The sequence below is a fragment of the Mya arenaria genome, chromosome 11 (genome assembly GCF_026914265.1).
Source record: "Mya arenaria isolate MELC-2E11 chromosome 11, ASM2691426v1".
NCBI classification, from domain to species: domain Eukaryota; kingdom Metazoa; phylum Mollusca; class Bivalvia; order Myida; family Myidae; genus Mya; species Mya arenaria.
The window spans coordinates 17,095,726-17,200,935 of record NC_069132.1 but is presented as its reverse complement, the minus strand read 5'-3'; the positions used below and the strand labels follow the sequence as shown (position 1 = coordinate 17,200,935).

At 37.0% G+C, this 105,210-nt stretch overlaps 5 protein-coding genes across 18 annotated transcripts; 1 reads left to right on the top strand and 4 right to left on the bottom strand.

Annotated features, from left to right (window-relative positions):
• Window positions 1–1,820: 1,820 nt before the first annotated feature.
• On the bottom strand, window positions 1,821–75,688 carry LOC128207716 (sodium channel protein para-like). Of its 14 annotated transcripts, none has more exons than XM_052910812.1 (32): window positions 75,503–75,688; window positions 53,445–53,533; window positions 43,233–43,377; window positions 41,805–41,825; window positions 40,707–40,886; window positions 40,104–40,221; window positions 38,302–38,392; window positions 37,164–37,292; window positions 36,707–36,801; window positions 33,703–33,912; window positions 32,932–32,995; window positions 26,099–26,243; window positions 24,887–25,051; window positions 24,370–24,387; window positions 22,941–23,132; window positions 21,764–22,171; window positions 21,427–21,505; window positions 19,003–19,310; window positions 18,329–18,502; window positions 17,707–18,045; window positions 17,377–17,504; window positions 16,197–16,393; window positions 15,760–15,788; window positions 15,191–15,538; window positions 14,848–15,021; window positions 14,165–14,287; window positions 13,673–13,942; window positions 12,611–12,667; window positions 11,312–11,449; window positions 9,435–9,542; window positions 6,818–7,088; window positions 1,821–5,233 (listed from the first exon to the last, which is right to left on the bottom strand). In XM_052910812.1, the coding sequence occupies exons 3-32, from the start codon at window positions 43,359–43,361 to the stop codon at window positions 4,053–4,055; spliced, it is 5,889 nt and encodes a 1,962-aa protein (XP_052766772.1). In that variant the 5' UTR covers window positions 43,362–43,377; window positions 53,445–53,533; window positions 75,503–75,688; the 3' UTR covers window positions 1,821–4,052. The 14 variants fall into 14 exon arrangements, with proteins under 14 accessions (XP_052766772.1, XP_052766773.1, XP_052766770.1 ...); XM_052910813.1 differs by lacking the exons at window positions 9,435–9,542; window positions 75,503–75,688 and adding exons at window positions 10,654–10,761; window positions 63,888–64,177; XM_052910810.1 differs by lacking the exon at window positions 75,503–75,688 and adding an exon at window positions 63,888–64,177.
• On the bottom strand, window positions 59,725–60,198 carry LOC128208374 (uncharacterized). Its single transcript, XM_052911934.1, has one exon. The coding sequence runs from the start codon at window positions 60,196–60,198 to the stop codon at window positions 59,725–59,727; it is 474 nt and encodes a 157-aa protein (XP_052767894.1).
• Window positions 75,689–91,476: 15,788 nt separating the features above from the next.
• On the bottom strand, window positions 91,477–94,672 carry LOC128207209 (uncharacterized). Its single transcript, XM_052910007.1, has 3 exons — window positions 94,336–94,672; window positions 93,989–94,129; window positions 91,477–93,789 (listed from the first exon to the last, which is right to left on the bottom strand). Exons 1-3 carry the CDS (start codon window positions 94,517–94,519, stop codon window positions 93,641–93,643), a joined length of 474 nt encoding a protein of 157 aa, XP_052765967.1. The 5' UTR covers window positions 94,520–94,672; the 3' UTR covers window positions 91,477–93,640.
• Window positions 92,273–93,473, top strand: LOC128208373 (sterile alpha motif domain-containing protein 15-like). The gene is made up of 3 exons (XM_052911933.1): window positions 92,273–92,398; window positions 92,596–92,694; window positions 93,200–93,473. The coding sequence occupies exons 1-3, from the start codon at window positions 92,273–92,275 to the stop codon at window positions 93,374–93,376; spliced, it is 402 nt and encodes a 133-aa protein (XP_052767893.1). The 3' UTR covers window positions 93,377–93,473.
• Window positions 94,673–100,493: 5,821 nt separating the features above from the next.
• Window positions 100,494–100,997, bottom strand: LOC128208372 (uncharacterized). The gene has a single exon (XM_052911932.1). It carries the CDS (start codon window positions 100,995–100,997, stop codon window positions 100,494–100,496), a length of 504 nt encoding a protein of 167 aa, XP_052767892.1.
• Between the last annotated feature and the right edge of the window lie 4,213 nt (window positions 100,998–105,210).

Sequence of the window (105,210 nt, the reverse complement as noted above, 5' to 3'; positions counted from 1 at the left end):
ATGTAAATACTTGATATAATATAAGATCATTGCCGAGGATGCTTGGGATGTATATATTTAAACGATAGCTGTATAAAATTTGTCATAAGTTACATATGATTATGAAATAATTTAATTCATGATGTAATAAAACATTTATTTATTAAACATTGTATAATGAATGTTTTTGCTCGTTTGCTATCAGCTGTAAACACTTGAAAATGTATGTATTTGTCCGCATGGCACATGACCTTCTAGATATTCTATTTAATAAAGCTTAATAAAATTATCATAAACTAATTTTAAAACTGAAAAGTTATACAGCTAGGGCGGATTATCGCCACCATGTTGGAAGAAAAAAAGTGATTTTTTTACTATTTCTCCGTTTATTGAATAAAATGAAGCCGAAACATAGTAACAAACCTACTCCTCACTTTTCCATATTTGTTGGCAGCTACATCGTACTTTAACCAGCTCAACTGCGTTCATATCCCAGATTATGACATCATTACTTATATCATGGACCTACATTTATTAAAGTCCGTGCTTATATTTACACCAATAGTTCAGGATTTCTTTCCAGAATTCTTAAAAAATACTTTTCAGGAAACCTTACAATAATTCTTTCTCACCCATTCTGTTAATAGAACAACCTGGCCGTAACCGGAAACCGTTTGTCATATGACAATCAATAAAATTTATAAAAGAGCACTGAAAGCTGATTTCAAATAACGTAACAGTTTTGGTCAAATAGATGAAGGGATGTTTTAACATCTGGCGTGAAGTTGCCATTGTTATTTTACCGTTTAATAGCTATTGTATTATAAACCTAGATTGGATAACAAACATATTTCTATTGCTTTTATCGCTTGATTAAAGAAACAAGTGTTTGTAAGTTGTTTAAAACGACAGTAGTGAAGTCTAGCTATAAAGATGGTATACTTAATCATTTAAACCAGATTGTAAATCGTATATCGAAATAGTAAGTCTTAAACCAGTCGGTAAGTCTTTTAAGAGAGATATTTAGTCGTTAAAACGGGATACTGAGACAGAATGTAGTTTAAGTAAGTAGTTTAATGTAATTTCTTAGTCGTTTTAACGAGATTCCCAGTCGTTTACATTTTTGCTCCAAGATCTGCCCTACACGAAAAAAGTGTGTTAACGGATTAAAACTTTTTTATTTGAATGAATACAAACTTATATATGTTTGTAAATCTAATGTTAAATGCAGCTTGGTAGTCCTTAAAGCGGTTTCTACATTGGTTATTAATGATGCAAGGCGACCATGGTTTTAGTTATAGCCTATATGAAGCACTTTTTAATGAGGACGTTAAAGGCTCAGAAATCCATCCAGATTCCGTATATACGGAAATAGGCAAAATGTAGTTATGTTTAGATGCTACTGAGAACTGCTTTAGTAGCATCTAAGACTCACTACATGACCAGACTACACTGTTGATGTCATTTCTATTCCATAGCAGATGGTAATTGTCTCAGAAAATCTCTCGTTACAGCTTTTTTACTTGTCAATGTCAACATCTTTACGCTGGTACAGCATCGGGAACACGCATAGGAATTTTCATCCGACGCAATGAATTTCTATACAATAAAATTCAATACCATTGATTTAATTGTGCAATAAACCAGTTTATAGCCGAAATAAAAAGGAGCGATTGGTGATGACAACGGTACGTATTCTAACCCGTTGCCCCGTTTTCTCTTGATACATGGATTTGTGGAGAGTTCAGTATGTAGAGATTAGCACTCATGTACTGTTTGGATTAATTTTATTATACACACCCATTTCCGCATAATAATGATGGAAGAAAGACTAGTTCAGCGTGGAAATTTATTTCTCAAAGACATAAAAGTTAAACATACATTTACAGAAGTGAGGACAACTGATTTAAAAGCGTCAATGTAATCTTTGCTGTATTCATATAAAAAGCTCGCACACATGTACACAAGAGGTTAATACGAATACAGTGATATCACATATGTCAGTTATGGAATAAAATGAATTAATAAAAATTGAGCATACTTTGAAAGAATCGCAAAAACGTGGATACTAATGAATACATGACACAGACACAAGCTAGATTATGGCACTGCTCTCACTCGCGAATGCGTTCAGCACTGTCAGAGGGTGGGATAGAAAAAATGGTGATTTCAGTTTGTTTTTTAAAAATCAATCAGAACACCTCGGCCATTTTCCCTTGAGGTGCTCCGATTGTTTTTAAAATATATATACTTATGAAATTGGTTTTGGCTAACCAGTGGAAAGTGTGCCATGAATATTATCAGACAATTATTATTATTTTAATCAGTGGTGTTTCTTTTTTTACTTTTCTGTAGATCTGAACAATATTTTGTTTATATATTCTTAATTGTCACCATATTAGTTTTGTATAACTTGATATATATATATAGTTTAAGAAAGCGTAGTAGTCACGAAATTTGTACATTAACAAAATAAATTATGATCAATATTTCTTGGTGTGAGACGTCCACAAACGTATATCGTACATAGATACCATACGTTTACGGTAATGATATTACATGTTTAAATATTTTAAAACTACTACGAGTACTACGAATACTACGAGTACTTTTCTTGTTTAGGAAAACCATGAACTTTAAAAAAACGTGTATGAGTTTGTAGTGACTTTTAAGAATATAAACGAAAATTTCTATCAAATCAGATATATGAGAGTTAAGGAAAACTTAATTCGAAAGAAGAATATTTCATTGTCTCCTCTACATCAAAGAGATATTTAATATATTAAATAATAACAACTCATAACAGTGTAATTACAAATAACAAACTAAATGAGCCTTCATCAACAACACTATAAATATCGAATAAGAGCAAACTTAAACAGTTTTCTAAGGATATGACGTCTAAAAAGTAATACTTTGTATCGAATCAAATTAATTGTTTCATTACAATATTGATAGAAGTAAAGTACAATTTTATGAATACACAAAATGCATAAATTCTGATAGGCATGCGTGAAACAATAATTTATATAGATGACTACGACCTGCATGTACAAAAAGCGATTCTTTTATAACACATATAAAGTTTCTCACAATATACACTCCACATATACTTTGAACAGTAGAATAAGTTCTGGAGTAAAATGGAAAAAAAATCTTAAAGTACAAAAACTTTCAAACTACATGTGACCACGTGATCATCCTGCATTACGTGCATAGAAAATAAACGAATCGACATGATACTAAATACAGGACATAATAACAGCTTATTGAAAAAAGCTAGCAGCCAATTGAATACAAATGGAAACGTAGTTCACAGGTTACCCTTCGCTAGTTCACACATTCAAATTATTTTATTGGTCAATAGTTATTATTGGATAAGTATTTTCCAATCAATAACCAATTTTGATAACTGTATCCACACCAAAATAAACAACCACTTGTATACAATTGGCTGCTGTACATCTTTACAAATTATTCATTTGTATCCTTTCATATTTTTCCTCATTCTGAATACAAATACCTGTCGCATTTGGCAAAGTCCTGCTAATTTTAACCACTCTGGTGTGGTATCACCCACAGTACACTGTTACCCGTTGCGATTCCAAACTGTTTATTGCTAACAAGCTTCTTGAAGCGCTGACTGCACAATAATTTAAATGCATGCAATTCACAATCTCATTTTTAAGAAAAATCAGCATGGTTACTTTACAGGCCACAAAATGGTCAAGAATCTAATAAGTTTCTACATATCTTTATTCTGTCACAAAGTGTGTTCTATTATTTGCTGTTTGGTTATAACTTATACAGATACAACCTTTGTAAGCACTAACCGCTGTTTGTTGACCAACCGACATGACAAGCATCGTTGACAATTCATACCTACAAAACCCAATGCTGATTTATTTGTTAAATGCTACAGAAAAGTGCTCTTGTAATGAATGTTCTAACTTAAGAGAGTAATATTGCATTGCTGCACGTCTGTAGCATACTGTGCTGTTGGTTCCCATATAGGGACTCAGTCACATAATCTATATCACAAGGTATGCGAAAATACCATCTCTTTTACCACGTCATGCGACAACATCGCTGTCTGGCTTTAAATCAATCTCAACAATTGTATGGTCAGGATTAGTTTCTTCCTCAGTTGTGTCATCGTCATGTTTACTATCCATATTTTGCATTTCAATAGATTCCTTTCCTCCATCTCGTTTATCCTCGTTTGTTTCGTTAGAATTTACGTCCGGTATTTCCACAATAATCTCATTGTATGCAGGAGGGGAGTCCTTAGTCACATCAATACTCCCATCCTCTTCTCCACCGCCACCACCACCGTGTGTGGTTCGGTAATTACGGTAAGCTTTCTGTATAATTTTAGCAGCATAATGTTCTTTTTGCCTCTGAAGCGTGCTGCTGATTATATCATACTCTATCTTCTTTTTCGCCTCACCAATTTCTTCAGCAGGAATATCACCTGTTTCGGAAGTTCCCAGAAAATTCTTTGTTAAAGCATCTAATATGTCGCGACAAAATAGTCTATCGCCCTCATAAATTGGTATATCTAATTTTACTAACAAAAAGTAATTTGGTTTTGTAAGCTTCAATGGTTCGTCCAGATAATCAACAAAGTCCGACAGCCTGTCAAGAGAAATATATTGTGTCGCATCAGGATCATATTTCTCCCATTTCTCGTAGAACATATCAAAATCCTCCGGGGTTAAGCCCTGCTGTACGTCTTCAGTAGCTTGACTAAAGTTCTCTAAAATAACTGCAATGTACATGTTCACAACTACAAGAAAACTGATGACCAAGTATGTTACTAGGTACATGACGGCTAATGGGTAACTGCCACACGTATTCTTTTCGTCTTCCTGTGGATTACTATTACAATCTTTTGTATTCATCAATCCTTTCAGAACACCATCCCATCCCGCCGAAGTACACATTTGAAATAATGTTATTATACTTTTAAAAAATGTCTGAAAATTAAAAACATCGTCTAGTCCACCGTACGGTGTTTTCACATCTTTGAAAAAGTTCATTCCAAAAACAGCCCAGATGAACATTACAAGAAACAAAAGTAAACCGATGTTGAAAAGAGCAGGCAGTGAAACAGCAAGCGAGAAAAGCAGAGTTCTGATCCCCTTGGCTGACTTGACCAACCGCAGTACCCGTCCCACTCGGAAGACTCGGACAACACGAAGCAATGTGGGGGAGACCGGTAGCTCTTCCAGGTAGCCTCCTAGTGATAAACCTGAAATTTAAACATGGTCATGTATGATAAAAGTACCTCTATGTTATTTTCCTTTTTTATGTTGTTGTATACAATGAAGTCAACTAAGTAGGAAACAAGCCCAACTAACACCCATGTAGTGTAAAATGACCATACTTTTATTATAAACGATTATAAAATATTATGAAGGTATGCTATTTTGTTCTAACTGGTCCTTCGTCATTGCATTCACACACGTGCCATGCGAAAATAAACAAACTAGGAAAATGCATATTCACGCATATAACAGATATTATCAGAATGAAGAGAATGGTACATTTACTTGATTTTACTATTATGCTTAATCAAGTGAGCGTTCACATTTTCAGAAGATGTTAAAATTAGGTAAACAGGTATCTTCTTATATATTTTTGGCAGTTTTAATTGAATTTTTTATTTAGAATAAACAAAATCAAATTGGGACAACACGCCGGTATTATCATCTCAAAAAGGAATGACACTCTGGTCCAACACAGGGTTGACTGTGAATATCTTGTTGCTTCACAATGCTTAGAACAAACGGGTCACATTTCAAATTGTCAAAAGCGCAAACAAGATTTTGTTGTTGAAATTCATTGTAACAGAAGTAGGCATATACAACAATTATAAAGATACATTATGTATTTTGGTCACTATGAAACATTAACTGCATTAATCAGTTTGTGTTTGAGATCGGTGTGTTTGAAATAGACAGCATAAAATGTAAGGAGCACTTTCACAAACTTAATGAGTACAGAAATAATATTCAGTTTAACACAATGTATTCGTCTTAAAAAACTATCCAAAACAACCATTGGTTTTACATTGTGAAACAACAATATATTCATACACCATGGTTATGCATAAGCTTCATTATAAGGTCAAGGTATCGGTTCAAACACATAAAGTCCAGACCATAACACTTACTTATTGATTCAGCTGAAAGTATTGAAATACTTGACATGACATATTCGATGAATTAAACATGCATTTCATTAAAACTCATTACAAGATGTGATAATCATACAATACCGCCACCTGCTTACAATATGGAAGAAATACAATTTTTAAAGAACATGTATAATTATGTTTGATTTTGTTTTCATGGGAGTTCCTAGAAGTACAAATGAATCTGAGGGTGAACTATTTATGAATTCATATTTTCTTCATTTTAAAGTGATCAATGACTATACATATATAACTATTTGGTTGTGAAGTACTTAACATCGCCGGAATTAATGGTACCAAAGTCAGCTGCAAGACAGATCGAATACATATTATGAGCTGTGTTCATCTAATCAATAATTATTGATGCACCTCTTGTGCAAACTAACATTCCCAATGGTTAAACACTTCATATATTGTGGATTTCTGTAACTGTTACATCGAAAATGCTGTCAAAAGTAATGAGAATCGTTTGTCTTCAAATATACGAAAGTTCTAACCGTAAAAATCCTGTTACATATTTATTTTTAAAATATTAAGGCAACTCTACTTGAATTATTTAAATTGTTAACTGGTTTGTTAAATTCAATATTAATTGCTTAATGAGCATACAAATCGTATCAGCCATACATCTTTCATTACCTAATATAGATAGTACGACGACCACAAAATCAAACACGTTCCAGGGAATTTTGAAGTAGTACAGGCGGAGACCGGTGATTTTCATGATGCACTCGGCGGTGAAGATGACGATGAAGGAAAAGTTGACCCAATAGAGACCTCGAGTAAAGGCCTGAGTCTGTTCGTAGTGTTCCATAGTCATGGTGACCATGTTGAGGATGATCACAGCCATGATGACGATGTCAAACTTCTGAGTCGTCGTGACGTCAAACAATATATTTCCCGGAAACCACTATTTTAACAAAGTAAAAGAAGTACTATACATTTGAATTCAAAGAAATTATGGAAATGATAGAATGCACAATATCTTTTATAATTACGAATTATCAAAATCAAAAGTATGTATCTAAAGTACTTTTTTATTCGATCACGTGATGAAAAGAGAAATACAACAGTCAACGTTGTTATTTAGTTATATGAAATTAGATTTATTGATCAAATGTTCGATTAGCATCTGCACATAATACAAATACACATACTTACTATTAAATAATCTAACATTTTAGACTGTATACATGATAATAGTTGTAAACTACTATAGAAATAGAATACTTGTTATTCCCAAAACAGACAGTAGATATATGTATAAGCATCGATTGATCAATCCAGAACATTACCACGAGCGCATGCAGGGACAACAACTGAGGGGCATGCAATATAACAAATAAAGACGTCTTTATTAAATATTACTATTTTAACTACTGCTTAAGAAATAATGCAATATGTGCAAGCTTTATATATGTATTTTCAGGAGTCTCTATGATCCTAACATGCAAGGATATTAATTCGTTCTGTTAATTGATATCATTAAGCGTCACTCAATAGAAAATAAGAATTGAAATGTCTTATGAAATAAATGGGTGAATCTACGGTCAAGGTCCAGGTGCAGTAAAAAAGATGGTGCATGATAACGTGTTTTGTAGATTGTAGAGAAAGCATATCAATCAATGTTCTAATTTGTAGCCAAATCCATTACCACCGTGAGTGTACACAGTTGTAGCTGTTTGATTTGAATTGTGCAGTGCTTTGTGCATTGCTTATCGGTCTAGATTTTAGAAAATGATATTTTATTTGATATGCTTATGCCCTCAGGGATCCAGGGTCCAAAGGTCTCAAATGGAATGGACAACTTTGGTCCATCCATACGGTCATGCATGGATTCTCTGGATCACCGCTATATTGCAACACAGAATTACATACATGGTTTCGTTCTTAGAGAGCATGCATGTACATGTTACATTAATAAATAATGCCATTTTAAAGCGTTTAAAAACAGCAGGAATGATCTCGATATCTTCTTTAGTGGTTTAACAATAACTTTTAGAAGAAACTCTTTTTAGTATTGATGATTATATTTCCTTGGTAACCGCTATGCTTCTCAAAATCAACGATTCATAATAAAGGTATATATTGTTTAATGTTTTTGAAGATAGCGGTTAGAATATGATTTTATGTAATTTAACAACTTAATTTTAGCTTCATTCACATGACCAATGGTTTTCCTATTCTAAGAACGAGTCCATGTAAATAATTGTAGAGGTTATATCTATTCTGTTGCTTTGAGCGACAGGAAAATTGACTAGTCTCATGTTGCAGTATAGCGTTCTAAAGTGAGGGAGAATTTCCTCCATTCAGCAAACTAACAGTCGGTCTTGGAATTGATTTCTGGGGACTTTTTGACTGCATCCTCTTCATGGCATTATAGTATTTCTTCTGATCCTCAGTCATGAACATTTCTAGAGAACCCGCCTGAAGAAATGAACGTTGAGAAGTATGAAAGTAGTGCCTAGAGCAGGCGTTCAAAGCTTAAGCTGACGTCCAGCCCACAAAATAAAGCCAGATAGCATCCGTTACCTCAGGAGTACGCTAACAAACACATATAGGTAAACAGTTCTCTCCCAGAGATAACGTTACAATTCGTATAAGTATTAAGTGATTTCGAAATAAGTGTCTATATTGAGTTGCTATAAAAGGTTTTTGTTTTGATGTTATCAAGAAAGAAAACTGCCCAAATAACACAAAGGTTAGTACACTTATTCAAACAACTTCCAGGTAGGTAGCCAATTATTCATTTTTTAAAACATTTTTTGTTATATTTCGTTTAAGTTCATATAATTTGATTGTGATATCTAGTTTGAAACGATATACCTGTTTGGTATAATGTAAATAATTATATCTGGAAAAGTACATGGAGGTTGAATGATTAAAAGTTATCACAGCAATGCTATACTGCCGCTCTCTCACACCTGTTAATGACGTAAAATACTCAACCTCCAAAATTTAACAAAATAATGACACCTTTTTGTTACAAGGACTGTCATTAATTCGTCTAGATTGGGGTGAATTCGTGCAGAAATGTGAATGATGCATATTTGTTTAAATGGTATTGATAATAATAATAATAATAATAAGGAACTTATGCTTGTAATAGTTCTTTTTATTTATCTTCGAAAAAGTATTTCGGCACGAATTTTGAAAAACATAACAACATATATGAGTAAAAGCCCATTCATACACAACATAAATTTCAGGTTAGAAAGACGCTAACGTGACGTCAATGACGTCAAAAACCACTGACGTTTGGGCGTGGTACAGCCTTCATAGGGCTTTTCGATTGCATTCTTTTCATGGCTTTGTAATACTTTTTCTGGTCCTCAGTCATAAACATTTCCAGGGAGCCGCCTGCCTAGAATACGTCACAATAATAAGTTGCTGATAAGAAATTGATCTTTGTGTCTGTAATTGAAATCTAGAAAAAAAACTTGGTAAAAATCGATTCGTAACTACACACCTTATATGTATAAATAAGTATTATAACGAATACATTTGACAATCGAAAACACATCGACAATCAAATACTACAGTCAAAAATCAGTTATCGGCACGTATATTTTATTACAACTCTTTACGCCTTTTTGTATTTCCTGCAAAGGTTACATTGTTAATAATAATTTCTAACTCGTTTCGTTCATTCTCAGAAATTCAATGTTTTGCAATAAAGTAGTTTTGGTCAAGGTCTGACTGTGTTAACATGTGCTTTTATTACAAGATTCACGGATATAACTGCCATAATTGTCAAAGAAATTAATTTGAATTTGTAACAGTGCAAATGTTGCATTTGAGTGTCTAAAAATGCAATCAATTGCTTGTAAGATTCATTCTTTTAGAAACAATCGAATGCGTGCAAGCCTGGTATCTGTTTCCAATTTCAAAATCATCTGTTAATTTGGAATGATGTTTGGCGAATCAAACCCGACTGAAATGAATCCTGCAGTGCACGAATTGTCTGAGATGGGAAGCTTGGTTTGCTTGTGACTTTTTGTGCAGGTGCAATTGTAATGCAATTTTAAGATAGATCAGAAGAAACAATATATCTGTATTGCAATATAATTATATTTCTGTTGTGTTATTTAAATCAATGTTTCTTTTCCCCAATTGTATGTCTGTGCAGCTTGTATGTGCATTCTTGGAAAAGTTGAAGTGTCCAGTCCTTGCATTTTACACATAGTAAGACAGCTACTAAGCAAAGCATGTTGCATACAAACATTGCGTTCATTTATGACATTTTGTTCCTCATCCGTGCTAAACATCTTTAGTTAAGTTATCGACTTTTGACTGTCCCACAAATGGGACAGCCAGGACACATGGTAGGTGACACAATAAAACAAGTTCAGCACGGAATGCAGAAAACTAACATTAAGTACAACAGTGAGACATCGCTTTCAGCCGCTGGACAACATAAACTGGGCGGGGAGAAAACATTGACGTTGGACTATATTGACGCCAATGCTACTGACGTTTGGCCGCGGAACGGCCTTTATAGGGCTTTTGCCTTGCATTCTCTTCATGGCCTTGTAATATTTTTTCTGGTCCTCAGTCATTAACATTTCCAGAGAGCCGCCTGCCTAATATACATGGAAAATGTCAGATACAAAGCGAATATTGTATGTAAAAACTGCTGTTTCCAAGTTATAAACATTGATCAATATAATTAACAAACGGTTTAAGCAAAAGAGTGCATAAACCAATTACAGTTTATACGTTGTATAAATATTTTTGATCAACATTCGAATGCGTTCACTGTTTCTTGTCACACTTAACGTACAACAACATAGAAGCTCAACAAAGCAATCGATGTCAAACATCATTCGAATGTTCATTTTAAATAATTCTAATCTCCAGCCCTAAGATACATGTACTAAAATACTAAACTGAAACATAAATTTGATAAATATTTGCCATTTGACTCATCCTGTAAATATGTTAAACTACTTTTAAAAGGAAAGTGCAACCTTCGTTACATTTGCATACTGTCACTTACATTTACCAAACCTTGTCATCAGTTTTGAAATTGGACAGAAACATAGGTACAATTCTGAAATTCAAACAGTGTAAGATTATTAACATTACCGGAATTGCAATAGATAGTAACGACATAACGCAGGTATTACGAACCTTCTTCTTCTGCTTGTTAAAGTTGTCGATGATGACACCAATAAAGAGGTTGAGCGTGAAGAACGAGCCAAATACGATGAAGAAGACGAAGTAAATATACATCAACGGGTTTATCTCATCATTTGGTTGGTCATCAATCTGAATAGTTTTAGATGGAAAGTGTTATCATTTTTTTAATTAATGCCTTAAACAGTGCTTGTATGTTGTGTCACTGCTAGTCAGCTTGTGTCGGAGAAGGTTTTAAATGTGGTTGTTGTACATGATATTCTGAACCCTTATTTACATGTTTTACATAAAGAAGGAGACACATCGGTAGTATTTATTAAGACATGTTTATGTAAAGTGTTATCATTTTTTTAATTAATGCATTAAACAGTGCTTGTATGTTGTGTCACTGCTAGTCAGCTTGTGTCGGAGAAGGTTTTAAATGTGGTTGTTGTACATGATATTCTGAACACTTATTTACATGTTTTACATAAAGAAGGATACACATCGGTAGTATTTATTAAGACATGTTTATGTAACTTTGCATTTTTAAATGAAGTATGTTTGGTTTAAATCAATTTTATTTTATAAAAAAGTACAAATGACAACATAGATTTCAATACAAGTATTAAGAATTCGATTCAAAATTAAAGACTAATAAATATTATGTTCTTTGGCATTGAAAACCTATGTTTATAATCTGTCTATCTAATGAATTTTGAAAGATGTTATTATTTGTAAATTCATTACGTGTCGGAAATAGGACAAGGTTTATCACGTAAGAAAGTTAGCAAAGAACTATTTTTGTTTATTACCCTGTTCACGCTTAGCTGTATATAGAGCACACATATAAAACGGTTTTGTACCAAAATATAGAACAATTTCACGGAGACCGTCATTATGTTTACCTTGTAGTTTTAATAAAATGTCAAAGCAACAAAACACAGTACAACATCACATGTCTATTACTTTATCTAATATAAGAGACAAAGTTACTTAAACAAGTACGGTTTTACCTTCGATGGGCTATCTACAGCATCTCGTATAATATCAGTCCAACCTTTATATGTCGCCTGAAATGCACACCCGCTCGTACCGTAATACAAATTCTATTATTATGATATGCACATATCTGCCATATTTAAACCTAAAGAGGGAGTTTTCGAAATGCCTTTATATCAATGACTGTTTATAACATTATATCACTGATACAAAGGACATTATGATTACATTTCGAAACCCCGGTTTTCGGGGATATTCATACATGTACACTCCGATGTTATACATGTAGTGGCCAAACGCTCAAATACATACTTCCGGTGGGCTGTCGACGGAATCCCTGATGATATCAATCCAACCCTTGTATGTAGCCTGAAAGGAAATGGCACTAAACAACGAGAAACAACACCGAACTAAGCTCTGGAAGGTTCTGGAGCCATTGTACATACACATGTCAATGGAATAAGAAAAGAGAAGAACTGTCAATGAAGAAGATTATCTCAGTTTGTAATTTTTACATCGTTTATGTAGTTTTGACATTTGAAAATAAATGTCATAAATCCAAAGAGTTTCTTCTTTAAAGAAATGATCAGTCATAAGTGTTACAGTTTTCATAACGAATGTGACGCACATGCAGTTGGTGTGTTTTTAAAATGCATGTTTTCATTCAACAGAAAGTAAACATCAAAATAGAAAAACAAAAAAAACACAAATTCAATCAAATATAATAAAGGTAAAAGTAAATTTCCAAACGCAAATATAAAAGTGTTTGCAAAACAATCATGCACACTCATTCACTATTTAAATAATTGCGTACACTCATTCGCTATTGAAATAATCGTGCAAAATTACAATACGTAATCTAATAAAGCGTTTGTTTAGAACTTCATACAAGGAGTAGATGAAGTTAGTTGCGGGTGATCCAGCAAACAAATTTAGCGATGGCAAAATCAGATTTCGCAATATTGTGCAATATTTTTCGCAGGAATATTGTGCTTAAAGTGAAGGCGATAACGCCGAATCATAGTTCTTATATGGCAATATGTGCATAAGTAACAAAAATCAAGCTTTGTAAGTATATCATAAAAACTGAACATGTTATCTTGGCAATGTAATTGTTGAAATGTGCTCCTTACAATATTAAACCGAAAAATAAGACACCGTGCAATTTGTGATCTGTTTTAGTTATCGTTACATTTTTCATTTTTATCTTTTAAGATAATTATCTATTCCTATGGTATATCCGACCAACACCATGCCTTTCAAATACAAATGGAGAAGTAGGATCAAAATCATGTTTTGATTTGTATTTTTGTTCAAAACCAAAGCTAAATTTTCCACAGCAATTAACAGAGGATTAAATGTTTCAATACTTACCACTTGGAACAAAGCCAGATAGGAGTTCAGCACATTATCAAAGTTGATCTGAGAATTTTCCCAAGAATAATTGTTTGGATGGTTCAAACACTCCGTTTTATTTTTAACTTCTGAATAGTTGACTCTTGTGCCTTCAAAGTCAACACATTTGTGGAACTTTCCTTTGAAAAACTGAACTCCGACGATTCCAAATATGAGCCAAAATACCAGACACACCAGTAACACGTTGAATATGGATGGAATGGCCTTAATCAATGCGTTGACGACAACCTAGAGGAAAAAAAAATGATTTATAAAAGCTTTGGTAAAATATAACACACTCTATTTATATAGTTGTAAAACAAAGCAAAATACAATACATTTAAACAAAAAATCAACAACAGTGTTTCTGGTAGTAATAAGTATTATTGTTTGTCGACTTGCGGTAGTGTTCTAAGATATAGTACATGTAATTCCATTATGCTTTAAAGGAGTTTCTAAAGTCTTCACTACCTTCATTCCTTCCCATCTAGACACAGCTCGCAAGGGTCTCAATGCTCGGAGTGTCCGCATGGCTTTCAGTGACTCCGCGTCGCCTATGTTAGCCACTTTGGCTACAATCATTATGAGTGAAATCTGGAAAACAAGTGCTGAACTATAAATATCATTATATGGTGGTTCAAAGGTTTGCTAGACAAATTCCTCCATATAATTTATATTCTTGTGATCGGTGGATTTCGTATTGGGCATTTGTCCGCCAAGATATGTGATTCCTGAATTTTGCTTCTCTAGTTTACGTTTCATAATTGAGTTGTCATTGATCTTTTTATGATATTTTAAAGAAATGCCAATTTTCATTGAAAGCGATGCGTTTGTGTTCTTCCTTCGTCCATACAAGTTCGGCACGGCCTGTGGCTTTACAACCTTGACCCTTGACAAAACATAAATGCCTCAAATAAATCATACACAGTACTACACTTAGTTAGGTATGCTATGCCGATACAAAAACTAGATCAACGTTGTTCTGGATGAGAAAAACGGCCTAGTAATATCAGTATATCCCTGTATTATACAGGTGTTGAATATTTTGACATCTAAAATACAAACACTAAATGCTCGATAATCATTCAAAGACACTTTCTAACTAAACTCTAGCGAAATTTGTATGGGAAAGGGAACATCATATATAAACTTACAGCCACGATGACAAAGTCAAGCCAACACCATGCATCTGTAAAGTAATACTTCAGACCGTATGCAAACCATTTAATCAACATTTCCAGGAAAAAGACCACGGTAAACACTTGGTCCATGTATATTAAAACCAACTTCAATATTGGTCTCTCATCCAGGTATATGTCCTCTAATGCCTGAAATTTACATAGTTATTTCCGATATGTAAATTCAGTACATAGCTTTATCAATGGTTTTCTTATAATTGAAATACATGTATAACTTAAACATAAACAGAATGTGATTTATTCGCATAAGGGTATCAATAAGAGCTTTGCAAATTGAAAGAATGTCCAAGGTCCATACCAAGGCTAAACTACTGGCCAGGATCATTATAATGATGAAAGTCTCGAAGTATTTGTGTTGAATAAACGTGAACGCCTTTGTTCTCCAGCCGAAGAACATCTTGCCGAATGCAGAATTTTCCACCTTCATACAACAAGTGCATTTGTTTCTAAATATATTGCAGAAGCACGGGTCTGGTTCCTCGGTTTCAACCAGGTCAGCGTTGTTAATTACCGGGTCACCTGTTGCATCGACCGGTTTCAAACCTGTTTCTGAATCATCTGATATTGTTGAGTCGGTGTCAGAAAGTGTACTGCGATTTTCTCCGCCTGAGGTCCGGCTTGGTGTTCTTGTCGAGGGCTCGGACAACTACAACACCAAACCACATTGTATATTTCATTGGTGCAATCCATAAATGGTTTTCATAAGGAAAGGTATAAATCTCTAACATTTGTTGAACTGTCAATAATTATACTTAGGCAGTAATCTTATGCATCTTTGCTATGTAAATGTTCGAAGTTATTTTGAGGAACCCATTTTTGTTTTGAAAATTAATAAATATGGTATTGATTCAGACAATTTCTACATACCATGGCATCAACTGTATCGCCGTTCATTTCTGAAATGGAAATCAATACGAAATTTCGCATCACTTTATTGTATGTTATGATTATATTAAACAGGAATTTATTGATGGTTATATGCACTTTCATTATGATTATTCTTTATATTACAGGAAATATACACATACATGCTTTTTTAAATATCCACAACCGTTTAAATATAGATAAGTAAATGAATTGACATTTTATTGTAAAGGAATGCACATGCAACGTGTACATACATACTATTCAATACATGTTAACCCAGTGAGACATTGTATAACCTACGTTCATTTAAACCTAGTTAACAAATGATCTAATAATTATTTTTAATTAATAATATGACATAAAATCTAAAGTTCACATGCATTAGAAGTATAAGAACACATCACATGCTCGAAAGATAGTTAGTAAATGTTATGAACCTGCTTGTTTAGTAGAAGGCGTAATGTGTCCATTTTCCTCATGCGTCATTTCACACACATTACCATTACCGATAACACTGCCGTCCAGAAGTGTCCCATTCTTCCCGCCCGAGTCAACGGTCACCGGTAGGGGGCGCTTTTTCTCCCGTGTTCGCTTTACAACCACTATTACATGGACTTTGATCCAGTTTCCTAGTCTGAAATATGAATGCAGATTTCGGTTTTATACTATCAAGTTATAGTGAACTTTAGTTATAGCAGCATACTTGAACAGGCAAAATAGTTATCTTTTTAGATAATCTCACATTCAAAACGAGACACCTTCTTCCAGGAGGATGTATTTGTTTTGAATTTTAAACAAGAAAATGAATTCAATATACGATATAAAGCATCGTTTTATAATCAATGAATCAAAACGTATTGCTTGACCTACACTTTTAACTAACAACGTTTGGTACCATTTTGCTCATTGGATGCAGAAAACACGATACAAGCGCAACAAAGTGAACAGTTCTGGGTTTGAATTCAGTAATAATATAAATTGAAACAAAGGTAAAATACACATACGTAACTACCAGTATACCCATGTGGGCATGCTTATTTTAACGTTTACTCACTTAGAACTTTGTCTTAAACGACTTCTACAATTATTCAACAACTCAATGAAGCTCTGACACATGTGGAATATTATGTTAGTCGTATGATCTGTGCGATTGTATTACTTCGTGTGACTTGCGTCAAGTCCATGTCGCACGAGACCGAATGTCGAGCGCGACGTTTCTTAAGCAAACAGAAGTGATAAAATCACACCCATCAACCGACTTACAAGATTTCTCTTTTATTTCATACCTAGATTATTTTTGTTTGATTTTAAAATGAAAACGATAATATTTTTTCTTTAGAAAAAAAAACATTTAAATACGACGAAACAATTTTTTTCTTTGGCGTAGTTTTGTGGAAGTAGATTTGCGCATGCACAATAGGCAACTGTGTGATACGAAATCAGAAAAAAAAACAACAGTTATATAGATTTTCTTTCCGGTTCCCATTTTATTCAAATCGTACAACATTTTTGACAGACATTGTATTCGTTCAGAATTAAATTATCTGTGGATATTTTAAACTATTTTTACATGCACAATTACTTTATTTATTCAGCGAACAATTGATGAATGGTTACCTTGAAAACCTGCTGATGGCTTCCTGCAGTTTATTTGGTGCCGCGGGCGCCTCCTCCTCCCCCGAGTCCGAGGCCAGGCTTTCCGTCCCAAAGGAAGCAATCAGTAAGGCCAAGAAAAGATTGAGTACCTATATAGACAAAAAACACTGTTAGCTTTTGCTATAAAAATGCTTTGGAAACGAATTTCATCATTTAAATGATCTTTTCTTTTAATTCAAACATGCACTGATATGCAGAATTTCAAGTAAACAGTTACATACTGTAATACTTAGCAAACATGTACATATTTTTGACCGTATCCAGAAATACAAATGTTTAAAGGGCACTCACCACCAGATTTCCTATAATGTATGTGAGTAGAAAGAAAGGAATACATGGATATCCAGCAGCTTCTATACAGTACCACATGGAGTCTATCCATTCACCACACAGCACTCTGAACACTATCATAAACGAGTGCAAGAAGTCTTTAAAGTTCCATCTTGGAATATCATCCCCGAAATATGGGGGGTAATATTGAGCAAAGAGTTGTTGTCCCATGATAGCGAATATGAAAATAACTATTCCTAACACAAATGTCAAGTTTCCGAGTGCACCTAATGTTCGTGCTACAATACTTATGAGCATGTTCAATGTTTGCCATGATTTCGCGAGTTTAAATACACGCAGCTGAAAAAAAGTCATATAAGATAGGTGTAATCTACAGATAAAAAGTACTGGATGTTAAATTGTTAAACATTTCTTTTAATACTTAACAATTATTTATAACAGACACTCTATTAGAATTTCTTTGATATTTAATATTTAGTGTTTAACTATCTTTAAGCAATTGAATAAAACATTACCAATGGTATGTTTTTTGCAATAAAAACCATGCGAGTGATCTTATTTAAATGAAATTTTATTAATTTCAATTTAAACTAATTGAAAATATAATATATGGGATACTTACCAAACGGAATGTCCTCAACACAGACAAACCTTTGACATCTTCGAGTAATTTTTCAAGAAAACTAAATGCTACAACGATGAAATCAAACACATTCCAACCATCTTTCATGTACTGGATAAAGCCTAAAGCTATGATCTTCAGAAAGCATTCTATGGCGAAGATATAAGTAAAAACCTGTAAAAGTAAAATATTAATGAGAACAACATCAACACCATCAAATACCACGTGCTAAATAACGCCATAAATGCTTCGTCGGGAGGCATTATTTTGCTTCGAATGAAGACTAATAAAGACGTACAAAGATAACTTTTCTTTTTCTACATCAAAGAGCTTAAAGAGCACCGCTTTCGTTTTATTACCGGAGTTTGATTAGGTGATTAGTTTCCTCAAATACTTCAACAAACCTCTTTCCAAAACAATGTTTTGACAGTGCCCCCACCAAGCAGCGGTCTTGTGAAAAGGTTTGTCGAATGTGTGTTTCTGTAAGCGTCGTAGACTGCGCTATGTTTCATTTAAAATGGTCGTGAAATAGTAAAGTTATGTTTGTTTAAAGTCTTCATTCGAAGCTATATATTGCCTTCCGACGAAGCTTTTTGACGCAATTTATCACTTGGTATACACAAACCGTAAATGTACACAGAGTACTGTTTTATATAAACTGAACTTCATCCTACCTGATTGCCGGCCTCAAGAGTATGCATTGCTTCTTGTGTAAGTCCATGTTGATCCGCACCGAGAAACGCTGTATTCGCCAAGATGCAAAGCGTTATGAAGAGGTCGACAAAAGCATCCAAAATGAAGAATCCTACGATGGCTTGGATCTTGGCAAACCACACGGGTACTTCCCAGCTGCAGAGTAATCGCCAAATTTTGTCCTTTAGAGGCTCATTCTCCATCATGCTAAAAATGCTTCCACTCAATACGCTGCGTGTCCTTGAATTTGTTTCCACGTGGTCAATGAGCTCTCTCAAAACCATCACATCTGAAGTTTGTGTAAACAGAGATGTTAAAACTACAATTAAGACTACAGGCACAAGGCTAGTAACCAAAATATTACACACACTTATTTAAAATGTACAAGACAAAGGCCAAATAATAATAATGATCCTTGGCAATGACACAAGGCAAGAAACCAACACTTAAATACAAAAACTGGTCAAAGGCACAAGCCAAGTAGCCAAAACATTAACAAAAACTCTGGCCAGAGGCACAATGATAGCAGCCAAAACAATAATAAAGACACTGACCAATGACAAAAGGTAAGTAGAAAAGTTTACCATCGACTCTGATCAAATGCACAAGGATACTCGCTAAATCATTAACAAAGACCCTTGTCAAAGGCATAAGACTTGTAGCCAACACATTAACAAAGACCCTGGTCGAAGACACAAGGCGAATTGTCAAAACATTCAAGAAGACCCTTGTCAAAGGCATAAGGTTAGTAGCCAAACCATTTATTAAGACCGTGGTCAGAGGCACAAGGCTAGTAGCAAGACCATGAAAAAGGCACAAGGCTACGGTACAAACATTTAGAAAGACCTTGATCAAATGCAGAAGTAAAGTTGCTAAAACATTGACATATACCCTGGTCGAAGGCACAAGGCTTTTAGCCAAAAAAATAATTAAGACCGTGGTCAGAGGCACAAGGCTAGTAGCCAAAACATTAATTTAGACCGTGGTCAGAGGCACAAGGCTGAGGTCCAAACATTAACACAGACCCTGGTCAAAGGCACAAGGGCTGAAACCAAACATCAACAAAGACCCTTGGTAAAGACACAAGGGTAGTAGCAAAAACATATACAAACACCCTTATAAAATGCACAAGGCTACAAGCCAAAACATTCAGTAATACCCTGGTGAAAGGCACAAGGCTACTTGCCAAAACGTTTACAAAGACGCTGGTCCAAAGAGCAAGGGTACTAGCCAAAACGTTTACAAAGACGCTGGTCAAAGGCACAATGCTACTAGCCAAAACGTTTACAAAGACGCTGGTCAAAGGCACAATGCTACTAGCCAAAACATTTACAAAGACGCTGGTCAAAGGCACAAGGCTACTAGCCAAAACATTTTCAAAGATGCTGGCCAAAGGCACAGGACTACTAGCCAAAACGTTTAGAAAGACGCTGGTCAAAGGCACAATGCTACTAGCCAAAACGTTTACAAAGACGCTGGACAAAGGCACAATGCTACTAGCCAAAACGTTTACAAAGACGCTGGTCAAAGGCACAATGCTACTAGCCAAAACGTTTACAAAGACGCTGGTCAAAGGCACAATGCTACTAGCCAAAACGTTTACAAAGACGCTGGTCAAAGGCACAATGCTACTAGCCAAAACGTTTACAAAGACGCTGGTCAAAGGCACAATGCTAATAGCCAAAACATTTTCAAAGACGCTGGTCAAATGCACAATGCTACTAGCCAAAACATTTACAAAGACACTGGTCAAAGGCACAAGGCTACTAGCCAAAACATTTTCAAAGATGCTGGCCAAAGGCACAGGACTACTAGCCAAAACGTTTAGAAAGACACTGGTCAAAGGCACAATGCTACAATCCAAATCGTTTACAAGGACGTTGGTCAAAGGTACAGGGCTACCAGCCAAAAACGTTTACAAAGACGCTGGTCAAAGGCACAATGCTACTAGCCAAAACGTTTACAAAGACGCTGGTCAAAGGCACAATGCTACTAGCCAAAACGTTTACAAGGACGCTGGTCAAAGGCACAATGCTACTAGCCAAAACGTTTACAAAGACGCTGGTCAAAGGCACAAGGGTACTAGCCAAAACGTTTACAAAGACGCTGGTCAAAGGCACAATGCTACTAGCCAAAAACGTTTACAAAGACGCTGGTCAAAGGCACAGAGCTACTAGCCAAAACGTTTACAAAGACGCTGGCCAAAGGCACACGGCTACTAGCCAAAACGTTTACAAAGTTGCTGGCCAAAGGCACAGGGCTACTAGCCAAACGTTTACAAAGACGCTGGTCAAAGGCACAGGACTACTAGCCAAAACGTTTACAAGGACGCTGGTCAAAGGCACAGGACTACATGAATATATTACATACATGTAAGAATTTTATAACAAAACACTTTCAGGTACCTTTTGGATCAACTTGCGATGCACTTGGTGTTCTACAGTATCCTTTCGATCGTTTATGCAAATCGTACCCGGGGTCGTCCTGAAATTGATACATCATTGTTTTGAACCTAGCTACTTAATATTTCTGAAATACAAACAAATATCGAAATTATTTATGTCAAACATGCTTTCTATAGATATTATACTATGAAGCATTTTAATGTAGATGATGCATGGTTTGCTAAGCACACAGCTAGGCATACTAGCAATTAGTAAACATTTCTTTGGTTAGTATTGTTAGAATCAGTCGTAATGTTCACCAATATAAAACAGTCCATGTGAGAGTTAGAGGGTATACCGTTTTCTCCGCAGAAATGAGTTGGTTTTGTTTACTCCTTCGTTCAAACTGTTCCATAAGAAATGAGAGTTTGTCGGTAGGGGAGTGAGGCGAATGCCTGGAGTGGGAGGTGCGACTACTCTGGGATACGTTAGAACTCCTTCTTGAGGATTCCTCAAGCGCTCGCCTCATGGAAGCTTTTCGGGCAAGAATTGAGAACTTTGAAGGTAAGGTGCATAGGCGTATATCATCAGAACAGGGTGTGACGGCATTCGAGTCGTCTGCATATGGGAGATTGAGAGATTCCAAATGAACCAATGGCTGGCGTTCAGCTTGGTGACGCAACTGCTTTGCAAGCTTTATACTAAGTCTACTTGGATTTGATCGACGTCTTCTGAAGTAAGGAGATCCCGGTAGGCTAAAGCTGGCCTGTAAAAAGCTAAGCTGGGTTAGACACAAAGGCAAGCAGGGTTAAAAGCCACTTCAAGCAAAGGTGTAAGTTCTACTATGGAAACCGGTTAGTAGCCGCGTTTTAAAGACATGCTAGTTACGTTTAGAATTAATCAAAATCAATAAATTCGATACATGTTCGTCGAGCACGTTTTTGTTATATTAAGTAGTATTCAGTTAGTAGCTGCATGCATTACAACTGTTTATTAATAAACTAAGCCAAACGTGATCGTCAATTAGTTAAACAAAGCATGATCGCACTGCCATTTTACATCGCAGGGACAGTCAACTTGTAGACTCGGGCTGTCAGTTCCAACTCTTGCAAGAGTTTCGATTAAAACCAGGCAGTTTATGCGCGCGTAACTTAAAGCTACGAATTTATTTGCCGGTTAAAGTGAAACCAATGCAAACTGAACATGTATGGATACTTTGGGTGACAATGAGCCCACCGCTTGAGTAGTATGTTCTACATGATGCGTAATCAAAAACACCAAATGGCTGACGGCGACAGTCGCTATTTCTTTGACATGTTAAGTCGATTGACAAATTGATTGGCAGGCCAATGATGTTGCACTTGATTCAAAATACACTTGTTGGTATATGGCGGAGCAAAAGCCACGATCATTCAATACTTTAAACCCTTGAAATGCTAAGTATATTTGCAAACTGCAGTAAACATGCTAATTTACAAATTACTTATTATTAGATTGCAAACATCAATTGCGTTAAATGCGTTGATATGTCTTACCTTTGTTCCAGCCACAGTAAGATGGTGTGGGTCCAATGAGTTTTTCTCCGACTGCACTGATATTTTGTCTACCCCATCTTCGCCCTTGCTCTCTGACCCAGGACTGAATTGAGGGTCGCTGGTATTGGATACAACGCTGGGACTCTTCGTTATTTCGTGTATAACGTCTTCAAACTCATTCATCAGCTTATTCTATTAATGCAGACAACCATTTTATTAATCATTTAAAACATTTAAAAAACAAAAATGTCTAAAGAATATACATGCTTTGTTTGTATGACCAAAGAAACAAATGGCATAGAAAAATAAATACCTTAGTAAATGAACAATTACAAAGATGTTTTCATGAAATGATTTAAACTTAAAAAAAAATATAAACAACAATTACAAAATGCAAATATAATAAAGACATTTAAACATATAACAGAGCAGCAAGAAGTGCACGTAACGTTACGGAGGTTAGGAGACACCACGTAACGTTAAACAAAGGTATAAGAGAGGTTAAAAAACACCACTTGTGCTTCACTTGTACGTGTGGATGCCGGTTCATGTAAAAGTCGAGTTTGTCTCTTTATTGTACTTGATGGCCCTCTGTCACACACACAGAATCGTGTACCTCGTGATTTTGTACCTTTCCCTATCGTTCAGGGTGAATATGATACAACGTAAACTCTCTAAAATGCCTACTCAAATGTGTGACGTAGATATCAACTAGACGTTTGGAGTTGTGAAGCTTACCTGGACCGACGCCACATTTAGAAAGTAGCCCACACATACACGTGCAAGGACAAGAAGTGGTTTGGCAACCTCTCTATTATGTTCATATATTTAGATTATTTAAGTTTTGGTAAACGGAAAGGAAACAGTCACAACAGACAGCATACAAGTTATATAGTTGTAAACAACAAAAAGAAAAGACTATTACCAAGCATCAATATAGGTAAATTCAAGACGAATTTCAAGATATAAAATTAATCTTTTAATACATAATCTACACATACATTGTACTCCTGTTTATTGAGACCTAATTTGGCCATTTTTATTCAAAACATTTATTGGCAGCATTTTTCACTATTTGTTCATGCACAAATGTTAAAACAAAATATATTAGTCTTCACGAAACGTTAGTCTGCGCTCGTGAATGGTATAAAGGTGATATTGATTGAGAGCTTTGAAACAGAGTGAAATGAAGTGTTTTATTAATCATTTACAGTATATCGATGTACATTTAAGTTTACAGTTTTCGGTTTTGGCAACACAAGTTTGACCATATTGCAAAGTCCTGGTGCTTCTCTCAGCGTCTGTTTTGCGAACTATCATAAAAAAGTAAAAACTACAAACATCAAGGTTGAAAGGAGCTGATGTATATATGAAATAGCTGTTAGAAAAATGGAAAGAATAGCAGTTAAGAAACTGTGTTCAATACTACCTTTGAATTTTCATAATCCTGTTCAGTAGAAGATAATTGCAAATGAAATTCAAATGTCCATGCACATGGATGGGCATGCGATATATGAATCGTATAAAGATATCTTTCAAGTAATGTGTTTTCCGAATAAAAACAAACTGAACTAAAATCTAAACAGGCAGCTGTAACAAATTCAAATAACATCGACGTAATCTACTTCATGCATTCATTAAGCTTACATGAACACTGTGAACAAATCGACCAATACTATTTACAAAACAACAACTGCAACAGTACAATTACATATTACAAAATCACAAATGACAAATCAACATAAACGTACAATTGGTTAAAGTATATTTTTTCACAACTCAACAAGTAAACTATGCTATGGGAATATAATAACGATACTTATTATTAATTATAATGCTTTTATTATTATATTTATGAAATACAAAACGTAATCGACATTAACATGTCGGGTTTTGGAAGGCCTTATACTCCATGTGTATCCTATTACATAAAAGTAAAACCGTACTTCCTTCTCCTGCCTCGCCTCTTCAGCATCACTTTGGTCAGCTTTCTGCTGGTCCTCATAGGACATGGCGACGATGGCCAGAATCAGGTTGACCAGGTAGAAGGAACCCAGCAGAATAACGAATATAAAGTATAAGCTGTGTGGTAAACCTTCAGCTCGCAGTACCTGGGAACAAAAACATAGACATATCAAATCAAAGCACTGAAAACACTTCGAATGTCACTTATTTATTTTGTCGGCTCAAGTACAAACCTTTGAATGATTTTAACATATGTTAATACATTTCATTTACTTATTAAAGCTGCACTCTCAAAGATTGAACGTTTTGACAACTATTTTATTTTTTTGTCTTGGAGCGAGCCAATTTTTGCGAAAATCCATGGAAACTAATTATATAAGACTGCTGGCATATTTTTATATTTAAGTTAAAAAATTGATGTTTTATGCATTTTTTTTAAACCGTTAGTAACGGTTTAAGCCATAAAACATTACTTTTCGATCTGAAATATGAAAATCTGAGATCTGATTATTTGTCAGCAATCTTATATCACTGGGGTGCAGATTTCTACGCAAAAATTTGCCCTTTCCAAGACAAAAAATAAAAAAAGTTGTAATAATGGTAAATCTGTGAGAGTCCAGCTTTAACAAGTATATACTATGGTGGAGGCATCTCTTCATGTCACTTGATGTATTATAAACTTGATATTATTCATATGGTATATTAACGGATGGTACAGTTGTATAAGTAAGGAGTACGTGTTTTAGTATTGCGGTTCATTGGTGGTTTATTGGTGTATGAAAACATTTGGTCAGCGCTCGGTTAGCCAAGTAAGAAGGACTTCATCATTGTCCGTGCAATGACCAAATGTTTGCATACATCGATGAACATTTGTAATGTTTTTTTCTCCGATCGGTTTAGCTCTATGTCATTTAACAAGTTGTAAATTTACAATCAACGGTTATTTTGTCATGCAAACGTAAATGGTCTGTATTTTTTCTTTTAATTTAAACAGAACCATAGAACCGGAACTATGGTGGCATATTTCTGCCACCAGATAACCATATAACTAACTAGTTAATTAAGAGGTTTGTACACCAAAAATATGAAAATAAGCAAACAAAATGGTCTAAACAATATGTGCATTTGAATAAATCTGATGAAATGTAGCGGGTATTTAAAATAATCGTTGTCAAAAATTACGAAATTCTCACCAGCATGTACAGGTTTTCCCAGTAATCCTGGGTCATAAGGCGGAAGGAACAGAGAAGAGCCCAGCCAAAGTTGTCAAAGCTGGTGTAGCCGAAGTTTGGGTTTTCTCCGATATACTGCAGACACTCATAGCCTTCCGGACATTGTCTGAAAACACACCGGTAGGTGAATTGAATAGGAAATGGCACAGAACTAGCAAGATGGCATATTGAATTCTAGACACCATTATAAATCAAATATAGTTATATAAGTTTCTTGATAACCATGTCTTCTTTCCATATGAAAATTAAATCCCCCTTCCCCCAAAACAACATTGAACCAAATGTGACCCGGAATCATGAAACATTTTTAACTATACTAAATTGGAGAATATGAATGATATAATCTTTATGAAAAAGCATTAATTATTGCATGTGTCAAATAAAGGCTTTTATATCTAATTAAGCAAGAAGTTAGCAAGAATGGACAAAGGAATATTGAACGATTGAATGAAAATAGCATACAATAAGCAAAGCCCATTTCATTATGGCGGGAAGCAACCATATGCACTAAAGCGGAATAAACTGTGTTAGAAAGTAGACATATTAATAACACGTGGATATCTAGATGTCATGCAGTAATGAAAACCGTTTATAATTCTGTACGATTATAACAATTTAAATGTTTGGGCACTTGGAAAAGGAAACGTCACCTTGTTGCGAGGTTTCGTAACTTAAGATCCATTCGTCAAGTTATTGCATGGCTTAAGTATAGGTTTGATGTGTCGTTTTGGGCTAGTATAGGTTTGATGTGTCGTTTTGTGTCAGTATAGGTTTGACGTGTCGTTTTGTGTCAGTATAGGTTTGACGTGTCGTTTTGTGCTAGTATAGGTTTGACGTGTCGTTTTGTGTCAGTATAGGTTTGACGTGTCGTTTTGTGCTAGTATAGGTTTGATGTGTCGTTTTGTGTCAGTATAGGCTTGACGTGTCGTTTTGTGCTAGTATAGGTTTGATGTGTCGTTTTGTGCTAGTATAGGTTTCACGTGTCGTTTTGTGGTAGTATTGGTTTGATGTGTCGTTTTGTGCTAGTATAGGTTTGACGTGTCGTTTTGTGCTAGTATAGGTTTGACCTGTCGTTTTGTGGTAGTATAGGTTTGACGTGTCGTTTTGTGCTAGTATAGGTTTGACGTGTCGTTTTGTGTCAGTAAAGGTTTGACGTGTCGTTTTGTGCTAGTATAGGTTTGATGTGTCGTTTTGTGCTAGTATAGGTTTGATGTGTCGTTTTGTGTCAGTATAGACTTGACGTGTCGTTTTGTGCTAGTATAGGTTTGATGTGTCGTTTTGTGCTAGTATAGGTGATGTGTCGTTTTGTGTCAGTCTAGGTTTGACTTGTCGGTTTGTGCCAGTATAGGTTTGACGTGTCGTTTTGTGCTAGTATAGGTTTGACCTGTCGTTTTGTGGTAGTATAGGTTTGACGTGTCGTTTTGTGCTAGTATAGGTTTGACGTGTCGTTTTGTGTCAGTATAGGTTTGACGTGTCGTTTTGTGCTAGTATAGGTTTGATGTGTCGTTTTGTGCTAGTATAGGTTTGATGTGTCGTTTTGTGTCAGTATAGGCTTGACGTGTCGTTTTGTGCTAGTATAGGTTTGATGTGTCGTTTTGTGCTAGTATAGGTGATGTGTCGTTTTGTGTCAGTCTAGGTTTGACTTGTCGGTTTGTGCCAGTATAGGTTTGACGTGTCGTTTTGTGCTAGTATAGGTTTGACCTGTCGTTTTGTGGTAGTATAGGTTTGACGTGTCGTTTTGTGCTAGTATAGGTTTGACGTGTCGTTTTGTGTCAGTAAAGGTTTGACGTGTCGTTTTGTGCTAGTATAGGTTTGATGTGTCGTTTTGTGCTAGTATAGGTTTGACGTGTCGTTTTGTGCTAGTATAGGTTTGATGTGTCGTTTTGTGCTAGTATAGGTTTGATGTGTCGTTTTGTGTCAGTATAGGTTTGACGTGTCGTTTTGTGCTAGTATAGGTTTGACGTGTCGTTTTGTGTCAGTATAGGCTTGACGTGACGTTTTGTGCTAGTATAGGTTTGATGTGTCGTTTTGTGCTAGTATAGGTTTGACGTGTCGTTTTGTGCTAGTATAGGTTTGATGTGTCGTTTTGTGGTAGTATAGGTTTGATGTGTCGTTTTGTGTCAGTATAGGTTTGACGTGTCGTTTTGTGCTAGTATAGGTTTGACGTGTCGTTTTGTGTCAGTATAGGCTTTACGTGTCGTTTTGTGCTAGTATAGGTTTGATGTGTCGTTTTGTGCTAGTATAGGTTTGACGTGTCGTTTTGTGCTAGTATAGGTTTGACTTGTCGTTTTGTGGTAGTATAGGTTTGATGTGTCGTTTTGTGTCAGTATAGGTTTGACGTGTCGTTTTGTGCTAGTATAGGTTTGATGTGTCGTTTTGTGCTAGTATAGGTGATGTGTCGTTTTGTGTCAGTCTAGGTTTGACTTGTCGGTTTGTGCCAGTATAGGTTTGACGTGTCGTTTTGTGCTAGTATAGGTTTGACCTGTCGTTTTGTGGTAGTATAGGTTTGACGTGTCGTTTTGTGCTAGTATAGGTTTGACGTGTCGTTTTGTGTCAGTAAAGGTTTGACGTGTCGTTTTGTGCTAGTATAGGTTTGATGTGTCGTTTTGTGCTAGTATAGGTTTGATGTGTCGTTTTGTGTCAGTATAGGTTTGACGTGTCGTTTTGTGCTAGTATAGGTTTGACGTGTCGTTTTGTGTCAGTATAGGCTTGACGTGTCGTTTTGTGCTAGTATAGGTTTGATGTGTCGTTTTGTGCTAGTATAGGTTTGACGTGTCGTTTTGTGTCAGTAAAGGTTTGACGTGTCGTTTTGTGTCAGTATAGGTTTGATGTGTCGTTTTGTGTCAGTATAGGTTTGATGTGTCGTTTTGTGTCAGTATAGGTTTGATGTGTCGTTTTGTGCTAGTATAGGTTTGACGTGTCGTTTTGTGTCAGTATAGGCTTGACGTGTCGTTTTGTGCTAGTATAGGTTTGATGTGTCGTTTTGTGCTAGTATAGGTTTGACGTGTCGTTTTGTGCTAGTATAGGTTTGATGTGTCGTTTTGTGGTAGTATAGGTTTGATGTGTCGTTTTGTGTCAGTATAGGTTTGACGTGTCGTTTTGTGTCAGTATAGATTTGATGTGTCGTTTTGTGGTAGTATAGGTTTGACGTGTCGTTTTGTGGTAGTATAGGTTTGATGTGTCGTTTTGTGCTAGTATAGGTTTGACGTGTCGTTTCGTGTCAGTATAGGTTTGATGTGTCGTTTTGTGGTAGTATAGGTTTGACGTGTCGTTTTGTGCTAGTATAGGTTTGATGTGTCGTTTTGTGCTAGTATAGGTTTGATGTGTCGTTTTGTGCCAATATAGGCTTGACGTGTCGTTTTGTGTCAGTATAGGTTTGATGTGTCGTTTTGTGCCAATATAGGCTTGACGTGTCGTTTTGTGGTAGAATAGGCTTGACGTGTCGTTTTGTGGTAGTATACGGCACTATTAGTCAGTCCTATTTGTTTTTTTCTACTAAGTGTTTTTCTGGGGTTCCGTTTGTTTGCGTTTGTTGCTTATTTCGTGATTAGTTTTATGGCAATTATTCAGACTGAAGTGCTTTGGCTATTTTCGAAATTTTGCTTAGATGGATGTGTGCAGACAACATGTTGAATTTGAATAATGACAATGACATAATGGAAATTTAGTATGAACATAGCATGTTGGAATTGTAGTGTGAACATGACATGTTGGAATTGTACTATGAACATGTCATGTTAAAATTCTAGTATGAACATGACATGTTGGTATTGTAGTGTGAACATGACATGTTAGTATTGTAGTGTGAACATGATATGTTGGTATTGTAGTGTGAACATGATATGTTGGTATTGTAGTGTGAACATGATATGTTGGTATTGTAGTGTGAACATGATATGTTGGTATTGTAGTGTGAACATGACATGTTGGTATTGTAGTGTGAACATGATATGTTGGTATTGTAGTGTGAACATGATATGTTGGTATTGTAGTATCAACATGACATGTTGGTATTGTAGTGTGAACATGACATGTTGGTATTGTAGTGTGAACATGATATGTTGGTATTGTAGTGTGAACATGACATGTTGGTATTGTAGTGTGAACATGATATGTTGGTATTGTAGTGTGAACATGACATGTTGGTATTGTAGTATCAACATGACATGTTGGTATTGTAGTGTGAACATGACATGTTGGTATTGTAGTGTGAACATGACACGCTGGTATTGTAGTATGAACATGACATGTTTGTATGGTAGTGTGAAAATGATATGTTGGTATTGTAGTGTGAACATGACATGTTGGTATTGTAGTGTGAACATGACATGTTGGTATTGTAGTGTGAAAATGACATGTTGGTATGGTAGTGTGAAAATGACATGTTGGTATTTTAGTGTGAACATGACATGTTGATATTGTAGTGTGAACATGACATGTTAAAATTGTAGTGTGAAAATGACATGTTGGTATTTTAGTGTGAACATAACACGTTGGTATTGTATTGTGAACATGACATGTTGGTATTCTAGTATGAACATGACATGTTGGTATTGTAGTATCAACATGACATGTTGGTATTGTAGTGTGAACATGACATGTTGGTATTCTAGTATGAACATGACATGTTGGTATTGTAGTGTGAACATGACATGTTGGTATTCTAGTATCAACATGACACGTTGGTATTGTATTGTCAACATGACATGTTGGTATTCTAGTATGAACATGACATGTTGGTATTGTAGTATCAACATGACATGTTGGTATTGTAGTGTGAACATGACATGTTGGTATTCTAGTATAAACATGACATGTTGGTATTGTAGTGTGAACATGACATGTTGGTATTCTAGTATGAACATGACATGTTGGTATTGTAGTGTGAACATGATATGTTGGTATTGTAGTGTGAACATGACATGTTGGTATTGTAGTATCAACATGACATGTTGGTATTGTAGTGTGAACATGACATGTTGGTATTGTATTGTGAACATGACATGTTGGTATTTTAGTGTGAACATGACATGTTAATTTTTTGTATGAACATGACTTGTTGGAATTGTAGTGTGAACATGACATGTTGGAACTGTACAATGAACATGACATGTGGAAACACTGTTGAAATGTGACAAGCCAAATGCTTTACGATATAATTTATTTGTACAACCATTCAATATTGAACAACAGACAGACGAACTTTTCACCTAAGATACATGTTGTTCAAGTGCATACTCATTCCCACTCTACATCTTATGACACATGTATGTACGATCGCCTCTCCAATCCACAATATAACGTGCAAATACTAATCATAACAGTGTAGTGCAAGACTGGTAGTGTTCGTCAATGCCATATACATTACTGAAATGGGCTTTGCTTGTTCTATAACTGTCAACAGTTTGTGCAATTTATTGTACTAAAATATGATGTGCAGTGATTAAAAGAAACACTATTGACTGCTTCACAGACTATGGAACCAAATATTTTAAAATGCATAAACAAGAATTACATGCAAACAATTGAGAAATTGTTAAAGTATTTCCGATATAAGCGGAATAATTACTCTTCAACGTACTCTTTACTCCCAATAACCCTCCCCCCCAATGAAAATAATAAAATGTATTTACAAGACGGAAAACTTTGGAAGAGGTCATTTACAATATGCCTATTTAAATGATTTTGATGGAAAACAGGACAATATATAGTTATGTCAGCCATGACCAGCAGTCGGATAGAAACATACATTGGTTCCAATGCATATGAGGCTGACAATAGTATCAATTTTGATTAATAAAATTAAACATTGCTTCTATTTATTGTAATAATGCCAATTAAACAGTTTCCTATCGCGATAGGCAAAACAGGTGGTTCACTCAGATTCGACTGAACGATGGAATATTTCGAATAGAAATAATCATACATACAGGTTAATGGTGGCGATACAGGCAAATACACTCATTTTATAGATTGAATATGATGTTTTCGATGAAGTAGCTGTAATGGCATTATAAGTCAAATTTGTGATATGAACCATAGTTCCTACCGAAGATGCATTTGAAAATATCAGAATGAACATAACGTGTACGCGAACCATGACTCTTCCGTTGACCAGAAGAAATCCCCTGTCCAAGTCATATGCAGAATAAAAGGACATGCGTAGAGAAAAATATCATGACATCCCTAAATGAATCATGTATCCTGGGCGTTGTCAGTCTAATCTCATAACCCCAAAAACACCCCGAAAAATGTGGGTGTAAATTTTGCATTCTTAAAAAGACAACGAACTACATAACCTTACTAGTATTTAAGCCCTAAAATAAACCAGTATTTAACTTAAAATGACAATAAACTAACATTAATTATAGAACTTTTGTTCTAGATAGTGGGATGTCATGAAAAGTTAGTGTAGAAGATGAAAAAGTCTAGTTATCAGCAAACTACTACAATATAGTATTGAGAAAAACGTTTCCGTAAATTGCACAAGAACGTCTCACATTCGAGAACAATTTGGTGTAGAGACTTGAAATAAGAAAACCAAAAGAGGAAAAGAGATTAATTGAATGATGCATTTTAGAAATGAGCAAAAATGAGGTCCGCCTCTGTAGTAGTTGTTATCGAATGTGAACGGTGCACACATACCCCGCAGTTGACGCATTCCCGCACATGGTTTCAATGTGGTTGCCTAAAATGGATTATTATTTGATGGTTATCATATTACCCTAACACCAATGACTACAAACAACCATATAATGCCTTGTTAATGATGTTCTGTACTATGCTGTACTTACCCACCGGTAGAGACGTTGCCACCACATACAAGAAATTCCCCACTGTCCAATTTGTATATGTTGCCTTAATAAAAGAGTAAGTTCAAAGAATAAGAGATAAGAGGTGAATCACACACTGTGGACGGAAACAAACATCACACCGATACTACAGACATAGCCTCGTTACATAGTAAAGGCAGGCACACGAATACTGTGCGGAGAAAAGAGGAAATGTCGAGTCATTACTGAGCATTTATTGTGACAGTTTCAAGAAAAAAAAAATATTTGAACATAAACCACAACGGTTTAAACTTGAAATATCAACATACAGTTTGCGAATCACCTCTCTAAGTGTAACAACAATAATGTTAGGCGCCAACGAATAAATCATCTAATGGCGTAAAGACATGTGTCTCTACGAGTTACAGAACATATTGTGATATTGTATATTATGTATTCACATATCAACACTCGGATCTTCAGTGAATGTTTAAATATTTAACAATACAATCACATAGCTTGAGTAAATAACGAATTAAAAGCCTGCAAAGTATAACATTGTAAAAGTTAAACATGGTGTATTCACGGTTACTTTCTGACAACAATAGTTGGCTTACAAATCACTTAAGGCAGTCAATTTATTACATGCTGATAAGCATCTTCCTATCAAGCTTATTTACAGAGTACACAAATATAGGTGTATTTTTTCATAATCTTTTTTCTTGTACTGTTCCGTGAAAGCATTTCATTTGAACAATTAGATTCAATCAAAATTAATCTTATAAAACTTACTTGTGTTAAGTGTGAAATTAGTCCACACCTCGTCGGTGACGTTTGGTCCGAGATTTTCACCGACGTTTAGAATACATTTATTGCGCAATCTCCCGCTATATAATTGCATACCGATCAATGCGAAGATTGATAACATGAATGACGTCAAAATGCCAACGTCACGTAATCTTATTACAGCTTCCAATAAGGCACCCACGATGGTTTTAAGACCTGAAAATAATTGAAACTATTAGCTGTTTTGTTCATACAGGGGTCTCAGTTCTACGATTAAGGTTTGCATAGCCACATTCCTTTTATTGTTGATACGGATCGCATGACTATGGTGCACAAACTGTCGATATGGAATACAAGATACTGTTGATACAGATACAGACAACATATCAGATACTGTCGATAAAGAATACCAGATACTGTTGATACGGATTGCATGAAACATATCAGATACTGTCGATAAAGAATACCGGATACTGTTGATAAGGATTGCATGAATAAATCAGATACTGTCGATAAAGAATACCAGATACTGTTGATACGGATTGCATGAAATATATCAGATACTGTCGATATAGATTGTAAGATACTGTTGATACAGATTGCGTGAAACATATCACATACTGTCGATATAGAATACCATATACTGTTGATACGGATTGCATGAAACATATCAGATACTGTCGATATAGATTGCAAGATACTGTTGATACAGATTGCGTGAAACATTTCAGATACTGTCGATATAGAATACAAGATACTGTTGATACGGATTGCATGAAATATATCAGATACTGTCGATATAGAATACCAGATACTGTTGATACGGATTGCATGAAATATATCAGATACTGTCGATATAGATTGTAAGATACTGTTGATACAGATTGCGTGAAACATATCACATACTGTCGATATAGAATACCATATACTGTTGATACGGATTGCATGAAACATATCAGATACTGTCGATATAGATTGCAAGATACTGTTGATACAGATTGCGTGAAACATTTCAGATACTGTCGATAAAGAATACCAGATACTGTTGATACGGATTGCATGAAATATATCAGATACTGTCGATATAGATTGTAAGATACTGTTGATACAGATTGCGTGAAACATATCACATACTGTCGATATAGAATACCATATACTGTTGATACGGATTGCATGAAATATATCAGATACTGTCGATATGGAATACAAGATACTGTTGATACAGATTGCGTGAAACATATCAGATACTGTCGATATAGAATACAAGATACTGTTGACACGATTTTCATGACAACATATCAGATACTGTCGATAAAGAATACCAGATACTGTTGATACAGATTGCATGAAACATATCAGATACTGTCGATATAGAATACAACATACTGGTGACACGATACGCATGACAACATATCAGATACTGTCGATATAGAATACCAGATACTGTTGATACAGATTGCATGAACCATATCAGATACTGTCGGTATAAAATACCAAATACTATTGATGCGGATTGCATGAATCATATCAGATACTGTCGATATAGAATACCGGATACTGTTGATACAGATTGCATGAAACATATCAGAAACTGTCGATATAGAATACCGGATACTGTTGAAACGGATCGCATGAAACATATCAGATACTGTCGATATAGAATACAAAATACTGTTGATACAGATTGCATGAAACATATCAGATACTGTCGATATAGAATACCGGATACTGTTGATACAGATTGCATGAAACATATCAGATACTGTCAATATAGAATACCAGATACTGTTGATACAGATTGCATGAAACATATCAGATACTGTCGGTATAAAATACCAAATACTATTGATGCGGATTGCATGAATCATATCAGATACTGTCGATATAGAATACCGGATACTGTTGATACAGATTGCATGAAACATATCAGAAACTGTCGATATAGAATACCGGATACTGTTGAAACGGATCGCATGAAACATATCAGATACTGTCGATATAGAATACAAAATACTGTTGATACAGATTGCATGAAACATATCAGATACTGTCGATATAGAATACCAGATACTGTTGATACAGATTGCATGAAACATATCAGATACTGTCGATATAGAATACCGGATACTGTTGATACGGATTGCATGAAACATATCAGATACTGTAGATATGGAATGTTTGACTTCATACCAGCTATTGTCAATATGGATTGCATGAATACATGCCTGACTCTATCGATACGAATACTATGAATGCATGTCTGATACTGCTGATACTGATTGTATGAATGCATGCCTGATACTGTTGATGTGAAATACATGTCTAACACTGTTGATACGAATTGCATGAATACATGTCTGACACTGTTGATACGAATTGCATGAATACATGTCTGACACTGTCAATATGGATTACATGGATACATACCTAATACTGTTGACACGAATTGAATGAAAATATGTCTGACATGACCGATATGGATTGCATGAATACATGCCTGATACTGTTGATACGGTTAACATTAATGCAATCTCGATACTGTTAATACGAATTGCACGAAGTAAAAGCAAGATTACATACGGTAGTCGATACTACTGCTAGTAATAGCGTGATTACATTCGGTAGTCTATATTACTGCTAGTAAGGGCGTGATTACATATTATGGTAGTCGATATTACTGCTAGTAAGGGCTTGACCATATATGGTAGTCGATACTACTGCTAGTAAGAGCGTGATTACCTTCGGTAGTCTATATTACTGCTAGTAACAGCGTGATAACATACGGTAGTCGATACTACTGCTAGTAACAGTGTGATTACATACGGTAGTCAATACTACTTCAACGAGGATTATATTTATACACACCATGGTACTAGAGCTACGGATTGAATTCATAATTACCTGATACGGTTACTCATTTCGTTACCGGTACTATATGTAGTTATGCATATTGTTTAAATTCAACCGACATTTCATGTACTCGTCCTATGCAGATTAAATGAACACATACCCGGTACTACTGCTACGGTTTTCAAGGCTCGAAGCACTCTGAAGGTTCGCAGGGCCGACAAATTACCCAGGTCCGGTACAAACATGGTCATATAACTGAAACATAGAAATTACCTGAGTCCGGTACAAACATGGTCATATTACAACAACTAACACATTTTGAGGATTGCTGTAGGTTCAAAATTAATTGTCCGACCTTCTTCCTTTGGCGCCTTCAGTTTTAATCCGGTTCAGCCGTTTGCGAAATAGATAATAAAACTATGCAATACAGATACCAACTGAGTGCAGACCAAGACGTGAAACATTAACGCAAAAATGGTTTTTAAGATAAATCAAAAAGATGAGATCAAAGTTGCTTCCTTTAAATTAATAATATTTGAACTATGAGACAAATAATCGGGATTCTCCTTTGTTTATCACTTAACAGGTTAAAGTAAGAGAGCTTTTTAGTGCCTTACGCGATGGCGATGACACCGAAATCGAGCCAGTTCCACGGGTCCCGTAGGTAGGTGAACGGCTTCAGGACGTACCCCCGGGCCGTCATCTTCACCACCGCTTCACACGTGTAGATGCCCGTAAACACGTACCTAGAAGGAACCGTACAGCAAACTCTCAACATGCTAGTTTAGCGCCACATAGAACTATAATTATTTAATTGAGGAACAAAACAGCTATTACTGAATTTGATTTAAATACACGTTCAATTGACTCTTTTGTTATATAATAATTTTTTTGTCAATGCAATAACCTATGCGTTTAAACTGGTAGGATTAAATATACATTAAATAGTTTACATTTGATGCACGAGACTTAATTAACCGTACTTAATTATATAAATACATTAAACATCTGGTATCGTATGTACGAAAAATCTGCAAATAAATAAGGTGCAAAAATCTATATGGTGTTTGTTCTGTTCAAATGGGTCTCATAAACCAACTATTGAAATTCTGTGTGAACGTATGAAAAAGGTTGTATTAATATTTCACAAATAAAAATCAAAGCACTGAAGGGAGGGACTACTCGTGCCAGTGGAGTATATTGTATTAGCATCTCTCTATATACAAAAGGGGCACACTATAAGTCTGCACCTGATAAATGCACAAAGTAACGTATTTATCTTAATGCATTATTATGTACAACTCATTTGACTTTAATAATCAAAATAAAAACAACATATTATTTGTGTACAGATAACAAATATTTAAATTTGGTTTTCAATTAATGGCTACGTGGTCATAAATTCCCCAGAAAACAAATATCGCTAATATCGCTAATATCGCTAATATTTTCTTATCTTTAAACAAATCATAGGCTTTTTTGTATTGATCTTAAGATGTAAAATGAGTTAAATATAATGAATTAAAATTAATACGTTTCTTTTGTTCATTTATCAAGTGCAAATCTAAAGTGTGCCCATTTAAGGGTAATACATGTAATTGGTGGCAGACAACGTTTCTCTATGACTACTAGCATAACTTGTATTTTTTTCTTTTATTGCGAACAATACGTCAAAGTACGAACATAATCTAGAAAGTTTCTGTTAGTAATTTTCCAAGATTACAAAACACTCAGAACTTTTACCCGTAAACTTACTCTAACGTATTGGATATATCCGGAGCAAAGTTCCAGGCCATTTGAACACAGTTTGCTATGATTGTGAGCATAACTAGCAGGCTAAACCGAGTGAGATATGTTAAGGAAAAAACTAAAAAGGGTGCACTCAAATTATATATGCTGTGAATTAATGCAAAATGTCCAACACAATATCATTGGCTATGTATGAAAGAAAGAATGAAAATACGTGTTCTAATATGTTCATCCATCAGTAAATTCCATTATAGAAATAAAATAATTATCTTTAGTAACAGATATGTTTAAGAGTGAGCCAGAATCCTCTTAATTGAAAGAAAGATTCGTATAGGTAATATACACATAGGTAAATTTATATCATGCAGACAAAAAACATGCAAACTGTCATGCATATTGTTCAGTAGATGCAGTCATAAATATATGTTTTTAAACACATTTAAGTTTCCACCAGCTTTGTTAATTTTGCTACACAGTCTTAAGGTAATGTAAGAAATGGAATGAATAAAATCATATAGACGTATACAGAGAAGTGGTGTTGAGAGATTTGAACGACTGCATGCAGAAAAGACAGGAAAAGTGTGAGACACATCAGTGCGTACACAAACAAGGTTAAATGTTATAAAACAGTGCAAGAAAATTGAAACACATCTATAGGTTGGTACGGAACCGTACGGTAGTTGGTACGGTAAAGTACGGTGATTTGCGACGTGCGAACTTACTCGGTCATATCTCCGCCAGGAGTCTCAATGAATGTCATAAATACACAATTGACAACAATTGTCAGGATAACCATTAGGCTAAAAAGAGTGGTCAATGTTAAGGTAAATAACAATGTGTTTCGAATGTCTTTAAATATGATAAACATTGCAACTTAAGCTTATTGTTATTTCGAGAGTATACAAGCACTTCATTGTTGTTTACAATTTAAATTATCAAAGGCAGTCGAATATATCCGTTTTAATAGTTATTATATAAGGAATACAGAACTCTGAAAAGAGATTAAAGAATTGTACCTGAAACCACAATATTTTAAAGCATATGTAGTTATACTTGATTCCACGCAATTTAACGAAACGTTGAATTATTTTCGTGGTTAATAAAGCTTTGTAAAGTTCGCATACAGTAATTATGCTATTAAAGCGACGGAACATATTTGCAACTAAATTGAAGCTGCAGATTAACTGAAACTGGACGCCGAATCTTAAGCAGTCACTGTAGTTACAATACATGATGCAAAGTACAAATATTATAAATATACAATAAGCATTCTCCAAATAAATTGAACCTAAATTAGACTAAAATAGATAGAATTGAGTCCAAGAAATTCAGCAAACCAGGCAACCAACACATTTAATAATTTTAGAGCGTTTAAAAAAGAAATGTATCCATTAAACACTATGGACTATTCAATCAGAACAATTCAGCCATTTCCGTCGAAAACAGCCTCGGATGTATATGAACGGTTTACAATGTCAGACCTGTATACATTTAACTACGCTGCAAGTTCATCGCGAAGTAATTTCAATTAGGTAGTTAAACATGAGGACTATTCTCTTCGAAATCTAATTTTGTATGCAAAAAAACACTTTAATTGCAATTAATTTGAACAAAGTTATACAAACTATACGTTTGAACACTTCAATTAATATTATTAATATAAAAATAATTGATTTTACGAACTACTTCTACTGATTCACCGGTATATATCCGAGGTAGTTTTCGATGGAAAATGTCCGAAGTATTCCGTTTTTGAAATGTTATGGCTACATGTCCTTAGCAAAAGCGTTCGCATGACAAAGGATATGGATGGACAAGAATGTAGAGCGCCGCCCTGCGGACGTAGTTGAATGGGGAGAGCAGGAAGAAGCCGTCTGTGGCACTAAATCGGAATATGGTCTTGTCCTTCCCGATCACCACGAACGTCTGCAGAAAAAATGGTTGTTGTTTTTTTCATGATGGTGTTGAGTTGGTTTTATTTATCATAGAGTTCCTTTCTGAGAAAGAAACCAGTACAGATGAACAGTTTCAGAGGCAAAGACAAGATACCAACACTTCTTGGGAGAGATGCATACTTTACCAACAGACCGATCTCACCATAAGTAGTGGACAGTTGCTCAAAGTATGAATATTGAATTCCATTAGTTTCAGTTAAAATGTCTACAAGTTCAACCAGTGTACTGATAATAAATGACGGGGATGTCGCCTAGGAACCGTCAGCGAAACTGGAGTCCACTGGGTTAAAACAAGTCTATGGGTTCCAAACACTTGTTAATAAATTGTACCACAATGCCCGTGATGTGTGTTGTATTGATTATCTGGTTGCATTAACAATAATGTCAATGCAAACTATACCCTACGCTCAAAAACACTTCAAAGAAATAATTCTATAACATTGAAGACGCGCTTACCATTTTGTTCATGTAGAATTCATCGATGTCTTCTAGGGGGCGCCCCACGTGTTCGGGCATGAAAAAGTCCTCAAGGGTAGGCGGAAGCTTCTTGCCCGCTTCCAACTTCGGGTTGGGTTTCATCTCCTCTTTGGGTGCCTCCTCCTCGTCGTCCGACTCCGCCGCCGCCTCATCCGCCGCCTTTTATGGTGGAGAGAACAAGATTAAAATGTTGAGTTTGTAAACTTCACTACTTACTTTGCATAATGGTTCTAGTGTTTTCTTGATACTCTCAATTTTGAAAACTGGGGTTGTCTCTATGCGTGTGTATGTTAACGGTTGCCCCATTGCATAGTAGTTACATTTACTAAGTTGATTTACTAATTTATTCTAAAACTTAAACACACCAGTAGGTTATGTCATTAGTACATGTACATAAAATACACATTTTAAGAAAGAAGATATGTGAAATATATAAAATGTTTTAAAGAAATACAGAACAAGGCTTTTACTCAACCATTCTCCCGCTTCAAGACAGGTTAGTAAAATACATATAGACAAATGTGTATGTATGTTTACACCATCATTTACCTGACAAAAGTTAACACTTGATGTATTGTGTATGATAACTTAAACACATTTTAGAAATATTTAGTTAGGTGGATCTTGCTGTCATGCAAAACAGAGCTACAAGGAACAAATGCAGTACAGTGTGTTAGTATTATTACAACTCTGGTTGGTGTTTTAACAATAGTTAGTAGGATAGGAACATCGGACGTGTATCTATCACGCAACAATTCATAACACACATTGCACGTACTCGGTAAATATGCAAAATACCATAACATATTAACTAGATACATAATCGAAATAAAATTCAGTTTATTTCGTTTGCATAACCAATTTGCATAAGCAATTATTAACCCGAATCCCACATGTGCACTGCTTGGGGGCAATCTTTAAATGTAAAGTCTGGAGAGAAGTAATCTAATGGAAAGAGTTTGTTTTAAGCCAGATAGCATTTCAACAGCCACACAACTGCTCTCCAAACTTCACAGGAGGGAACAAGATACCCGGACGATAATCACGTGATAGGCGGATGGTAATGTGACGGCTTACCAGCATTTTTAACTCCTCCTCCTGTTCAATGGAGCACTAATAATTAACCAGTCTAGTCAGTTTTGAACTTTAAATTATTTATTAGAAACATCATTAATAAATCAATTAATATACAATTGTGTTATCATGGCAATATCGACATGTAAGATCTTCGTTCTGTGCTTGTTAAAGGGACACGTTTGGTTCCAATTCCGGACGCACCTGTCAAATATGCAGTCATGTTTTTGTCGCTCAATCCCTTACAGAACATGAATGAAATATTTGTATTTTTGTACTAAAAAAGATAATAAACTGACCAAATCATCTTCCATGTTCTACCCTAGAGTGCTTAAGTAACATTTTAGATAATTACATTTCCAAGTTCGCCTCATTACTCACATTCCTACCATTACAATGGATAAATATTTGATTTTTACATGTTTGCAATTGGTTGTTTCCGCCTGCTTAATCAATTTAATCAATTAAGCTTTACACTAAGACACTTAATGGAAAACTGATCAATGGAGCTAAAGCCTACGGCATTTGCTCATAAACGACAGGATCGCAGGATGGCATCCGATGCCCACATGTGCAGGGGCATGTATTATTCATTGTTTGGGAATAACTAACTATACAGCCTCGTAGCATTACGGTCCATGTAACCTCTCAAACAAAACTATGCATATTGGGGTTTATCTAGCGGTCCACAATATAATTAATGTTCTGAACAGTTTTTTTTTACTTAAACCTTGCATTGAAGATTAATTATGCTTACTATGCATATTAATATGCTTATAAAGCTAGGGTTGTGTGAAGGTTCTGTCTATATGTAAAGGTACCCGTCTGTCACTCCGGTTTATATATCTTCCGTATGTTCTGTGAAAGACAGTGTGATATTTATATCACGGTGTCGTGAAATATACATTTTATACATCAGTACCGGGTTTGCAACGCTAAAACTATCAAAACAAATTTTGTCCAGATGTATGTATATTCTGACTTGTATTTCTTGTATTTCAGAAGTGACGAGATTGCTGGTAATGCTGACCTAACAAACGCAGAGACGTTTGTAACAAAACCACCCGTGCCTTGATATACCTTAGTTACCCGTTTTCGTGCTGTCAACATTCGACCGATAAACTGGAGGTTTGGTGGCCACTTGCAAATGTCACCGAAAATACTAATCGCAATCAAATACAGAACCTTTATTGTTAAAACGTCAATGTCCACTTGTTGATCCCGTCCTATATCCACGTGCGCATGATAGCGATGCAGACGTACGCATTTCTCGTCAATTGTAATAACATAGTTATTTTTTTTAAAGGGTTAACGTCAATTAGTGTATTTCATCTCACATTTTTATGCGCGGGGCATATACCTGAGTATCGAACCTCAATATGATTGCGTGAAACAAACAAACATAACAAGGTCAGTATATCAGCTGTATACCTTGGCGGCGGCCTCCTCGGCGATTCGTCTTTCCATGTTGAAGAGTGACGCGCGGGTGAAGGGCCGGAAGGGTGTGAACTCCTCACTTTCCTCCACCTCCCCCGGACCGTCCCCGCCACAACTACCCATCCTGTCAGCACTCGCTCTGCAATGATACAGGCAAGTAATTTGTAAAATACATTGTAGTAAAGTTACCAAAACTCGTTCTATCAATCGAAAATAAGATATCCATTCTGTACACAATCGCTCTTAAAACGTAAACAAGATATCCATCATGTCGTGCCCTTTCTGAAATAAAGCGCACATATCATTTGTAAAATACTTCATATCTGTGCTCGCTCTAAAATATCATTAAATGTACATATTCTGTACACACTATCCCTGAAAATACAATCGGGTATAATTACTTGTAAAATACATCTAAGTACATTACAACATTTAGCCCACGCTAACTCTACAATTCCCTCTAAAAAAGAGTATCGTCTATGTTAATGGCATGTTCGTCAAGACACCCTTCCTGCCATTGTTCATCCGAACGATAAGGGCAACGCCCTAAATGTTCATGTTGGCCCATAGGACAAAGGTAACATCTTTCCTGTCCACGTTCGCCCGTATGACAAGGATAATACCCGCACTGTCTATGTTTGTCCGAATGACATGGGTAACACCCGTCCTATTCATGTTCGCCCATAAGACAAGGATATCATCCGTCTTATCCACGTTCTCCCATAAGACAAGGATATCACCCGTCATGTCCATGTTCTCCCATAAGACAAGGATATCACCCGTCATGTCCATGTTCTCCCATATGATAAGGATATCACCCGCCATGTCCATGTTTTCCCATAAGACAAGGATATCATCCGTCCTGTCCATATTCTCCCATAAGACAAGGATATTACCCGTCATGTCCATGTTCTCCCATAAGACAAGGATATCACCCGTCATGTCCATGTTCTCCCATAAGACAAGGATATCAGCCATCCTGTCCACGTTCTCCCATAAGACAAGCATATCACCCGTCCTGTCCCCGTTCTCCCATAAGACAAGGATGTCACCCGTCATGTTCATGTACTCCCATAAGACAAGGATGTCACCCGTCCTGTTCACGTTCTCCCATAAGACAAGGATGTCACCCGTCATGTTCATGTACTCCCATAAGACAAGGATGTCACCCGTCCTGTCCACGTTCTCCCATAAGACAAGGATATCACCCGTCATGTCAATGTTCTCCCATAAAACAAGGATATCACCCGTCATGTCCATATTCTCCCATAAGACAAGGATATCACCCGTCCTGTCCACGTTCTCCAATATGACAAGGGTTACACCCGTCCTGTTCCTGTTCGCCCATAAGACGAGGATATCACCAGTAATGTCCATGTTGTCCCATATGACAAGGGTATCACCCGTCCTGTCCATGTTCGCCCATAAGACAAGGGTATCAACCGTCCTGTCCATGTTCGCCCATATGACAAGGGTATCACCCGTCCTGTCCATGTTCGCCCATAAGACAAGGGTATCACCCGTCCTGTCCATGATCGCCCTTAAGACAAGGGTGTCAACCGTCCTGTCCATATTCTCCCATAAGACAAGGATATTACCCGTCCTGTCCATGTTCGCCCATAAGACAAGGGTGTCAACCGTCCTGTCCATGTTCGCCCATATGACAAGGGTATCACCCGTCCTGTCCATGTTTGCCCATAAGACAAGGGTAACATTAGTAGAATGCGTCGTAATAAAGCTATCCATGTCCGTGCTTGTTGTAAAAAGTGGAGTGCTACCATGTATAAAATCCTCTTTCAGTTATGTTTACGTTGTCTAAGAAATATATCTAAGTAGGCTTTTGCAACGAGGCTTCATACAATGTACATGTTATCTGAATGTGTTTTATATGGACTTGGTACATTTAGATATCTTATTATTTTTGTTATTCTTGGGCTTCAATATGTCGTTAAAACAAAAAAGAAAAAAATATAGAAGTTGAAGAACCACTGGTACACAACAAGCAGGAAGACGCGCAAACTGTTGCATTCCAGTTGCATTCGCACTTTTGGTGATTCCAAATTCTATATTATAAAAACCGACCGAAGGTGCACACATGTGCCGTCATGTTCATGTAACCAAGCCAAACACCGTTCAATAAAACATTTAAAGTTTTTGTTCCTCCGATCCTCAAGGAACACAGGAGACATTATATGAATAATCACATAGATCTTCCCGAAAGCCGACTAGAACAATTTTGAGACTCACCATAAAACAGTATTCATTCAGTTTTGTATTAACTATTCAGCACACTGAAAACACGTGATATTGTTTCCAAGACCCGGCTTTATTGGGAAAATGTCAAAGTTTCGATGAATGTAATACTTCTTACCGAATTAAGAGGAGCGTTTTGTGCTGCTACTCTCGGGAATTTCGAAAGCTCCGAAGAAAGCTACGTGTTTGCAGATGTACTGTACTGAACCGTACTCGACTGGTAGGAGTGCAACTTGTTTGAAGGCACCATGGATAGCCCCAAGTGTGTATCAATGCAGTCATTAAACTCAAATCACCATCGAAGAAGAAAACAAAATAAAATTTGTAAAAGAACTGCATGAAAACATTGACCACTCAAGCATGACACTGCATGTGAGGTGTCACGGAAATTCACCGGGAAACTATCTTGAACACAAAAACGGAAAAGCGGAGGAAGTCAGCCTTTTATGCATTTGGTAAAAAACTGCACGTTTAATAACGTAACCTTAATAGTTTATGTTCAATTCATGTATTTCTGTTTTCTTTCGTGAGCATATTAAATTTTGGCATGCGTGTACACGGGTAAATTTGCATACTTGAGAAGACAAAACAATGCAGTTTATTATTCTATTTGTTAAAAAGAACGGACAATACTGTCCGCAGTCCCAATTGGTCGAACCTGCCACAAACATGATACTGGATTTCAGCAGCCAAACTGCTAGGGCGTATTTCTCTGTCTCCTAAAATTATAAAGCTCATACCAAAGCTAGCGTATAGCCATTTTTTCTTTCTAATTATGTCTGAACATTCAACATTTCGGGCCTTAAACGGTCGGAAAGAACTAGCTCAATATGTCCATCATTATCGTCTGCGCTCTTTAAACCAACCCATACCCCCTGGCAAATATTTAAATCGATCTCATATTAAATCAATCTGAAGGATGGTAAGGTAATAAACAAGTAGACGTTTACCATCCAAAAGACGCGAAGGAATTCGCGAAGGCAAAGAAAATATTGATAATACAGTTTTCAGAGTTCTTGGACCATTTTAGATCAATCCCATTTGAATTTCACTGCAAATCGATAGAGCATATTAAGCACTCGGCTCAAGCACAGCGTTGAAAGGCACAGCCGAGTCACGCGAACATTAGTCTGATTATAAGGAAAGAAGCAACATAAATATCAAACGTTCGCTAAGATAGACGCAATAAACTCGTCACAAGTTTTATACTGGTCTACCGATTGATGGTGTACTTTGTTTTAAAGCGTTTTAATAGCAAAATCGAAAGCAATTGATGGGCATCGACCTGATAGAAATAGTCGGAGAAAAATGTACGCACAAATTAATTGCTTCAGCTACTGGTCCTTGATTTTAGAAATAATGTCAAATAGCATTGTTACTAAGCAAGGGAAAACCAGTGATTTTCAGTATTGGATTATTCATATATTCATACATGTCGAGAAAGGAAAGTTAGTCTAATTTTAAACTTTTTATGTCAACTTGAAGAATAATCATTTGGGTCGGTTTTAAAATTTTGAGAAAACAATCTTGCATTTCTAAAAGCAAACATGTTTTAATCAAACAATAGCTTTATCGAATAGTATTTCAAAGAAGATTTTTACCATATTCAAGCTCATTTAGGTTTAACACAATTTTACCAATATGTGTTCAATTCCTTCATACATCAATTTGAAGCTGAGTCAGAAATGTTCAGTTTAAGCAGAACGACACCACGCTTGGTATTGGAACCATTTATGAGAAAATAATTTAAAACATTCCAGTACTGTTAAGGGTTTAATAGGGTTTTGACAGATTATACTTAAACTTAGGGATGCTAACAGAATTGTGTGGTATACTATGGCTATGGTTATAGGACAAAAAACATTAATGGGAGAGAAATGGGGTGAGATGTAAGTAAATAAAAAGAAGAGTTTCAGCTGAAACAATTAATCAATCTGGTGACATAACTCTTAACTTCGCTATCTCCACAAAGCCTTTATTAACTGTATGTGCATCATATGTGTAATAAGTGAATCATCGGAATCAACTATACATATGCGCCATATGTCTGGCACAGACACTGTATGTAAACACATTGTGATGACTGAAATGTCGCAAAACGGTTCATTATGACCCATTAATTGTACATTTATCACGTCGAAGACTTTCGATTACATCAGAATAATAGAATGTGCGTTAAGTACCCTCGTGCACTAGACCCAGTGACATTAATAAGAAACAAAATGTGGGATTAATTAGTCGACTGTAACCATCCTGAATGCCGTTTCTTCGAGTGTTTAATTCATGAAACATGCCAACTAACCTATACTAAGGCCAGGTGGGTACAACAAGCTCACATCACATGGTTTCAATTATACACATTGCTTCTCCTGGCTGCCTGTCGTCGGGATCGGAATACCTTTTATATGGATGCATTAAGATAATCAACAACTGCAAATATGTTATTAGCGCGTCTATCCAAAGAAGGAATCATGTTTATGTACAGTAGCAATGCACTTGCCAATGTTTTCAAATTTGTTTGTCATTATAACTTTTAAAATTACCGATAATCAACCTGGTTTAGGAACTCCAATTGCTCATTGGAGACAAAAATGGTAATATTATAGGACGTTTTCTGGCGACCTTCTGAAATACTTGGGGAAAAATGCATTATTAGTTTGCCCTTCTTTTGTCGGATGAAGAACAGATATATATATATAAATATGTATTCAAATGCATTTCTGTACAGTAATGGTTTATCATCAATGTGAATGAATTTTTGTGTACGATTATTTACACGACATTATGACTTAGTAAAATAACCGTACAACTAGCAATTGACAGTAATGTTTATCTTTTTTAATGTCGTCCAACTAGCAATTAACAATAATGTTAGTCTTCTTTAATGTCGTCCAACTAGCAATTAACAATACTGTTAGTCTTCTTTAACGTCGTCCAGCTAACAATTAACAATGATGCTAGTCTTTTTTAATGTCGTCCAACTAGCAATTAACAATAATGTTAGTCTTCTTTAATGTCGTCCAGCTAATATTAACAATAATGCTAGTCTTCTTAAATATCGTCCAACTTGCAATTAAAAATGATGTTAGTCTTCTTTAATGTCGCCCAACTAGCAATTAACAATGTTAGTCTTCTGAAATGTCGCCCAACTAGCAATTAACAATGTTAGTCTTCTTAAATGCCGCCCAACTAGCAATTAACAATGATAGTCTTCTGAAATGCCGCCCAACTAGCAATTAACAATGTTAGTCTTCTTTAATGCCATCAAACTAGCAATTAACAATAATGTTAGTTTTTTTAATGTCGTCCAGCTAGCAATTAACAATAATGTTAGTCATCTTCAATATAGCCCAACTAACAATTAACAATGTTAGTCTTCTTTTATGTCGTCCAGCTAGTAATTAACAATAATGTTAGTCTTCTTTAATGCCGTCCAACATTCAATTAACAATACTGTAAGTCTTCTTAATTGTCCTCCAACTAGCAATTAAAAATAATGCTAGTCTTCTTTAATGTCGCCCAACTTGCAATTAACAATAATGTTAATCTTCTTAATTGTCGTCCAACTTGCAATTAACAATAATGTTAGTCTTTTTTAATGTCGTCCAGCTAGCAGTTAACAATAATGTTAGTCTTCTTTAATGTCGGCCAAGTTGTAGCAATTGACTCATTATGGTAGACATCTTTAAATAATGCCGTCCAACTTGCAATTAACTAATAATGTTAGTCTTTTACAATGCCGTCCATTTAGCAATTAACTAGTCATGTTAGATATCTTTTATGCCGTCCAGTTAGCAAATATCTAATCATTTTAGTCTTGTGCAATGCAACTAAGACCTAATGGCAATCAGGCAAAAGAGAAACAAACATGTAGTAGGAAGAGTTCACTTTCATAGCAATGCTAATGCAGTAATTGGAATAACTTCAGGATAACCCCTTGACACTACTGGTCGACAGGCACGAACAAATTGAGCAACATGAATAATTATGATTTCAATATTAAGTGTCATATATTAAATTCAATCTTATTCAGAATTTAAAGTAACCATAAAATAATTGATCTTGACAATTATATATTAAATGCACATGGATAACAAACCAAATGTAAAAAAGTTACCCGTTCGAATCGATCCGCTGTGTACAACTTTCAGTCCAATCAGGACATATGGTGTGACAATGGTTACCGATACAGTTCGTCATCCATCGACAAGTCTTCGATTTAAGGTAGCACACCCCTAATGAAAACCTCCACTTGAAACTCTTCAATTTTTATGCTTTAGCCTATGTTGTTAAGCACGGGACTACAAATCTTTTGAGGGTTTCGAAGGTAGTGGTTCGAATCCAGTCAGAAGCACACATTTTTTTTTTTTGGTTTTCATTAGCTAACATTTTTTTTACAAAAGTTAATATTTTCTTTCATGCTTTACGATGAAATATGGGGTTTAAACAGTGAAATAACAACAGTGAAAATATCAATTTGCAAAATAAGGAGTGAAAATATCAACTTTCAGAACTACTTTTAAATTCCTTTGTTGATACATGTACTTGCCTTGATCAAAACAGAACATTGGACTTCAGTAAATTATGTCAAAAAATGTTAAAAAAAAAGAAAGAAATATTTTATAAATTTAAATAAATATATAATTGGAAATTAACAACTTACCATTTATAACCGGTTATCCCGTTTATCAAACATTTTACTGATCTTTGAAGCTGAATGTTCGAACATTTGCTTTCATACCAAACAAATTACAGACAAAAACAACTGTTCGAACATAAATAAAATTTTATATCCTCGTTCGAATGTATTTTGAACTGTTAACCGTTTGTAGTAAGTAAAATGAGCTTCCAGGAGAATTCACACAATTCACAGATAGATCCGATATTTTTTACCCCACCCACACCTCAAAATGTGTCAACAAACTAGCGTGGCATTTACTCTTTATCTGGAAAACAAACATTTTAAATCGAAACAGACTGGTCTCTGACAGTAATATGACTGAATATTAACTTACTATAAAAACGCGCGTACATGCAGTCTTAAACTAAGAAGAATGGTTAAAATCCAATGAGTATCCACATTTGTTTTGCTAACACATTTGACCTTCCAAATTTTCATTCTTTAAATAGCGGCGTAGTAATTTGGTTTTGTATTCATGCCCATCTTAAAATAAAAAGTGTTTTCATTATTTTTTGGAACATATGTGCACTAATAATACTTCATTGTTAACTGTTCATAAAGCTTTGCAATAAAAAAACAAGCGAATATTAAGCTATAAGAATGAATAGCAGAGAACTATTTCTCAGCAAACAGAAAGTAGAAAAGTTGACAGCTATAACTATGCATGAGGGGCGCCCCACGGGTAGCGGCCTATAGCCCACCCTTTTCAAAAAAGGGGGTAATTCAGAAATAAATAAAAATCAAATAAAACTCCGAAAATAAGCATAAAAGAAACAGAAAACTTGTTTATTTCAGTGTAAGATCGTATTTTATTTTACTCGTGATCATAAAAAAATACATTTTCACTCGTGGCTTCGTCACTCGTGAAAATATGTTTTTCTATGACACTCGTGAAATAAAATACGATCTTACACTGAAATAAACAAATATCCTCTATGTATTTTCATTAAAAAGTAATTAAATACATTTTTACACATGAATATCAGCTTCTGTGAAGATTTTTTTAACTTGCAGGCACGGCTGTAATAGGTGGTTGGGAATTACAAACTTTGTTGTTGTTTTTTAAAATGAGACGGTAAACATTTTGATTTTTTGGCATAATGTTGCAAAAGATTAAAGATAATTATTATTAAAGAACAGATCATGAGTATTTCTAGAACTTGTTTTTTTTTTTTGCTTTTAAAAATCGATGTTCCACTTTTACGCGGTCAAAACAGTATGTTAAAATTGAAATACAATACGGCTATTTCAGTTCAGTATGATTATATTTGTTGGTGATGTGATCAATAATGTATTATTTCTGAAAGCACATATAATTCTTGTTACTCTGAAACCAAACTATTACCAAAATGTTGAAAATAAATGAAATAAAGGATTGTTCTTGTCTCTCGGGTGAAGTCGTTTTTATCGACAATTCTGAAATGGGGGTAGGGTAATTCAAATTTAAATAAAATTGTAAATTTCTTTTAAATTTCGTTTATGATGCAAATGATACACATTAAGAAATTATCAAGCTGATCATAGTTTGAAATGGTGCCCATTAGGGGTGTGCTACCTTAATTAATATTAATTTCTTACCCGTAAAAATGTATGCTACTTCCGGCGCTACTTTTTATTATTTTTTACAATCAACTTGTGTTTAGACCGTGTCAAGTTAGAATTTTACACTGATAAAAGGCTTTCAATAAAATTTAAACTTATTCCTAATCAAACTTTAACTTAAAAATGTCAATCTATGTGACATAAAATATTATGTAACAAGTGTTAACTTACTTTATCCAAACAAAACGGGGGGGGGGGGGGGGGGGGGGTAGGATGTCACTCTCTAACGTAAAATAACCGTTTAAAAGGGGTTTGCTTCAGATACATATGTATGTAACTTCTTTGATATTTTATAATATGGATCAAAGTTTGGGAAATGATCTCTTACCAAAAAGAGTTTAAACGTCTAGCATCGTATTTATTTTAGTAAAACTTGTTCAATTACAAAACAGAAATTATAAGTAAGCTTAGATTGAATTCCAGCTGGGTATTTTCCCCAAAATACAACACCTGAACAGTCACGTAATTGAAGAATGATTGTCGGAATAAACATTTTTTTCACTTCTAAAATTGGTTGCGTGGATGCCTTCGGTAACATTGAATATTGAACGAATGTTACACAACAACGATTACATGCATGTTTAATGTTGGCCTGCGTAGTTCTCGTTTGTTTCGTTCTTTGATGTTGCACCGTGGTCATCTAGACCAAGGTAGTATTACTCTGCTGTGTTTTACGACTGTACATGTCCCGGTAGTTTCATTAGTTTCTTTTCAAACCTAAACTACCCAACTGGTGAGTCATGATCTGCACCGAAGGTAACATGTTGCATTGAACATGCATCGGTGATTGATTTGGTACATCATGCATCGGTGATTGATTTGGTACAACATGCATTAGTGATTGATTCGGTACAATGTGTTAATTAAATATGGTTACTGGTAAATCATCTTACAAGCAATCACGCTCACTTGTTTCGAATTGGCTTTATCGTTGTGCCATTAAGGGCATTCAGCAGGGCAAAGGTGGGTGGGGAAGGCCTAGAATAGTTGTCAGGAGAAAATCATATATACTTTGCAACATGCTTTGGTGTAATAAGGAGTTGAGCATAATTTTTTATTTTTTGATCAGATTTTGGCTCAAAAACATTTGCATTTTTTTTGGAAAAGTTTGTCGACACTTTATATATGTCAAAATTCTCCACACTACACCATCAACAATGTATTGTCAAAAAAGAACAATATGTAATGTAATGAAATGAAAAAAAAGATAATTAAATTCATTTCGTTGTAACGAAATGCAAACATAAACTTAAGATAGAAGCAATCACTATAAAACCGAATATTTTGAAATAACACATATTCATTTTGTAGAAAGACTTTTCCGAAAACACGCAAGTGCTTTTTGTGCCAAAATCTGATAAAATATTATGTCGTAAAGTTTGCTAAACTCAATACAACACCGATGCATTTTCGAATGGAAGGATGCATTTTGTATCCTAAATATTAACTTCAAAAGAAAAGAAAAAAACTAATTAAAAATGAAACATTTAATGTTTTTTTTCCTTCAAACGAACTGTCGAGGAAGGCCCTTTTTTGAGATCCCAGTAAGATGTTGGCTCCTGGGCATGTCCCTGTAGTTTGCACTGAATTTATGGCAAGTTTGAAAGAAGCTACTGTCTTGTATGGTCAATGAATGTCGAAGAATGGTCTATTTAAAATAGCCGACTTACCACTTATGGCGCAGTGGTGTCACAATGTGTCACGGTGATGTCCACCCGCGGCTACCGACTGTCTTCTGCGTGCCAGCCCGCATCCGCCTCTGTAATTTGAGATTCACATTTATTACACATAGATGCATGTCTTAAATCCCTAGTCCCCATGATAACGAAGAAGATAACATTTCAAGGTGGATTCATTAAACACATCTTAAACTGCCATTGTCCAGAACAAAATATAGGAACTCCAAAGTGTACCAAGGTTACACAGTACTAATGCTTTGTAAACGGTCTACAGGACGCCAGATATTGTAAATATTGTTTCAAATGTCAATTACTACGCTCAGAAAGGGATCGAAAGCAAAGCCATCCTTGGGGAAACATATACAGCTTCTAAAGGTCAAATGCATCGACTGGCAAAGTATGAGTAAGTTGAAATCGCAAGTCCTATTGATTCCTCCTGTTACAAAAGGTATTTTACTTCTGATAAAGGACAAATAAATACTTTTAGAATCTATACTGACTATTCATCTAGCAGAGAACACATGCGACATGTTATATAATTATAAAAACAACAACATGTGGATGGGCCATGAACATAATTATGAAACAATGAAGCAGCAACAAATCAGTCCCAATTTTTGCCACGGACCATAACTATTATCATTTCAACAAATTAACATTGCTATGTCATGGCAATGGTAGTCGATCGAATGAGGACACGACTCTTATCCTATTAACATGTTTTGGTATACATGTTGAAGAAAATGGTTATACAATAACCGAACTTAACCTTTGGACACTTCCCCTCGTTAATGTTAATTAATATTTATTTAAATGTATTCCATTACAGTATGTGAGCCTGCACTAAGAATGAAATCGCCGTGCTTTGTTATTTCATTGCCATCAGTTTTGTTCGATTTGTTCACAACGTGAAACCGACATAAAAAAGCTATTGTTAACAGATATAAACTAATGTTTCTTTCCTATTAATATTTTATATACACCATATCGAGACTATGTACGATGGAAGGTGATGGAACAATTAATCGATAGTTGGTATTATGGTAAGTGTCCCGGTTGCGGCGTTTTCTCGCATTTTCTATGAACTTGCAGGTCCCCAGACACACACACGGGTACATGTAACAGTAATTGATTCCGACATACGGCCGGCTTCAAATCCTCTTCAGTTTAGATCTCAAGAAAATATTCTCGATATTTCCATCAAATTATGGCGCTATTTTAAGTATGTGTCTTGGACTCACGCTTGGAAAGATAAACTTTAAAACAAAACTGAAAATGGCCCGGTCCTTACAATGCATATTTTGCCTGCCCAACAGTTCTCCAGGAGTATTGATTTCCTAGGCTTGCCAGGAACAACTGTCTGCTTCCTATCAAATATGTATGTGTCAAAATTCAACCAAATACTGGGATGACCCTATATCCTGTCAGTAATGTAACCAAATGCTTGGCTGACCTTATTTCCCTATTTCAAGTTAGCAATTTAACCAAATACTGGTATGACCCCATAGCTCGTTAGTAATTTAACCAATTACTGGTATGCCCCCATATCCTGCAAGTATTTAAACAATATACAAGTCTGACCCTGCATCCCGTTAGTATTTTTGGCAAACTTTGCTTTTTTAAAATTACTCAAAGTTTTCTTTCTAAACTTCTTTCTTATATATACGTGTGATAACCAGTAGACACTGACTTGTAACGTTTTGTAACTGCTGATATTTGCTGACCTTTTCATTCAACCAAATTGACTAAAATATATGATCGGTCAATCTCAGAAATTAATCAAATTAACATTCAACTTACTTACCCATCATTAAAATGTCAACACCAAGTAACATGTTCTTTAACGTGTTTATAACTGGTATCTGTTTAAGTGGTATATATATTATTGCTATGTTTATAATAAGTATGTGTTTAATTGGTATGTGTATAATTGGTATATGTATAACTGGTATGTGTATAATTGGTATGTGTATAACTGGTATGTTTATAACTGGTATGTTTATAACTGGTATGTGTTTAATTGGTATGTGTATACTTGGTATGTGTATAACTGGTATGTGTATAACTGGTATGTGTATAACTGGTATGTGTATAACTGGTATGTGTATAACTGGTATGTGTATAACTGGTATGTGTATCATTGGTATGTGTATAACTGGTATGTGTATAATTGGTATGTGTATAACTGGTATGTGTATAATTGGTATGTGTATAACTGGTATGTGTATAACTGGTATGTGTATAACTGGTATGTTTATCATTGTTATGTGTATAATTGATATGTGTATAATTGGTATGTGTATAACTGGTTCGTGTATAACTGGTATGTTTATCATTGGTATGTGCATAATTGGTATGTTTATCATTGGTATGTGTATAATTGGTATGTGTATAACTGGCATGTGTATAACTGGTATGTGTATAACTGGTATGTGTATAACTGGTATGTTTATAATTGGTATGTTTATAATTGGTATGTGTTTAATTGGTATGTGTATAACTGGTATGTTTATAACTGGTATGTGTATAATTGGTATGTGTATAACTGGTATGTTTTTAACTGGTATGTGTGTAATTGGTTTGTGTATAACTGGTATGTTTATAAATGGTATGTGTATAACTGGTATGTGTATAACTGGTTTGTGCCAAGTGTTTCAATGAAGCGCTTTATCGCTTGTTTGAGAATAGGAAAACCCAACGACTCGTTTAAAATGAAATGAAGACTTTCTCGCGAAAATACCTTGCGGAGCAATAAGGAAATATTTATGATTTGTTTATGATTCACAAATTGTAGAACAACGGTTTATTATTACTCACCCTATTTCATAACATGAGTTTGAGTTTCTCGGTGATTTTGACAATGCTTTTTCATGCAAAGTCAAAATTAAGAAAATTAATACAAACATTTCATTCAGGTATTCTATGATGTGGGTTTTCAGATGATTTTACCTTCTATAATGAACGGTAAGTATGTCAAATCAAAGCCGCAAAAAAGAGTTGAACAATTACATACACGGCTACAGTAATGAAGATGCAATACGTTATTATTTGCATTGTTGATGTCAGTAAAAGCCCGGACTGGAGCTCTGTATTACAGGAATTGATTCTTACATTGATGATGTATCGAGTGCAGTTTTAGTGACTGGGAGATGATGTACTCATATTGATCTTTAGTACCATCGATATACGACAGCCACAAGATCAGAGAGTCCCAGATCAAAGCCTGGAAAATTATTATATACACACGTACCTGCATGTAACTATTGCAGTATCATTACCTTGAAGATGGACGTGTCTAAAGTTTACAACAAAATACTAACAGCACTTGTAGCTTCATAGTTTCGTTCCTATATGCCCACAGGCCCATGGGCGCTTTCTGTTCCATTCTCGTATCAGCGATCGTATAGTTCGATCACTTTATGAATCAGTATCATCTAGCCGAAACACATCTAATAATCACGTGGTAAGACGAAGAATGTGAATTTACATGAAAACGTTCAGTAACAGTTTTGATAATACCATAATATCCAACCAAAACTCTCCTCCTTACAATTATTTTGTCGTATGTTAATAAGACGGGCCCAACAATTGTGCGTAGGTCGTCAGCTACGATGAATTACGTCAGTATTCTTGCAAAACCAAACACGACTCTACCATGATAGTTTTCGACACTAAAGAAGATCATTTGGTAGCAAGACATTTTTAGTTTAGTTAAAATGGTTTTGTTGCTAAGTCGTTTGAACTAGAGATTAAATGTTCAACCTTTGAATTGAAAAAAAATCATCTAAATAGTTATAAAGGCTGTAATGCGTGTAGTTCATATCTTCCACAAGTGACGAATCCCTCGATAACAAACTTGGTTAGCGCAAATATATAAAACAGGGTTTATACTTTTTTAAACTAATTATTTACTACTGGGTATATATCGTATCGATGTATCGCTGTAGACAAAATGGCCGTTAGACATAGATGACATTTACCAGACAAAATGGCCGTTAGACATAGATGACATTTACCAGACAAAAAGAAAAGAAGACATATCGTACTATCACGCTTCACATTCATGTTATAAGGCACCGTTGAAACAACACCGTATCAACCAATCAGACATATCGTACTATCACGCTTCACATTCATGTTATAAGACACCGTTGAAACAACACCGTATCAACCAATCAGACATATCGTACTATCACGCTTCACATTCATGTTATAAGACACCGTTGAAACAACACCATATCAACCAATCAGACATATCGTACTATCACGCTTCACATTCATGTTATAAGACACCGTTGAAACAACACCGTATCAACCAATCAGACACATCGTACTATCACGCTTCTCATTCATGTTATAAGACACCGTTGAAACAACACCGTATCAACCAATCAGACATATCGTACTATCACGCTTCACATTCATGTTATAAGACACCGTTGAAACAACACCGTATCAACCAATCAGACATATCGTACTATCACGCTTCACATTCATGTTATAAGACACCGTTGAAACAACACCGTATCAACCAATCAGACATATCGTACTATCACGCTTCATATTCATGTTATAAGACACCGTTGAAACAACACCGTATCAACCAATCAGACATATCGTACTATCACGCTTCATATTCATGTTATAAGACACCGTTGAAACAACACTGTATCAACCAATCAGACATATCGTACTATCACGCTTCACATTCATGTTATAAGACACCGTTGAAACAACACCGTATCAACCAATCAGACATATCGCACTATCACGCTTCACATTCATGTTATAAGACACCGTTGAAACAACACCGTATCAACCAATCAGATCGAATAGTGAACACAAAGATGTAAAGCCTGAAAATATCAAGCTTAAACATCAGGTGCTGAATTCCGAAGCCTGGTGACATACATATTCATTACAGCTCGCTCAGATGACTAAATAATTTTCATTTATACTAGACAGAACTAGAATGCTTTAATAACAGGTTAGTGTAGAAGTAAATCGGCATATTCAACAATAAAATTAATATACTATTGTAATACTAATTTAAACTGTAATCATTGATCTATCTGAGACGATCGCGCTTCTCATTTAACATTTTTTCCAAAACATATGTGAGCCCGCCAATGGCGAGTTCGTGTTTACATACACTTATATCGGACCAGTCATAAAGAAGTAATTTATGATCGAGACTCTTTTGACGACAACAATACCCGAGTACTGCTGTTCCATGACGCCAACAATACAACAATTCTGCTGTTCCATGACGCCAACAATACAACAATTCTGCTGTTCCATGACGACAACATTACGACAATTAGGTTGTTCCATGAAGACAACATTACCAAAGAACTGATGTTCCATGACGACAGCATTACCAAAGTACAGCTGTTCCATGACGCCAACAATTCTGCTGTTCCATGACGCCAACATTACCACAATTCTGCTGTTCAATGACGCTAACATTACAACAATTCTGCTGTTCCATGACGTCAACAATACAACAATTCTGCTGTTCCATGACGCCAACAATACAACAATTCTGCTGTTCCATGACGCCAACATTACAACCATTCTGCTGTTCCATGACAACAATACCCGAGTACTGCTGTTCCATGACGCCAACAATACAACAATTCTGCTGTTCCATGACGCAAACAATACAACAATTCTGCTGTTCCATGACGACAACATTACAACAATTAGGTTGTTCCATGACGACAACATTACCAAAGAACTGATGTTCCATGACGACAACATTACCAAAGAACTGCTGTTCAATGACGCCAACAATTCAACAATTCTGCTGTTCCATGACGCCAACAATTCAACAATTCTGCTGTTCCATGACGCCAACATTACCACAATTCTGCTGTTCAATGACGCTAACATTACAACAATTCTGCTGTTCCATGACGTCAACAATACAACAATTCTGTTGGTCAATGTGTGTATGTCCACACACATTGACCAACCCACTTGCGTTCATACCCCGATAATGGCATCAGCCCCGCAATTCATTCCTTAAAAATACCCGAGTACTGCTGTTCCATGACGCCAACATTACAACAATTCTGCTGTTCCATGACACCAACATTACAACCATTACAAAAATTCTGCTGTTCCATGACGCCAACATTACAACAATTCTGCTGATTCATGACCAAAAATACATGAGTACTGCTGTTCCCTGACGCCAATATATCAACAATTCTGCTGTTCCATGACGCCAACATTACAACAATTCTGTTGTTCCATGACGACACCATTACTCTGAGTACTGCTGTTCCATTCCCAAATAATGTTGTTCTTTGACGACAACATTAGAACAATTCTGTTGTTCCATGACGACAACATAACAACAATTCTGCTGTTTCATGACGACAGCATTACCAAAGTACAGCTGTTCCATGACGACAGCATTACTAAAGTACTGCTGTTTCATGACGACAGCATTACTAAAGTACAGCTGTTCCATGACGACAGCATTACCAAAGTACTGCTGTTCCATGACGACAGCATAACCAAAGTACTGCTGTTCCATGACGACAGCATTACCAAAGTAAAGCTGTTCCATGACGACAGCATTACCAAAGTACTGCTGTTCCATGACGACAGCATTACCAAAGTACTGCTGTTCCATGACGACAGCATTACCAAAGTACAGCTGTTCCATGGCGACAACATTACCAAAGAACTGCTGTTCCATGTCGACAACATTACCAAAGTACTGAAGTTCCATGACGCAATCATTTCCAAAGTACAGCTGTTCGGACCTTTCATATAACGTTCGAATAATTCCCGCTTTTTGTGTTTTATTTGATGGTATATACTCCAATTTCTCTGAATGACGCAAACAAAACCTGCGTAATGGTTTTATGAAGAAAAGCCATACAGAACGTACGCACATCATGTACAATTCAATGTATAACAATTTATCAAGTATGATCATGTATCATGCACCTTGTACCATCGTTATGTTTATAACATAACGTTGTAATGTGTTGTAGAGGCAAACAACGCCACCAGGACACTTCTAGCTGGGTCAATAAGATTGTTATTAATACGAATGCCATTACCGACACTGTTGAATTTAAAACACCCCAGATAAAAGACGCTAGTGAATACGGTCCATTTACATGCCTGCTAACACAGTTTAGTTTTTTTTCAAGGATGATGACTCAAGTTGTAGTTTTGCCATGCAACATCAATTATCAAAGCTCCTCAAGAAATGAATAAACATAGACTTAGTTGAAGATATCCTGAATAATCAAGCATTTGAGTGACGCCATTTAGGATCAAGCATTTGAGTGACGCCATTTAGGATTGGCCAACTACTTTTTTCTATGAGAGTCTGTAAAAGGTCTGCAACATTAATAGACCAAGGCTTCCAGTTTGACTGGCTTTCAGGACAGCAAGTAAATGAAAAGAATACGAAATTATATGAACTTAGCATAAATCAATTGTGACTGGGAACAGTTTTTTATAGTATTATAATAATTAAGTGGTCTATAAAACTTATACTTGGCACAAACCTTGTTCAACATAAGTGTAAGAGCTGTTTCGGTGACAAAACAGTAATTCAACATATATCTAAACAGGATTGTCACGTTAACACAATTTGAAAAAAACAAAGACGAACGATGCACACATGAAACAAGTTCACACATAGACACCCCCAAGAGGTAATGACGTAATCTCTAAGTATTAGAAGACATCATACATCAGACAAGATGCTGACATAAGCAGATGAATGGTGATATCTTTTGATTCGTTACAATTGATTAACACATTAATATGCTCAGAAGATAACTAAAGCAGCACACTTTGATCGGACATCGCTCTTATTAATGTTTTTGTTATAATAATAGGTGATATAATTGAAAGAGAAGATCTTTTATGTGTTTTATCTCCAAAGAAGACATATCAAGAATTAGTCTGGATTTTTTAAATGTCTCTTACATGTCAATTCTTGACTAAATAGATGAAAGCATATATGAAAAAAGATTTTTGGCATGGTAAAAGCTATCAGTGATTAGAATCATCAGCTCTGCACATTTACATTTAATGAAGACCAGCAACAAGTAAGAAAAAGACATCATAGCTGGCAACATAGTATTGTGTTTTGTTTTTTTTTGCTTGTGGAACTCATAATCGCATTCCAATGAAACTATAAGTGCAAGGTCAGTAACGACGACCTACCTTTACTGCACCGATGGCAACCAAAGTTGGACAAAAAGTGTGAACTAATGCCGTCCAATCATCAACAAACCTGCCATTCACACAAACACCCACTCTCAACCTAGATAACACGATGACTATTTGACCCGTACGTTAACGGAACAAAGATGTTTCTTTAAAGGCAATTACTTATGCTATTACAACGGCATTCTAAAAAGAACTATGTCATTTGCGTTTGGAAAGAAACACCATCTGTCAAAATACACAAAATAACATGAAGGGTAATTTCTAATAGATTTGCTATTTCTACAAATTCATTTAATGGTTCAAAATGGACTAATATTTTCTTTTCCATCTGTACGTGGTAAATACTAGATGCATTGAAAAGGCTAACTTCTGACATCTCCTTTCTGGCCGCGGAATGCCAAGAGAAACACTAAGTAATCCCAAGACAATATCAGACTAATAAAACATTGATGTGGTCATTGATGTTATATATACGCGTTTATTGTTAACACATGGGGGCTATACTCCATCAGTAAAATACTTGTAGTAGTTGTATCGATATCGTTGTAATATTCGGTAATTAGATGAGGTGATGTGAGAGTCTGCTTTAGCAGGGAAGCGCCATGTAAGCTAGGGTAACTATGTTTTTGTTGAGCCGGGCTGTCGCCCGAATCCGAGTGTGAGCTTTAACAACTTCCTTTTGAATTGCACCGTTCAACTTTTACCTTAAAAACAGCTTTTCATCGATGTCCTCTTACTATTTTGGAAACAATTGGATTTGTTTTGTAATGAAAAACATTTACTATAAGCTGTGAACGTTTAACAACTTTAAGAATGAGCTGAGCACATTAAAAATTGCACTGTGAGACATTATATTTTGTAAGCGTTCTATGTCGTTAAAGTTACTGCATACCTTGTTGTCAATAATTAAGATATAGACATTCATATGACTTACATACTTCAGCCCAAGTATATACCAATCTATGTTGAAAGGCCTTCATACTAGAAAAAGAAGTGTCGGCTATGCTTCTGTGTGTTTTTTTCTGTCATGTGTTCTGTATATTCGTCAGAAATCACCTGTTTTGGGTTAATCAATAATCGTACAGTTATTTCAAACTCAAACGATAACATGTTCTTGGTTTAGTTTCGTTGCAAAATGCGGACAATATTATCTTATATAACGTTATTATATACTATACCTATCAACGAGGAGTTTTGTGGGTTGTTTTTTTTCGGAATATTTAGAATTGCAATGTACTGCCAAACCTACGTGCGGCAGTTTCAATTATTCATGATACTGAAAAACCATTGTTTTCAGCGCCAGTAACTATGAATAATTAAACAACAGAACAATAAGCATCTAACATTAATCTCTGCATTGAAAGCGCAGAATTTTATTGGTGAAGAAAATGACATGCATTCATGCAAATATACTGTCATCAGCCTGTACACCGTTCACTGCATCGTATGAATTATCTTGAAGCATAATATTATTTCTATTATATTAACTGAAGAATATTCAACAACATGTTAATCAAAAGGCGTTCCTTACCCGTACATCTACGATTTCACATGCCCATCAGGTATTGTATTGACATTCCGAATCATTTGATTAAAACGGTTTGATAAAGAATACTGGCCTAATTATTGCGTAATTAATATTTACAATGGTGGCCAGTGGATGGGAGACAATAAGAGTAAAGAATCATTATTTACTCAAGCAATCCCGATGTTTAGTATCAGGATTTTAATTGATACAAAGGATGACAATATGTTTTAGTTGGCGGTCGATATTAGCGGATGATAGTGTTTCATTATCCACGTCAATACCTGCATCCGATATCCATATGTCTCTCTTCAATTCGCATTTCTTGTATCTCTAAATAGAAGGATAGTAGCAATACATATAACGAGTGTTTATATGAATTTTGTGCATGGGGAGAAATACACTTATAAGTGGGGATGATGCCATAATGTTTTTATCTACAAACACGTTTCGAATAAAAATAATAGGATTTAATTAGTTTGACATTGAAAAGCAAGAAACCTAATTGTCAATCGATGTATTTTAACAAAGAAAATGAACACTCTTATAAAATCACATGACTAAAACACACTGTACATAATGAAATGTTGTTGAACACTAAGCAAGCCTCACATACGAAAAATACAATATAAACACTAAGGACACTAGTCACACACAACCATTATAATTTTATGTACGAGTATATTCTATATACTTACATATTAACTTCTCGTTTTCATGGGATTTGTTTTAATATTAAACAACACAACACGTTATTCCGATGTACATATATGCGAACAAATTGTCACAAAATGACCACTTCCACAATTACATCTCCGGTAATACCAGTTTCAACTCCTATGTAGAAAATATAACAAGCGCACTATCACACGTCAAATCCAATAACGTGATTGACGACAACAGATGTGAAAATTAAATGACAAAACTTAGCATATTTAACAACTATAGATATAACGGTCATATAGATGTATGCGTTTTTAAGTCAGTGCCCGTGTATAGATGGAATCCTGCAATGAGCTTGGTAATGCTATATTGCGGTGGAACTCTGCGGGTATCGATCGCATTGTCGCTGTATTGTCTACCGCTCACACCAATAGACTTCTCCAGCCATGTACGACCCAACCAATCGGTCACAGAGCCAAGTACGACCAAACCAATCCCTATTTGCTCACAAAACATATACGACCAAACCATTCGCTCACAGAGCCACGTACGACTCAACCACTCGCTTATAAAACCACATACGACACAGCCTTTTCTTCGTAGAGCCATAAACGATCCAACCCATCGCTCATAAAACCATGTACAACCCTGCCGATCCCTTGTCGCTTATGGAGTAATGTACGACCCAACCAAGCTCTCACAGAGCTACATACGACCCTACAAAACGCCTTTAAACCCGTTCAGCAGATTATCTTTACTTTGAATAAAACTAATGGTACATACATGATGATGCACACGTGATATGAACGCATGTTTTATTCTTTTCTGAGCATTAAGCGAACACAAATTTTGAAACACAGCAATAAACAAAAATAAATGTTAATGCTTTTTTCGATTGTTTTATAAAGATATATTTTATGCTTTTCGGTGGTTAAAAGAGATTCATCTATGAAATAAATTTGATAGTGTGTAATGGGATGGCGGTATTTTTTTTTAAATATGTCGTATACTTATTTCGCTTAATCGGCATTAATGGTTGAATATGACTTAAACCTGGATAGTCGACTGTATAAAAACAGTTTCAGTATTTGGTACTTTTTACATGCGCAAAGGCGGATTAAGAGGCCAGGTTTGCGGCTTGAGATTTCAACACGTTTGGGTGTATAAAAGTACCTGAATACGTATCCACCAATGGCGTAACTTCTGTATTGCACGTTGACGTTATGTTCGCCACGCCTGTATTTTTATTGGTCAACTAGAAAAGGCTTTTTGTAAACAAAAAATAATCATGAACACTTAAATAGTTAAAGGGCATAGTATGTATATATGAAAATAGATGAACCGCGCGTCTGAGACTATTGACTTTCAACCATTACACAATATCAGTCTTAAATCAGTTTTCAAATTTTAGCCCGTTCTCACGTCCAAATCCAATTTCAGCGCGCACAGGGCTGAGACACAATTTCAACGACGTCATTTCAGAAATGACACTACGTTCGCATACAACTTGGCAGGCTTTTCTGAAAAATCAACAATTAAATGCCATTTTATATTCTTTATAGGGGTATAAGAAAAAGAGAAAAAATGTTTGTTTCAGTGGTAGATCGCGATATATTGCACCTCGTGATCTACGGAATGCCGTTAGGGCCATCGCCTGTGAATGTGTTGATCTAAAACGCCATACTCGATAGTACGATGATAAACACGCGGAATCACGAAACTATGATAACGAAAAAGCGGCAGTACGATGATGATAATGGGATAATACGATAACGAAAAGGCCGTTGCTAGGCCACATGTGAAATATAATTCTGGTTCTCACTCTGTGAAATATATTGCGATCTGATACTCTATTTATTATTCAAATAAAAAATGATAATTCACTGTTTTAAACTTTGGCGCGCTTTACTGTTAAAATAAAGCCTATAATAAGTCAAATTTTATATACTTTAAAGGCATATCATTAAAGGAAAGCATGTTTGTTACAGTTTACTTCCTTTTACACTTAAAATGATTATTTTAATCGTGACATTCGCCATTCACGAAGTATTACTTTTGGTACTCATCCAATCCTGACGTCACCGTTTAGTTACGATAGAAGATACATAGATTCAGGCATTTACACAGTGTGTGTATACCACGTGATAGTTTGCGTCATAAATGCTACGTCGGAAGGCAATATTTTGATTAGAAAAAAAGACTTTAAACAAAGATATCTTCACTATTTCTTCACCATTTTAAATAAAACATAGCGCAGTCTACGCCGCTTACGGAGCCCCACCTTCGTTCTTTCACCAGAATTTGATTGCGAATTTAGTTTCTTAAAACACTTCGACAAACCTTTTCACAATACGGCCGTCTGACGGAGCACTGTCAAAACATCATTTTGGAAACAGGTTTGTCGAAGTGTTTGATGAAACTAATGTACTCATCAAATTTCGAAAATAAAATAAATGCGGGGCTCTTTAAGCGGCATAGACTGCTCTTCGGTTCATTTAAAATGGTGTTGTAAATAAAAAGTTATTTTTGATTTAAATCTTTATTTTAAGCAAATTTTTGCCTTCCGACGTAGCATATATGACGTAATTTATCACGTGGTATACACATACTGTTACACACTGAAGATGAAAATGGCTCGTTCACACTTGTGGTAACTGGATAGTCATTGTAAATGTGCTATAACGATTTCCAATGTCTAAATTATCTGTATATAATTTTCTGTTAAGTCGAGATTTTCATGTTAATGATTTTGTTTCTTTGCCATCAATATGTTGTAAGCTCTCACTCATATAGTAAATTATACAACAAGGCCAGCATTATGACCTCTACTTAAACATGGCCTTGATTGCATAAACTTTATAGGACCCAAGTTTAAGTTTCATTGCTACTGTGTTGAACGTGTGTATGGAAATCATACTTAAATCAAACAAATTAAAACTCATACAAGAAGACAAAATCAATCAATGCATTGTTGCGTCTATTGCGGTTTGTAGCAGGTACCCAACTTTTTTGTACGATCAATCACAGCCCAGTGGGAGTTGTGACATAACAAAACATGAGCGAGAAACAAGACATCGAGACGAAACGGAGTATGACCTATGCCAGGGCATCATAACATAACGCTGATACTGCCAATCATTGCAACATTACCGACACCACCATCATTATCATTTCATACTATATATATTTTTTTTTTTGTAAAATCATGCATGTCATGGTTCGCTTAACAATATACTGAACTATACTACGAAAATACACGACAAAATGGTACGATTTCATTTCATACATGTGGTTTGGCTTTATGAGCCTGTCTTAAAGCCACATGTAATTAATAAAGGTACCCTACGGAAGCGTGTAAACCATTTTGAAAAGGCTAGATTCCGTACAAGAATGTAGGCGTCATTCATCTGACATGGGTCGTGAAGGCAAAGTTCCATGCCATTTCTATAATAAAGTCTTGTGCCGACTCATTTACATGGTGAGAAATCGATGGAATGTTTTCACGATGCTCGGCAGTTGCACTGGAGATGTACGCTGATTGCAAATTGATTTCTGAGATCTGACATTTGACTCGTTACATGAATTCAAAACGAGCACATGTTTATATAGATTGTAAATGTGGTCATTGTAGCCTCTAACAAGTGTGATGCTCTATAGTGCTTAAACATACCATTGCTGACAACGTCACGCCACACTTAAATTTGTTTAGGTCGACAAAAAACAGACTTCTTTTCGACTTCCTTAAATGAAAATACTGGCTACGCTAATTGTATTGATGATTTTATCCCACAGCATAAAAGCATGATTTACACACCAAAAAGCGACGTTAATGTACAGGGGATTCAGGAAGTGGCAAACTCTGTGTTGGAAAACAGACAGAGTTAGTTTATTGAGTTTATTTCAACCAAGTCTACGTAATACTTCTTGTAGTTCTTATATAAAAAATCGATCCAAGAAAAACAAACCCGTGCCCAAACCAAAAGAGAAGTTTTGGCACAGTAACGATGGTGACAATGCCGCCTACATGTAGACACTATTGTTGATGTTTTATTTGCTAGCAACATGTGGGACCTCCCACGCTATTTGGCATAGGTCTAAGGCTGTGTGTCTTTATTATTTAACAGTATCATACAGTTAACTTAATCTCAGGCCATCATAACAAATTAACAATTCTTTTCCTAACTACTTCACGCCTTAAGCCTGTAGAGTATTGCTCTCCGTGTATTAATGTTGAAATATGTAGCCATGACTTTGTAATGCTTTGAGCACGACTTCCCTTAGTGGAATACTGAATTGATTTAAAGAGTCAATTAGCTGGACCCACACGCGGGAGCGACAACGGACACAGTCTTTTAACTGCAATCGTTATGTCCGTGTATTAGCCAAATTGGTCCTACTGCTTTACGAAATCAAGACTATAAAAGCGGATTGGCCTCCACTAGTTGTTGGAAAGGGCATGAGATACGGATGAATTATTGATGTTGGGGTTGTTTAGACAAACCATTGATCAATAGAAAACCGTCCCACCGGCATTCATTCTGGTTTTAGTCTCGTCCTTTTTGCTATCAGTTATTATATTACAGACATTCACGAAAATTCTCTTTTGATGAATGCAGTGGTAAGATATATTCACGAAACTTAAAAATGCTGCGGGTGATATAGAAGTAAATCAAAATTCCATGTATTTTGAACCAACACAATTTATCATTTGCGTAACAATTCTCAAAACAACATGCACGTGTACACGTAAACCAATCCCCTCTGTTCCAGCAATGTTGAAGAACAAAACTTATTTGAAATGAATTCTAAAAAACAAACACAATTTACGTTTTCATGATTTAATTTAATTACGACTTCAATGTTATTGCCATTAATGTAATTCATTTACTTCCCGAAAATAAACATTCCCAGACACATGCAGAAAAGTCAACAACACTCCAAGATCTTTTCTGCACGTGAAGTCAACAGCACGTAGGGAACTTCCAAGAATTGAACAACACCCCGGAAGCTTTCAGAGAAGTCAACAACACCCCGAGCACCTTCCGGGATGTCAACAACACCGCGGAAGCTTTCAGAGAAGTCAACATCACCCCGGATACCTTCTGAGAAGTCAACAACACTTCCGGGCACCTTCAGGGAAGTCAACAACACCTCGAATACCTTCTGAGAAGTCAACAACACCCCGGATACCTTATGAGAAGTCAACATACACCCCGGATACATTCCGAAAAGTCAACAACAATCCGGATTGGTTCCGAGAAGTCAACAACACCCCTGAAACCTACTGAGAAGTCAACAACACCCCGGATACCTCCAGAGAAGTCAACAACACCCCGGATACCTTTTGAGAAGTCAACAACACACCAGACACCTTCTGAAAAGTCAACAACACCAAAGATATCTTCTTAGTAGTCAACAACACCCTAGATACCTTCTGAGAAGTCAACAACACCCTAGATACCTTCTGAGAAGTCAACAACACTCCGGATACCTTCTGAGAAGTCAACAACACTCCGGATACCTTCTGAGAAGTCAACAACACCCTAGATACCTTCTGAGAAGTCAACAACACTCCGGATACCTTCTGAGAAGTCAACAACACTCCAGATACCTTCTGAGAAGTCAACAACACTCCAGATACCTTCTGAGAAGTCAACAACACTCCGGATACCTTCTGAGAAGTCAACAACACTCCAGATACCTTCTGAGAAGTCAACAACAACCCAGATACATTCCGAGAAGTCAAGAACAAAACGTGCAATAATAAAGTAATGTCTTCGTATGCAAGACAGATCGATTGAAATAAATTTAAATCAGATCATCTCTTATTGACTTTGGTAGCTTTTTCGAGTGATTTGTGTAACAAAATGAAGGTTTAGTTTCAACGATTAGTACCTGTATCAATTACTTCTTATAATAAAACCTGCGTATTTCGCGTTTATCGCTTTCGGTTGTGGTGTAAATCTGAATTATAAATGAGCTTGTCGGGTTAGCACGACTTTCACACTATATTTCATACCAATGTACATAAACCAGTAGTATTTTACAAATAAAATATTAAAAGTGTATCTGTATAATGCGTTAGTTGCCCCGAGTGAAAAAGGAATATCGTCCGTAAATACACATTTCTTCTTTATATTAACGACTTTTAAGAGTATGTTATAGATAATGCCTGGTCAAGGCCTATTTAAAATAAATGAACCGGGATATTTAAGGTATACACAATATAGTAGCAACGTCATGGTTGTATTAGGTGCATGGTTATATAAGGAGCATGGTTGTATAAGCTGCATGAAGGTGCATGGTTATATAAGGAGCATGGTTGTATCAGCTACATGAAGGTGCATGGTTATATAAGGAGCATGGTGGTATAAGATGCATGAAGGTGAATGGTTTAATAAGGAGCATGGTTGTATAAGATGCATGAAGGTGCATGGTTATATAAGGAGCATGGTTGTATAAGCTGCATGAAGGTGCATGGTTATATAAGGAGCATGGTGGTATAAGATGCGTAAAGGTGAATGGTTTAATAAGGAGCATGGTTGTATAAGATGCATGAAGGTGCATGGTTATATAAGGAGCATGGTTGTATAAGCTGCATGAAGGTGCATGGTTATATAAGGAGCATGGTGGTATAAGATGCGTAAAGGTGAATGGTTTAATAAGGAGCATGGTTGTATAAGATGCATAGTTGTATTTGGTGCAAGGTTGTATTAGGTGTACAGTTGTATAAGTTGCATGAATGTGTTAGGTGCATGGTTATATAAGGTTGTATTTGGTGCAAAACTGTATTAGGTGTATGGTTGTGTTAGGTGCATGGTTGTATTTGGTGCAAGGTTGTATAAGGTGCATGGTTGTATTAGGTACATGGTTTTGTTAGGTGCATGGTTGTATTAGGTGCATGGTTGTATTTTATGCAAGGTTGTATTAGGTGTATGGTTGTGTTAGGTGCATGGTTGTATTTGGTGCAAGGTTGTATAAGGTGCTAGGTTGTATTAGGTACATGGTTTTGTTAGGTGCATGGTTGTATTAGGTGCATGGTTGTATTTGGTGCAAGGTTGTATTAGGTGTATGGTTGTGTTAGGTGCATGGTTGTATTTGGTGCAAGGTTGTATAAGGTGCTAGGTTGTATTAGGTACATGGTTTTGTTAGGTGCATGGTTGTATTAGGTGCATGGGTGTATTTTGTGCAAGGTTGTATTAGGTGTATGGTTGTGTTAGGTGCATGGTTGTATTTGGTGCAAGGTTGGATACGGTGCATGGCTGTATTAGTTGCATGGATGTGTGAGTTGTATGGTTGTATTATGTGCAGTGGTAGGTGCATGGTTGGGTTAAGTGCATTTTTATATTCGGTACAAGGTTGTATTAGGTGCATGGTTGTATTAGTTGCATTGTTTTATTACGTGCATGAGTGTATTTTGTGCAAGGTTGTATTATGTGTATGGTTGTGTTAGGTGCATGGTTGTATTTGGTGCAAGGTTGGATTCGGTGCATGGTTGTATTTGGTGCAAGGTTGGATTAGGTGCATGGTTGTATTTGGTGAAAGGTTGTTTTAGGTGTATGGTTGTGTTAGGTGCATGGTTGTATTTGGTGCAAGGTTATATTAGGTGCAATATTGTTTTAGGTGTATGGTTGTGTTTGGTGCATGGTTGTATTTGGTGCAAGGTTGTGTTTTGTGCATGGTTGTATTTGCTGCAAGGTTGGATTAGGTGCATGGTTGTATTAGGTGCATGGTTGTATTTGGTGCAAGGTTGGATTCGGTGCATGGTTGTATTTGGTGCAAGGTTGGATTAGGTGCATGGTTGTATTTGGTGAAAGTTTGTTTTAGGTGTATGGTTGTGTTAGGTGCATGGTTGTATTTGGTGCAAGGTTATATTTGGTGCAAGATTGTTTTAGGTGTATGGTTGTGTTTGGTGCATGGTTGTATTTGGTGCAAGGTTGTGTTTTGTGCATGGTTGTATTTGCTGCAAGGTTGGATTAGGTGCATGGTTGTATTAGGTGCATGGTTGTATTTGGTGCAAGGTTGGATTCGGTGCATGGTTGTATTTGGTGCAAGGTTGGATTAGGTGCATGGTTGTATTTGGTGAAAGTTTGTTTTAGGTGTATGGTTGTGTTAGGTGCATGGTTGTATTTGGTGCAAGGTTATATTTGGTGCAAGATTGTTTTAGGTGTATGGTTGTGTTTGGTGCATGGTTGTATTTGGTGCAAGGTTGTGTTTTGTGCATGGTTGTATTTGCTGCAAGGTTGGATTAGGTGCATGGTTGTATTAGGTGCATGGTTGTATTTGGTGCAAGGTTGGATAAGGTGTATGGTTGTATTAGTTTCATGGTTGGATTTGGTGCATGGTTGTATAAGGTACATGATTGTGTTAGGTACATGGTTGTATTAGGTACATGGTAATGGTGGGTGGATCGTTGTATTAGGTGCATGGTTGTATAAGGTGCAGTAGTAGGTGCATGGTTGTGTTAGGTGCATTGTTGTATTAGGTGCAGTAGGTAGGTGCATGGTTGTATTAGGTACATGGTTGTGTAAGGCGCATTGTTGTATAAGGTGCAGTTGTAGGTGCATGGTTGTGTTAGGTGCTTAGTAATATTTATATAAAAAACAGTAAAAGGCTTCAGTGTATGGCTTTCAGGAAGTTTGAGAGCTTATGCGAAAATTTTGTTTTCATAAAACTGTTGCTGTCGAGTCAACAATTTCGTTGTATTGTATAACCGACAATGATGTATATGTAAATGAAGTTTGTCGGTAAATATCTTAACAATTGGAAATTGATCTTGATCGAAGGAGGTCTTCAGAATTGCATTTCATTCAATAGTTTAATTATAAGTCTCATAAATAATTCTCTGTTTGCAATCAACTGCATGATAACACGCCGTTTGCAAGCATTTGCAGCCGATTAAGAGCAGCGCACTCGACACTAAAAGTGTATTTTCCCCGAATGGTACCGTTGGTCCACGCCAGAGACAACGCATGGAACAGCCGACACCACATGTCCAGTGCGTGCGATCATAGTAGGCATAGACCAAATGTGCTGGTGTCACAAGCACGTTCACACAATGCCTGATCAATATCTACCAGTCCTTTGGGACCCCTTTACAAAACCATCATACAGTTTATCTGGAGACAAATGATGATGATGATGATGATGCACAGTGGATATGGTAGTATATGGGTCAATCGAAAGTATACTCTAATATCTCGTACAGATCTTGATTTTTGCAAGAGGTTTTATGTAAAAATGTTATTGTTGCCATTCAACTATTCAGTTGTCAGATAAAGAGCTTGCCTTTCGTCAATTAATGAATGCACCTGGTTGTATAATTAAATGGATTACTTTGACAACCTCTTACAAGCAAACTCCGACAACTAACGAGACGGGATCAGGTTTCCCATTCGCTTAATATAAATTGACACGAAGCTGGTCAACCATTAAATTGGCCAACAGAGGGATATTTTATATCAATTAACAACAGCACATGGTTGTATACTCCAATGGGTTATTATGACCACCTGGTACAAACAACCTTCGACAAGAGACCGTGCGTGGCTAGACTCTTAATCGTGTCATGCTAATTGTAGTAAAGTTGAAATACAACTGCTATGCATATCAAAGCGTAATACCGCAGGAAACTTGCATAATACACAGACTATCAGATTGATTTTTTATTTTCTGTCATTCTTACAACAGTAAGTCAGTGAGGCTTGAAACATACGCCTAACAATACAGCCACTTTATAAATGAACAAATTGCAAGTTTTTCATAATTCACGTATGTCTTCATTTTATGCGTTTTGATCTGTGTGAAGTTTTCCTGAACATTCGACGTACGACATGAGTCATTCAAATAAGATGTCGAGCTGTTACGCCATTAGACATAAGACATGAGTCATTTCCTGAACATTCGACATAAGACATGAGACATTCAAATAAGATGTCGAGCTGTTACGACATTGGACATTCAAATAAGATGTCGAACAGGTACGACATGAGACATTCAAATAAGATGTCGAGCTGTTACGACATTGGACATTCAAATAAGATGTCGAACAGGTACGACATGAGTCATTCAAATAAGATGTCGAGCTGTTACGACATTGGACATTCAAATAAGATGTCGAACAGGTACGACATGAGTCATTCAAATAAGATGTCGAGCTGTTACGACATTGGACATTCAAATAAGATGTCGAACAGGTACGACATGAGTCATTCAAATAAGATGTCGAGCTGTTACGACATGAGTCATTCAAATAAGATGTGGAGCTGTTACGACATGAGTCATTCAAATAAGATGTCGAGCTGTTACGACATTGGACATTCAAATAAGATGTCGAGCTGTTACGACATTGGACATTCAAATACGATATCGAGCTGTTACGACAAATACGATGTCGAGCTGTTACGACATTGGATATTCAAATACGATGTCGAGCTGTTACGACATTGGACATTCAAATAAGATGTCGAGCTGTTACGACATTGGACATTCAAATACGATATCGAGCTGTTACGACAAATACGATGTCGAGCTGTTACGACATTGGACATTCAAATACGATGTCGAGCTGTTACGACATTGGACATTCAAATACGATGTCGAGCTGTTACGACATTGGACATTCAAATACGATGTCGAGCTGTTACGACATTGGACATTCAAATACGATATCGAGCTGTTACGACATTGGACATTTAAAACATGATAGTCGCGTTAGCACAACACTGTACATTTTAACATGACTGATGTCCTGCTTGCACGACGTTAGACATTCGAAAATAAATGCCGTGCTGGCACTGCGTTGGACATTCAAAAATGTTGTGCTGGTACGACATTGGACTTTGTACATCTAAAACACGACATCGGACATTAAAAAATGCCGCGCTGGCACGACATTGTACATTCATATTTTAATGTCCAAAACTCAATGCTTTTGTTGAATATCCAATGTCCAATGTCATGTCAGCACGACATTCATTTTTTGAATATCCAATGTAGTAAGTTTTGCTTACTTCGCACAACCATGATTTTGCTTGATATAACGAGATTTACAAAGAAAAACAAAATCATAAGTCAAGAAGGAGACGCCTAATAATCATTGTTCACACATGCAAGAAACCTGCAGTAAAAAATCCCCAATACCCAAAAACTGAAGGTAAAAAACCGTTCCCATGGTATTGTAATTCACTCTTTTCCATATTTGAACGCAAGTGTAATTCAAACTGTAAATGCGCTATAAATAGACAGTTTGAATGCCCTTGACAATTCTAGAAACAGTATGGAGACAATTAAAAACAGTGTTAGGAATTTAAGATAATAACGCTTGTCATTTGAATCAATTTTATATCATATGTGAACGTAATGTAACACGAAGGACCCGATTGTTAAAATTACATGTATAAAACAGAAAAAGAAACTTCAGAACATAATTTCGTAATTTATGACTTTGCAAATGATCTTATCTGTAATATAGCAAAGTAGGCTTTGTTCAATGGCAATTACACGTGCTGCTGATTCGAGTTAAGCATAACCTTGTTCAATGGCAATTACACGTGCTGCTGATTCGAGTTAAGCATAACCTTGTTGTCAAGAACAAACAAAATCACGATAAGAAACATTTTTAATAAGTACAAAAACAATGAAAACTTACCTCCTAGATGAATTCAAACACCAAGCAAAATTATTTAAGAAATGTTCTCTTTATATCCGTAAGATCTATAAATGTCCTTTGTAATCTTTGAAGTGAAGTACCAACTTAATACGTTTCATGGTATTTCATGAGTTAGGTAACCTTAATTAAATAACATTAATACGATGTAGAAGTTATTTTGCGTTCGCTGTCATAGAACCCATCGGTCACTGTCACACTCCTATGAAAATGCACGGAGCGAGAAAATATATATTTTCTATGTCAGGCATTTTAGCTCATTTAAGCCGGAATGTAGTGAATACACATTGTCTTATTGTCTAGATTATCTAAGATATAGTTGTGCAATTAATAGATAATCTGATCAGTCGGATTGGGTAGCTTAATTGATATTTTGGACATTGAAGCAAACAATGAAGATGTATTCCGTCCTTCATGCAGGGTCAGATCTCTTTTGTTTCCTGATCACCAATATTGTCTTTAAAGTAATATATCAACTCGGTCGATGGGACGATATTTGTTCATGTACGTTAAATACAATTATTTAACGATGGTATGCATATAGGTTAAGTATTTTCTACTTTCTTGTCAACTATGAATTGATATAAAGTTGACTATAACACTGAGGTAATTACCCGATTACATATAATGTATTCATATTAAAAGTTTGCATCAAGGTGAACTCGTTTATATTTCGAATCATTCCAATGTTATTACCCACTTTATGTTGTAATTGACGACTTACAAAGTATTACTGTTTTTTTTTAAATGTTTTTGTTTCTAGTTCGTGTGTCCGCGTATGTCAAAAGACAAGATCCGTGTATATTTGGTTATTATCTGGCAACCGAACTTGTCTGTATAGTTTCAAAAACATTACTTTGACAAACTGTTTATAATACGTCTAACATGTATTTTGTCGTATGAATATGTTGATTGGAATAGAAAAAATGAAATTTAGATGTTACAAGCGATACAATCAACATAAATATTGAAAAAAGCTTTTGGACATTGATCACCCTTGAAGTTGTGCCTCTAAACAGGGTTTATATTTGAACGTTTGTCTGCGGGGTTTGTCCCTGTAGTTTTCACTGTAGTATTTACATTAACATTGTATACCAGTGAATGGAATACAAACTGTTCCACACGATCATGGCTGCCATTTATTTGACTTTTGGGCACAAACGTGTTTGCAAAATGTAACAAGGGTTACACCTGAAGTAAACAAATAAATGTCACGTTGCATTCTAGGAAACACACACCGTTGGTGGGGAAAGCCAAATATTTCAAGCAACGCTTTCTCATATCATTGAAATCAATACTTCGTATCCGTTTATACATGTTTTGTTGTGTATAGTGCTGGTCCGCCGAGAATACTTGATCAAAGTTTTGTTTGAATTGTTCATCAACATATTGTTGTTCCAATAATACAATGGAAATGACATGAACAAGCCAAATAGGAAACTAAATGGGAATGACCCTACCGAGAGGTCAAACAGACGCATCTAAACAACTTGATGATATCATTTTAAACCACGAAAATCCGATATGGAAAAATAGTGATTTAAATTTACTTCATGGTTTCCAACATTTATATATCATTCTTAACACTGAAGTTATCATCAACGGACGAATTGTATTGTTTTAATAGCGTAATAGTCATTTGGACACATCAAGGAATACATATTATTGCAGTGCTTCTTTGCTGGGATGACTAACTCCAGTATTGCGTTAAGATGCAAATGCTTCTTAGGTCTTTGTGCAATCACCATTCGTGATTTGTTGTTCAACACTCAAACACACCTAAACATTTTCATGTCTTATGTTTGCTTTAGATCGAAGACCTTACGTAATGTGTCACGTGATCGCCACATAAACAATTAGCATGTGCAGGATCGCAATTTGAACGAGCGTAATTATACTGGAAATGCCGTTTCATCATAGTTTGTGTAAAAGAATTAAATGAAACCTTGATCAGAATAACTTAACTCACATCAAAGTTATAAAGATATCGTGATATGCCCATAAAGCACCGTCACTTAAAAAAATAAGGTGCGTGACCCAATTTTTGTTGTATTCAAACGAATAGGCACATACAGTAAAGTGACACTGACTTAACCATACATATAATATTATTTATGACATAAGGTTACAACAGATATAAATACTCGTTGTATCTCATTAACTGAAATGTATTATTAATTTACCTTTGCCATTGGGACAATATGGCACTGACCTATTTAGTCTTTAAAATACTCCAGTCAATGGATCATTAAAATGAAACATAATCAAAGTGAGCTAACATGATGAGGTATTATGATCGAGCACAGGTTATTCAACAAGGTTGCAAAGTCCTTGTATTCATATCGGCCCATATTGTATAATGCGAATTCCTTTTGACACTGTAATTCCATCTAGGCCCTGACCTTTCACCTCTAACGATTATAGCAAACATCATGCTAACCGTCGGTCGAAACTTGATTGAGGTATTGTAAGCTGAAGATGATATTCTAAACAAGACTACTGATCAGAAAGACAATAATGGTTCACATGTAAAATAATGGCATTACTGTGCGGCGATATAGAACTTTTGACAAATATATATATTGGGAGTGGACGTCTGTAATAAAAAATCAAGGTATACATGATTTCGGAAGATTAAATTAAACCTAGCCGACAGTTGTATAAGCAAACTCTTGATGCACAGATAATGAAATCTGACGTTAAAGTGTCATACATTTTGCGTGTCACCATAATTTACCATGGTTTCATGCCCATTATCATAGCCCAAAGATTTATGCAACTCCTGCCACAAAAAACGCATTAATAGTTGACGGGAAATGAAACAATTTCATTCAACGTAGTTGTAGAAAGTTGAACTACATATTTATAATGTTGTTTCGCGTTTTTTAAGATGATATATATAGTTTTTTAGTACAGTCGTGTGGAAAATTTGGACGAATTGCATTCTTTCAGGAAAGTAAAAATGGACCAGATGGCATAACAAATATAACCAAATACATCTCCCCGCATCTGTATAAGGCTAGTTCCCAGCCACCCTGACTCAACGAGGAGTGCGGGCAGAAGTATGCGGTAGTTCCCAGCCACCCTGACTCAACGAGGAGTGCGGGCAGGAGTATGCGGTAGTTCCTAGCCACCCTGACTCAACGAGGAGTGCGGGCAGAATTATGCGGTAGTTCCCAGCCACCCTGACTCAACGAGGAGTGCGGGCAGGAGTATGCGGTAGTTCCCAGCCACCCTGACTCAACGAGGAGTGCGGGCAGGAGTATACGGTAGTTCCCAGCCACCCTGACTCAACGAGGAGTGCGAGCAGGAGTATGCGGTAGTTCCCAGCCACCCTGACTCAACTAGGGGTGCGGCCAGGAGTATGCGGGAGTCCCCAGCCACCCTGACTCAACGAGGAGTGCGGGCAGGAGTATGCGGTAGTTCCCAGTCACCCTGACTCAACGAGGAGTGCGGGCAGGAGTATGCGGGACACAACGGGAAACAATGAAACACACTTTGCCACACTTGCAAGATCGCAGAATCGATCCATTGGATATGGAACATATAATTCCGATGCAGACCTTTCCTGGGTCGGCTAGAACGCTCGAGTAGAGAGAATGTCTAAATAATTCAACATATTAGTCGTAATGCCAGTCAGTATAAACCTGAGGCCCGTTTTGGGCATTGCTTGTAGAATGACTAACACGTGGTACAACTCGTTCTTTTTGGTTCTTTGTCAACATTTACACTGCTTTAATTTATCCCATGCACCAATACAAAATTGTAATGTGAGCTATGATTCCCTGGTGACAGGTACATGATAGCTTATCATCTCAGAGTTATCTGCCCTACTGAGTTAAATACCTAGGCACAGCCACGTGCTTATCAGTTGGAGTTTAGAGATCATACAATACATGTCGCAATAAATAGTTAGAGCACTTTCAGTGTAGTTCTTATATTTATATGTATACCTCCATAATATAACAGTGACCACATATTAATTGCCGTATCATTTGAAAAGGGTTTAACGTCTAGAAAAAGAACCTTTGCCTTGAAAGATTGCAAAATTGTTATTTATTATTAATAGGCTTAGTCTGAGAAATGTGTCATAATGTACTCATTCAAAAGTACTTATTTGTTTGACTGTATACAGTATGTTTTAAGTAAGATGTAGTGTTAAGTTATCTAAATGTAACACATTTATTTTGAAAACTTATTTATATGAAATATGTACTTATCTATTTTTATATTTAATAAGTGTAAAGTTTGTAATGCCTTACTGCCCGTATATGATATATTTTCTGGTGCTTTTTTGTCATGTGTTTGTGGCATGCGTTTTAAATGAATAAGCCTGTGAATGTTAATACTTTTAACGGAAGGTGCCATCATTAACACTAGTCCCTCCAAAGGAACATGCTGAGTCTAGTCAGTCAGATTTGGAGAGCATACAATATTTATACCAGTTCGTGAAACAACCACACGCGTGTAATATAATTTGCACTTGTTCCAAGCTCGAACTGATGTTCGTCGACGGTGCAAAGTAGACGATAGAACAAAGAGCATGCCCATGAGGTTATCAACAAGAAATACACATTACTATGTGAACAAGCCATGTATGGCAACAAAGGCGTCCCAGAAGACAATAATGAGAACAAATAAGGACCACGCTAGTAGCAACAAATATCAGGACATATTTTCGGACTTTGGACAAAACAGCCATCCAAGACTTTTCAGCACTTTCTTTATTTTGTAAAAACTGCACAACAATCCCCCTTTTATAAAACAACCTCGACTCTTAAAATACAAGCATTTCTAGTTGTTTTCCAGTAGAACTACGCGTCTATTCACAGTAATTTAGATTTGATTAACAATAATGATACAGACCAAAGGTATTCTTAAAATAATATAGCTTCAGAGTTAACCATAAATTCTGCATGAAGACCAACATTTATCATAGTTATGGAAAACGTCTTTTACTAAAAATAGGTTTTGCATGCTGGCGTGTTTGTGCAGCTAGCATTATCTCCTTTTAGAAGTACCGTTTTTAGACTGAATCTGTGCCGTGTTAACGGCGACGAGTTCATTATGACCATGAGGTAAATACATGTCTGTTGACTGTGATTTTGTTGTGAGAAGGACAAGGTGACCTTTAGCTAATCAAACATAAATCGTTTAACTATGTATGAAGTTATTGCATAGTAGAGTTCATTGAACTTACATTTGAAACATATCGTTCGTTTCAGCCTTGGTCGTTATTGGCAGACGGAAGCAGCAGTACTCGTGTTAAATATGGTGTTTGTTCCCGAGCCCGGCCGTATGCACATGTGTGGCGCCCACGGTCGGTCCCCTGAGCGTGACCGTGTGATAATACCCAATGAAGTTATACAATATTGATGAACAAGAGAAATGTACCGACTTTCGCCCGCCTCTCCATGCAGCCAGATCTAAACGGTCAATACGTGTTTCCTCACATTGTAATGCATCATAAAAAAACCTTTATGCAATTATAAGAACTGTTTCTCTGTATTTTGTTCCTGTCCTGTGAGCGTTATTGGCATAGTTCGTGGGTAATCTGGCTGTATACGGTACAGAAGCATTACCATTATAAAACAGTCCAGTCAATGTGTTTAAGAATTTAAAGCAAAATGTGAATTGATAGGGAAGTTGCATGCAGCTTTCGTGAAATGTTAATTTTATAAGAAATTTAAAAAACGATTTTGTTTTCAACAAACATACCAAATTTTTGTAAAAATAGCTTAATGAAAATAAAATTTAAAGCCTTTCGGTTAGTTCGTTTTGAAGCAATCATGTTTTTGTTTTGGTTTTCAAATCAAAATCAGACATTGGTATGGAAAAAACCCATCTTTGCACCGATCTGAAATCTGTTAATGTCACAAAAAAACAATCAGATGTCAAACATTTCAACCATTTTGGTATCGTTTAAATGGAAAACGTTTTCTTATTAACAAAAACATTGGTTCATACAAAAGTTTTGTTGTTTCGATTGAGTTAATGCCTCTTTCACTATTCTCCATCAAAGGTTTTTTTCTAATAGGATTGTATATACTCCCTTATGTTTACATACCTACCGTAACCTGTTCAACTCTTGTAAAGACGCATTTATTTTGTCTCTTAATATTTCTCCATAGTTTTTTTTTGTTCTAATGTAGTAATGATATATTAGCATCTTGCAAAGAGTGGTGATTTTAAGGTTGTTTGAAAAGCATTACATTGTCTAGACACCGGGGAACGGTAGTCAATCTCACCGTAAGTATGTAGTACGGTCCAAAAGTGGCAGAATCCAATCCCTTTCCTGGTAAGATATTAGAAAAGATTGAGGTAGAGTTTCAACCTCATTAAGAACTGGTATTGAATTTGTTGGAGATACCACAGATGTGTTCGGAATGGAAACAGCAATAATAGATAATTATCCCAGATACACACGTTTATAGATAACAATGGTAAATATGGACGCTTAGCAGCTTTACTGTGTTAATTAACAATAGAAACATCTGCTGAAAAACTGAACACCAAAATATATTTTAAGATTCCCAGAAGGCTACTGGTGTTTCAATGTGTGTCTTCCAGATGGATCGCGTTAATCTATTTAAGAGCTATTTTCTCCTGGTCGCCAGAAACAATCACATTGATTTCGCCCGATATGAATCAATAGGAGTTCCAACAAATTGAATAAGCTGTGTCAAACAACATACACGGTGATAATAGACATGACTAGTGAATGCTGCCCGAGATCGATCCATGTATCGGTATGTGGCGAGTGGACCGCACCGAGAATTTAGGGGAAGGGGAAGCGACTGATAGTCAGACATAGGCACGTCCTTTATTTTGGTGTGTGTAAGGGTGAATTAGTCCCACGTACCCTTCTTCCGTATTGTGTCGGTACACTGTGCTTAGGTTGCAATGATTGTTCAGACAGAAAAAACAAAATCATAAACAGTATTCCTTAGTTACATTAGCAAACGTCAGTATGACTACCTTAAATAATAGAAACACTTGTGAGCGGCCAGTGAGATGGACCAGATGTGTCGAGAGCGGCCAGTGAGGTAGATCAGATGTGTCGAGAGCGGCCAGTGAGATTGATCAGATGTGTTGAGAGCGACCAGTGAGGTAGATAAGATGTGTTGAGAGCGGCCAGTGAGGTAGATCAGATGTGTCGAGAGCTGCCAGTGAGATAGATCAGATGTGTTGAGAGCGGCCAGTGAGGTAGATAAGATGTGTTGAGAGCGGCCAGTGAGATTGATCAGATGTGTCGAGAGCGGCCAGTGAGGTAGATAATATATGTTGAGAGCGGCCAGTGAGATAGATCAGACGTGTCGAGAGCGGCAAGTGAGATTGATCAGATGTGTTTAGAGCGGCCAGTGAGGTAGATAAGATGTGTTGAGAGCAGCCAGTGAGATTGATCAGATATGTTGAGAGCGGCCAGTGAGATAGATCATTATGTTAAGAGCGGCCAGTGAGATAGTCCAGCTATGTTGAGAGCGGCCAGTGCGATAGTTCAGATGTGTTGAGAGCGGCCAGTGAGATGGATCAGATGTGTTGAGAGCGAGCAGTGAGGTATATCAGATGTGTTAAGAGCGGCTAGTGAGATAGTCCAGCTATGTTAGGAGCGGCCAGTGCGATAGATCAGTTTTGCTGTGAGCGGCCAGTGAGATAGATCAGCTGTGGTGTGAGTGGCCAGTGAGATAGATCAGGTGTGTTGTAATTGGCCATTGATAAAGATCAGTTGTGGTGCGAGTGACCAGTGAGATAGATCAGGTGTGTTGTAATTGGCCAGTGAGATAGAACAGCTGTGGTGTGTGTGGCCAGTGAGATAGATCAGGTGTGTTGTAATTGGCCAGTGAGATAGAACAGTTGTGGTGTGAGTGGCCAGTGAGATGGATCAGGTGTGTTGTAATTGGCCGGTGTGATAGATCAGCTGTGGTGTGAGTGGCCAGTGAGATAGATCAGGTGTGTTGTAATTGGCCGGTGTGATTGATCAGCTGTGGTGTGAGTGGCCAGTGAGATAGATCAGGTGTGTTGTAATTGGCCGGTGAGATAGATCAGCTGTGGTGTGAGTAGCCAGTGAGACAGATCAGGTGTGTTGTAATTGGCCGTCGTGATAGATCAGCTGTGGTGTGAGTGGCCAGTGAGATAGATCAGGTGTGTTGCATTTGGCCGGTGTGATAGATCAGCTGTGGTGTGAGTGGCCAGTGAGAAAGATCAGGTGTGTTGTAATTGGCCGGTGTGATAGATCAGCTGTGGTGTGAGTGGCCAGTGAGATAGATCAGGTGTATTGTAATTGGCCATTGATAAAGATCAGTTGTGGTGTGAGTGGCCAGTGAGATAGATCAGATGTGTTGTAATTGGCCGGTGTGATAGATCAGCTGTGGTGTGAGTGGTCAGTGAGACAGATCAGGTGTGTTGTAATTGGCCGGTGTGATAGATCAGCTGTGGTGTGAGTGGCCAGTGAGATAGATCAGGTGTGTTGTAATTGGCCGGTGTGATAGATCAGCTGTGGTGTGAGTGGCCAGTGAGATAGATCAGGGGTGTTGTCATTGGCCGGTGAGATACAACAGTTGTGGTGTGAGTGGCCAGTGAGATAGATCAGTTGTGTTGTGAGCGGCCAGTGAGAAAGATCAGGTGTGTTGTAATTGGCCGGTGTGATAGATCAGTTGTGTTGTGAAAGGCCAGTGAGACACACCAGTTCTGTTGCGAGCGTCCAGTGAGATAGATCAGATGTTTCGAGAGCGGCCAATGAGACAGATCAGTTGTGTCGCTGTTCGACATTTTATTTGTTGAGTTTGCATTTTAGTTTCATTAATAATTGAAGACGAGAACTATAATTCATTATTAGACGGAGCTTTATAATGATTGACTTATCAGACATAGATATTTAGGCAGTTCTAAGAAACAGTTTGCGTGGGATTTGGTTTATAATGACATATGAATTATTCAAAATTCAGTTTTATGTTCCTGGACACACGAGACACGTCCTCTGCCGATAAGCAACTTGGTATCATAACTTATATTCAATAGGAATTGAAATGTAGGCTTGCATAACAAAACATTAGTTTTACACAATACCATTGTCTAGAAAATTTCCAAATGGAAATCGCCCATATTTATGGGCTTTCTCATTTTGCTCCATAAATGCCGTTCTTTATAAAAGCACGATTTTAAGTAACTACAAAAGAAAAGATACGCAATTCACACAGCGAATTGTTATACATTTATATGAATTATGTACATTCTATTTCAAGTTTATGCATTATACATATATTTTACAGCTAAACTCTGCAGCTCTATTCAAACCTGTGATGCTCAATCTAGATAAAATTGTCATGAGCTTGTCTTGGAAGCCGGCTTGCATGCGATCACCAATTTAGGTCGTTGTCAAGAAAAAAAACATGATTCAAGGCCAAGAACACTTTGGCAAAATTGACAATATGAAAACTGAACATTCTGTTTTTGTAGATAATAAAAATAATATGTTAATAGTTTAACTTTTGTATTCAATACATTGCTGCTTCATGTCAATTTTATGTCTTTTAAGACATTCTGTGTAAACTGTTGTGAAACAAGTGCAAGGTCCTGGCATTCAACTTTCCCCTCTTGGGCCAATTTAATACAAATACTTGATCCTTTGATCAACGCTAGCCAAAAAGCATATTGAATGGTCAATATGTATCCATAAATTTCTCTTAACCAATCAAATAATTCAAATTAGCAAATTAACCAAAACATAACCTATGAACAACTTATTCAAGTTTTAAGACAAGACAAAGAATAGTAACATCATCTATAATACTTTCTGATGGGTATTGTGGAAAACCGGCTTACTCCAACGTGCTTTCTGAAGTGGTTGTTTTTTTTAGAAATATTTCAATGATATTAACTTGTTGATTTTGGTTTCCAATTTGGAGGAATAAAAGGTATGCATCTTGTCTGGTTCTTCTTTATTAAGTTGAATTGATTTTTGAATGTGTTGCCATGTAAAAGTATCGTTCTCGCTATCTCGTGATCCTATGGAATTGTTCACTTTACACTAGCCAAGGCTATATTTATTTAACTTTTCCCTGCAATGTCAGCATTCATTGGTCCTGCTTTACTATCAAAACACTACTGTGGGTTCAAGCCGGAGTTATCTCGCTGTGGATACTGCCAACCCCCTCCCCCCTCCACCCGAGCAGATAAGTAGATCCAAATGTTCGACCATACTGGATATCCTTATCTTCCCCTCGGAAAATGATATAAAATGTACCCGTTTGTAAAAAGTAAATCAATAAAAACATTTTTATTATATTTTGCTTAACTGGGTCGGAAAACGCATCTACCAAGTCCGTTTGGTAAACCTCGTTTCCGCAAACAAACCCCCATAAGTTCGGGTTGGGATGAACCTATCTTACACTCGCGGCCATGGAATAAACTTTTTTATCTATACGACAATCATACCACAATTGATAGAAACAAGACGCCGCTGTTCTTATATTCAAGCTTATAAGTTCACTAAAGTTACACGAAAAATGAAAACGTTTCTCTTTCTAGGCAACAATTAAAGTGTTCAACGTATTTAACATATTAAAATCATTATTACTATTTTCATTATTATTATTATTATTATTATTATTATTATTATTATTATTATTATTACTTTTGTTATTATTGAATTCATTATTATTGGTATTAGTATTAGTATAATTATTAGTATTATTATTTCAGTATTTCAGGCATACGTGTACATTCGATCAAAATAATAAATTTTTAGAATGCACTAAGCATATGCAATGTGAAGATTTTCAAACAAGGTATTATTCAACTTCTCACCATCTTGGAAATTGTTGGAAAAGCGATGACAAAATGAGGCTACATTCGGGTAACATCTCTTTTGATATTATCTGTCATAATTGACGTAACTGACACTTTAAAGATTTTAAATAACAAATATGTCAATGTTGGAAGCCTGGTTTGATTAAACCGAACTTTTTTTGTTTGTCAAATGTCTACAGGAACCTTAAAGTTTCCGATCAGACGACAATTCCTCACCTGTCCATCACCTCAAATCCCACCAATTAGCATGTGCCTGGTGCTAGAACTAACGCCACCGTCTTGAAGACACGACAATTTCTCCTCGTTGAAGGTGCGTGGAAATAAAAATGTCTGTAATTTTTCTCCTTTAATAATTCGACACAACTATTGAAACGTCTTCGCGCTCTCTTTAAATCACAGATGCACAAAATGAGCAAATAATTGCAATACTAAAGTATTAGCCATGTTAGAAATAATTCCTTTTCTGGAAGAATTGTTAATCAACAAACATGGCCGCCTTAGAAAAACTTGTGCTCTGAAAGTATTGGCTCTCTCTGCATACTGGTGAGCGGCATCTCTGGGAATGACCGCTTACGTCGTAGAAGAAAGGGATATTGCATAGCGTTCAGAATAACAGGATAAATAACAACCCATGAATTGTTCTGAATTGTGATTTATTTAATATCTGCTTAAGAGAAAGTGGTACTGAACCAAAAAAGTGAATTATGAAAATTATAGGCTTTAACATTAAAGGAAAACTCTAATATTATATACAAGCATTCTTTCCAAGATAATGTCCTCTTTATACTGGATTTTAAGTTTGACAACATCCCATTGATATAAATTTCTACCGTATAAATATTGACGACAAATATGGTGTATAATGATGGCACTTTTTCTTGCATCACGGCGCCAGTGGAACGAGACCGGTATCGATCCCTCGGAGCGATTGTACTGGTGCGCTCTGCTAGAAAAGTCTATACTCAATAGAGGCTCGTCAATAGCGAATAAACCACGTACATCATCCACACTCTGCTTTCAAACAACGGAAAAACAATTACATAAATGAATTATTGACCAGTTATACAAATTATGTTCTTACCAATTTCCGAATCTCTTATTTCAACATTTTTCAAATGCAAATTGTACCTAAAATGTGTTTCAATTGATGCTATTCTTAAAAAAGTAGTATTACGGTTGTAATACACTGAACAGTATTTCTAATCGTTATAATTTCTATATATGTCAGAACATCATTTATAAAAAAAATGTCTAAGAAACAACAACACAATAGATTGCGTCAATGCCTCCGTGATCATGATATACCTGTGCACAGCGACACAAAACCAAACTTTATTGCAGATTTCACTGATACATAAAAAATCCCTGAATTTCACTTATAAAGCATATTGCCCTCAAATAACATTTAAGTAGCATATTACTTTGTAATTAAACTTAAGCCTAAGCAGCATATAGCTCTTAAAAATCATAACCCCCTGAAATTACACAAAAATGCCCAAGTATGGCATTTATGTGAATCAACTATTCATCGATGGGTCTATTCCATATGTCCAAATCCGCATTCCCACACGCATCCAGTCCGCATCAGCGAGGAATGGCACCGCGGATTTTGACCAAAGGCGGACAGGGTTTGGCTTGGAAAACATATAGAAACAGTGCCGAAATACTATATTGAAAAAAAAACACAATAATTAATAAACCAAAATGCAGGACAAATGCCTTCTATTTAACGATTCTGTAACACTTCAATGGATAGGAGTTCGACAAAATCCGATACGAGGGTTGGGATTTGGAAATTTTGCACCGACGGGAATGGAACGTAACGTCATAATATGCAGTCATTGATTGACGTAAAAACGTTTCAGGTTCCTAACTGGACCAATAAGAGAGGGTCACAAAAATGATTTGGCATATTTGAACCGAGAATAAATCCCTCTTGTAACTGGCTTTAATTTTTCTTTTGAACGTTGAAATAAGCAGATGGCTGCGATTAGCACTCAAACTTATACGTACCGTACAAATTTCGCAAAATCTTAAAAAGTTTAAACCTTCTGAATATTGCTATACATCCTTTTTATTCAATTCCATTTATTAATAAGGCGACTGAGTTCGAATAATTGCAAATCAGATATTTTTACGAATAAAATGTCCGATCTTGAAATCATATCTGGAATGGAAAAATCAAAGCGCTGATAGCGCTGCATGAACAGGTTTTTTTACGGGTTTTCACCATTATGATTCACGATCATGTGTGTATTAATAAGGTGCTGATATGTAGCACAGCGAATCTAAGATTCCCTGTGTAAAACAACCACAGGGGCCACCTCTGGTTTATTGAAGCATGATGGTAAATGACAAATTAATATTTTATTGACAATAAAGTTAATGTCGCTGTGTAAGCAGGCAAACCAGGATAGAGAATGTAACCAATCCCAGCATAACTCCATCCTATGGTGTTACAATATGAGTTAGGCTTGCCAAGGATTTATTAACCAAAGAAATACAATAGAATAGATATTGCGTTATGATTGCTTCTTGCTTTGTCAAATCTAGCTCGGTTAATGGAAACATAGCTAGCAATTTATATGGTCCGTACTTTCTCAAACTATATTTTTGGTGGTAAAAAGGCAGACGACACTTGTTATTAATAATAGGCATTTTATGTTGTGGGTGTCGAGTTTGTGGCTACACTGAACAGGGTTGAAAACAACCCTGTTCAATAATTATAATTCTTCCAGAAGTATTATCAATTCTTGAATTTTAGCAACAGGAAGCAAGTTATCAATTCACAGAATACTAACTTGCACGAATAGACCCTAATTACACCGGTAGATGTTAACCAACATTATATATTCACGTTCAAGTACAGACGAACTATCGCGTGAGCCTGATGGTTAAAGAACACTAAATTTACTATAAATAAAATCTACTTTCAGCATGCAGTTACGTCCCTTCTTTATCGATATCATTAAAATGCGGGTAAAGAGGTGTATGTGTGCATTTTTGGTTGTCCAGAGCGTTTCTTGATATGTATGTGTAAGGTGATGTCTGGTGTTCATCTTTAGCGAGGGAAGACAGCTAACATCATGCAGGTTACCAAGACAACAGCCAAGATGGCCGCCAATTTCTGAGCCCATGACTAGTCAAGCTATATTTATTACAACTGATAAGCACAAACTATTTAATGGCTTTAATGTTTGTAGTAAATTATTTTTATAACATGTTTTTTTATGAAATAAATATAACCCTTTACAAGCTAATGTAAAAAACCATTAAACGATCATAGGTCTAGAACATAAAGCAATTTCCCAACAGAAAAATACACTAGAGGACTGTATAAGATGTACTGGTAAGGTACACCAAACGTACCTGCACCTCATTCTGATTTTTACTGACAATTACTATATAAGGTGCAGGTTGTTATTGTAATATTATCAAACAAGTAGCAATATTTAAAGGTTAGAGTTATTTTCTTCTCTTGTTCACTGGATAAACATATAAAACGAAAAAGGTATATTTTATATAACAAGAATATGTGACAGAAGTCAGCGCAAGAGTGGTCCCCTACTTCCATGGCTGAAATAACCGGATATCCGGGTCCGGGGAATAACACATTATCCATTTACATAAATATAAATGGTAAAATTTGTTGAATATGTTTTCAATTCAAAGGGAGGTTATTTTGTCTAAAGGTACATTTGACTTAATATGTTTCGACATCACGAATTGAAATATTTCGAAGATTTTAGTACGATGTTTTTCAGATTCAGTCAGAGTTGCATTTTGATAATATCCAGACACTCAAAATGTTAAATAAGCGTGGGACATTAATACATACTTCTATATTACGTGACTTTGGTTAAAGGGCAAATAACTCAACTCAATGGCGATATATAGTTTTGTATCCACTTTAACATTTTCGGATTGCATTAATACAACAAACTTGGTAAATTTGTTCTTTTCCAGAAATGTTCATCTATATATGTGTTTCTTATGTCATTATACAAAGGGCATTCGAGAATAAAATGATATATTGTTACGCGGTCGCTGCAGTCAAGGGGCGGCCTTCGCATGGTGTATATACGATGGAGGCCCTTTGGTTTGGAACTCAGGATTGACCTACGTAAGTCGTTAGAACATCTTAGTTTCTCGTTAATACGAGTAGCTGTATCGTTATAACTAGATATAAAGTCGTGTGAACGGGATACATAAGTCGTTTAAGTGAGTAACTAAGTTAATTGTTTTAACTAGACACGTTAGTCGTTTGAACATGTAACTAAACCGTTTTAACGAGGTATGTAAGTCGTTTAATCGAGATAAACAATAACACATATGTTACCTCCAAGCCACCTTAGTAACCTCATACGGCGGTGTTAATATAAAATAGAAGTCTAGACATCAATATGGTTGTATGTCTTTTTACACGAGTAACCGCCACCGGGGAACAACTGTCAGGATTCCTGCGGTAAGTAAAACATTGTTATTAGTTTTCGAAAGCCCATAAACCTGGATCGCTTCCCCAAATATACGCAAATTTAAAAGTTAATTCATTGATCTTTACTTTATGTTTTAACAATGACCGCATATAAAATTTACTTGCAGTATATATTGATTTGACGACATGTTTCTATAATTATTGAACTTGTTTAAGAAACAGGCACTTGCTTTAAAATTGAAGAAAATGTCACAGACAAAATCTATTCCATAATTATTTCAACAGGTTTAATCGACAAGGCAATTGTAGCAATAATAGAAATGCATTTTGAGAGGCTGCTTTACGAAAATTCCGCCTTTCTGAACAGTACGATATGAACAAGACGCACATAACCTTGGACTTCACACCACTTGGGTCTTGAACGTTCATAACTGATTTGTCATACTTATAACTGTATCCTATCAGTAGTGAAACAGCGTTAAGCTACATCTGTCATAACATGCTGGATGAGGAGCCATTTATTGGTGTGGCTAGGGGGCAGAGGTGATCCTGTTTGAGGCTAAATGATTTTTGTTTAATGTAAGGTCGAAGCTGGTGTAATTTGGAAGCAGTTGGATGATTTATGGATTTTTCCACTATACACGCATGTTATAGTCTTTATATATTTTTGCTATAATAATAATAATAATAATAATAATAATAATAATAATAATAATAACAACAACTTTATTTAACGAAGGTTGCATACTAAGTGTACAATCATAACAGACATACTACTTATTTCAAGCATGGCCTTCACACAAAAAGTATTACAAAAACACATATGCTAACTTACATATTAAGCAACATACAACACATATAATCACACTATCACTATCATACCTTTCTGATGTAATTCAATATAATTATACATGTATTCAACATTTCTTCGACAAACACAACTCGGTTTAATATGATGATTATAAATTACAATAATTTCACCCTGTAAATAATGTAGATATATTCAGTAAAACCACATTCAATCAATATATTTTCAACATTTACACATTTGGTAGTATCCATTACAATTTTTGCAAGAATGTCATATACGTACATTAACACAATTCATGTAAACAATTATTTGTCTCTTTCCTTTAATCGGTGATAAATTACATGTTTTGATAATTGCTGACATCATACCCGAATTATTTTAAACATGAATATTTTATATTATTATTATAGTTTTCATAATGTTTAGGGTTTTACACCAATGGACTGACTCAAGATTTAATGACGTTACTTTTTGAGCATAATAAAAAATACGTCAAAATAACAATTATTATCCGCGACGTTCGATACAACGTCGAGGTCAATGACGTTGACTACAGCATCAGTGTAGCGTATGTGCAGCAACACAGTGAACATATTTTTATAAATGAAACTCGTATAATCACAAAGAAAGGAGCAATAGAAATCAGCTTCCTTCCGTTGTTTATTCCCTATCCTGGTCTAGGCTAGTTGCAGGAGGTATGAATGATCGGCCGAGTCGGTTCGTCCTGGAAGCGGACACCCGGAGTGGCGTGCCAATGGCTATCTACTGGACATCCAGTCAGGTGGCGGACTGGGTCGTGGAGCAAGGCTATCCACAATACAGGGTCGGTGTGATTTTTAAACATAAATGGTTGACCTTTTCTTTTTGTCTACAAGAGGGTTATTAAATATGTATAAGTCTTACTAGAATCGTGCAGTACTTTGCGATTTATCTTAATTTCATGTACGTCATTTAAGAGACACATAAAACTCCAGATATGGCGAAAAGTACTCTGTAGGATCAACCCTTGCCTTGTTCCAGGATTGTTTCATAACGAACCATATCAGCGGGCGCCACCTACTCTACATGGACGCTAGCAGCCTTCCAAACATTGGCGTCACAAACTTTCTTCATATCCGGGTACGTGTAGTATGCATCGCCATGTCTTATCATCTCCCAAATTCTGGCAATTCTGGTAGCAATTTTGCAGGCAATTCAATGTTTTGTTTTAACGTTGTGAGTAGCGAAAAATCACCCAGTGAAACGAACATACCAATGTAGCCAATTTAATTTAGCTAAACTAGTGTCTCAAACTTGATTCTACATAACACAAACCGTTTATTGTGCTTATGATGATATAAGTGCTTAAGATATTTTCCTTTACAAGTAAAACTCTGAGAAAAATACAATAAAAACTACTTAAACTAATGAAGTTAGCTCAATCTTGTTGTAAGGACTTAAAATGTCTCGAGAAATTGGGGCCAGTGACATAAGGTGACAGGTATGTAAGCGAACTAGTTTTACTTTCCTCCATATATGATTTGTCTTTTGTGGTATCAAAAACATAAAAGACAAAAGTTTATGCATATCTGTTATGAATCCCTTCGAGTTCACAAATTTAGCACCAAACAACATGACATTCCAGGACTTGGCGGGGAAGATCCGGGGCCTCATCGGTGTGGACCACATCATTAAGAACATGAGCATCTCCATGTCCGACCCAATGATCGCCTATATAAACATGAAGCGGCGAAGCGGACGTGTCACCCAGAACACGCCCTACCGCGACTTCTTCAGCCGCTACCGACGATGGTTCAAGTAGTCGCCCGCCAGCCTTCCACTCCCGATTAGGGCGTATCTACGTCAGTTTTCTTCCATGTTGTGATAATATGACAATTATTACTTTGAAGGTTACACTATATATACAGAGAACAATAAACAACTACATATTTCAGCTACATGTAAGAGTGCTCTTGTCTATTTCTCTTCCATCGTATAGTGATTTTATTGCAATGTTTTCTTTCACTCCGAAATATAGTTTGTGTGAATCACACTTGTAGTAGACGATCGTTGAAAAACCACAGGTTCAGACCTCGTCCCGTTTATAAATGTATAAAAGTACCCCACCCAGCGCCGCCATCAAAATCCCACTCACGTAACTGACGTAGAACGCCCAACTGACAGACAGGTTGGCAGACGACAACCACAGTAGCGGGCCAAACATGGAACAACACGCTGAAGTAGAAACTTCATTAAACGAAGACTCGGCGAAAATACAGCCGCTGCTGCAGATACTCAAATACAAATGAACATCAGAATTGACGCCAAGACTGCCACATATATTTTAATATACACACAAATTAACATACACATATACGTCGAGTATATACCAAAGCGTCAATATATGTAAAATGCTATTAAAAGGAAACATTACCTGTGACACATGACAACGCTATTCCCCCAACAATAATCCTGCGATCCCTTTTTAGTACAATGAAAACAACAAACAGCACCGTCAACAGAATTTGGCCAACCAGACCTATCGTAATTAAGGTCCGCCCCGCTTGCAGTGTGTCTGTAAATGTACAGAACATACGAGTATTACTGTCTACCTGAATACTGACAGAATCGTGCCAATAATCAGCTCATTTTAACATTACGAATGCTAACAATTAATATTATTTGGGTTAAACTGTGCATGGAACACATCCAATCATCATTTTAACCGATGGATCTTAAATAAAATAAATGCGTGAAAGTGAGCAACTCTTTGATAGTTACCAGTAACGGATGTCGACCAGAGCGCCTGGCAGCCCCGCGGGAGGCAGCCCCTCCACAGTCCCCAGCGCTCCCCGTCCACGTGGACATTCCAGAACGGACTGGCCAACCCAACCAGGGCACACACAAGACCGGAAATAGACATCCCGAGCGCAACGCCGTGCGGCACCATATCCTGGTCAAACATTGCCGGAGACAGGCGAGGAGGAAAATTACAAACAGTTCCGTCTTTTTAACACTTTTGATGCAGAAAACGTAAAAATATATTAAGTAATAACTCAGCACTGAAATAAACAATATTAAGGAAATGATTAAGCCTGATGAGCTTGTTAACACTCAGAGTCAAGCACAAACGGATGCATATTAACCCTATATTGTGTTAACAGTATCAGCTTATAGCAGCTTTCCACAGGGGTGTAGCTATGTTAGGCATTCCACAGGGGTGTAGCTATGTAAGGCATTCCACAGGGGTGTAGCTATATTAGGCTTTCATCAGGGCTGTAGCTTTGTTAGGCATTTCACAGGGGTGTAACTATGGTAGGGCCCTATGTAGGGCTAGTTCGGTTGTGTAACTATGGTAGAGTTTTATCAGGGGTGTAGCTTTGTAAGTGTTCCTCAGGGATGTAGCTATGTTAGGCTATTTCAGGTATGTAGCTATGGTAGGGTTTCCTCAGGGGTGTAGCTATGGTAGGGTTTCATCAGGGATGAAGCTATGTTGGCTATCATCATGGGAGTAGCTATGGAAGGGTTTCATCAGGGCGTGGCTATGTTAGGCTCTCATCGTGGGTTTAGCTATGGTAGGGTTTCATCATGGGTGTAGCTATGGTAGGCTCTCATCGTGGGTTTAGCTATGGTAGGGTTTCATCATGGGTGTAGCTATGGTAGGGTTTCATCATGGGTGTAGCTATGGTAAGGTTTCATCAGGGTGTAGCTATGGTAGGCTTTCATCAGGGTGTAGCTATGGTAAGGTTTCATCAGGGTGTAGCTATGGTAGGGTTTCATCAGGGTGTAGCTATGGTAGGGTTTCATCAGGGTGTAGCTATGGTAGGGTTTCATCAGGGTGTAGCTATGGTAAGGTTTCATCAGGGTGTAGCTATGGTAGGGTTTCATCATGGGTGTAGCTATGGTAAGGTTACATCAGGGTGTAGCTATGGTAGGCTTTCATCAGGGTGTAGCTATGGTAAGGTTTCATCATGGGTGTAGCTATGGTAGGGTTTCATCAGGGTGTAGCTATGGTAAGGTTTCATCATGGGTGTAGCTATGGTAAGGTTTCATCAGGGTGTAGCTATGGTAGGGTTTCATCAGGGTGTGGCTATGGTAAGGTTTCATCATGGGTGTAGCTATGGTAGGGTTTCATCATGGGTGTAGCTATGGTATGGTTTCATCAGGGTGTAGCTATGGTAGGGTTTCATCAGGGTGTGGCTATGGTAAGGTTTCATCATGGGTGTAGCTATGGTAAGGTTTCATCAGGGTGTAGCTATGGTAGGGTTTCATCAGGGTGTAGCTATGGTAAGGTTTCATCATGGGTGTAGCTATGGTAGGGTTTCATCAGGGTGTAGCTATGGTAGGGTTTCATCAGGGTGTGGCTATGGTAAGGTTTCATCATGGGTGTAGCTATGGTAAGGTTTCATCAGGGTGTAGCTATGGTAAGGTTTCATCAGGGTGTAGCTATGGTAGGGTTTCATCAGGGTGTAGCTATGGTAGGCTCTCATCGTGGGTTTAGCTATGGTAGGGTTTCATCATGGATGTAGCTATGGTAGGGTTTCATCATGGGTGTAGCTATGGTAGGGTTTCATCAGGGTGTAGCTATGGTAGGCTTTCATCAGGGTGTAGCTATGGTAAGGTTTCATCAGGGCGTGGCTATGTTAGGCTCTCATCGTGGGTTTAGCTATGGTAGGGTTTCATCAGGGTGTAGCTATGGTAGGGTTTCATCATGGGTGTAGCTATGGTAAGGTTTCATCAGGGTGTAGCTATGGTAAGGTTTCATCATGGGTGTAGCTATGGAAAGGTTTCATCAGGGTGTAGCTATGGTAAGGTTTCATCAGGGTGTAGCTATGGTAAGGTTTCATCATGAGTGTAGCTATGGTAAGGTTTCATCATGGGTGTAGCTATGGTAAGGTTTCATCAGGGTGTAGCTATGGCAGGGTTTCATCATGGGTGTAGCTATGGTAAGGTTTCATCATGGATGTAGCTATGGTAAGGTTTCATCAGGGTGTAGCTATGGTAGGGTTTCATCAGGGTGTAGCTATGGTAAGGTTTCATCAGGGTGTAGCTATGGTAGGGTTTCATCGTGGGTTTAGCTATGGTAGGGTTTCATCAGGGTGTAGCTATGGTAAGGTTACATCAGGGTGTAGCTATGGTAGGCTCTCATCGTGGGTTTAGCTATGGTAGGGTTTCATCGGAGTGTAGCTATGGTAGGGTTTCATCATGGGTGTAGCTATGGTAAGGTTTCATCAGGGTGTAGCTATGGTAAGGTTTCATCAGGGTGTAGCTATGGTAAGGTTTCATCAGGGTGTAGCTATGGTAGGCTCTCATCGTGGGTTTAGCTATGGTAGGGTTTCATCAGGGTGTAGCTATGGTAGGGTTTCATCATGGGTGTAGCTATGGTAAGGTTTCATCAGGGTGTAGCTATGGTAAGGTTTCATCAGGGTGTAGCTATGGTAGGGTTTCATCAGGGTGTGGCTATGGTAAGGTTTCATCAGGGTGTAGCTATGGTAAGGTTTCATCAGGGTGTAGCTATGGTAGGGTTTCATTAGGGTGTAGCTATGGTAGGCTCTCATCGTGGGTTTAGCTATGGTAGGGTTTCATCATGGGTGTAGCTATGGTAGGGTTTCATCATGGGTGTAGCTATGGTAGGGTTTCATCAGGGTGTAGCTATGGTAAGGTTTCATCAGGGTGTAGCTATGGTAAGGTTTCATCAGGGCGTGGCTATGTTAGGCTCTCATCGTGGGTTTAGCTATGGTAAGGTTTCATCAGGGTGTAGCTATGGTAAGGTTTCATCGTGGGTTTAGCTATGGTAAGGTTTCATCAGGGTGTAGCTATGGTAGGGTTTCATCAGGGTGTAGCTATGGTAAGGTTTCATCAAGGGTGAAGCTATGGTAGGGTTTCATCATGGGTTTAGCTATGGTAGGGTTTCATCAGGGCGTGGCTATGTTAGGCTTTCATCAGGGTGTAGCTATGGTAAGGTTTCATCAAGGGTGAAGCTATGGTAAGGTTTCATCAGGGTGTAGCTATGGTAAGGTTTCATCAGGGTGTAGCTATGGTAGGGTTTCATCATGGGTGTAGCTATGGTAAGGTTTCATCAGGGTGTAGCTATGGTAAGGTTTCATCAGGGTGTAGCTATGGTAAGGTTTCATCATGGGTGTAGCTATGGTAAGGTTTCATCAGGGTGTAGCTATGGTAAGGTTTCATCAGGGTGTAGCTATGGTAGGCTCTCATCGTGGGTTTAGCTATGGTAGGGTTTCATCAGGGTGTAGCTATGGTAGGGTTTCATAATGGGTGTAGCTATGGTAAGGTTTTATCATGGGTGTAGCTATGGTAGGGTTTCATCAGGGTGTAGCTATGGTAGGGTTTCATCAGGGTGTGGCTATGGTAAGGTTTCATCATGGGTGTAGCTATGGTAAGGTTTCATCAGGGTGTAGCTATGGTAAGGTTTCATCAGGGTGTAGCTATGGTAGGGTTTCATCAGGGTGTAGCTATGGTAGGCTCTCATCGTGGGTTTAGCTATGGTAGGGTTTCATCATGGGTGTAGCTATGGTAGGGTTTCATCATGGGTGTAGCTATGGTAGGGTTTCATCAGGGTGTACCTATGGTAGGCTTTCATCAGGGTGTAGCTATGGTAAGGTTTCATCAGGGCGTGGCTATGTTAGGCTCTCATCGTGGGTTTAGCTATGGTAGGGTTTCATCAGGGTGTAGCTATGGTAGGGTTTCATCATGGGTGTAGCTATGGTAAGGTTTCATCAGGGTGTAGCTATGGTAAGGTTTCATCATGGGTGTAGCTATGGTAAGGTTTCATCAGGGTGTAGCTATGGTAAGGTTTCATCAGGGTGTAGCTATGGTAAGGTTTCATCATGGGTGTAGCTATGGTAAGGTTTCATCATGGGTGTAGCTATGGTAAGGTTTCATCAGGGTGTAGCTATGGTAGGGTTTCATCATGGGTGTAGCTATGGTAAGGTTTCATCATGGGTGTAGCTATGGTAAGGTTTCATCAGGGTGTAGCTATGGTAAGGTTTCATCATGGGTGTAGCTATGGTAAGGTTTCATCAGGGTGTAGCTATGGTAAGGTTTCATCAGGGTGTAGCTATGGTAGGGTTTCATCAGGGTGTACCTATGGTAGGCTTTCATCAGGGTGTAGCTATGGTAAGGTTTCATCAGGGCGTGGCTATGTTAGGCTCTCATCGTGGGTTTAGCTATGGTAGGGTTTCATCAGGGTGTAGCTATGGTAGGGTTTCATCATGGGTGTAGCTATGGTAAGGTTTCATCAGGGTGTAGCTATGGTAAGGTTTCATCATGGGTGTAGCTATGGTAAGGTTTCATCAGGGTGTAGCTATGGTAAGGTTTCATCAGGGTGTAGCTATGGTAAGGTTTCATCATGGGTGTAGCTATGGTAAGGTTTCATCATGGGTGTAGCTATGGTAAGGTTTCATCAGGGTTTAGCTATGGTAGGGTTTCATCATGGGTGTAGCTATGGTAAGGTTTCATCATGGGTGTAGCTATGGTAAGGTTTCATCAGGGTGTAGCTATGGTAGGGTTTCATCAGGGTGTAGCTATGGTAAGGTTTCATCAGGGTGTAGCTATGGTAGGCTCTCATCGTGGGTTTAGCTATGGTAGGGTTTCATCAGGGTGTAGCTATGGTAAGGTTTCATCATTGGTGTAGCTATGGTAAGGTTTCATCAGGGTGTAGCTATGGTAAGGTTTCATCATGGGTGTAGCTATGGTAAGGTTTCATCAGGGTGTAGCTATGGTAGGCTCTCATCGTGGGTTTAGCTATGGTAGGGTTTCATCAGGGTGTAGCTATGGTAGGGTTTCATCATGGGTGTAGCTATGGTAAGGTTTCATCAGGGTGTAGCTATGGTAAGGTTTCATCAGGGTGTAGCTATGGTAGGGTTTCATCAGGGTGTAGCTATGGTAAGGTTTCATCAGGGTGTAGCTATGGTAAGGTTTCATCATGGGTGTAGCTATGGTAGGGTTTCATCAGGGTGTAGCTATGGTAGGGTTTCATCAGGGTGTGGCTATGGTAAGGTTTCATCATGGGTGTAGCTATGGTAAGGTTTCATCAGGGTGTAGCTATGGTAAGGTTTCATCAGGGTGTAGCTATGATAGGGTTTCATCAGGGTGTAGCTATGGTAGGCTCTCATCGTGGGTTTAGCTATGGTAGGGTTTCATCATGGGTGTAGCTATGGTAGGGTTTCATCATGGGTGTAGCTATGGTAGGGTTTCATCAGGGTGTAGCTATGGTAGGCTTTCATCAGGGTGTAGCTATGGCAAGGTTTCATCAAGGGTGAAGCTATGGTAGGGTTTCATCATGGGTTTAGCTATGGTAGGGTTTCATCAGGGCGTGGCTATGTTAGGCTTTCATCAGGGTGTAGCTATGGTAAGGTTTCATCAGGGCGTGGCTATGTTAGGCTCTGATCAGGGTGTAGCTATGGTAAGGTTTCATCAAGGGTGAAGCTATGGTAAGGTTTCATCAGGGTGTAGCTATGGTAGGGTTTCATCAGGGTGTAGCTATGGTAGGGTTTCATCATGGGTGTAGCTATGGTAAGGTTTCATCAGGGTGTAGCTATGGTAAGGTTTCATCAGGGTGTAGCTATGGTAAGGTTTCATCAGGGTGTAGCTATGGTAGGCTCTCATCAGGGTGTAGCTATGGTAGGGTTTCATCAGGGTGTAGCTATGGTAAGGTTTCATCAGGGTGTAGCTATGGTAAGGTTTCATCAGGGTGTAGCTATGGTAGGCTCTCATCGTGGGTTTAGCTATGGTAGGGTTTCATCAGGGTGTAGCTATGGTAGGGTTTCATCATGGGTGTAGCTATGGTAAGGTTTCATCAGGGTGTAGCTATGGTAAGGTTTCATCAGGGTGTAGCTATGGTAAGGTTTCATCAGGGTGTAGCTATGGTAGGCTCTCATCGTGGGTTTAGCTATGGTAGGGATTCATCATGGGTGTAGCTATGGTAGGGTTTCATCATGGGTGTAGCTATGGTAGGGTTTCATCAGGGTGTAGCTATGGTAGGCTTTCATCAGGGTGTAGCTATGGTAAGGTTTCATCAGGGTGTAGCTATGGTAGGGTTTCATCAGGGTGTGGCTATGGTAGGGTTTCATCAGGGTGTAGCTATGGTAGGGTTTCATCAGGGTGTAGCTATGGTAGGGTTTCATCAGGGTGTAGCTATGGTAGGCTTTCATCAGGGTGTAGCTATGGTAGGGTTTCATCAGGGTGTAGCTATGGTAAGGTTTCATCAGGGTGTAGCTATGGTAGGGTTTCATCAGGGTGTAGCTATGGTAGGGTTTCATCAGGGTGTAGCTATGGTAGGGTTTCATCAGGGTGTAGCTATGGTAGGGTTTCATCAGGGTGTAGCTATGGTAGGGTTTCATCAGGGTGTAGCTATGGTAGGCTTTCATCAGGGTGTAGCTATGGTAGGCTTTCATCAGGGTGTAGCTATGGTAAGGTTTCATCATGGGTGTAGCTATGGTAGGGTTTCATCAGGATGTGGCTATGGTAAGGTTTCATCATGGGTGTAGCTATGGTAGGGTTACATCAGGGTGTAGCTATGGTAGGGTTTCATCAGGGTGTAGCTATGGTAGGGTTTCATCAGGGTGTAGCTATGGTAGGGTTTCATCAGGGTGTAGCTATGGTAGGGTTACATCAGGGTGTAGCTATGGTAAGGTTTCATCATGGGTGTAGCTATGGTAGGGTTACATCAGGGTGTGGCTATGGTAAGGTTTCATCATGGGTGTAGCTATGGTAGGCTTTCATCAGGGATGTAGTTATGGTAGGGTTTCATCCGGTTGTAGCTTTGGTAGGGTTTTTATCAGGGGTGTAGCTTTGGTAGGCTTTTCTTCAGGGGTGTAGCTATGGTGGGTTTTCCTCAAGGGGTGTAGCTATAGAAGGGTTTCATCAGGGGTGCAGTTATAGAAGGATGCCACCAGGGGTGTAGATATGGTAGGCTTTCATCAGGGGTGTGACCATGGTAGGCTTTCAACAGGGGTGTAGCTATGATAGGCTTTCATCAGAGTGCAGTTATGTAAGCTTTCATCAGGGGTGTAGCTATGGTAGGCTTTCATCAGAGGTGTAGTTATGGTAGGCTTTCATCAAAGGTGTAGTTATGGTAGGCTTTCATCAGGGGTGTAGTTATGGTAGGGTTTCATCCGGTTGTAGCTTTGGTAGGGTTTTCATCAGGGGTGTAGCTTTAGTAGGCTTTTCTTCAGGGGTGTAGCTATGGTGGGTTTTCCTCAAGGGGTGTAGCTTTGGTAGGGTTTTCATAAGGGATGTAGCTATGGTGGGTTTTCCTCAAGGGTGTAGCTATGGTAGGGTTTCATCAGGGGTGTAGCTATGGTAGGGTTTCCTCGGGAGTAAATATAGTGTTACTACTTTCGGTATTGTTTTTTTGCGGAATGCTCTTTATTAAACGCATGACGCGTGACGCCTGAAACTTCTTTACCCTTCTTTCGGAAATATGTTGTTCGGTCTTTACAATAATTATACCGCTATTTCCCCTTACCCTGTCTGTGGTAAAGAAATTGAAGATGTTGATCACTTTCTTTTTCAATGTAGTCGTTTTACTGCACAAAGGCGTCTATTATCCTTCAAACTAGGCAAAATCACCCACTGAATTGAATACCCATAAATAACTATACGACTACAGTAATCCTTGTGACGGACATAATAAACATTGTCCAGAGATTGCATACACATTGATGCTTCTAAATATTGATAATTATTGTCATAACCTTTCAATCTTAACGATAGTCTGACACATTGCGGGGGGGGGGACATTTTAGTAATCTTGTTATATAACTTGTGGCCAAACTCAAGTGAATGATCATGTTGTTTGTCGAAATGTTTATATGACGTGTGTATATTAAAAAAAAACCTAGAAGCTCAAATCATTGAAGATGGAACACCTTGGCGATGTCTTTATTCCATATAAACAAGTTACCGATGTATGTTCATAAGGTTTTGAAGTCGAAAACGTATATGATAGTATATAGTACATGTATGATTTGTATACGTCAAGCTTCTCACGGTGATATCATTATTTGTTCTCATTTGTTCTCATTTGTTCTCATTTGTTGCGACGTACGATATATATGTTTGTTGTTTATCTTCACAAAACGAACACTCATCGTCTGCTAAAGTGTTTGCGACCATATTAAACTATTTGCACACTTGCATATAGAACCTTTTCGAGTGTGTGCATTGTTCCTTGATTGTTTACCATGGTGTCTTCCGACGAAGCAGACGACCAACAATAACAACCAAGGTGCCAAAACAGGATGATTTTAGGTGAAAATAATTCTGAAAAAGATAGATGTCAGATATGACATCGAATTATGTTCGAGCAGTTGCTTTCGTATATAATTTATTTTGTACGAAAGCAAATGTTCTAACATTCAACTTTCAAGTGCAAAAAAACGTTTGAAGAACAGGATAACCTTTCCAATAAACGATGAGTTATGTTTATTTCTAATAATATCTTTATTTTAACATATTAATTCTTTTTTGTATCAAACTATTTTTGCTTGTTAATAAGTGATGCGTTTTGATCAAGGGGAAGTAACTACTCTTGATTTTAAAAGTAGATCTTTTCAACCCTTATGTTTCGCAGTGAAAATATCAAATTTATATTTTCACTTTTGTTATTTCTGATTAAACTCCATATTTTATCGTAAAGCAAGAAAGAAAGTAGAATATTTTGTGTAGAGATGGACTGCCAAAATTGGATAACCATTTGGTGGTTCGGTCCTTAATCATTCACCTACAAACTCTTGTCGTCCAAAGACCATACTGCTATTGGCACATTCATTCATCTATTATAATAAAAAATATATACTCCGCAAGGAACATATTGTCATTCTACTTCGTTTGGAATCTATTCCGGTGACTGCCATCTGCATTGTAGATCATTATAAATGTAAACACTATATTGGACCGTAATTATCTGCCGTATTATCTCGCTTCTGGTGACGAGTGCACTATGCTTATCTCTTTCCCATGTACATTTAAAACCTAGTACACAAATAAGAGTGTTCAACATGCTTTACCAGCCAGGCCGATTACATCGTACATCTCATTATTGCAGCTAGGAGTCAAAGATTCCGTCCGCCATTCACCTCATGATTAAACCCAATGGTCGAAGATTTAATCTACCGAGCCTTACAACTCATGATTACAGCCAGGAGTCAGAGATTACATTCGCCGAGCCCTACATCTTATTTTGCCAAGCCGTACACCTCATGATTAAAGCCTGGTGTCGGAGACTTAAACCGCCGTACCATACATCGCATGATTACAGCATGGGGCTGGAGACTTTATCCGCCGTACCCTATATCGCATGATTATAGCCAGGAGTAATAGATTACATTCACCGAGCTCTACATCTTATTTTGCCGAGCCGTACACCTCATGATTAAAGCCTGGAGTCGGAAACTTAAACCGCCGTACCATACATAGCATGATTACAGCCAGGGGTCGGAGACTTTATCCGCCGTATCATACATCGCATGATTTCAACCAGGGGTCGGATACTTTATCTGCCGTAACATACATCGCATGATTACAGCCAGGGGTCGGATACTTTATCTACCGTAACATTCATCGCATGATTACAACCAGGGGTCGGAGACTTTATCCGCCGTTCCATACATCGCATGATTACAGCCAGGGGTCGGATACTTTATCTACCGTAACATTCATCGCATGATTACAGCCAGGGGTCGGAGACTTTATCCGCCGTACCATACATCGCATGATAACAGCCAGGGGTCGGAGACTTTATCCGCCGTACCATACATCGCATGATTACAACCAGGGGTCGGAGACTTTATCCGCCGTACCATACATCGCATGATTACAACCAGGGGTCGGAGACTTTATCCGCCGTACCATACATCGCATGATTACAACCAGGGGTCGGAGACTTTATCCGCCGTAACATACATCGCATGATTACAACCAGGGGTCGGAGACTTTATCTGCCGTAACATACATTGCATGATTACAGCCAGGGGTCGGAGACTTTATCCGCCGTACCATACATCGCATGATTACAGCCAGGGGTCGGAGACTTTATCTGCCGTAACATACATTGCATGATTACAGCCAGGGGTCGGAGACTTTATCTACCGTAACATTCATCGCATGATTACAACCAGGGGTCGGAGACTTTATCCGCCGTACCATACATCGCATGATAACAGCCAGGGGTCGGAGACTTTATCCGCCGTACCATACATCGCATGATAACAGCCAGGGGTCGGAGACTTTATCCGCCGTACCATACATCGCATGATTACAACCAGGGGTCGGAGACTTTATCCGCCGTACCATACATCGCATGATTACAACCAGGGGTCGGAGACTTTATCCGCCGTACCATTCATCGCATGATTACAACCAGGGGTCGGAGACTTTATCCGCCGTAACATTCATCGCATGATTACAACCAGGGGTCGGAGACTTTATCCGCCGTACCATACATCGCATGATTACAACCAGGGGTCGGAGACTTTATCTGCCGTAACATACATCGCATGATTACAACCAGGGGTCGGAGACTTTATCCGCCGTACCATACATCGCATGATTACAGCCAGGGGTCGGAGACTTTATCCGCCGTACCATACATCGCATGATTACAACCAGGGGTCGGATACTTTATCCGCCGTA

Bases quoted from the DNA above. Each gene is read 5' to 3' on its own strand.
- LOC128207716 (XM_052910812.1), bottom strand. From the start codon at position 43,361: ATGGGTAGTTGTGGCGGGGACGGTCCGGGGGAGGTGGAGGAAAGTGAG. The intron at 36,802-37,163 runs GTAAGGCACTAA...TCTATGTTTCAG, and splicing joins TTCGGTGTCATCGCCATCGC to TTATATGACCATGTTTGTAC. The intron at 32,996-33,702 runs GTAAGTTTTATA...TCTTTTATTAAG, and splicing joins TAATTTCACACTTAACACAA to GCAACATATACAAATTGGAC.
- LOC128208374 (XM_052911934.1), bottom strand. From the start codon at position 60,198: ATGGAACTTCAGTACTTTGGTAATGTTGTCGACATGGAACAGCAGTTC.
- LOC128208373 (XM_052911933.1), top strand. From the start codon at position 92,273: ATGAATGATCGGCCGAGTCGGTTCGTCCTGGAAGCGGACACCCGGAGT. The intron at 92,399-92,595 runs GTCGGTGTGATT...GCCTTGTTCCAG, and splicing joins AAGGCTATCCACAATACAGG to GATTGTTTCATAACGAACCA. The intron at 92,695-93,199 runs GTACGTGTAGTA...ATGACATTCCAG, and splicing joins CAAACTTTCTTCATATCCGG to GACTTGGCGGGGAAGATCCG.
- LOC128207209 (XM_052910007.1), bottom strand. From the start codon at position 94,519: ATGTTTGACCAGGATATGGTGCCGCACGGCGTTGCGCTCGGGATGTCT. The intron at 94,130-94,335 runs GTAACTATCAAA...GTACATTTACAG, and splicing joins CTGGTCGACATCCGTTACTG to ACACACTGCAAGCGGGGCGG. The intron at 93,790-93,988 runs GTAATGTTTCCT...TTTCTACTTCAG, and splicing joins AGCGTTGTCATGTGTCACAG to CGTGTTGTTCCATGTTTGGC.
- LOC128208372 (XM_052911932.1), bottom strand. From the start codon at position 100,997: ATGAAACCTTACCATAGCTACACCCTGATGAAAGCCTACCATAGCTAC.